The 115,363-nt window shown below is 34.7% G+C and overlaps 5 protein-coding genes across 6 annotated transcripts; 3 read left to right on the forward strand and 2 right to left on the reverse strand.

Annotated features, from left to right (window-relative positions):
* Positions 1-29,837: 29,837 nt before the first annotated feature.
* On the forward strand, positions 29,838-37,287 carry LOC102808011 (uncharacterized). The gene is made up of 3 exons (XM_006816343.2): positions 29,838-30,071; positions 35,021-35,226; positions 35,864-37,287. Exons 1-3 carry the CDS (start codon positions 29,838-29,840, stop codon positions 36,312-36,314), a joined length of 891 nt encoding a protein of 296 aa, XP_006816406.1. The 3' UTR covers positions 36,315-37,287.
* Positions 37,288-44,114: 6,827 nt separating this feature from the next.
* Positions 44,115-55,336, reverse strand: LOC100367617 (angio-associated migratory cell protein-like). Of its 2 annotated transcripts, none has more exons than XR_014928188.1 (12): positions 55,214-55,336; positions 54,388-54,526; positions 53,584-53,739; positions 53,289-53,408; positions 52,389-52,528; positions 51,784-51,928; positions 50,920-51,003; positions 50,695-50,810; positions 50,150-50,226; positions 47,099-47,178; positions 45,214-45,368; positions 44,115-44,973 (listed from the first exon to the last, which is right to left on the reverse strand). XR_014928188.1 is itself a non-coding variant. In XM_002734627.4 (12 exons), the coding sequence occupies exons 2-12, from the start codon at positions 54,482-54,484 to the stop codon at positions 44,898-44,900; spliced, it is 1,257 nt and encodes a 418-aa protein (XP_002734673.1). In that variant the 5' UTR covers positions 54,485-54,526; positions 55,214-55,336; the 3' UTR covers positions 44,115-44,897. The 2 variants fall into 2 exon arrangements, 1 of the variants encoding a protein (XP_002734673.1); XM_002734627.4 differs by having other exon boundaries at positions 47,088-47,178.
* Positions 55,337-55,529: 193 nt separating this feature from the next.
* On the forward strand, positions 55,530-58,941 carry LOC144351901 (uncharacterized). The gene is made up of 2 exons (XM_078009160.2): positions 55,530-55,709; positions 58,339-58,941. Exons 1-2 carry the CDS (start codon positions 55,669-55,671, stop codon positions 58,499-58,501), a joined length of 204 nt encoding a protein of 67 aa, XP_077865286.1. The 5' UTR covers positions 55,530-55,668; the 3' UTR covers positions 58,502-58,941.
* Positions 58,942-60,927: 1,986 nt separating this feature from the next.
* LOC100367464 (pre-miRNA 5'-monophosphate methyltransferase-like) lies at positions 60,928-64,051 on the reverse strand. The gene is made up of 2 exons (XM_002734626.3): positions 63,863-64,051; positions 60,928-61,722 (listed from the first exon to the last, which is right to left on the reverse strand). The coding sequence occupies exons 1-2, from the start codon at positions 64,049-64,051 to the stop codon at positions 61,147-61,149; spliced, it is 765 nt and encodes a 254-aa protein (XP_002734672.1). The 3' UTR covers positions 60,928-61,146.
* Positions 64,052-64,261: 210 nt separating this feature from the next.
* LOC100367311 (rab3 GTPase-activating protein catalytic subunit-like) lies at positions 64,262-109,516 on the forward strand. Its single transcript, XM_085496084.1, has 21 exons — positions 64,262-64,303; positions 64,413-64,465; positions 66,035-66,249; positions 67,271-67,349; positions 69,170-69,289; positions 76,819-76,984; positions 77,710-77,809; positions 78,323-78,473; positions 80,358-80,431; positions 80,534-80,623; positions 81,696-81,859; positions 82,387-82,503; positions 88,503-88,675; positions 89,437-89,491; positions 89,896-90,411; positions 91,920-92,057; positions 93,354-93,509; positions 94,838-95,033; positions 97,408-97,508; positions 104,596-104,814; positions 105,592-109,516. Exons 1-21 carry the CDS (start codon positions 64,286-64,288, stop codon positions 105,838-105,840), a joined length of 3,150 nt encoding a protein of 1,049 aa, XP_085352210.1. The 5' UTR covers positions 64,262-64,285; the 3' UTR covers positions 105,841-109,516.
* Positions 109,517-115,363: the final 5,847 nt, after the last annotated feature.

Here is a 115,363-nt window from a genome sequence, read left to right on the forward strand (position 1 = left end):
CTGTTCCCCGGAATCATGGATGGTTCATGCAGTGAATGTTAATGGTGCATAGCACCACGACGCGACTTCACTGGACATCAAAGCGGTTTCTGCAAAACATTGAAGCAAGATCTATAAGAAAGTTACCATGCACAATCACATTTACAGTATATCAGATGGTCGCGTGCTGATGTTTTGTAGTATTCTGCCTATTCATGTTCCAAAATAAAACCTAGTGATTTGAGCGGTATGAAAGAAATCGAAAGTTCATTGAATGTTTTTTTTTCCAGGAGATGCATTGTGGACAAAAGTGACTCACAATAATAATACAGACAGCTAAGCAGCTGCGATAAGACACACATTTGTCATAATTAATTTCTCATCGAAATTGAATTCTACTTCTCGTTGTCGGGAAAGAATGAACGTTATTAATGTGTCAATTATATTACAACTAATAGTCATGGAAATGCAAGAGGATATCATCTAGGATACGCTTTTGGGGGGAAAGGTGGGCATAACCTAAAAATGTAATATTATTACATGACAAAGGTGAGTGTTTCAATTTGTATGGAATATCTTATTGCGGAATCGTTTACAAAATCATTAGTCACCACCGAGTTGAAATCTACGTACAATAATGCAGTCAATAACAATCAATATTCTTGTTACGGTTTTGAATGAGTATTTAGATGAAAAAATAACTAGCAGTGTACGTAAGACATGCACTGTAAGCATTAAAGCCATCATAAAATGAACAGGTCAATGACCGATAAATGAACTCAATTATTAGTAACTAGTAATAGATTAATTAATAAATTACTATTATTAGTTCTATTGTACATATGCATTCAGAACTTTATGGCGGGTATCGATTTACTTTTGTTATTTTGTAGTGAGGGTGACCAACTACTTGAAAAATTGCAGCTTTGACCCAAGAACATTAGTAATTGATGATTTTACATCGTATGAATATCTTGTATGTAATGTTTAGCGTGAAATTAATACCGTTATGGTACGGTAAACGTCGTGATATGTGTGTTAAACGTCATCGTTTTCAGTGAAAGTTTTGAAAATAAATATCGCCAAACAACGATTGTCGTAATCAGAAAAGTACGCCCACAGACGAGCTTAAACATTACGCTTTATTAATAATTTAAAATATAGTTCGATACAATCCTGATTTCTCTCTCTTTTTGACAGTCTGTGTTGATCATGCGATATAAAAATTATCACCTAATATCACTTATTCGTGAAACACGTTGATACAAGTAACTGCATGGTTTGTATTTATCAACTCACATTCAAAGCATAGATAATAATAGCCCATGATGTCACGTGTCTACGAACTTCAAGTGATATCAAGTAATAATCAGATAATGTCACACACGTAGCAAAAAAACTGCTTATGCACATACATAATCTTGTAATCTTAGCACAATCCAAATTGCCGAATCGTATATCAAATTATTATACAGCATTTCCGAATTTTCATCAGGTTCAACAATAATATGAGAGGTGGTAATCATATTTCTAAAGTTTGACACGCAAGACCTATTGAATATATATTTTATAATGCCCATAAATATCTTCACTCCATTGGATTTTACGATTCTTGGGGGGAAAATAAATTCACGGTCGCGTGACTGAAAAAAAAACCTTAGGGATCATGATGAATAATTGGGGCCCCTCAGTCTCTCAGATTTTGTTAGTTGTCTCGAATGCAATACCATTTCCATAACAGTTGTGAATATAGGAATAATCACCGGTAGTGTAGTATTTATCACACCGTGACCAAAATTGTACTGTTTCTAACTTTAGGTCGGGCACCTTAAAATGAACCGGTCCCTATCAAGTCAACTAGCAGAGATCCATTAAATAAACGATACAACGTTTGGGGGTGACTTTCTCAGTATAGCCAACGCGCTTGTTTCTGACTGGGTCGCGTTTACGGCGGGCTAGATCAATCATACATGACTTTTACGTAATCCCAAATATGGAATACGATTTCCAATGGCATAGTAATTATGTTATTAAAGTGAACATAAAAAAAAACCGAGCCAATAGTTGCTATGGTCGTAATATGGAATGTAACTATGTTCGGTATGTGTGTTATTTTAATTTCTTTCATTTCAGTTTTTAATTTCTTTCATTTTCACTTCTTTCACCTTGAATATAAGCGGAGAGTAAGTAGTAAATGCCACGTTGTTTAAACCAGCATTAAACGCGTAGATCGTATAGCTAGTGATGAACCATCATGATTAATGTGAACATAGAATACGGACTCTCAATCCCCCCTAGACGGAATAGATAGAACACAGTTACGTCATATATTCATATACATCTAGTATCGTAGTTTGCGTCGTTCTGTGATGTAATATTGTTATTGTATTTTTTTTTTAATTTGTGAATAGGATATAATCGACACTCTATTTCGACCAATTTTGCTAAATTCCAACAATCTCATTGCGAGAATGTACTTTATTCTAAATTAGTGACATCTTGAATTAGCGAACTTAGACAATTATAGGTTAGCTAAATTAGCTAAAATGACATGCTAGCTAAAAAAATACGTGTTTTACAGTATTTCATAGTTTTGTGACTGTCGAGTAATATATTCGTGCATTGGATATAATTATCATTTACTGACAACAATTCCCAGTAGAAAATTTTCCACAAATGTAGATCACATCAACCCGTGGAATGCATTCGAAGCACGCTATCTCGAACCAAAGATGAAGTCAAGATAAAGTCAAGATAAAAAAAAATCACGTAATAAAACTGACTGTGAAATAAAAGCACAAAGCAATGAAATCGTTTTTATTTCAACGATATTTTGACTGTTTTCGCCGTTTACCACATGTCTTGCAGACTCTCTGGAATGTAATTGTTTTTTCTCTTTCGACTACCAAAGAGATAGTGGATGAGTATTCGTGAGATGTGTCTGTTTGTATAACCCCCCCCCTTAAAATATGCAAAGGTAAGCTCATTTTGTAGTATCCGTTATCACTTTTAATATGATATCTCATTTCCATTTCATTCCCGGCAATGGTCTGATTCGAGATTAATATTTAACAATTGTTGGAGAAGCAACACAAACACTGAGTGTAATTTGCCTAGCTATAATCAGTGTACCGACATAACAAGTGTAAAACAAAACGTCGATAAATTTAATACAAAGCTAAGGAAAATGTTCTCGCCTATTCAAAGACATGACGTGATTGGTTCTCATTGTGGCGCGTTTTCGAATTTCGCGTAAACAAATGTATTTACCGACATTGTATATGTCACTATGGGTCCTAAATCGAACACGACACGGAGCACCGACTACAGCACTTTACATGCAATGTTATGCATAACAACACAGATTTATCAATCTTATACAGGTTTCATGTATTTATGCTATAGTGGTATTTTACATCCTCTAGTTCGTTTCAAACACAACTACATACGCAACCTTTTAAAATTCCATCATACGATAAATGTCATCCGCCAAATTACTCTTTGAAATTGAAATCAAATAACCTGTTTTGTGAATCGTGTGTCCATTATGTAATCAGGAAAGCGAATTACATGTCATTCTCGGCTGCATTCCTGCATATAAAGCTGATCCATTAACGCCCATGCATCCACACTTACTGCCTAATTGATTTTTTTCAATGACGGTGTTTTTTACCGCAGCATCTGCGTATACATGTATTAACTTTTTTTTTACTTCTCAACATTAAATAGCGATATGACGCACCATACATTGGTACGTGTGTTTATAATAGAGACCCGGGACGGAGATCATTTATATTTGATAATAACGGTAACAATTGACTAAACACGCGTGAAGTATTGTTAGTTTCTTCTAACAGGTTATGAAAGTGGTGCTGTAAAGCCCCAATGCAGTTGTTTATTAGAGGTTGTTAAACACTTGTACATCGTACAAAACCATAGTGTCTTTTAGTGTCAAGCTGATAACACTAATCCCAGAAGCAGCAATGTGTAAAGCCTTCTAGTGTAGTTTTTATTCACATTCATCTACAGGGGTACGACAAAATCGATCTATAAGCTCAAAAGAAGGTAACACGCTTTTACCTGTGCTTGGCTACGGCTGTTTTCTACAGCGAGAAATAATCCCTACTGTTTAGAAGTATATTTGGTCCTCTAAATACTATTCGTATTACCACTTGTATTCAATAATTTCAAGGTCACTTCTGTTCAGGCCAACCCAACTTGTTTTTTTTTTCAAAATTGTGCATAGCAAATATGGTATGGTGTGAATTGTTAACTGGCTGGTAACTCAAATCAAATATGCAAAACAGAAGAGAACGTGCAAGCGAAATACATGCGAGTGCTTCATCTCTCCTTCTTTGTACAAGATGATACGAATCAGACAGTGATTGTTGGAAATAACAAACTAACGATTCAGAATCATTGGTTATTCGGATCACTTCGCATCCTAACCGTTATCGCACAATCGTTAGCTGATGTCCATGTATGTGGTATATAAATGTATGCGTTGTTCATTTAGATTCCGTGTTCGATAACTGTTCCATGTATTCGGTAATTAGTTGAGACGAGGGCAATAGATTGTAGCGACCTGTCATCCCACCTGCCCGACCTTGAGACCCGTTTTGCTCTCTAGAAATAATTGCCTCGTCCCTGAGGGCGTTGTAGTGTCCATATATGGAAGCAATTTGCATCGGCAAACAGCACCGTACGATTGTTAGGTAATCATGATACTCTTGACATTGTAGGGGCAGGTGTGTTTAAGGACATTATAAAAGCTGCTTGGTATATTGCATGTGGATATGGAGAGCGGATTCTGATAGCTTAGTGTTTAATATAGTATAATAACTCGAAATGAAATATGCAGTTATCGGCTTAGAAACAGACAATGAATAAGTACATCTGAATAGGGGTAAAGAACGATTTGCTTGTGAGATGGTCATTGACACAACCGTATTTATAGACGTCCGTAGTTTGAATTTCAAACTAAACCCTGGGCTAATATATGTGTAAATTAGCTACGGCTTATTTAAATATGACGTCATAGTCTATTGATCAATTCGTAGCAGCATCTGAGCTACCAGTCACTCAGATTACCGATCACAGGTCTGGTCACGTGAGCGGACTTATTTTACTCACAAGGTATAACGAGTACAAACAAAAGTTCCTCTAATTTCTATGTAGGAAATCGAACACGAAGGTGTCGAATACGTTACGTTAGGTAAATATCGTGGATTTTACAGTCTAAGAATTCGCAGGCAGAAATCTGATCTGGGTTTTCTTCACAAAAATAGTAATAACATATATAAGTGTCCAGAGATTTTTGCAGATATTTCTTTTCATGCGCCATCACGCCACATCAGATCTTTGTAATACTTTCGCCTGCCGACCTTCCGTATTATTATTAGGAAACAATTATTTTTCACATAGAACATATAGCATTTTTAACAAAAGTAATTGTAAAATACTTCCATTGATCCGATTTTCACAATTTATAGTTAAATTAATTGGTTTTTAAATTAATTGGTTATTTTAAAAATGTATAAATAATATCTTTTTTTTTACATAAGCTTACATATTTTGTAATATAAATCTTTGTATTTTATTGTTTGGATCCTGAAATTGTGTGTTTTGTCTGCGGGTCGATCATACAATAAATAACAAATAACTCGAGTCGAGTCAGCATGTTTTCTTTGGTCACTAACCAGGGCATGGATATTTTAACGTACAATCGATTACATGATTTCTTCTACATATAACTATTTTGGGAGATGATCTAAAAAAACGTTTTGCTGATCGAAAACAATACTATACAATTAATTGTTATTATAGTCGTAATTACTTACTACTTTTTCAATTGAAATATCGTGCGATTTCAGTCTGAGTACCAGCAAATATACATAAAGACATGAATCAACAAAAAATATGTGAAAAAATGCAACGCATTAATGAATATGTACTTGTATGCAAACAGATACAAAATAAAATATTATTTCACTGCACTTGAACTATGCTTGATTACTGAAGTGAAATTGGATTTGGTATGATAAGAAGCTTATCTGAATTATGCTAGCACGCCACCTGACCAAGCACTAAACTACACACATGTACAATCACACTTCAAACAACGCCGGCAACAAATCCATACCACTTCATGGGCACACGTGTGTGATCATAAATGCGTTATCAATTACGCTGTGAAAATAAAACCACTTCAGAATACATTAAATGGTTACGGTTCATTCAGAATATTGTTATATGCTTCAAATAGATTTGTTATTTGTCAATGAAGGCCGCCTTTTTTTCTCTGAAAAATTCCGTCGCTTTATTCGTAGTAATCGCTTCTAATTATAATGTCCAAGATAAATTTTGCGTGTGAGTGTAAAATTACTTTTCGTATTTTGAAGAATTACTATCTGTTTATACATGGAATGCGTTTTAAATTAATATCCGGTTATTATTACTCGAGTTAAACAGTCTTAGCAATGATTTTTTTAGAGAAACAAGACCGCACGAGCATGACGAATCCATGACGTTTAATTCTTCGATCATATTTTTCTTTCAATTCTATCGAGACACATTCAGAATGAATCCACATTTCCGCTCCTAAAATTCATGTTTAGAGCCTCGATAAACAAATGTTAGTATTTCCACTCATAGTTGCTGTCGACATAGGAAGTAAATGGAATAGGAAGTAATATGACTATTACACATTGCCGTTTATTCGGTGTTATTTGCTTAGTATTTCCACTATACAGTATGTGTAATAGTCATATGTGGGCGAGTATCCCACATGTGCAATGCATCCGGAAATTGCGTCATAACGGAGTGACGTGACGTGCCTTCCGTTTCTTGCGTTTCAAAATGGCGTCATCATTTAGCTGTCATGACTGTGTGCTATACAGTGTGATAAATGGACATACTTGACTCTAAATTTCTCCATCCTAGTGATTATGTCGTGATATATTATAAGTAAATACTACCACGCTAACTCCTTATGTAAATGTATAAATATGTCACTTTGTCCGGCGCCTGTGTGTTTGTGTGGAAGATTGCTACGAAACGAGCTTTGGGAAACTGTGACGTGCGCTATTATATTTTATGACAACTTTGCGTGATAGCATTTACAGCCGCAGGTGGCTTTAATTTTTTAAAAACGGATTTGATTCATCTCCACTCAGATAAATTCAAAAAATAATACCTCATAAAGTATGGCTAAGCTGTATGTCATATAAGGTCGACTTCAATACGACAAACGTTGTAGGCGGCAAGTATATCGGTATTAAAACCCAACATGTTTATTTTTAAGCATCACGGAAATATTAGGACTGGCTTAATATATATGCAAATTTATGGTAATATACATGTATCCGGCATTTCGTATTAACCACCTGATCCATTTCATTACAAGCTCAGACGACGGAGATCTTTCAATGGAGAGGAAAGTTCCCTCCCCCGCTTTATGAATCACTGTTATTTACTCGCAGCTTGTAGCGTCCTTTGACATCAAATTTTCTTAGAAAATTTCCGCCCTTATGTAAACATGTATCTTCGGGTTCTGCATCAAGATAAAACGATCATTTATGTATATACTCACAAATACGAAAGACGTTTGCTGTAGCAAAATATTATGCATGCATGTAGAAAAACAATGGTGAACACTTCACTGTATAAAAAGGCATATGAAATAAAATTGTAAACTTCTAAGTAAGAGGAACTTGAGTTCCCTCGCATACTGAACAGAGTATAAAATCTTTTTTTTTCGGAAATGCGCGTACACATATAATAACGGTTTTAAATTGTTATATGTGTGTAAAACTATGTGTGCGTATTTTCAATTAAAAGCGCGCAAAAGGTTATGTGTGAGGCAAAAAACAAGGTTCTTAGTTTACGATGAATAGTAAATCCGTCATAGCATGTACCTACGCACTATACTGACCACATTGGCTCAAATTGTCCATATCGTCTTATTATCAAAGGACAGCGGTCGTCTCGCCGTCGCCGTATACAGCGCGTGTAAAATACACTGTTTGTTTACATGAATTTCGAACACGTGCTGCGCGACGACCACCACCCTTTAGTTTAATATTTTTGCTGCGTCAATGACTCGTTCGAATTTAATAATTTCAATTTGAGTCACGGGGAATCTATGTGCAGCATAATCCAATATTTATTTACTCACTGTTTACTAATAACTAGAACTTTGAATGCGTCTTCATTTTACTGTGAATCGTTATGGCACCCATACCCACAAAACCTCACCATGCATGTTTCAACTTTTAAATTGTCGGTAAACCAGGTCGTAGTAGCACTATGGGATTGACGTACTAGAATGAATGGGTTCAATCATCAGTGTTCATTGATGACGTCATCGACTAGCCCTCTAAAGAGGAAATGACGCCATGCAAAGAGGGCGTTTGTCGTCTACTTCAAAGCCTGTTTTATACCCGATATTCAGTGTATTTCATAGTACATAAAGTTGTTCTTATCGCCAGAATTCATTCATAGATCTCAAATATCTTGTATGGAGTCACAGGGTGGCTGGGCTTTAAGTTTGTAATAATACTCAGCATGTCGAACAATAAATTATTGTTTAGAATTTATATTTGTTTTCATTACGGAATTTCCCTTATGTGGCTGATGTGATGTAAGGTTTGGGTTTGCCTGTTTACAGACACTGACAGAATGCCACATGGCAATCATGTTCTAAGATTACAGATGATCAATGTAATAGACGAAAGAATAAAGGGTTTGATTTGCGCGTATTGAAAATGTATTATTCCAGTATTTCGCTACGATGTTGTTCAAAAATGCAAACTGTAATAGAACGTAAAAAGCCATTTGATATTTATATATAATCCCACGATATTTTCTCCTAGGTAAGTCTGCAGATGTCTACAGATCACCGTCATAGTTTTGTATCAATCCGAGCATCAGGCGATGATTGATACTACTCAGTCGGTAATCCTCAGAGTGTCTGCTTACGTCAACTTGATGGAAATAATGTGGAATTATATATTTATCACGTACATATTTCTACAGTAATAACAAGTAAGCGGCGGAGTGTTTAAAGTAGAACTATTGCTGAAATAACACCGAACACGAATGTAAATCATTACGCGCGTCAGGTATGATAATTTCATTGACTCCCCTGTATTCAAAACGCGGTGTTCATTCGTGATTACTATTAGTCTATTTGTGTTAAATATATTATGCATGTAATCTTGTTCGAGATTTCGGGTGACTATTCGAAGGGAATGTAGTCATGATGCTAAACTAGCAAAGGTATGCGGATTATTCAATGTTTAATATGTTATCAAATTAATTTTCTACTTTTCTGAACCGTGTGATCGAATAAGCAAACATCGGGATTGGAAATTAATCACATAACACAATTATGTGGGATATGACATACAGAGTTTGACCTGACGCAGACATGTCAACTCGTTTTGATTGCATTCCATTTGTTTTGAACATTATAAACATTAACTTAATAATATTATCAATGCTGAAAAAAAATAGTAACGTACTGTACATTTTGCTATGCCGTAATACAGAGCTATGTGGGTCGACTGATACAGATGAGTGCAGCCTTACCGGCGAGGTTCTCCAGTGAACAGGTACCAAGCAGAGGGGTGTGGGCATGTCTTTAAAAGTTTGTAGTATTTTTTACGTGAATATATTTCTGCCTTAACTTGGCACACTTATCGTAATCCTACAGGTTCGTATAACATTACAAAACAACAAGAAAATGTTTGGCGATAGAAGGTCTTGTTGGTTATGAAGTGTCACATGAGGCGCAGAGGCGTTCGAACAACAGGAGAAGACATCGTATGTTCCTGTTGTTTCTCTTAAATAATGGTGTTTTTTCATTTTCCCAAACGTTCACATTTTATCATAGAAGGGAGGTAAATTTGTATTTGAAAGGTCAGTGGAAAGGGTGGTTCTTTTATTCTTCAGAACATTCATATGTGCTACCTACACAAGCCGAGTGCCCCCGCTGCAAAGATTTGCTTCCTGCACACAAGGTGATCGGAAGCCATCCCGGAAAGCTAATCTACTCATTTTTAGAATCCTGCGTCTATTCAGACACGCCCACAATTTTATCCAATCAGCCTTAAAAACTATAGAGATCCATCTATGTTGTCGGTGTATCACTGACATGCAGACAAACATATACAGCATCGTGAATTGTCTAACGTTTGCCCTTTCTCTCTAATTGAGACGTGTCAGAGATTTACCTGGACGCATTGAGCCTGGAACAGTCACCGGTGGCGATGTATGCAATCGAAACCCATTTAGGCTTGCCTGCGCTCATGCGGACTACAGTGTAAAGGCCAGAAACGCTTGTTAAATTTGATGACTAGTTTATTGTGATAGAAAGCGTGTACAAACTTTAAATGACCACAATAGACAGAGTGGGGGGGGGGGGGTCAAAACCGAATATATGTGATTCATGCGTTTCATAATAAATGCTTTCTGTTAATAATTGCACTCATCCAAATAATATTCATGAAATATGTCTACGCCATGACCTCGTTAAAGGTTATTAGCATATTGTGTACGCAGTCGGGGATAAACTTTATTTGGTGTGATATATACCGATCTAACAACCACAATGCTACGCTACCGGTGATTGGCTGATACACAGTCCCTATATAGGGACTGTGGCTGATAGCATTCTCAAAGACGGAGATTCGTCACGATCCCCCACACGTTGCCAAAACCTAACACAAACAAGAATTGACAATGAAATATCCGGATTAACACCTCTGCCCCCACACTAACCAACTTTCCCCCACGCTAACGAACAAATCTTTTGTCTTCCACTGACTTCCTTATTCCGGTCTTTGAGAATATTGTAATGCCAACAAATCTGCGCATGCGAGTTACCCATTTTTCCCAGCCTGTCGTCTATGCGATTAGTGCGATTAAGAGTCGTGTTATTACATACCCTTATCTTGTTTTATGACCGTTATTTCATCGACGTGCACGATCTTACAAATAAATTCAGAAATGTTATCACCATAATATATAGTATAAACTTCTAACAATTGTTGGATAGTAAACATGCGCATTAGCGAAATACCCGTATATTTATAAAGTCTCATATGACGCGCGCATGGCAAGGATGGGTGTTTTTCAGCGCGCTTTTAAAAGTACTGGGTTTATGAGGCGACGACATAATTGTTACAGCGCATGCGCAATAGTCAATCTCATATACAAATAGCCTACACTATATATTCACATACAGTATGTTTTAGATACAGTTATTCTAGTAAATGCTACACACTGTCTGTCTCCTTATTTACATAATTGAGATGAACAAGGTCAATGTCCGACGTGATGAAATGTATTCGGGTTAAATATCAGTGTATTCCATAGAAAACTATCGCTTAACAGTGATTTGTATTGTGGGACATCTTTGTACAACATCAGAAATATGAATTCTATTTCTGCTTTTCAGCCAACATAACTTAAAAACATATGTGAATATATAAATAATATTATAGAATATGTGTTGAGTGTTTAGCAACATGTTTTTACTCATGTATTTTAGTGTGTTTTGTCATAATTGGTTCTGTCAAAGACACTACTAGTGTCTTTCGTTCTGTAAATCGCTGTACTGTATTATCATGACCCATGGGGGACTCTGCTCAGGTATACAAATAAATAAATAAATAAATAAATAAATAAATAAATAAATAAATAAATAAATAAATAAATAAATAAATAAATAAATAAATAAATAAATAAATAAATAAATAAATAAATAAATAAATAAATAAATAAATAAATAAATAAATAAATAAATAAATAAATAAATAAATAAATAAATAAATAAATAAATAAATAAATAAATAAATAAATAAATAAATAAATAAATAAATGTGCAGTGTTCTTGATGTACGTGCGTTCAACATTTTTCTTTAAGCATTTTTCTTTGACTGGCCAATTTTTTTAAAACGTCTTGAAGGTTATGAAAGAAACAGAAAGTCGGTCAATTACTTCCCATTATAATAAACACATAATTCTCTAACATGCATTTTTGCGTGAATTTCAAAGAGACAGTAGCCACTCACGCTTCCTTCCACTCTTATTAAGCTTTCGGTGATAAGACGAGTGAATGAGTAGTCTTTATGTTCACGTGCACACAAATAATCAAAAGATTCAGATTTTTATCAAATGGTTTTCAACTTGAAGTATCATCTTCGTTTCCGGGTCTTACATAAATGCATAATTGATTAATAAATTGGTACAATTGTCGGTCATTGCCCTTGGTGCTGGCATTGTTGTGATACATTAGGTAGGCCGTCAGTGAAATAAAAAACACTTACTAAAGAAGACGCGTCATTCACGCTGTGCAACCTTTCAGCAAAATCTAGCACGCAGGCTAGTTTTTTCTTACTCTTGTCTGTTATTGGCTGGGTAAAATAAAATGAAATGCTTCCCATGAATAGCAAAATAAATCTGACTAGATGACAGTAATTCATCTTGAAAATCAGAACATTGTGAATTCAGCACGTGTACAGACATTGTCATACAAAATCACAGACCCTTAATTAATTACCCGCCTAGAAACGACTGTTGTTTAGGTCTGAAACTGTACATTACCCAGGAGCATGTTCCCAAGAATCGTAGCTGTATTTCTAGTTGACCCATTCTTTAGTTCACGCAAATTCGCCATTCATCAATAATAATAATTCAATTTTATTTCCCTGCATTTTACTGATATTTGTAGTGAAGCAAGAAGCAAGCGTGTGAGTCGACTGATTTTATTCACAAAAACACACTGAACATCACAATAGAGAAAAATTTAAATTCACTGTGTACCATGTGGTGCATGCACACACTTCATTCAAGTTAAATTCAGAAAATACCTTTCACGGTGCAATCGATTAACGAATTGCCAATCTTTTCGACCATTTATATAAAATAAGCGGTGAGTACACCGATTGAATTTAGTTGCTTGGCGAATTCAGTTATTTTTCACGGAGAATTGAAATGTACGATGAACTATGAAGTTGTGGGCTACTTTCACTGATTTTATCATTCTGAAGCCCTGACTCATTCCGTTTTTACTCGTAATACCATTTCCACTCTGCCTTCAGTGGTCGTACTGTTTGTGATTGCCCCAACAACCCTAGAGCAGGCGCACATTCAAGTAACGCATTACATACGCAGTTCATCAACATCGATCAAGCTTCCCACACAGCCTCGTCTCTACTGGCATTGATTTATTAATTTACCAGCACGTGGTTAGGAACAACAAGCAACTGCATTTTCTAGGTCGGTGATTGTGGGACTGTGATTAGGTGGCTTATAAAGTATACATGTACCTAGCCAATTGCATGACTTGAACATGTATTCATATCAGGGTACTTTGCCCGAGGTTGACACACATCGATCGATGTATCTCTGTCACGCATTAAGACTAACTCTTTTAACTATTCTCAATAGTCAGTACAGCTACTCTATAAAGATCGGATGAAAGATATAAATGTTCCATACCCAATCCGAATGTCTATACATTGTATATTTATTAACAGAGGAAAGATTCCCATGCGAATAACTAAGAACTACTTTGCATAATGGATACGCTTCTATCCGTGACCATCCAGGCACACAAGTTAGTAGAAAAGGTCGTCGTCTCGACGAAGCCGCCATTATATAATAAATCCAACGCTAAACTTAGCACCCCTGACTCAGCGTATGAAAAGGGAATCATCGCAGTATACAGGCTTTTTTTTTTATTAATACTGCGTTTAGACGAATGCACTAGGCACGTGCTAGTCTAGCCCGTCTGAACGTGGCTTCAAGATAGAGTGGTTAATAAGAGGATTACAATGACGTAATCCCCGTGCAGAGTTATGACCGACAGTAATCAGAGTAACCTTAAAATACCTTAAATCTCTTTAAAATACTACCGGCGTGAAAGTAAAGAGATCCAATCTATCGACATCCCAGGGAAAACGTTTTCAGAATAGGATGAATAAACGCTTTAGATTATGGGTATCTAGTTGACACGGTTCGCGTAAGATTGAGGCTGTATAGCGAATATATATAAAAAGTCGAGCGTGCACCATGTTCCATTGTGATGACAGTGTAGCCGAGTCAATACGAAACTACTTACAAGATTGTGTCTGATTGGCTGCCCAACCCTATCACCGAACATTCGGACCAATCAGAGATCAGCTTGTTTGTTGACAGAATAGAATAGAATAGAATAGAATAGAATAGAATAGAATAGAATAGAATAGAATAGAATAGAATAGAATAGAATAGAATAGAATAGAATAGAATAGAATAGAATAGAACATATTCTTCTGTTTGAAAGAAAAAGAAACCCAATAGGCAGTATTGCAAACTATCTCATTGTTTTGCTAACAGAATAACAATATGAAAGGTCAAATATAACTGTGTGTAATACTTCCAGGGCAACGAAGACATTCCCTTCACAAATATAAATATTTATAGATTTCGCAATTCAAACTAAAACGAGAGGTTCCTATTGACCGATTGAATAACATTGGAACGTTTTCAAATGACGTCGATGCGCACCGTGCTGGTTGATTGGCGAGTTGGATTTAGCTGCTCTTGGAATGTATAAATATCCATAAAGATGAAATGATTAGTAGTAAGCTGATAATAATATTGCTACTCTGTTAGAAAAGCAGTGAGCTGCATTGCGATAAAAAAACAGGGCCATGGGTTTGAAGCAATCTGGTTTAGACTTATTGTGTCTGTCGTACTAATAAAAAAATCCTTCAGCACGCTCCGTGAAAGATGAAGCAAGGAGGATTTCCTTAGCGAAAGCGCATCGATTCCTTTTGATTGTGAGACCGACACTATCTCGGGTATGGTAGCCAGAGAAACTGAAACTATCAACTGACGTCACAGTGCAACGGCCTATATCAGGATATGATGCTGAACTAAAGTCTTAAAGATAGACAATACTAACAAGAGAACTGGTGATGGTTGTAGAACCATAACTGCCTCAGCTCAAAGATTGTTATGTAATACAGGGGAATGTAAAGGGAAATGTATTGTAATGTTACCTCTGTGTAATTTACAATATATCTGCATTAACCTTCACTGTGAAGGACAATATGGGAGTTGACTCAAATGACTGGTAGAAGCAAGGCTGGTCAAATTTTGCGAAAAAGTAGTTAGAATTTCCAGATACGCAATCGACACATTGTGGGATATCAAAATATGGATGATAAACAGCAAGTGATATTTCCAGAGATGTAGTTGGAATTGAATCAAAGGAGTGGCCTATTAATCCATGAAACATACTCACACATATCTTATTGCATGTGGACAAAGCTGTCATGCATCATCGGAAAAATATGTTATTACTGTAAATAATTATGAACAATAAAAACTTAAATTTAGAAAAACTATGAACAATTAATAAGGAAATAGGTGATTTGCTGTACAGTTTCCATAAAATTATTACAAGTCCCAGAAGTGCATACGAGTCGTCAAAACGTACAGTTTGGTGACAGTTGGGAATGATACCAAGATTTAACAATTCCATGAGAATATCGCAACGTTCTTTTAACACATGAAACAGATGTGCATTGGTCATTTTGTATAGTTTCAATAGGCATACAAGCAACTGTATATATTTTGACAATAAACCCTTCATTTACATTGTGCAAATACAAACAAGACATTAAACCTTCTTGATAGTAACAAGTAAGTGTTGTATAAACCCAAATGAAAAGTCCGGAGTCACGGCGAATTCTAGCGAGTCACCCCTCTAAAAACGTCATTACTGTGCCAATGACATTGAATTTTGCTCTTCCATAAAGCAGAAGTTTCCATTATCAAATAATCAAAATAACCTTGATACCCTGGCGAAGCATGTCTATTGTTTCACAACGATATTTAATTGATTATTTGTGAAATCTTATTGTTGTTTTTCTCTGTGTTTGATGTTTGTAATTTTTTGCTTTTGTTTGAAGTAATTTTTAGTAGTCAGTGATATTAGCCTTTGGCTAGGTATTTCAAACTGACTTTAAATAAACGAATTGAATATAAACGAATTGAACGACTGTCCCAAGGGATTTTCGTCTTCTCAATTTCTCAAGATAAACGTTCTAATGTTGTTTTGTTTACTAGAAGGGCATGTCTTTTGGCAGCATTTCTTGTATTAATTTCCATTGCACAAAAAAGTAGCAAATACTGTTACTGAAGCACAGAATTTGCACGATTTGTTCTCTCCGGCCATTCACGCAAACTGCAAACGAAATCTTTTACTTCATCCATAATTGTTGACACTTTGCAACCGCCTTGATGGATGTATTGTGACGTATTTTGACCCCGGATTCTGTCCTTGCATTCTGGCTACATTTACTGCCCTTTCATACCACTTCAGTTTCCTTTCATTATTTCATCCAGATTCCACGATATTTAATATTTAAAACCAAACTTCATTTCACAGTCACTCTAGTTTTTACTTTTCTAAAATTATTTTACTGATCAAAAGACTTTCCACTCCCATCATGCAATCTCCCATAGTACTTCCGGAAACACAGAGGCGATCGCCAGCATATCTACAAATAACCTCGCTCTCAGTAGCTGAGGAATAAAGCCTTGTTCAAATATACGATGCCATTATCTGAAACGTTTCAGTAGGCAAAGCACTTGCTGTTGTCCAACCGCGGAGTACAAGTATCGCCCGTCGCCTGCTATTGGACGGCATGAATTAAGGTCACTGCAGAAACTCTGTCCGGATTGCGGGGATTCTGATTCATATATACTCTGGAGGAAAGGTGTATGATCTAAGCAATATAGATGTAGTGTTTAGAAGACAAAATTGTCATTTAAATGATCACCGAGATTTGCTTTCACAAGTTACAGTGTATATGATGTGACCCTATTGACGAAAACCATTAATACGAATTAATAAGAATTCCTATGTTATCTGTGTTTGCCTTACAAAGTAACAAATAAACATGTGACAAGTTGTGGCAGACTTGAAAGTTATGAGGCCGGAATAGCTGCGTTAAATGTATTTTACAACGTATACGCTCAGTCTGCATCTTTCTTTTTTTTGCACGGCTTGGCAGGAGTTTCACAATCAGATCGTGCCTTACTACTTTACATGCAACGTGATCACTCGGCCGCGATTATCACTTGGTTCGGCGTATCTGTGTATTGTTCGAATGCTATTCATCTAACTTAAAGGGCGGCAGTCTTCGCGCCGCGTCCTGTTCGATATGGGACTCATAGCGACTTAAACAACGCGTGTAAAATACATTGTTTATTTACCGCAGAACGTGATCATTATCCCAAACCCGATATCTTAACTTGAGACGCGCACGCGCGAGAAGAGCGAAATAGGTTCGTTGATCACAAATTCTGTAGAATTCCTCTGTTGAATTATGAGTAGTATGATTCTAAAACTATCAGAACGAATGAAAATATTCGTCTGCCTTGTTCTCAACTAAACCAAGCTGTATCAGCTACCTTTCCTCCCACTATTTTTCATTATTCACACTGCAGGTGAGCTCTCAACTCCTCTGTTAAAGTTGAAACAAAATTACTATGATTTGATTTGATTTGGTTTGATTTACGAATGAGTTTCATCGTCTCTACGAGCGGCCGCCACACCGAAAACTATACTGAGTCATGTACGAGTAACGCGCTCGTCACGTCACCGTGGTCTCGGAAACGGGCACATATAAAATAGTAGTCTGTGGTATGTCGGCTAAGTCCCCAACACGTAACCTTGCTGTGGCCATTCACGGAACAGAATTAACCCGCTCGTGACCGACCCACACTAACGCGAAGCAAGCTCTATGGATAACATGTGTATATATAGAATGGTATGCAAGATATCTATACACCCTAAGTCTTTGAAAACAGTGCACTTGCCGTCAATGGGCGCCGCCATTTTGTGTGTTGTTTCACAAATTATGCGTAACGAACAGCTCATTCATGATAAAACACCATTAGGATGTTGTTCAATGATAAAAGCAATCGTTTTCTGGAAACGAACTGATAATAGTTCAACTTTGAATAGCATTTCGCGTCATTTTATCAGCGGCGACACACGAAGCGTGCGTTGCGCCATCTTGAATTTCGCTCAACTCACGCGTGAACTAATAACTGTTCACGCGCTTCGACGATCTATGGTTACGTCAGTTCTATTTTAGTAAATCGATAAACTACTCGCTGTAATCGCTCACACAAATGTGTGTAGTAGTATTCGATGTCCACAGAATTCGGACATATATTCATTCTTCTAATTAATAGTTAGTTTACTTTTATTTACTACATTGTTAGTTAACTCATTCGTGACACCGCCGTATTATTAGTTAAATCATTCGTCCACAAGTTGACGATTAGCGCCATGATATCAGGGGGCATTTATAGTAGGAGCATTTTTTTTTTAATTCTGTCAAAATAAATACACGTTTCTCTCAACAACGAGGGCGGTGACATTCTTTTTTTTCTAACATCTGACTTTAACGGATGATTCCCCCACCGTGCCTAAACAAATGAACAATTTGTATAGGGTTTGTTAAACGGTATCGATCAACTTTAATAACATGATGTTTTAAAAAGTAGATTAAAAATGAGATAACGATTTAAACGCTCTCTTACATTAGCAACGTTTGCATTATATTCACCTTTGTCGTAACACAGTTGTATAACACAAAACTGATATTATCGATACAATATTTGTTTTCTAGTCATAAAGTGCAACTTTCGAATTTTTACGACACGACATATTTTTAGATTAAAATGAATGATGCCACGAGGGCATCGGAAATTGTACATGTAATTTTGAAATGAGGAATATTTAACCGTTTACATATAGTTACCATGGATTGTTATTATTCTGGCTTCAAGTTCTCAATTGATGCGTTCGATACAGTGGACGATTGCTTGAATCGCTGCTATGGTAACAGTAAGAATTGTGTCGCTTTGAGGTTAGTAATCACGGACTACTCGTTAACGATTCATTAGGTATTTTTGCTTATAAGCCGGTACAATTATTCGATTAATTAGCGTTGCACACCTTGTGAACGTGAATGTCGTTTCAATGTATACCTAATTTGCATAATATCGCGTTTTGCTCACACTCCGCTTACACGGTACACGACGAAAACTAGAAATACGATACACAGACTTGTTGTTTGCATGTTTTATAACGACATATGTCTGAGTACTTCATTCGCCCTAAAGTCAATTCTATTGAGGAACTCCCAGCTGATGCCAACAAGTAGACCGCGTCCCCAGTAGTTCACCAGTAAACGCAAATCCCAGCTGACTGGGCCCGGTAATGAAATCGGTCGTGATGCTCTCTATCATAATCCCCATTACGTGAAGTATGCGACAATAATTACACAACTCTCATTCTCGGCTAGGATCGGGCATATTTTCGACGGCCAATTGGTCACCGGGGGACGGTTAACATAATACGCACCTGGCGGTTGTACGTTTAAAAATGAGATCGACAGCCATGCTGTAATTGGCAGAATGCTTCTCATTATCATGATCTGCAAATTCTCCTTCACGCTGATTCGCCCAGGGAGAAATGTTTATGTATAACTACGAAACAGAATATTTTTAAAAATCGGATTTGTAAAAAACAAGAACTCAGCGAAATAATAAATTTATCAGCCACCTAAGGAGCTCAATTTGTCTTCGATTGGTCTCACCACTCAAGTGGGCCGCTTGTTGTCGCTCCCCATGAACAGCAGTGCGGCATGTCTACGTAGCTGTAATCCCGGACTGTGGGCTGTTTCTGTCAACTCGTCAAGCTTACCGACAACTGCAGCTCCCATATTTACGATTGAGCAGATTCGGTTTGATTTACACCTGGGGTGTTTTACGTCACTGTCACCCTGCGCATGCGTCCTCTAAATCACTAGACCACGGCGAAAACGCGCGATTCAATACCGGTACTCTCCTTTTTGGGGTAAACTGAATGCAGAACTCTACTTACAAGATTGCGCCCCAGGGTGATTGGCTACTCAGCCCTGACACTTAACATTCAGACCAATCAGAGAGCAGCTTGTTTACTGACATGTTTTTTTTTTGTGTGTGTACATACTTCGACCTTTTGCTACTTGGTGGATATGATTTGATGGCGGTGGGATGGTCATTTTCTGCACAAAACTCTCCTTGCGTTATTGATCTCTTCATTGTTTATCACCTACGCCATGCCCGTCTTGTAATAAAAGCACGTAGGGGAAAATTTCAAATGCTATAATATTATACGAGGTTTTGCCTTATCATTTCACGATAATGCACAATAATATTATATAATATATGCTTTATATGCGATCTGTGCTAATAGATTCGTGAGCTGTAATGTGAGGTCTCGAAATTTCAACCGTGATCTCAAAACAGTGACGCGTAATCAACTATTTCACATCGGTGATCTCCGACTAATAGCGTTCAAACGAAGATACCAAAGCAAGATCGATCTCGTTTTAAATGATATTTTACTCATAGTTGACCTCCCCAGCAGTATTCTGCGAATTTGTATAATGAGTGTGTGACCTCACATTATTTTAACATAATTTAGCGTTATGAATACGAGATCTCGCGTTATTGCTACGTGAGTTTATATTATTAACACTGGTTATAGTTTCCCGGTGTCGTGTGAATATATTATGCATTGTATTATAAGTTTTTTTCCGTTTCATCGAGTCATTATTGACGATAACTCAGCACAATCATACACATACATTATCTGTCTGCCATTTGCATTATGGTTACCCCGGGTAATGATACAGATCCAACGATAGTATACCGAGCTACACGTCTATGCAAGCGACCCATCCTACAATATAAAGAGAAAGAAGATTACTATAATACTTGAAACACACAGCGGTAACTGAAAGAACGTAATTGCGATTCTTTAGAGATTAGTTATCGCAATTATTATCTCAATTGTATATCTAAATGAACCTAATTACTTTCTTACTCTGTCATATCTCCTTAGCGAGCCACATGTGGGCGTTTTCCAATAATAATGTGTTTTGCTGTATTAGTTGGTATACTAGATGCGTTCCGGTAATTCTGCTGGTCTCTGGCTCCCTTGACGTTCAAAAACGTGTACGATTATTATCATTTTTCCCATTGGGAAAGAACAATTTACTATATAGAGGAGCTACAAATGCTGTAATTTTTTTGGGAATATAATCAACAGCATAGGTACTTGCTCTCTCTACGCTACTATGAAACAACTATCACAGAAAAACAACAAACTTATCAGCAATTTTGAAAAAAAGAAAGAACAACTCTTCGAAAAAAATAGCCACAGATGGTTGTATGCTGATGGAATTTACCAAATTCTCACCAACCAATACATGCAGTATAAACCACAGAGGATTTTGGGTAATCACAGCAGGTCATCTTATGCAAAAGTTGAACATAAATGATGTTCGTCGTGCATCGCGCGTTCTAATTCCGTGTTATCGAACAATGTTTGACACGTTGAGTACGTCGTATGGGACCCATATCGAACGCGACGAGGTATGACGAACGTGGCGCATTAAAAGTGACCTCCCGCTGGCTATGTGTAGGTAGCCAATGTCGACAGAGGGCGCAGTGATAATAGAAATAATATAATTCATATTTAATAAAATAGACTACAGGTCTGCCTGCATGAATCACGTATTAGTAAAATTACAGAAGGGGCGCCAAATCTAAATTAAACATAATTATTAAATGTTGTCGACTACATTCACATTGGAATTTAATTTTTAATTTTTCAACGTTTCTGTGTGAAGAAAAGGAGGGAATCTGACACATTTTCTGCCTGTCCGATCATCTCGAATACGTCTATCATATTTGGATCCGAAACTTTTTAAGAATTTGAAGGTAGTTTGGTACCATTAAAAAGAATATTCAGAAATTCTCGAAATCCAGCAAGAGGGGTTTTACTATAACTGTCATATAAACTATATATAAACGCCGAACTGACGTTTTCCATAAAACGACCTCGAAAATTGATCGAAAATGCGTTTTTTAATAGTTTACGATTGGTTCACATGACAGAAACACTCAATCATACTTCAAAATGACTGTCACGAAAAAATAGGAGAATTCTAAATATTAATTATCCATGGAATATTGTGTTTTAACTGAATCCTATTGGAAGTTTTCCAAAATGGACACTTTTTAGATTATTTTGCATATGTTGTCTTGGAAACAGCCTTCTTTCTCCACAAACAACGTTATGATTGACGTTCTTGTATGTGAATCATCACACAAAAATTTTGGAATGATTTACTGTGATCATTTTTTTAGATGTTTTAATGGTAGTGAAATACCTTAAACAGTCCTTGTTAACACGGGATAGGTACTCCTTCCTGTTCAGTCACCTGCTTGCTTTCTTTTATGTTGATATCTTGACCTCTTAGTTTGAACATAGCATACAAGTATACCTTACTCTCAATTTCTCGATTTATCCTCAGTACCTCGCCAAAACTAATTCAAAAAAGCTGTTTTTTAACCTCGTAAGTCTGACACAAATCATCTTTTTCAGCTTCACAGTATAGAAAACGATACCAATAATATGGTTTTCGTGTGTTTGCGGTACATCCAGTAATCAATACCTGATTACACGAACTAACTTGAATGTGCGAACGCTTTGATATGTCGCATGTCCACGGAGGGTTTATTTTCCGTCCCATATTGTGACAGAGTTTCAAAATACAATGACAGAATTTATTCCGTACGACTTCGATATGCTAGGACAAGGGAAGATTTCAAAGCTTGGCGCGGTTTGCACGCTGTTGTGAGGGTAGTCAACGTATGAATAATCAGTGTTTCCTGTTACACAAATAAAACATGACAGTCGCTTTCCATACAGCATGACCTTGAAGCCCTCAGGCTGTAGTCGCCCTCTACGGCTTGTTTGATATTGGTTACGTGCAAGTATACAACGCGTATAAAATAAAACCATGTTTATTATTTACGCGAAATTCGAACAAGCGCTGCATGGCCGTTGTTTTATCAGTAGCTTCGCCAGTAAGTTCGATTACCGAAAATGATACTTTCTACTGAAAATAATTAAAATGCTATTTATAGCTGGTTCCCGGCGATTATGTAGTGACGTTCGTTATATCTCCTTCCGTACCTACCCCCAGCTGACTACATCAAAATAAGAACATTTTATTCGTGATTAATTTCCTGAAATGATGTTTTGTTGGCCAATATTGCAGAAAAATAGGTTTATATAATGGGTTTCGCGACATCATTGACTTTTAGGGAAATGAACATCGCAGGTCGCATTCGTTGTGTGACGTAAGTGTGTATCTTAGGGTGCAACCATTTTGAAATCATGGAGGTGAATGGAACAGCATGAGCAATTAATTGTCTGTGCATTTTTATTTTTATTTAATTTTTGAAACACTTGTTCCTGTAACACTTTACAAGCATCTGTTTTTCTCTCGGTGCCTAGCTTGCTTTTTTTAAAACAAATCTTTCAGTCACTTCCCCCTGATTTCAAATGGCCAACCCCTTACGTGTTTTCCAATTGTACACCTTGATTTGGAAAATAAAATTGGGGTATGTCTGAATGGTGGTTCGCAGCACCAATCGACCTTTACGTTTGTTTGCCGTCGAGACGTCTATAATAATGGCGTGGGGAAGTTGGTAAATTACCATTAAAGGTAACGCCGGGAAGGTAACAATACTTTCGTTTACATGCGTGTACAACGCCCAGTACCCATACCGAACACGACGACAGTCACGCTTACGTACAACATTGACGCTTTACATTGGCATATTTAGCGATAAAAGAGAACGAGAAAGGCAGATTTAGCAGCCAATGACGTCACTGATATGGAAAACTCATCGGCGTCGGGGGATAAACGTGTCCCATGCGTCAGAAACGTGATGTATGAAAGTGGCATTAACTGAATATTTTTTTATTGGACTTTGACGGTTAGGTATTAACTTTATAATAAATTGGGAAATCTACTTTATGCAGCGCGCCAAATATCATTTGGGAAAATCCGCGAAGAACATCTGTAGACTCGTGAACTTTAATGGCAATATAATTTACAAGTAAATTTGCAACGCGGAAATCATAAATATAAACTACGAATAATGTCACATCTGTGAGCATTACCTTTAATAGAATATATGAAACTTATTTCTGGCAGCCTTGCGCTATATAAGCCTCGTCGTCTGCTACAATTTTCATGTTGAATATGATAATTAATTGTCATTTTCCTTATGCTTAGTATCCACTGTTCAAATTAATCTTGTAATGAACGTGGACTGGTGTTTTACTGAATCTAAACAAACGATGTGACTTATTACACCGTTGCTGGCGTGAGAACCGATTTCTCAAAATTGTACACATTGTGGAACCAATTGGCGCATTGACATGGGTGTAGAATCCTAGTCCATACCGTAACTACAATCTACAAAACGGAAATTGAAGAACCAATGGAGATTATACTTACATACTATTTCGTTCAGGTAGAAACTTGGGTTTCAGGAAGTGAATTTTGTTAATTTCGTTCTGATTTGAATGGCGAAGAATTGACACAATTAGATGATGGCAGTGCCGACCAACTTCCGAGTCGTTATTTTGGTTCAGGGCATGAATCTCCATTTTGCTCAAAACCAAGTGTATTCGGAACTTCGTAAAACGGGAAATTTACTTGCAAAACACGTAGTCTTATCTCAAAAATATATAATATATATTTCATCTAGTTGTAAATCAGGACAGTCATTCTGATTTTTAAAAAATAGGCACCATTTTTCTCACCATTTCAAGAACTTTTGTTTTTATTCACTCGTGTTTTTTTTAGGTTTTACTTGTCGTTCATATATCGACTATCTCGATGACGTCTTCTTAACCGGCACCGTGACGGGACTAAGACGATAGAGATACTATATATATATATATGTAAAACTAGACAAATTAAATGGCGTATATCCTTACATCGGATTCAATCAGATTAGGCGAACAGTGTGGGGTATAAGTCATACATCTGACAAGATGATTTAATTTGTCACGTTACCCTCCCTGGCCCCAGTTGTTGTAATTCACTGATATACTAATGTATACTATATATTGAATTGACGCATTGGTGCTATTCGCTTTACTCTTCAACATTAAATCTCAGACAACTAATAATTATTAGTTCTCTGAGAATAAATATATAAATAATCAGCATAGTTAATGTTACAAAAATAAATTTCGATGAGTTCGGCTAAATTTAACGAACCATCTTATTGCAATATCTATAAATTTTGAGTTCACTTGACATTTTTTTTAAATGTAAGTTTTAGTTTTAGCATAGAGCTATTTTATGGTTTTAGTTATCAAGAAAATACTGATGAGACGATAACAAATGGGAGTGCCGCTCTTGTTATTGACCTCAAACAAAAATGAGTTACTTTCCAATATCCCCCGTCATGTCACATATTTTACCACAATACAAGTCACCAGTTCCGGCAAACTTTTTTCAAGCATTGTATTAACTCTGGGTGGCGGCGCTTAGTCTGTACCGTGAGCTCGGCTGGTGTCCGTGCTTTACAACGCTGAATACAGGGCGGGATTAACCGGGGCCTCAACAGTGCCCGGACAATAATACACTGCGTGCTGCCTATGTCAAAAGTGATTAATGCGACACCCGATCACAATCCGACTCGGTCCGTTGTCGGAGTCATATTATTAAGATTTCAATGCAACGGCGGATGATTTGTACGTGAACTGTGAAGTAACCGGTAATCACATAGAGATTTGTTGATGTATTTTTCCACGCCCCCTTTTGACCGGTACTATAGGTACCCAGCTGAGACTATAAGAATATTATTATTGTGACACTCGGTGCTCTCCCGTCGCTTCAGGCATGACTCTAAAAATATGCTTCAGGTGATACGTCCATCCACTTCGTATAAGATAAATAAATTATTCATTTATTATTTGTTAATTTATTTATATTAAATAAATAAATAAATAAATAAATAAATAAATAAATAAATAAATAAATAAATAAATAAATAAATAAATAAATAAATAAATAAATAAATAAATAAATAAATAAATAAATAAAGAAAGAAAGAAAGAAAGAAAGAAAGAAAGAAAGAAAGAAATAAAGAAAGAAAGAAAGAAAGAAAGAAATAAAGAAAGAAAGAAAGAAAGAAAGAAAGAAAGAAAGAAAGAAAGAAAGAAAGAAAGAAAGAAAGAAAGACTGTGCACTATTCCTAAAAATCGCCGGCGCCCTCTAGTGGTGGAATGTTTCTGTGTCGTCAACAGTACTATATGGTTAAAGACCACATTCAACCTCGTAATAAAACAATAACGTTACCAACAATCCACGTTGATATGGTGTGTGCGTTTCCCGGCTAAATCGGATTACTGGAGAGGTCCATGATGGTACATGGTCGTAAACTGTGACGTCACTTTATTTTATCTCATAACGCTATAACTCGACAATTAGTATAACTAATGATGACAACATTACTTTTCCAGTTCCCAGGATTATACGCCCGATCGGACTTGACGAAACCACAAACCATACAGTTTAATGCATGTGGCGTGGGGTGGGTTAATGACAAACCGAAAATGAATCGGCTCAAATCGGGAATATTAAAATAACAGCATCCGAGGTCGTTGATCTCTATTTCGTTCATCGGTCTAAAGGGGGTGATTAGCCAGACACGTAGTTAAACCGCAAAGCAAGTCTCGCTTCGCCAGTCCTTGATTCCGTTAAGTACTCTAATCATGTTTACCGTAAACTGTCCGGTAAAACGTGATTGCGCCAATTTAGTAGAATGAATTGTCGACGGGTTCCCAAGTCATGAAAGACATGTGTCAATTAAAGCGATAGAGAACGACAGACAAGTCGGATTGACAGCAACGCCATTAGCTGACTGCATGGGACGTGGTTAACGAGGTAGCGTCAATACAACGACAAACAGTGGGCGATATCAGACAACCGTGCAAGTAAGACGTTTCTTGATTGGTTAGAATGTTAAATGCTAGATATGTCAGCCAATCAGCCGGACCAATGCAAATCACTTCAAATGGTAGTTGATCCAAAATATTAGTATACGGTAAATCACAGTCCCTCTATAGGGAATGTGGATAAATTTACACAAATACGTTTTCATTATAGTTACCCGTGAGAGAGCACGACTATGTAACAATGCCTCCACCTTTATCGAACGATTTCATTGAATTCTTCATCAAATCTACACTCGTTCCCATTGCTCCCCATTGACAAATATGCACAGTTTACAAAAGTAGCCCTAGTTCTATACCGTGTTTGTTTCGACTCAAACAGCGCTTGTCAAAAGCAGCCGAACACGTCCTCCTATAAGTTCATCGACCGGTTGTCACACTTGCTATTTGACGTGTTCTTAAATCAGGCGACTAGTGGTGCTTTAACAATATTGATTTCCTAGTGGTATGTTCTCAGCATCAGAGTATCTTGAAATAAACACCGTGTTCATCATATTGTATATTCAACTATTGTCGGTTGCTGTGAATTCGTTCATATTTGAGTTACACTGGAGTGCATTTACTTCAAAATCGTATATAAGAATCAGAAAGCTTTTAAATTAACACGTGTTTTTTTAATTAGTTCATTATTTGGTAGTAACAAGGTGCGTTCATTTATTCGTTCGATAATAAAGCATTAAACAACATAGGTTTATTCAAAGTTATGTTGGCTTACTATATGAATCAAAACGAGGAAGCAGTCCCACGAATACCTATAATAATTGTAGTGAAAACGTGATTGTAAAGTCCAAGTTCATTATTGAGTATTATTCGGAGTGATTTTCAGTCGGAAAATACAATGTATATGAAAAGCCTGAGGGTTCCAATGCTCTTATCGTAGTACAGAGTACCACCAGTATCGTACACAATGTGATGTTTTGGGAATCAGCTTTTATGGGTTTTTCAATAGATGCCCTAGGGTGTCAATGCTCTTATCGTATGTTACGATCTGCAATGTACCACTAGTAATGGACATAAGGTGGTGTTTAGGTCTCTCTTTTTATGCGTTTTCCAGTTTGTGGTTACTCTTTTAAACAATCAAGCGTTTCCTCGCGGCCTTCTTCGATAAAAGAAAAAAAACTATCCCGGATTTGGAAAAAAAAAAAAAGATTCTTGCTATGATTCTCGATTTTTGTATAACCGACAAGTCCAGCCATTTCGTAGCTCTTCCTTCTTCGATTTTTTCCCTCTCAATTAAAATAGCTGATGGCCTCTACTTTGCTAGTGGTCTTGTCTAAATGTATTCTGTTTATGACTATGATAACAGCGTAAATTGAAATACCGACACTAGGAAACATTTATTTGTGAATCCATGTACACGCGTGACTGCATTTAACTGTATGCGAACCACGCAGAGGAATAATTTCAAATTATTTTCAATTGTGTGGGTAGTTAACGTGACATTGTGGGGGAGATGGGCTTCAACGGGAGTCTCCCTACTTTCCTTCCTAGCGAGATATCGGATTTCATTTGTGAGGCAGTTCGAAGTATTGTCCGCAACAATGAGACAGAGTAAATAGTTTTCCCCGGAGGAACGCACTGTGAAAACGCTTGAATCTTTTAAAGGAACACCCTTGCGGTACTACCGCGTAACTGACAGAGTGCTAATCGGCTGAAAACACATACAACGTGTTAGATTCGAGTATACATCGAATTATGAATTCCACTCGAATTACAACCTTAATATTAAAAATATACCTGCTCCCCATAATAGATGTTCACACAGTTTTTATTTTTGTACGATTCTTGCGATAATATTTGACAAGCACTGGGCAAACCCAATTAGGACATGCCGCGCACATTAAGGTAGCGAGATTATAATTTGCATACTTGTTTTCATCTTCTAATTGTGACTAAATGACTACACAAAGACTCAGGAAAGTATATATTTTTGGAATCGCCAGACTTCATGCATTTCAAAAGTGTGTTTTTCATGCCCGCATCTGCATTCTACGACGCGTTACTCAATCAAAGGTAAAAAAATTATTTGTTCTGTGAAAAAAAAGGAAAATATGAGTAAAAATAATAGTTGTGTTTTTGTGTGACTACAGTTGCGTAAATCCTGTTCAATACGATGAAAACAAGTTGTTTCGGCAATAAGCTATAGTATTATTCAAATACTAATGAGTTATCTAAGCTGTCTCTTGAAATAACTACTGCTTTTTCTGTCCGTAGAGGGCGTTCTTTGAATACTGTGGCTTATATTCCGAGTTATTACCTACCGTGGACGTGCAGATAAAATGGGCTCCGGTTTTGTTTTGTTTTTGGAATTTTAGGTGTGCGCTTTGAATAGAAATTTGTGATAAAAATCTCCCGAACTACACCTGAGTCCTTAGCCTAGTACTTATAAGCAAACTGTAATTGATACAAACGTGTGTACTAGTATAGGCATTGTTGAAACAAATTGTACTTTGGTATAGACTTTGTAGCAACTTGGGTGGTCGATTTATGCCTAGGGGAATTCATTTACAATATCTTTCTGAAACATACTGATATGGTATGTGGATTATTGAGATTCATTTCAGTTCATCGTAGAATGGTATCTTTTATTCCTGGTGGTGCGTTGACCTGATACATGTTGATCTCACGTCTAAATAAGAGTACAAAACCATCAGGGGTAAAGCTAATAATTTAGATGTCCAAAGGAATAGATCAAACAATACAACTAATGTGTATCACATTACAATACGTTCGGTTTTACATCTTGGGTCCGTGTGTAAACGTTGCCAGGTCACGGATACGTCAACTGTGCGCATTGTCGTTGTGAGTAAACTATATAAAAGGGGCTTGTTGAGAACTACTACATTCACGTCGAGTTTCCAGTCCAATCAACAGTTGTTCGTAGTTCTTAAAAGTTAAGATGTTTGAGCGTTCTTGCCAGCTTTTATACTTCTTCACATTCGCTTTTCTGCGAACATCCATCGCCGAGTATGAGCTTAACTGCGACACGACGCTCCACGGTCCTTTCAGCGGTGAAATTACTCACTATGATTACGCCGATGATGCGGCTGCCGGGGCCGGAGCGTGTATGATTGACACGGAAGGCGACATCATGGTCGGTGCCATGAATGTACCAGATTTGGATGAATTGCTGGTAAGTTATGATTTATGTCGAATAATGTCCGTCATTTGACAAAAATTGATACATCTATGCGGTTAAATTCTTTGTGTTGAAGAAGAGCGGCACCGTAGCAAGGTGACCAAATGATGGACGATGCTCAGCACGTTTGGTCAATGCTGGATTTCGCCCATGGTCCCGAAATACACGAGACAAGCTTATTAAAATTTTCGTCCAATTCATCGCTGCGTTGATACATGCATACAGAATAATTGTTTTACTAGTAGTTTGTCTTCACTCTGATAAGATAAATCACAGAGTGACTTATTCTTATATTATTTGAACTCCTGATATAAAATACTTATTTCATAAATTGTGAATAACCGGCATTTTGCCTGAAACTGTTGAATGTGTTGATGGTATACGTTGAATCACAGTTCACAGTACTCTTTTAATATGATTGTTTTATTGTCACCACTTTCACGTAAATTAAATGAAAATATTAAATTATGCAGAGCGACACAAACCTGAATTCAAGTCATTAGTGTTACGTTTGAATGTCAATAGACGTCCTACTTAGATTCACGCATCGTACGCAGCTCAACAATGGTTTATAGTCATAGATTAGATGCAATAGAAAGCAAGTAATCCCGTCAATTCAAATAAATAATCCGCTAAAGTGGTGGCTCTGGAGTTTTTGAAATCGACTTAGATGAAAAGCGCGATTACACAGAGTAACAACAAAAGAAATGAGAAGGTTGCTGCACTGTTGTTGGTTGTCCGGTTAAATGACGCATGGGGGATTTAAAGTAAACTTTCCAGCACGATATTTATCAAAAGGAGACTCAGTACAGTTAGTTAATAGATCTAGCACATGTCTCGATATGGTCCAGAAACGTTCAAGTTCGATATCAACGCAATTTTAACTTGTTAAAAATGGAACTTTTTATGAACAATTTGAATTCTTCAAGCGAAGATGCGTTTTCAAAAGACTTTCGTAATTTGGAATAATTTTCAGCAAGTTAGCTTTTCAAGGATATTTGTTTAAAATCATCATATCTGAGAATCATTTTCAGCAAGTTAGATTTTCAAGGATATTTGTTTAAAATCATCATAACTGAGATTTTTTTATGGTCAGCCAAACCATCGACATATTGACATTACCAGAAAATTCAACAATTGAAATTGATTTACGAAAAAACTATTTAAAAAAGAAATATTTGTTTAGATTGCCAAAAGTAATTATACAAGGTGTCGGTCGCATATTTCTTATTTATATTCCTCATATATAAAACTTTGAGCTATGCGAAGAAAGCACTATTACTTTCATGTTTACATCATGGTTTGTTGACGCTCCAGCAATGTTGATGACGTTGATCGTTTGGTACTCGTCTTAAGTTTTGGGTATCTACCGTTACAGTCAATTTTATGCATGGCTGAGATGTAATTCTCTGCAGAGGCGGCGGAACGACATTTCACTGGGGGGGGGGGCAAGATCTGCTCACCAACTTTGCGCCGAAGGCGTGACCTTCAAGTTACTAGGGGTCAGGGCATGCCCCCACTTAAAAATGTTGGAATATAGACCCTCTGAATCGCTATTTCCTGCCCCCCCCCACACACACACATTCTTTTTTCGATTTCCCATGTTCCGCCGCCACTGCTCCGTGGACCGTTCACATGCGAGATCACCCGCTACGAGAACGCCGAAATCCTGCATCTACTGCCGGGGTGTGTATGCTTGTGATACAGGGATGATATCATGGTCGGTGCCCTGAATGTGTCTGACATCGAAGGGATGTTAGGGAGTTATCATTATTTGCCAGACACGGTAAATATTTCATCGTTTCTGTACCTACTGAATACTGATGCTCACGTGAGAGTTGAAACGAAAATTTATCGTAGTTTACCCACGATGACGTCACACAGATACTTGTTGTCTGGTCACTATATACGTGGCGCCTTTCGACAAATATACAATACAGTTCGAAACGTTCACTTCAATATCGGGACTACTCTCATTAGCCAATCACTTTACGTAATTATTAGTTGCTACGAAAATCAAAGATTTTATTGTAAACACATTTTGAGGGATGGAAAAGCAGCCGGGCACGTTTGTTGATTAAAAGTTGATCAAATACTTCATAGTACGTTTTCATTTAAGTAAATCTAGACAAGGCCACTCCTGTGCATTGGCAGTTGGCTCTAATTTTAGACACACTGTAACCTCCTTACAATGAACACTTTACAGTGAATTTTCCGGTATAATGAACACATTGCATGACCCCCGTTCATAGCATACCAAATGTATTATGTGCTTCATTATAGTGAACACTTCACTGTGACAAACTAATTGTATGTCCCCAAAGAGTTTGTCATAACGAGGTTACAATGAGTCATTGGCGTATCAGTCCTGTAAATCGCGTCCTCTAGTGACAAAGCCCTTCTGTGACGATAATGTCAGAAAGGTCGTTCGTTTCGTGGATACTGAGCTGATTTGTGGTCGTCTCTTGGACGATATACTTATTCGAAATGGCAAACGACTACACCATTCAACAGAGTTGTCGCTTTCAACGCCATTGCTTTCACCTTTTTACGTCTATAGAGGGCGCAACTGAAGAGCAAATATGCTTTCAGAAATTTACGGTACATCAATAAAATATTTGTTTGCCATAACATGATGTAGTAAATATTTTCAATGGACAACCTTAGCGACGAAAACCGGGATGGCCAAAAAGATTATGGTTGGATGACGTTGCCAGACACATGTACCAATTATCACAAAATGGCGGATTGGATCCGTACTCGAAGACATATATCACGTGACACAAAATGGCGGATTTGGTGCCGTACTGGGACACATGTACCACGTGAGACAAAATGGCGGATTTAGTGCCATACTGGGACACATGTATCACGTGACACGAAATGGCGGATTTAGTGCCATACTGGGACACATGTATCACGTGACACGAAATGGCGATTTGATGACGTACTGGGACACATGATTTGATGACGTACTCATACATATGTACCACGTGACACAGAACGTGACTATAGCACTAATTTTCAATTACGCCAAGTCGACCAAAATCAATGTGAGACCCGTGTATAACCAGCTAATCACTGTGATCGTTGGCGAGTGCCAATATAGGAGAAATACTACGGCCCAAAAATTCAAAGGCTGGGAATTAATTTAAATTTTTAGAAGAGACTTGAATACAGGAGATCAGAGAAATCAGAGACAACACATTCTTTTTCAGGGTAACACGGTCATTAATTAAACTCAGGAATAAGGTACACGAATCATATCCGGACGGTGTAATTGCTCACTCTCTTTTTCCAACACTGAATAAAAATATTGATTGTTTATGATAATGATGTGATATGATGATAGAGAACCCTAATTCCATATGCAACAAATGAATTATTGGGATATGTTGCTGTTTTTACAACTTATGTCTCAAAATGAATACCCCAGCACTTATGCAAAGTTACAGATATGGTGCAACAAAGTTATAACGCACGCTTTACACGGGTTCCAGTGTTGACATACACAAGTAAGCGTGATTAGCATTAAGAAAGGGTTGAATTATTATTAAGTCGTTTTAGTTGGAGCTCTTGTTTAATTTGAGCCAATGTTTCATTAAATGTAGATATTTTATTGGCAAAATCCTGTTTGTCCGGCAGTTATACGATGTCAACAATTTGTTAACAGTATGACAACGCGGTGTAAACAATTTGAGAAAGATTAAACGTGTCCTACTGATGCTACGAAAACATCTAAATATACAGACTAAACGCAGAACATCGCAGGATATATGTAATTGTGATCTCAGCGCGGTTACATTAATAAGTACTGTCATAACAAAAGCGACAAGACGGGACAAGACCGAAAACTCGTAATTGGTTCCGACAACGTGAACAGTTTAGTAATATCTGGAAAAAAATCAATTATTGAAAAGTTGAAAAGTTTAAGCTGGCTTGTTTAATAGCTACTTATGTGGCATAATTGGTCAACTCACAATAACAAAAATCGAGTCGGGCGTATTGTGCGAGACATCTGTAAGTAGGTATTCACACGAAATAAGACTTCAGTCAAAGACAAGTGTGTAGACAAGGTATTAAAACGACGATTGTCATGTCTGCTAGATACTGTTCAATAATGGCAATGCATTTTCGAGTGGCTCAGTTAGTTCGAGTGTCCTGGGGATGAACTTCATTATGACCCACATAATTCGCATTGAATCGACGGACGATGTGTTTCTCTCAATAACCACGTAGGAATACTGAACGAAGCACAAGTAATTATGTTCACGTACGATAAAATAACCGACCTAAAATATATGTTGAACCAAATCGTCAGATTTCATGTACTTAAAATCTTCACACATAATTCATATCGTTTTCGTGTGATTAAAAATGAAAATTCCACTCACTCACCACTCAGTTCAAATATCGCACGACAGCAGTACTATGATTGTTTTAAAACTAATATGTTACCATGATTGAATTACCGGGTCTATTGAAGAGAGTCACGTGACCGAAAATCCATCACATCAATGTACCCATTATATTCATGTGAATGTGAAGTTGTTACATTTAATACTGTTTTTAATGATTTGTCGAACTTCATGTGAAAAACAATACTCTCATCCTAAAACATAATTTGGTATTTGCCATATAGTCATTCTCTCATTCCCAGTTTCAAACTACATGTACATTCGTTGTAAAATGCTAAATATATTTTCTAATCGCCCTGACAACGAACTGTCGGCCTGACCACAACGAACCTGACGCATTCTCGCTGTTTTATAGCTATGCAAGTCAATAAATAGTTTGTATGTTTGCATTACTTTCTGTAAAGCTTTTCACAACAACTTTTACATTTGTTCCAGTGATGTTTGAAAAGCATAATAAATTACTAGTATGTGCTTTGCTCGAATTTATTTCATTACTTTCAAAATAAGTTTTATTTTATTTTTCAGATGTGTGGGCAATGTGTGGAAATAACCAATGATATTGGCGTTAAGATTGTTATCATTATCGTCGACTCATGTCCCGAGTGTCACTTGAAACACGAGCACAACATTGACCTGAGCCAACCTGCCTTTGAACTGCTCTACCCCTTACAACGTGGACGAGTGATGATCACATGGCGAGTCGTCGAATGCAATGTTGCTGGAAACATAAGGTAATCGACAATTAGTTTTGTAAACGGAATGTTCTCGGGAATGCATATCCCGTGTCTAACTTTTAAAATGCCGATATTTTCAAAGCAAAGGGACTTTATTAAACTTCTAATCACATAGAGAGAGATGAAGAGAGTCACCGAACCCATTATTCTGATTTAGATACTAGTATGTTATATACTGCATTAAATTACGGCTCTTTATATTTTCAGTAAAGAAGTGATACACACACACTAATTTATTTGACTAACACAGAAGATGATTTCCAGGCTATTACGTCATATGATATGTTCATACGTATTCTATAATAATCACGGACCACATGTTAAATTATATAAACCATGTTTAAATGTATGCAACAGCACACAATGTCGAGTAACAATTTTTAAAATGTTACGCTCTCGTCTACATTGTATGGTCGTTGTTGGGTTTTTAGAAAATAATTGAGGATATCGTGTTAGAGCAAGAATGGGCAGTATTAATTTTTTTATCTATGCGCAGATTTGAACAAGGTTTCTTTTCGGGTGAATTTACTGTATTCGTAGGTCTACTTTTATTCCTACACACGTAGGCGCTGCATCGTTTCTTTCAATTTTCACCTGATTTGTACAAACTGTAATATATATTGTATGTTTACAGATACAACTTCAAGTTTCCCACAAGCCCAGGAAGCTACTGGTGGGGGTTGAAAATACTTGACCATATCCACGGAATCAGAAACGTATCGCTGTACCCGGGAGCGGAGGGCGATGATCGCGGTTGGGTCGAGTACGAAATAACCGTTAATCAAAACTTCAAAAAAACTACCGGAACACCCCGCATAGACTTTCCGTTTCACGTGCGGATTACTTCAGTTTACGGTGTCACTATTGAAGACTACATCGAAGAAGTAGCCACCCGTCAATCAAACACAATCGCTGGCGCCGTACAGTTTGTTAGCGTATGCGACAGTGGTGTACACTTGAACGTGAATTCAACTAACGGTACGGACTTGGGGTGGAACAGCGAGGCAGCGGCAACAATGTACCGCCCAATATTTAAATTGCAAGTAATTGCACTGGTAATATCCTTCCAGCACATTTTTGGATGAAACCTGAATTTCACAAACCTTAATTTACATACATATATAATACATATATGTGTAAAACTGTTTATTAACTTTTTGACTACCGCTATATACTATGCCAGTTTTGTTAAACGAAGAGTCATTTCGAAAAAATGTGATTACATTGATTTAGTACTTATGGCTGTGATTACCAGCTTCCAGCTTTCATATATTTACCAATATTAGCAGCCGCTATCAGCTTCCAATGCTTGCCCACAAAAGCCGCCGGACTATGGTAGCCAAAGAATTGTGAATTCATTGAGCAACAGTCCCGCATTTCATAAGACTTGACAATTGTAGGAAAGAGCTGTCAGGATCATCATGAGCCGACTGATCCAGTGTTGCAGCCATTTTTAGTGCTTCGCTCATCAACACGTGACAATAGAACCTTCTTCATGTGATGTATTCATAATTGGCTATGATATATAGTTGTTTTAGAATTCATTCAACATTATGCTTAAACTTAGTATTCGATCAGTACACAGCGAGTTTGGGCAAGAGCCACATTAAAGGGCGGTGGTCGTCGCGCAGCGTCTGTTCGTATTTCCTGTAAATAAACAGTGTATTTTACACGCGTTGTACACGTCGCAATGAGTCCCATATCGAACAGAACGCGGCACGACGACCACCGTTCTTTAATACACCCCGCCCTCTGGCCTGCGAAATCCGACTCATCCACACAACGTCCTCTGTATAATTAACCTTCGAGACGGTGAAATTACTTCGATTACCTCAACCACTAAAAATTCGTCCAACTATTGCCTCTACAATCGACTTATAATTAGTATTATCATTTCCTATCATATGCTGTATTATTGCGCAATTTGTGTTATGATGCACGCCACCAGCGGCGAAACTGCTGACACTAATCACCTTCATCGTGATTAAATTTGCGATAAATTACACATGTAAATATTAAATGTAAATAATTGTTAAATAAATCAAATATTTTGCTATATATTCGTTTCTTTTCTTAACCTACTGCAGTCATTTTTGCCAGGAAGGACCATTTATGCGGCCCGAGCCTCAACATTAGTGGGCCGGTTATGAATGACCGGCTTTAGCAAAACTGTGCGATTCGGACGATTACTGCAGTGGGCTTCCGATCCCAATATATCTTTCGTAAAAGTCACTAAAACCACAAACACTAGGGTCTATGCTAAACCGCGCTTTTGTTTTTCTTATTTTGATGAGATGAGGTTTGACACTCTAAATTATTTACTAATGATGTGTATTTATTGTGTATTTGCAAATTGCCATCGCATCTAAAAGTACTGTAAAATGACTAATTTTCACTGGGTTTAAATTTCACTGATTTAGCATTTCAGACATATTCACTGGGTTTTAAATTCATGCTCAATTTTACATATTCACTGGGTTTTAATTTAGCGCATTTCCAGTCAGTGAAATAAGCAAAATTAAAACTTAGTGAATAATTAACCTATTTACAGTGACAAATTCTTTATATATTTTATACGGTAACACCATGGGGAGCGTAGTGTTGTGAGGGCGTTGCCCAAAACAACTTTCTACTCTCCCGGGGTGTCACGGTTGCCTAGTAATACACTAGTTAAATTTTACCAGTAGGTGGCAAGGTCAACATAATTTCCCCATCAACAAAGTACCCCTTGATTCCCACCATAGGCTGGCATTCATCACCGTGACGAACCTATTTCAAGAAATCTTACATAATTTGAAATATCTTTTTACTCTCATAACATTACAGCATTCGGACCAAGCGATTTCAATTTTGCATCGGGCAATTATGGCCAGTGTTATCAACAGCTCTGCGATCTCTCTCTAGCATATTTGATAAAAATTGCTACTCACCTTATTATTGGACTTTTTTTTTGTGATTGTTATATAAATATAATACTTGAAATAGTCAAAATGTAGATAAAAAAAACGCCAAATTAGCTCGCTGTCTCTTGTGAAAACGTTGTCTATAGTTGTTTTATTAACAGGAACATATAGTATTTGATAACGGAAGTTGCGACTAATGTCGTTATTTTATTTTCGGATGCGAACGACCAGTTCTTGCTTACCAGTGACTTTTAAGCATGGAAAAGCGAAATTAACACTCATTTCACGTACAACGCGGATCTAAAAACAAGATTTTTTTTTTTATCTTGCGCAAATTGCAAATTTTGAAATTACATTCTACTGAAAATGTTTCTTGGGCGCCTTTTAAATCTAATAACCATCAGAGCTATGATTGAGAGAACATTTCAGTGAAAATTTTAAACAATTTTAGCCGGGCAATTTATTCTTCTAAATGCGTTTATTGATCGTAATTATACCCTGAATATAACAGTTGCGTAACGTGCTCGGCCAAAATTTGTACCGCTAATTGTGCATTTTCTTGTTGTGTACCCGAGTGCGACGGCTTTCAGAAATAGAATTAGGGAAAAAAACAGCACACTGTCATTCATTGAGCCTCACGTGTTTTGAAACGGAATACTTTCCAACGTGACAGAGAACATTTAAACAGTGACCTACATAACATGGGGCTTGAGTTACGTCCTTCCCGTCAGGAATCATCGCTAACAGTCGTTACAATGGGACTAAAAAGAATCGGAAAGTAGGAATTGGCGCCGACAACAATAATGAAACATTCAAATGCAAGTCAGTATTCACATCGAGGCCGGAATGATGAGGGCGTGGGTCAAGTGGACAACTGGAGAGAAGATTGTTAAAACGATGACTACCATGTCTGTCACAGCAACACTGACAATGCCATTGAATCTGTTTTCTCCTGTGTTCATGACGAGCTCACACTGTCAGTCAAAACACAATTGGTTTCGCATGAACATCACCACATTAATATTTGCACGCCTTATGCCATGCCAATGTCGAAGACGTTACCCAGGAATCTAACCATCCAATATTATATTTCGGTAGAACTTCTATATGTTGCAGTGTCTAGCATGACATTTCCAAATCTTTCCTGTCACCCCGAAGTTTATGATAATTCATTATTTTGTTGGTGTACTCAATTCCCAAATCTTTATTTCGGGATTGTAGTTGAATTGGGCACCAGAGGGCGGAATAAAACTGCGATTTATTGTTCAGTCAGTCCACAAGCCGATCGGTGACTCTGATTATACTCTGATTATATTGAAAACATTGAACTATCATTGAACACAACGACCAAAGAAACATGCAGATCAACCGTTTGTTATTATTATTATTATTATTATACAATTTTATGTTAGTCATTTATCATGTAACTATGACAATGTTCATTATTCTGATATGAGGACACAGACGGTTTTTTATAAGATATGGCAATCTGCTCTTACAGGATCCGGGTCATAGGCTACATAAACAACCTCTATTAATGGTGACCTACATAACTACTGACTTACGCCTACAGTAAGTTAAAAAGTTCAAGTTGGTTTCAAAAATAACTAATGATGTCGTGATAGTCAACTAAAAAAAAAAACACAAGAAATTAAAGTCCGAATAACGGATACTAGTAAATCAAAATGCATTGTAAGATGTTTATGTTCAAGCGGGTATTCACGTGACACGAATGAGGGCGTTGGTCAAAAACAAGTGAGCAGCTGGAGAGCTGAGATAATTTCCTGTCACAGTGAGGCTGACAATGCCAAGGAATGTGCTTTCTAGTGTGTACGTGACGAGCTTATACTGTCAGTCAAAAAGTTGTTGTGCAAATCAAGTGTGGGAGTCATCTGTTTGTCTGTCACCATGTCATTACATTCGATTGTAATTTGTTTTCACAAGCACGCCACCAGCGGTGAAAATGCTAAACGTTATTTTATTCGCCGCTATGTTTATGGTATTTCTTTAATAGCTTTTTAATATAAACCCTCCGAATAGAACCTGCTAAGGCATTAGTGATGATGTGATGGACGAATAAATGGACCTCGGCATGCGAAGATGCCAACTATATGTCAATCATTTTCATTTTTATTTTGGAAAATACTTGAGTGTATGTTGCTGCAGTTTAGCAGCTCTTATTTGCCGCTTAAGCTACCACGACCAAGAGAGCTGCATAAACTGCAGCAAGAGTGTATGCTGCGTGAATTCTGGTTATTATACACAAGTTACGTACGCAAATGAATACATTAGGGTCGCATAGTGAAACCAAAATGTAACTTCCCGGGGGCAACTCGAAAGAATACCTGGTACCAACGTTTGCGCATGGGCTTTTTAAAAAGCCCACAAACACGTGTTTACAATCCACAATTGTAACAGCTTTTCACTGACTGAAATTGTTTAAAGAATAATTGTTGTGAACGCACTCGATACGTGATGATTTTGATCGTACGTGAATACTGTTGTCATTTTTGTATCATGGAAAAAAGTGCATAACGCGCGTAAACTGTTTTTAGCTTAAAAAACACCTTTTTACACGTTTTCGCCCCCCCCCCCCTCCGAGTCTTCCTGACTCCATAAATTAATAGTGGCGCCCTGTAAAGCGGTATAACGGCTACGCGGCTCGCGTTAGTATTTTGTGTATACAATGCAAGTTACTAGTATACGCTTTATATCCGTCGTATGGGACCGATACTGAACACGAAACAATGAACTGTGACGTTTTAAAGTAATACAGCTTAGCTAACTGTCGGACGTAGAATTTTTCCGATTGCTTGGTTTGAGTCCCTGGAACATCTGAGAACAGGTTTTACCTCATCGGGTACTAAAAACTTTATAAAAACGTAGTGTTTGTTTGTATCACCTTATATTGGCATATATGAACATCTGGTAACACAGGAACATCTACATATTGTTACTTTCAATTGCCATCTAAATTTGATGAAATTACACCAAATGACAAGCCATTCACGAGTAATAGTTTCTATGAAGGAATGAATTGCTAAATTGACCTGGATACCTTAACGATACCAACGACTCGGAAGTGCTAATATTATCTATATTAAATGGGAGAATGGTGAACGTGAAAGACAAATTTATAATTTCTGAGGGATGGACACGCATTCAAATATCCTTGCTGTGGTCATTTGACATCACAGTTTTGGTGTCTGAATTTTGCTGTGCTGTCCTCAACGACCATGAATGGGTGATATCAAGCTAAACCTATACATTCGAGTAGCAGCTTTGGTAGCGAGACATGAGCGAGGAGTGATTTACGCTACACTATAGAAAACACAATATAAGGTTGCCTCATTTCAATATTTAATTATGATAAAACATAATATTCCCATAATGATGTAAATTACAGGTAAATACTTGTTAGTAGATTAAGTCGCATAAAATCAGACAGCAAACAAACATGTCCTAGACTGCCTGCAAGCTGGCAGTACCAGATTTTATTAAAATGAGGTCTTGAGCCTTGTGACTTCAAATATTGAAAAATACATACTAGTACATCGTTAAACAAAAAGCACTACTTACAAGAAACTCACCATTGTCTGTTTGCTAAAATGATAACCCGGACAAGCCCTGTCCCCCTCATCTCAGCCATTTGATATGATGCAAACACTTGGTTGATATATTCTTTGCTTGACCAAATGATTAAAATGCTTAATCACAGTCCCTCCACACTGTGGTTTAACGCATTAAGCAATGAGTGTTACTGTAAAGGGGTTAATTATTCACTGGGTTTTAATTTCGCTTATTTCGCTGACTGGAAAATGTGCTAAATTAAAACCCAGTGAAAATGTAAAATTTAGCATAGAACACATTATCTAAATGATAAAACCGTGAATTTAAAACCCACTGAATATGCCTGAAATGGTAAATCAACGAAATTTAAACCCAGTGAAAATTAGTCATTTTACAGTAATACACAACAAAATTTTCATTAAAATACATCCTAGTCAAATTGACAGAAGTGTCAACATGAACTGTATATCAATGATCCAGTATACTATATTTGCAATTTTAGATTTAAGTGCATTTCTATTGTGGGTGTGCTTTTTATTGAGCAAATACCGTACATACAATTGATCATTTAAATTTCATCTGCACACCAATTGTGGTTTATTTCACGCAATATTCACATTATATCTTTATGACATTTCTTTTATCAGTATCACCACAACATGATATTGAATGTTTTTAAAACTATAGTTTTTGTTTTTTGAAAACTGAAAAATTATACAATTTTCAATTTTTTTACCTAATTAAATTGAATGAGTTTGGATGTCAATGAACTGAGCATGGAGAACTGATTTTCCCCATTTGTGGAAGCCAAAAATGGTAACCATTTTAAAATCTAAGAAAAAAAACCCAGATGTGACAAGAATACAAAGTTTGTTCAATAACAAAAATCCAATAACTTGTCAAATAAAATTTTCCAACTAAACTAAAGAGTAGTCATCAATGATCACTTAATTTGCTTGTTCAATGAGAAAATTTCCCATTAAGAATATTAAATAAAATAATATCAAGATGGCCAAAACACAATTTAAAAAAAAAGATGAAAAATTGGATAAAATTACAATCAATATATGATAAAATGAAACAAGCAGCCTGTCGACTGAGATAGCTCCGCTGTTAGCAATGCACATGGCAATTAAAGAGCAGAAGATATCATTACAAAATGAACAAATCTGAGAGAGGTCCACATGTAGTACCTATATGTATAATATATCAAAGCAATTGGACTTGCGGTTTTCAACAAGAAGTCGAAAATATCACTTTTTACCAAAAATGACAAAAATATTCATCAAAATTAGAGAATTAAAGATATCATTATGAAATGAACAAATCTGAGAGAGGTCCACATGTAGTACCTATATATGTAATATCAAAGCAATTGGACTTGCGGTTTTCAACAAGAAGTCGAAAATATCACTTTTTACCAAAAATGACAAAAATATTCATCAAAATTAGAGAATTGAAGATATCATCATGAAATGAACAAATCTGAGAGAGGTCTACCCCAGGTACATATACACCAAGTATCAAAGCATTCAGGCTTGTAATTTTCAAGAAGAAGTCGAAAAAGTAAAACATTGACACGGACGACGGACAATCACTCATATGATAAGCTCCGCTCGACAAAGTCGACAGCGGAGCTAAAAATGCATAATGAATGTACCATCAATGCAAAATGTTTAGTCAATTTATTTGTTGAAATAAACTTAGTTGTTAATGCTAAAAGGGTGGTCCTAATTGATATGGAGTTCATATCATACACAATTCATGTAAAATGAATTGTTTGTTTACATGAAATTCGAACATGCGCTGCGCGACGACCACCGCTCTTCAATAAATCTTCATACTTTGTTTCACCCTTGATATGTTCGTTATATTCTGCATGCATTCTAGTTTAAATACCTGTATCAGGTCAAGGTCACAAGATGACTGATCACAAGGTCACTGATCACAAGGTGACTGATCCAGCAGTTTAATCATGAATATATTGGAAGTTACGATGCAGAACCTTTGGGACAAATACACTAGCATACAGTTCCTTGTTTATTTTTTGGTGTTATTTCTTTTAATAAAATAAAATATGTAAATGTGTAAATAAATGAAGAAAGCTGGGTTCCCGCGAACCTTGTTTATTTTGTGCTAACCCAGTTTTCGCCATTTACGCAATCCCATATTTTGTTGAAAAAAACACCAAAAAATAAACAAGAGACTGTATGCAAGTCAAAGCAAATTACTGCGGCCATGTCAACTACCATGTCATCGTTATATGTACATCAAGAACCACTTCAGTGGCACTAATAGACTGCCACCAACTGACTGTATTACAGATACACTCTGTATTACTGGAAACAGTTATATTTTTTGAAATGTTGACATTTTCATAATTTGTAAGCATATGCAATAACTGAGAGACACTTGTCTTAAAACTCGACTGCTGAATGTCACTACAGATTGCCGATATTTATTGTATAAAAAAAAACAGCAGACGTTGTTAAGGACCAAGTGAAATATTCCCTGCTACAACACTTTACAATTCACTTCGACTCTCGTAATCCACAAGTTTATCTGTTGTCAAATTGAAGAGGTGCACAGTACTAGTATGTTATTTACTATCGACACAAAGTAAATTTGTTAATTTATGCAACAAAGATCTCAAGTTTACATAGATTTAATGTAAATTGTACCATAATACACTTTTTTTACAATAAACTACTATCATGATAGAGAGCACTGACATCTGAATACAAATTATGTCAAAAAAATTGAAGTCAAATTCATTCAACAATGTCAGTTTTAGTCAGTAAATTTTCAGAAATTACAACAGTGGGGATAAGTGTCATCAATGTTGATAATAGTATCCCATGATTCCATGGTGCAAACCCAGGGATTCTTATCTATCACTTTAATACTGATATGAAGTGAGATGGAATTAGTGTTTCCTAATTTTTCACTTCTTGACTTACCGTACTTTACAAAAACATATGCAAACAAAGCGTCAGGAAGCTAACATTCCCTCACTTGTTCAACTCCTATTTTATGTATTCCTCATTCCAAATTGTTTTCATCCATGTTTCTACTATCAAACCGACAACAAGGTACAATTTACAGACATTATTTTCTTTAAAGTGCAATTATTACAGCAATTCTTCAGTTTAAAAAACAAGAATAAACATTTTTTACAGTTCTTCTTCTTCTTTTTCACCTGTCGGGTTTGTTCACTGTAAAGACTCGGGCTGTGCTGTCACCAGATGCTGTCACCAGTGAGTTGCCATCCCTGGAAAAAGATGAATAAATAAATAAATACAGCATACTAATAATGATTAATAATGTAGTAATTTCAGAAGGACCTTTCCCCATTGACCAAACTTAAGGTTGTGACAGTCGCATTGTAGTCAATAAATTTCAAAACACTCAACTTGATGCATCTGGGAGGGGGTATCATTTAATTATGCCTTAATTTTAATTGAGCCCTGTTTCTATAGTGATTTGATATCAGTACATAATTTCTTCTCACCTTGTTAATGTCATATCTAGTATCTCTGCAACATGTCCAGACCATAGGGTTAGAAGCTGCCCAGATCTACCATCCCAGAGTCGTACACTACCATCCAGACAACTTGTGTACACCATAGGTGAAGATAAATCCCACTGTAGACGCACTATTCCTGCCTACAAATAAAAAAATATTATTTAGTAATAAAATTATAGTTTTGTTGCCAATTAACCTTTTCATCACCAGACTTTCTCGCCTTAATTTTTCTGCACTTATTTCTTATATACTTCAATATTTCTGGAAATGAACCCTAATTTTGAAGACAACAGACAAAATTTGATTCAATTTTCATTTTTCACTCAAAAACTTTGGCCATGTTTGTGCAGACTATAAACTGGACTATTTTGTAAATTTGTTATGAACAGAGTGAACTGGTGGTGAAAACGTTAATAGTGAGTCAATGTGTAGGTGGCTACTTGGCTAACTGTATCATCACTTACAAATGAATGCCGGTCGTGAATTGTTTACATGTGCACATACATGTATATTATTGCATGTAGCATTGAAAAAATTGGTTTCAAAATCTGTCTACCACTAATTGTTTTAGTACTAATCAACAACATCTTAACCTTTTTGGTTCGCTGTTAATCTGTCTTTTGGGAAAAATGATAAAATATTATGCATAAAATGGCATTTTGGCAGATGTTTTCATTCACCACAAGAGATCTCCTCATTTCAAAACCTTCTAAGATATCGTCACTTTTTTTTTAAATACAATCTTGTAAGATACCATATCTTTTGTTTTTGCATATGTCACAGAGCAACATTTTGAGATACATGTATATTCTTGCCATAGAAAACAATGGTAAAATGTCCTAAAAAAGACTAAACATGTCATTTCAAATGCATTGTATGGCGACAACTAAATTCATTAAGAAACCCATTAAGAAAATGACAACACCTACTTTTGTATAGCATTCTGCCTTAATTAAATTTTGGACTGTTATGACAACTATGCAATATAATTTGCATTTTACATTCAATTTGTTATTTTAAAAATGTATTGTATGTTTAACTTTACTTTTAATATTTCGATGAATGTCAGCACCTCCAAATGTTGGTGATTATTTTTGCTTCTTTGATTGTTGGTTCAAATTATATTTGCTTACACAATGTTCAAAACAATAATTCACCTCTAGGTTTTATTGTGCAGTTTCTGTATTTGCTTTACTCTAGTAAGCACATGCTTTATTAATGACAGAGCTATGTCAATATGTATACAATGCAATAAATTCAAATTTTGATGTACTGTATTTACTCTATCAGTAGTGCATGCGCTTAGATAAATTACAGACTGTGGTGTTTCTATGGTCAAAATAAGGAACATTTCAAAGATTTATTACAAAATTAATATTATTATACATCTGTCATCGTAATTTTGCGGTATTTTACAGGGCATTTTCATCCTACCATATAAGGAAATGCAAATTCCAAATATGGAATGCTTACGCGGGTAAGCGTCCTCTAATAATAAAAACAAACATGGCTGCCATCAGGGTTTGACCGAACTCCACACAAAGAAGTTCGCTGATTTTGTTCTGAACTTTTTGGATTTCAGCATTCTCATGATGTATCCTTGGAATGAAATGATGTATAATAATAAGGTTATTACGAGGATACCTCAAAGTATGCACTCAGACAGTACGCCACGCTGTGCGTTGGTTGATATTTCAGCTGTACTGTGCATACTTTGAGTAATTCTTGTAATAACCTTATATTATTTATGGTATATATGCACTTCTCTTTTGATTCACTTTTAATAAGAGCATATACAGTATACCATTATTGGAGTTGGCGTTCATGCGTGGGGGATAAAGTAATGACTTGTTACCAACCTCGTGCTTACATTGATTTCGGAGTTTCTGCGTTGATATATCCCATATCGTCAGAAAACCATTCAAGGATCCCACAGCAGCTAATGGTAAACTGCAAGAAAAACAATGTACCGGTAATCACAATGTGTAATAGGCTTGGTGAGGTAATAAGCTACGATATGCTGTTTCAAGAACTTTACAATGTTGTGTGCCTTGAAAGATGTTGTTCAAAAACATAGTGAATTGAAAGATATTTGCACCGAATTCAAATTTTGCACTACTGAGCATGTTACTACACATATATGCACAATGCATTATGGGATAGAAGAATCCATTGTATATCTTACTCACTGAATTAGAATGTCTATGTTGTGAAACAATTTTAGAATTCATTAACAATATCTTTTTCACCCATGTCAAGGGGAGAAATAGTGTCACTACAGAAACCAGTGTAAAAATACAATATTGTCCTTAATTCATTTTTGTTTTATTTTTTATTTTCACATTTTGGACATTTCGAAAGTAATAAACTTTATTATTTTTAGAATCCTGATGGCATTAATTCATAATATTAAAAAGAATGATGAAAATGACATATATCTTCAATTCGAATTGACCCTGTTTAAGTACAAATTTAATTGACATGATGTAACCACATTATGAGCAAAATAATGACACTTTATGGGCAGGACCAGGGATTGCGTTAGTCATGATGAGAAAATTTAGAGGAGTTGACAATTTATTCATATTCATATTAAGTGAATCTGAGCTATGATTTGAATATTCATGTTTAGTGAATGACAGCAATGATTTGAATATTCATATTAAGTGCATTTGGGCTATAATTTGAATATTCATATTAAGTGAATCTGAGCTATGATTTGAATATTCATATTTAGTGAATGTCAGCAATGATTTAAATATTCATATTAAGTGCATTTGGGCTATGATTTGAATATTCATATTAAGTGATTCTTGGCTATGATTTAAATATTCATATTAAGTGAATGTCAGCTATGATTTGAATATTCATATTTAGTGAATGTCAGCTGTGATTTGAATATTCATATTTAGTGACTACCTGATTCGAATATGAATATTCATATTTAGTTAGACTGGCGCAGTCGGAGCGATTAATTTGTTTTTGTAGTTTAAATAAAATAAAATAAAAAATAGCGAAATGGAGGTGTTAGCGTAAAATCACCCTGACTGGTTTATTCTGCAGGAAATTCATTGCTATTAAATATTCATGATGCACATATTATAATGAGGTGGGCGCGGAAATACATGCATAATGAGGTCAACATGGTAAAGGTCACACTGCAGACCCAACATGGCGGCACGTTGAAATTCGAGTTTGTCGTAGTCGTCGTTTCTAATTCATCACAATGTGTAAAAAAGTAACCCGTACTAGTCGTAGAACTAAAAAATATCGACTGCTACAATCAGCCGACGTCTTCTCGGTCAGATGTCACTTGAAGAGACGCTGTGATTGGCTCAGATGATTTCAATTAGAACACTTTTTAACATAATTACCCGTTGAAAAATCGACGGGTTCCTGCAGTGTCGATAGAGGGCCATGCAGAGTAAACCAGTCGGGGTGATTTCACAGTTACAAGGGATTTTGCGCTAACACCTCCATTTCGCAATTTATTTAATTTTATTTAAGGTAGCGAGACTATTATTTGTGTTGAAAATTACGATTTTCACATTTATTTATTAATTGATGAAATGCACTATAAACTTTCATATGATAAAGTCAACATAACATAGAATGTCATGTAAGTTGGTTAAAATGCATATTTTCTGAAGGGAAGCAAGGCAGCCTCAGTAGTGTTTTCCAAAATCAACAATACAGGTTTAATCTGTGTGCCTATAAATTTCAAAGATAAACTCAAGACAAAGCAATGTTAGGATGTGTTATCAGTAGCTATCTGACACACAATGAGTGTTTCCAAACATTCGAGTGGTTTGTCTCCGCCCCTGTTTGTTTCACAGATTAGTCATTTGCATATGAATGTGTCAGACACAAGGTCACACAGCCACTGAAAAAAATCATTGATTTTGGTGTTTTCATATGCCGAATTTATCCAATTATAGCTATCCCATTCCTTTATTTTTTGGTTTCCAATAGCCTTACACATTTGGATGCCCCTACACATGGTAAAACAGACCTTGATGGGAAAACAAATTGATTGTGCCGATAAACAAGCTTGAAAATCTTTGCTGTTACTTCATGGACGTTTTCTAGGAGTTTATGTTTTTCAAAATACAATGTCTTTAACAAAAAAATAACGTATACTTATTGTCGTCGGATTAACACCAAATTTTCACAGCTTTAAGGTGACAATGAGAGGAACTTGAATGTGTCCAGACAAACTATTTCATCGATTATTTACCAACGAGTTGTGGTTTGAGTTGGGGGCAATGTGACTAAAACAGTAATCGAAATTCAGCACACTATTTTTTAAAACGCGTTGCTTGAATAAAACTGACCAGACACATTCAATTTACCAGACTATTGAACAACTAGGAAAAGTGAAAAAAATACTTCTTATCGCCAGCGTAAATGCGTAATTATTTTTTTTACAGAAAAAGTAATTTTTCACCTTTGATTGAGTAACGCGTCGTAGAGTGCAGATACGGGCATGCAAAATACACTTGTGAAAAGCTTGAAGTCTGGCGATTCTAAAAATATATACTTTCCCGGGTCTATTTGTAGTCATTTAGTCACAATTAGAAGATGAAAACAAGTATGCAAATAATAGTCTCGCTACCTTAAACTACAAATAAAAATTAATCGCCCCGACTGCGCCAGTCTAATATTTAGTGAATGTCAGCTATGATTTGTATATTCATATTTAGTGAATGAGAGATATGATTTGAATAGTCATATTTAGTGAATTTGAGCTACGATTTAAATATTCATATTAAGTGAATGTCAGCTACGTTTTGAATATTAATATTAAAAAATGAATATGAGCTATGAATTGAAAATTCATATTTAGTGAATGTCAGTTATATCATGAGTGAATACCTGATTTGAATATTCACAAGTGAAAGATAATTAGATGCATATATACCTATTACAGAAACCAACAGCTTCTACAGAGTTTGAGTCATCACTATTTGAATCTCCCACTGAAAATGTTGCTATCACCTGTAGTAGAAAACACTGATGTATAATTCCCAATGATGCTACAAAACTTTTACTCAATAAACGTATATCACAAATACGAGCTTCACTACAGCAAGTAAGTAATGTAATTTGTTGCCAACACATTCATAGATTTCCAATAAGTGGTCATGCCAACATTTTGGATTTGAGTAACACTGATCCAAAACATTGTTAAGCCAAGCAATCATCATTTATATGTAGACCAGTTGAATACAATGTTTGTAAGGCCAAGACTACCGGTAGTGACGTTTTCGACACAAGCCCACTGAACTATTTTGCTCAAAATCAAAGATGGCTACCGCTGCATTATATTACATTTTGTTCAGATTTGCGATGATTTCCACTGTTCTATTTATAGATTTGTAACATACTTTTAACAGACACTTGTTCAGAACCAACAAAGTAAATCACACTGGCTTGCCAATTGGAATGAACTGTTAACCACCTTACCTTTCCATTGTTTGGATTAAGTATTTTAGCTGTACCATCAACAGATCCTGACATCACCAATGATCCCTCATGATGACACGCCAACGAGGTCACACCGCCGCTGTGAGCTGATTGCCCTGTTTGGATGGGAAGCAAAAATATGTCTTGATTTAGCACCATGCATTACTGTTGAATTATTGTTATTTTTTATTAGACTAAGTATAAATATTATTATAACTTGCAAACCTGTGAAAGACTGTGACACACTGGCATCTTTCAAATCCCACACCCGTAAAGATCCATCCTCGTAACCAGCACAGCATCTTTTACCTACAAAACACATGCAATTACAAGGTCAATTCACAAATAAGTTTTTAATGCAAATGCCATTTTGTTTCCTACTGTGTTAATCATAGCAGAGAATCTGCACAAGTGAGAGGCAGTGCTTTTTCTAAACCTGCGACACCATTAAAGTTGCAGTTGAGGTAAGAGCAAAATTCGATACATCAAAAATAAAAAAACAGTCAACAAAGAAGCTGCTCTCTGATTGATCTGACTGTTAGGGTTGGATAGCCAATCAGGCACAATCTTGTGAGTAGATTTACATTGATTCCAAAATTGTTGCATTTTAAAGGGTGATGGTTGTTGCACGGCACACGTGCAAACTATACACTGTGAATTTCTCACAATCCAATGCACTTTCCGTTTTCCAAGTGACGAGCACTATATGAAAGTTTTGATCTGGACATGAAAGGCATATAATACCAACTTTGGCTTCTTGGAAAATTCCTCTATGTACTAGTATTCCAATCAGGAATTGTGTTAGCATTTTCGGGTAACGAGCAGGTCATTGAGAAAATGAACTGGAACTTGCCATATATTCTGTGCACAAATGGGGCCCCTTTTAGCATTTACCGTAAGTGGGGGTCCCTCTTTAATATTGGGGGTCCAGGGAGCAGAATTTGGGGTTAACGCAATCCCTGGCTCATCATCCCAGCAATTCATCTGTGCAACACTCAAGTTTTGTTAATATGGGACTTGTATTCCATGCAATGCAGTGCGGCAACCAACAAACCTATAAGATACATGTATACATGAAATTTATCTTACCATCAAGTAATATTTTTCCTGTAGTAGTTTGCAGTCCTGGTCCTTGCATGGTCTTACAATCCCCTGTAGGTATCTTCCACATCCATACATTGCCATCAGCAGTACCGGCTAACAGTACATGAGCCACTGGATGCCATGTTATCCACTATAGAAAATAACAACAAAGTAACACCACAATGAGAAACATAATGCTATCATTTTTGTTGTTGCCATAATTTTGTTGTAACATATTTCAATGTATTTTTCTATATGTAATATTATTGTCTTGATAATTTTTTTGTATTTGAAAAGACATGGAAAATTATGAAAGTATATTTTGTAAATGATAACAATGTAGTTTATAGTATCAATTTGTAACAATAATTTAAAAAAAATAAAAGCTATCGCATGCAACCCCAACTAAATTCGATATACAATTGCACATTTTGGCCCAATATTTCGACAATTTGATCAGACCAGTCTTTAAAATACATTTGGTGATGAAATGCACATACCCTTCCCCCTCAATTCTGATACTACCTTTATGTCCATGTTTTAAAAATTACATTATTCTACCATCAATTAGACAGAAAGACTATTGTGGAGGTGAACCTTCACACACTTACCTCTAAATCAGAGCAATCAAATGACCATATCTCAGACTTGTTTGCAATTTTCCACACTTTTATTACCCCGCTCATATCCCCTGTCGCGAGAAGTTCAGAGTCGCTACTGAAGGCGACACATGTAACAGAATCTTTATGACCTACATTGTATAAAGTGATATGTTACAACGTTGCAAACCAGTGTGTACAATTACAGTGAAAATCAGCTTGACAGTTCAACATGAGCAACCTGCAACATTTTGTTTTGTTTGGTTATTTATTGAAATAATAATTGGAAGCTTATCTAAGTTAGAGCTGTTACAATATTTTCTCAACAAGGATCTGTCGTAGATGACGCTATCTAGAAATGCTAAATTCACCAGCAATATTCGGCTATTCAAACAATCAGTCTATTGGCTGAGATAGCTCTGCTGTTATCAACGCACATTTCAATTAAAGCATTGAAGATATTATCACAAAATGAACAAATCTGAGAGTTGGTTCATCTGTAGAAACAATATAGATTATATAATATCAAAGCAATCAGACATGTAGTTTCCAAGAAGAATTTGAAAAAATAAAAAGTTTCTGTTTGGTTATTAAGCAACTTGATTTGATTAACAGTATGCACTACAGTGATCATTGCATTTGGGTTTGTTTTTATTTGAAACATCTTCAACAAAATTAAAACCAATGCACATTACATTAAAATCACAATATTTGTTATAACTATACCAAAAGATTTTTTTGTTGAACTATAAACTTTTCAATGTCTAATTGAGAACCAAATTAAGGCTTTTCACTCTCGTATGATGCCTAAATTAAAGTGAAGTCTGAATTAGAATACTTATTATAAGGAATAAGTTTTAATTTAATTTAATTATTTTAGATTTAATTATTTTAAAATTAGTCAAATCTTACCTGTACATTCAAATACTTTTTGTCCATCAGAAATGTTCCATACAAATGCCTTGTCATCTTCCCCTCCTGTTACAACAAGGGAGCTTGTTTTGGGGTCAACATCACAAGAAAATACCGATGCTACAACAAACAAACAAACAAATATTACCGATAGTATGATGTAATTATTGGCATCCATGTGATGTGGCATCCATGTGATGGTAACAATGACCAGAGTATTTCTACATCGGTACAAATACTTGTTGGCTAGGGTTGTTTTTATTGTGTGCGCATATAATGAGAGAAACGTGTTTACCAGAATGCTCTTTAAAACAGACGTCAGCGTCATCTGGAAGATCATCTATTCCTGCCATTGCACCATCATCATCATCATCATCATCTTCACTAAAGTTGCCATGGTCACCTGGTTCCAGGTCCATCTCTCCCATCTCACCGGCTAATGCTTCAGGATCTGGTTGTGCAAATTACAAATTGTATTTGGAATGGAATTTACTCTATTTATTGATTGTTGGTTAGAGAATCAAGTAAACACACAGAATACTGATTAATAATTGCAGACGATGCTTTTTAGGTACACGTACCAAAAATAATTTATGCCACTTCAATTTTATTCTTGTGAAGCCAGCAAAAAACATGAAGCTTTATGATTTCTTTAAACATACAAGTTCCACGTAGACTCAGGTTACCTTTTTTTGTGGGTTCTTCATCCCTCTCCATAATAGTCTGGACATACATGAATGCTCAGTGTGGTCAGTGGGTGACCTTAGCATTGATTGGCTGATAAATATAGCACACTGCTATACATAATCCGAATAATATGCTAATTTTCCACACAATGGATGATAGCTATATGTACTCTACAGGCACTGTATCAGTTGCCATGTAGATGGGAATTTACATTAGTTAATGAGTGAAATCTTGACAACATGTCCAGACTATTAAGAGGGACGAAAGACTCGCAAAATAAGAGCAAAGTAACCAGGCTAAGTGTAGGTAGGTACTGGAGATTTATTTAGATTTATTTTATTTGGCATTAATAGCCAGTACATGTGGAACGAAGTGACGAGTATATGTGTACCGTAGTAAAAACAATTCTTACTTTCGTTTTCATCTTCTTCGAATTCTATAACGTCTAAGATGTCTTCACTACTGATTCCCTCATCCTCAAAACTGTCAGAACCGCTGTCGTCAGCCATTTTGTAACCTATTTACTAACTGTATGGAGAATGCGCTGTGGTCTAGAATATAATTAATATAAAGAGTAATACAAATGAAAAATAATCTACATCCAGAAAATTACATGTATGTACGTACATGTAATCTGGTCGATCATCTTTTTATTTAATGTAAATCTTCACACCAAGCAAATTATTTGCAGTATGTATATTGATCGGCCACAGTTTATTATGATGTAAATTGTTTTTGGGGTGCCGCATCTGTTTTGGTTGTGCTGGTCCTGGTAATGTGTAAGGCTCTGTGGAGGGACATATGATGATATCTGTTTTGCCAATTAACTTATCTTCAATTTTTCATAAAACATTTTTTGGTAAATCTACACATGCTTCAGCAAATTTTCTATATATACATGTACCGTATATATAGAAAATAAATAAATAAATATATATATACTGGGGTATATATATAAATCCTGTGATCTCCACATAGTAGTGAATCTTCCAGGCTCACTTTAGGGGTCTACCAATTGAAATCATGGCGGTGGCTGGAAGAAGAGAAAGAGTGTGATTGTTGTGTGGGGGAATTTTTTATTTTTTCTTTCGATGTGATTTTTTTAACAAAACTTCCAGCCACCCCACCTCCACACAGTTTTAAATGGTCAGCCCCTTTAAAAATAAATACACGTCTTTAAGATATTTTAACTTGGCTATTACTCTCATATTTAATGAAAATGATCAAAACTGACATACCTGATTAGTATTGTTTCCCCTCTAATACCTATGTACAACTGCCAGTGTTTTGTCAAATCATTCGATTAAGTGACTCACATTGCACGTCAATCTTATCATGGGGGCTACCATTTTGAAAAGCTCATGCATTATGGGTAATTAGGGTCAGACACATGTACTCAGTATTCAAGCACTCGAGGGGAAATTCTTATGTGTTTTTATATGTATTGAAAGAAGCATTTAATTTTTCAAAACGGCGAGTATTTGTCGTGTAAAAATACCTCAACAAATTCGAGCTCAAGTTTAAACTTTGGGGTCACTCTATGTCAAAGGTCAATCAACGTGTTGACGAGAAACGCCACTCTCCAGTGCTGTTGTTTGTTACCTGGAAGGCCGAAGGTGGATCACCAAAGAAAGTTTTTATGTGATAACAACCCTGCGAGTGTGTTACTGACGCACCAAGAAATTCAGTAAACATGCCAGCCCTTGGAATCAACGCGAAAATTGCTATAGGATGGTAAGTACACGAGTGATAGCATTGCGAAGTGTCAGCACCACGACGAGACCACAGGCGCTTGAAACGTTTCCTGGATAATAAAAATGACCTAAAGTGGGATCGGCATAATAATTCAGTCACCGGTACATTCCCCTACGACTCGTATAATAACACAAAGTAGGAAAGCGTTGACACCATGACATCGAAACTTCCCGAAAATAACACAATTTTCCAAATTATATTTCGATTCGCTTCACATAACTCAAGCATGATATCAGTAGAAACTATCGATCGACTTACATTACCTTTATTCGAACTAAAACGGGTTAAATTCTGTGAAAATCGAAACACCCGAGCAATATGAATCAATCAATCTACGCGGATATTTTGAAGCAGATGCCCGAACATGCGTATATGTTTGGAAAATCGTGTTATTTTCGGGAAGTTTCGATGTCATGGTGTCAACGCTTTCCTACCTTGTGTTATTATATGATTAGTAGGGGAATTTACCGGCGACTGACTAACTATGCCGATCCCACTTTAGGTCATTTTTTATTATCCAGAAAACGTTCCGAGCGCCTGTGGACGAGCCCGGACCCACGAACCCATTCCAGTATACGAACTCGGCCCAAATGTCGTAGTATAGTACCTGCTGTAGCACATTGTGTGTGGCGTCCAGTCGTGTTAAATGTGGCCGTACATAAATTTCGGAGCCGAAGTACTGATGATTTCACTACAACGATGTTCCCCAGTTCACGGTTGCGCCATCTTGGACGTGACCACTCATGCGAGGGAGTCCAGTGACCATTTGCGGGGGGGGGAAGGGGGGGGTTCCTGCCATCTTGGACTGCTGTAACTTATGGTGTTACAGTGACAGATGGATAATATAAGTAATTAATACACCACCACCAACGGAACAATCGCAATCACATCTTATCTCTCTTTCTCTCTCTCAAGTTAATTTTTGACTAAACTATCTACAAGTATCTCTTCAGCAACAGTCTAGTATAAGAATGTTGTAAGTGACAATTCTGTAACCACACATTAATTGCGATACATGCAAGCGTTGACAACATCTATTACACTGGTTTCAGTCAGAAAGATTACCAACTTATGGGCAATAGAGACATTAGCTTGTCATGGAATTGCTAGAATATGATCAGATTTTTAGTTTAAAGTTATAATATTACAGTGCTGAGATTTACTCATGCATTTTTTGTATGGTTTAATTTAATCACTATGCGGAGTACATTGTACTGTGGAATACTTTATTTTCGCTGGAATTAATTTTCGCTGAAAAGGCATTTTGTATGGATTTTATTTTCACTGATTTGTAATGAGTTTAATGTGAAATATAGTAAAAAAAGTATATTCGCTGGATTTTATTTTCACGGAATCATCCCTTCAGCGAAACCAGAGAAAATAAATTCCAAGCGAAAATAAAGTATTCTACAGTATTACCATGAGACTATGTATTGACCAACCATGAAAAGACTTTGCAATGTACCTCCTATTCTAATCCTAAATCTAACCGGACTCCTACCCCCTATTGCACCCTCAAAAATATTATATATGCCCCTCTTGAGGACGCATATAGTTATCTAGAGTGACATATACAACAGAATTGAGGTCTGGAGGGTTGGGTTTAGAGTAAGGGGTGGGGGTACATTGAAAAGTCCTTCCCCAATCACAACACAAAATCAGAAATTTACTGAACTGGAGCTATGGATGTCATCCTGGTTTAATTATTATTATTATTAATCCTTTATTTCAGGCCAAAAAAGTCCCATATTAAATACATAACAAACACGAACACTAATAAATACAACGTCTAAGATTAGTCCAAAATTTGGATAAGAAAAAACTGTCAGAGTTGACACAAGTACGAATTAAAGCATTATCACTCGTAAGTAGGCGCTGACTGAAGTTATATAATGCCTTGCGCTGAAGAGATTCAAAGTTGAAAATATTTCTATTCACGCAATTACCACTAGCGCTGCTAGCCAGTTTAAGGCTAAAGATCAATCTTATAGCGTTATTATAAGCCACTCGCACAGTATTCACAATTTGTGTACGATAATCACACCAAACATTCAAACAATATATACTGTATAAATACGTTCTAAATAACAAACACTTAACGTACTCTGAACTTTTTATAAATTTTCGTAAAATAAAAATTGTCCTAGCATAAATACACCGCAATTGTCGCTTCATATCAGCTTCATCCTTGCCATCTGATGACACCATATAGCCCAGGTACTTTTTCACTGAGACGAAAACAAGAGGTTTACCATACAAGTACACGCTTGGGACCCTTGTCTGTCCCCACGTTTTTGGACTACCGTTCTATTTGTCAATCACTTTCCAGAGATGTCTCAAGCAGCTTAAGATTTTGCTTATTAACCATGTTAGTTCATTATGTGCTTTCTGCTTTCCTGCCATTACCAGTTGATATAGCACAGTGGGGAAATGTATAACTGTTTTCCATTTGCTCAGCACATTAGATTATTCAGATTAGCCTGCTATTTTTATCAGCCAATCAGTGTGATGGACACCCCAAAGTAGCAGCTGGTAAGGGTTTTGAATACAAACTGTAGCAATATCATGCCATTCAAAAAGTAATTTTCTCTGTCACTTCACCTTACAGGTCAATTGTAATCACTGCAGCAGTGTCCTCCTTTGTCATTGCTAAGAAACAAGTGGATAAACAAAGAGTTGAAAATATGTTAAGCCGCCGGCGAATGAGAGAAGCTAATGTTGGAGAATATGAACCAGTGGGATATGGCAATGAACCGTACAAAAGAACGTGATGGAATTGAAAGGATTTAAAACTTTGCGTGAACAATCCTGTGCTAATCCATGCATACTAATTAGCCTCATTTGAATATTTATTTTCTTGTATAACAATATTTGAACTGTCATGTATGAAAACCAAGATAGCGCATACATGATATTATCATTCAGTAAATTTCTACAATTATGACAATATTCATTGTTAAGGCTTGATTGTCTTGCAAACTTGATAGTTGATTTGTGTAAAATTTTGTACCATTCGCAATCAGTACCCATTTCTCGCTCATTTCAAAACTATGATGTGTGTTGATTTTAGGAATATCAAACACATACAAGCATTCACAAATTTGTGTGTCACTGTGTGTTGATTGCTCACTGTAACATTATGTATTGAGTATGGAAATGAAATGTAATGTAACCATTTTCTCACAATTAAATTAAAGGGTTCCAATTCTAATATGTGTAGTTATGTTATTCATATATAGTTGTGCACCCAAGTACAGTTTTTCTGAATGGCCATATTTATACTCTAATATCTTGCATAGAAACAAATGGTGGGTGTAGCACTTGTAGAAATACATTCCAATTTGTAATAACCCCAAATAATTACATGATTTGTATTTGTACTGCAGTTGGTTGGATGTGACATACTGATGATAGTTTAAAATTAATTTGGGTATTTATACCACTCTTGGTCATGTGACCTATTTTGGGGGCAGTTTATTTCTGTAACTTCACACTTTGTTTTTTGTCTGCATGAAGATTAATAATTATTAAAGTTGTTTTTGCATTTCATATTAGTAATAATCAGTTTTTGGTTCGTGTAGATCATTGCTTCACACAATTGTTAGTTATAGACACTCCAGCTTGGTCAGGTGTCACAGTTTAGAATTTTACACTGTCCATAACCCTTGCCCTGATGTAGACGTTTCAAGAATAAATTTGTAACAGCGTGAAATGCTTCACAATGCACTGGATAAGGCCTGTTGTTTGTTCCACTGACAGCAATGAGAAGAAGCACATTTCAAATTTTTGTCAGATTATCGAGTAGCTGTATGGCTACTCGTGTGATTATTGGTACCAAGATTATTTAATACCACCACATCGAGGTACATGTTCAATGTTTGAAATTTATTAAATGCTTTTAAATAGATGCATTAAAGGTTTATTTGGAAAAACAACATAAAACAAGTCATTGTCAATGACACGTCCCCGTTCCGTTCCGTTCATATTTGAGTGACATATACATTCAAAGCAGATCATGACCGAAATGCACCTGCATATGTACAACACATTGTACTAAATCTGAACAAAATCCATCCATGCATGACTGAGATCCGGTTCTGGAATTGTGAAAATACGTGATTTTGATGCATTTTCGGCCTTAAAATGGCCATCATTCCGCTATTGTTAAGCAGATCATGAAACAAATGCACATATCTATTTGTGACATGATGTACCATGTGTGTGTGAAGTTTGAACTTGATCAATCCAGACATGTCTTGGATACGGATCCAGAACTGAATTCTTTAACAAAATGGCCGCCAGTCGGCCATTTCGAACTTGATCCGAAAAAAAAAAAGACGTGCATCAAGGTCCTATTATGTTTAATGTATGTACCAAATTTAAACAAAATCCATCCATGCATAACTGAGATCCGGGTCCGGAATGGTGAAAATGTGCGATTTCAATGCATTTTCGGCTTTAAAGCGGCCGCCATTTGGCTATCGTTAATAAGATCATGAAACAAATGCACATACATATTTGTGACATGATGTACCTTGTGTGTGTGAAGTTTGAACTCGATCAATCCAAGCATGTCTCGGATACGGATCCAGAACTGAATTCTTTAAAACAAAATGGCCGCCAGTCGGCCATTTCGAACCCGATCCAAAAAAAAAAATGACGTGCATCAAGGTCCTATTATGTTTAATGTATGTACTAAATTTGAACAAAATCCGTCCATGCATAACTGAGATCCGGGTCCGGAATGGTGAAAATGTGCGATTTTGATGCATTTTCGGCCTTAAAATGGCCGCTATTCGGCTATCGTTAATCGGATCATGAAAAAAATGCATGTGCATATGTCCCATATAATGTGTGATGTATGAGTGAAGTTTGAACTTAATCGGTCCATGCATGTTCGAGATACAGGTGATCACGGACGCACGGACGGACGGACGCACACAGGGCAAAACATAAGTCCCCGTTTTCGGACTGCGTCCGAACGGGGACTAACAATGTAGCTATAGATTTTTATGGTGGGAGGTGTTCTCATTGCCCGATATTGAATGGTGTTTACTCTGACGTTCAAAACAAATATTGGCCAAATTAAAACTGGGTGTGCTAGTTTCTCATAGCATTACATGCAAAAAAATAAATACGAAGAAAACATGGTTATGAATAATAAAATCAATAAATCAAATGAATCTCCCCCACAATATTCTGTTCCTATACTGAGATGTTTATTTTCAGTTAGATGAATGATAACCACTTGTTCAAAGTATGTTTCTTTTCCCATAAAAAGAGTTTGTTATTACAAAGACATTAGAAAATGTCTTTGGTTATTACTAACACTTGCTGAAGCAAATTTATAAATTTTGCTCTCTGGTGGTAAACTGTATGAATTACTTTGTTTTTATGAAAACTTTGTGGAAAGATATTACTTGTTTCTTTTTTCATAAAATAGGAGTTTCCTGTTCCAGTCTGTTTGTCCAAAACAATGAAGACGTTGCATCTCACATTTTCTTTCCAAATACGCATCAATGTTGTCTACAACATCATCTCTTATTTTTAGCGACTCAAAATGTGGAAAATAATCATTCCCAAGTTTCAATTTCTTCACTCTCTTCACGGCTGACTTGTAACATTTCCAGGGTTGCGGTTCTATGATTAGAAAGTCAGTTAATTTAGAAATAGTCAAAAGGAACTCTTCCAAACCAGTGTCTCCGCCATGTAAATGGATCCACATAGTCACTGAAAAACATGATATAATATCAAATCTTGTTCTGTTGTGTTTGTTCAAATACTGTCTAAATGCTGCATTTGATGCGACTTCATCTGTAACATCTAAATTTATAAACGTGATATTCTGTGGGTATGGGTTTGACTCGTTGGCTCTTTGAATGAGTGTGTCATCCATATCACACCCAAGGATCTGCAGATCGTTAACTGCATTCTGAGATGATGTACATTTCTCATCTCTTTTCAAATGATTGTAGAATTCAACTGTCAAATCCTGAAAAACATAAGATTTACAAGATTTGAAAAAATCTTTGCGTGGGGAGTTGGTTGATTATGAATGAAAAGTCGTAATGTACACATGGTTTCATTCATGAAAATCAAGACAGCAGGATACTATAAAATGACTAATTTTCACTCTGTTTAAATTTCGCTGATTTACCTTTTCAAATTCACAGTTTTATCGTTTAGATAATGTGTTCTATGCTAAATTTTACATATTCACTGAGTTTCAATCTAGCACATTTTCCAGTCAGCAAAATAAGCAAAATTAAAACCTGGTGAATATATTTAATCTTGCAGTATATTAAACAATTGGTTTGAGGTTGATCAATACAGTTTCATTCACATACTTTGTGGATATTGTACCCAAACTTGCATACAGTCTCTTATTTATTTTTTGGTGTTTCTCAATAAAATAGAATATGGGAGTACAAAAATGGCGAAAGCTGGGTTAGGACAAAATAAAAATGAACCTGGCTTTGGTGTCAAGACGATCCGATCGGGCTCTGATTGGTTGCGGCTTTGGAAAAAAAAAAAAAGATGATCTAGAAATCCTGGCTTTCACCATTTGTACAGTCCCATGATTATAATTTATTGAAAAAAAAAACACTAAGAAATATACAACAGACAGTGTACAAGTCTAGAATATATCACTTCCAAGTGACATATATACTTTTGTTTGAGATAAATATGATGTATTGATTACAGAGTCAATACATGGGATTCTCTTCTCAAGCAAAAAATCAAACCACTTCAAACCAACCCATGTTCACGAAGGTAACTGGACAACTGGACCCCAAGACAACTGGACCCCAGACAACTGGACCCCGAGACAACTGGACCCCAGTCAACTGGACCCCCGTATACGTGACGGGGTTAACCAGTGACGGCACTGACGGGACGAGGTTGTCTAGATCTGTAAAAAGATCGATTCATTACCGTTCCACGCGACCCCGGGACTTCAAGATTTATTAGACTATATCAGATCAACATGGTTAGACAGCAGCGTATGGCCCCCATCAACATGGAGTGTATACAACAAGAGTGTACGTACTAATAACGACGTTGAGGGCTGGCACAGGCGTATTAATGCAAAGGCTGGACGTTCACATCTGCAGTTGTACGCGCTTATCCCGTTTATATATAGAGAAGCAAGATTGGTTTCGATTCAAGTGAGATTGGTGAAGGAAGGAAAACTGAGAAGATATCAGCGAAAACAGTACAAGCGGATCCAGGGTAAATTATTTAATCTATGGGAGAAGTATGAGCAGAGAGAAATATCTACATCAAAATTACTACGCGCATGTAGTAAAATCAATGGTCCAGGTCTGTAGGTATTAGCCAATTCTGTAGGTGTCAACCAAACCAAACGGCCCTTTTCAGGGCCACCACATCCTCCAAAAAGAGATATACCGTACCAAAACAAACTAACTGCAGAACAACTAATGAGGTAAACAACGCGTACACAATGGGGAAAAGTGTTTAATTATATTGCAGCAACATTAAAACAAACTCCATTCTTCCAACTATTCTGAAAAAAGAAAACAGATAACGATTATTAACGATCAAGCTAACAATGATTACCCCCCCCCCCTTACAAAGAAGAGGGTGGTATCGCCCAAACATGGCGACGCATGTGAACGGTAATGAACAATGGAGTACATTTCCAATGAAGTAGCTATTCGCACGTAATGGCGATCAGTGGTACAACTCGCTCAGATCGGTTTAGGGTTACCGAGATGTGTTAAATCAGATCCATTTATTTATCAAAATCATGATAAACGACACAGATGTAGACAACTCGTTCCGTCACGTATGGGGGGTCCAGTTGACTGGGGTCCAGTTGTCTCGGGGTCCAGTTGTCTGGGGTCCAGTTGTCTGGGGTCCAGTTGTCTTGGGGTCCAGTTGTCTAGAAACCTTCACGAAATAGTGGACACGCACATTTAACACTGTACGTAATTTCTCAACATAAATAGTCACAGAGAGCGCTTTCTAGAGAAATTTCATTTGGGTCCTTGCAACTCAATTCAATGTTTTCTCACGGGATTGTTTTATTGGGAACGACATTATAGACGCCGACGCAGCAAAAGAGACCTGAAAACAAGACATTCTCATTTCAAAGTTGACAGACTTACCCCACAATTGCACCCGATATCCAATGCCACAAGCCGACTATCATGCATGTTGATGGAAATTTTTTGCAGGAAGTTATTGGGCAATAACTTGATTCTATTTTCCGGGGGATTGAATGAGTAATAATTGATAAAATTCCCGAAAGGTGCTGCGCCGGGGTGGAAAGGTTTCTTGTCAATGGGCGCCGCCATTTTGAAATGTTTGATAGTTTGTAGCGCCTGTACTCAAAGATAAATTTTGTTTTCTCAAACATAGTTGGAACATAAGTACACCGTAGTTCACGTCATTAATACAATATTCACAAAATAAATGATGTATAACTTTTGTGAACTTGACCTTTCCAATATAGCAAAATCGAGGAAATACTTTGGATAAATCGTGGAGAATAGAAACACAACAAACACACTTGTTTACATCACCTAAACATGGCGGACGACGGGCAGGTCAGTAAAACCATTATTACGGCATTTGTCAATACCAGTCGTCAATGTTTATATAAAAATACTGAAATGAAACAGTTTTTAATCACATTTAATTTGTTCTCACTTTCAGGAGTCCGAAGTGTTCGAGATCACCGATTTCACGACTGCTTCTGACTGGGAAAGGTACGATATCAAATCATAGAGCAACATATAATATGTCATAAATTTGATAAATATTGTATTTTTATGTAAATTAAGGCGACGCAGGTGCTTTTAATGCTAAACCGGAATAGTAGTATGAGAAAACAAAATGTTTCAAAAACATTAACAATTTAGTACACTATAGTTTAAATTATTAATTAGAAATTACATGTATGAATATAAAAAAAAAAATGTTATAATTTTAAAGGTATTATAAATTTGACTATCAAGTTTAAAAGAAACTCAAATAAAAAAAGAATAAATAGAACCGCTCAAATTTGTTGATGTTTTGTTTTTGTTATTATACGGTGCAAATCCAGTTACATACTGGTATCCTGTTTTATGGTTCATCATCATATAGTGTTCTGGCCCAGCGAACATTTGGGTATTGTATAAAGAATAACTAAACAATTTAATTATTATATTCTTTTCCAAATCATGGTCATCTCAGAAAAACAAATGTTGATGCCCATAAACTAAGATTTGATATACAAAGTTAACGCATAGTTAAGTAAATCAATTAATCACTTGTATTTTACCCACAAGTCCCACTGCGCTTTCCTTTTTGAAATACATCAAGGCACACTAAAGCATTTATGTTGTTACTATGTAGCGAGGAGGAAATCACCCACATAGCTTAGGTTGCATAGTAACAGCAAACAATTATAATAACTACGTCAGTTTGTATACTGTACTGTAAAAGCAGAAAAAACAGAAAAATAAATTAAACATCAGGAAAAGATATTTCCCAATTTAAAGTGCATTTTACATAAAATACCTATTTGCTGCATGCATCTGAAATATTCATTGTTTTTTTTTTATTTTTATTATCCCTGTTTGTGAAGTGTCTAAATAATTTTGTTAGAAAAGCAATGCAGTATTGGCTATCCATGGTTGGAACTATTTTATCCCAATCAGTGTCTTCCAAAATAAATGAATTCCAGCCCTGATTATGTTCATTATTCATGAAAATGCTAGATAAATAAAAAGTATTAAAGTATGCATTATTCTCATTTGTGCACATGTTACTTGTTTCTAATTATGTCCTATGACTATGTTGTTTCTATTAATAGTATTGTCTACATAATAAATTCTACTTTAATATCAGTTAAGAACAATCACAGGGATTTTGCGTATTTTGTCTTTTGTTTTGTTTTATTCAAAAAGAAATTCACTGAGGTTTCAGAATTTTCTATTTATCTCACTAATTTAATAATCTTATATTCAAGTTGACTGATTAATCAGTTTTGTTTAATAGTTCTGTGTTTTTCAATGATTTAGTCTAATCAACAATAAACTGATTGTCATGTCTCTGTCTTGTGGATCAGAATACTGCATATAAATTAACAAGTAATATAAAACAGAGATCTCCTTTTCAGCAATAGACCAGAATATTGTACAACTAGTTGGTGCCATTGTACATTGCCTTAATGACTTCTTTACTCATTTATTTTTTGGTCTTCTGCTTTTTTTTTACTAGGATATTTTGTCTGAAATCAAGCATAATAAAAACACATACAAATTGTTGATGTACTACTGTTCATATTCTAGATTCATTGCCAGATTAGAGGAAGTCATGCACGACTGGAAATTACCGACATTAAAGAGAAACCCACCCGTGAAAAAAGGAGAATATACAATAGGTTCTTGGAAGGAGAAAAGTGCAAATGTTCGCTATGCCAATTTTACATTTACTATCACTGAGTATAAACTTAAACAAGAGTACAATGAGAAGGATCTGACGTTGGACGATGAAGAGTCTGAAGGTATGCGAGGACTGTGCACACTGGTTTGAATAATTTACATTAGAATCTAAATCAAATTCTAGGTGTGGTATTAAAGTTGAAAAATTGTTAAGAACGTTCCTAACGATGTTATCTATCTAGGTTAGGGTTTTCTGATTATTTAACAATCACTAGTAAAGTAGTAGTTGTTTCACCAGACCATATTTCGTAGCTTTGAGATCATATTTTACATGCGGTTAAAATTGCAAAAAGTGAATTGACTAATAGATACGACTTCGGGGGAACTATGGTCTAGGTTTTTCTAGGACCTTGTGTTTGACTATGCTGCACCATAATGCTATTATGATGGAAAGACTGCTCTAGCAAAAAAATTTGTATTCAGAAATTCAATAAACTATTTGTATTAGTTAAATTAGTGTTGTATGTGAATGAACTTGAATTTGACAATTGATATCTAAAAAATCATTGAGGTTAAATTAATCCATACCATAAGCAATTACTTTTACTTTAATGTTTGTCTAATTAAAATTGTAAAACACTCCTAATGGATTATTCGCATGTGTACTATGATGGACGTTCATCAAATTAATTTCAATTTGACGATAGACATTAAATCCAGAGAAAATATAAGTCAGTAATTGCGCTGACTTATAAAACCTGTGTCAATTGAATGTCTTTTTAATTGGAATCTATCAAGAGACGCTGTTAAAAATATTTAGAACAGAAGCAGAAAAAAAAAATAACATCATTTTTCATGTACCATATTTGCTTTATTAAAAGCACATCTCCAACATATGTACATGTCAGCCGAAAATATTTATTTTTAAGTTACTTAAGTATATTAAAAGCCAATTAATTGTACTTTATTAAAAGTCATTTACGTAAACATCTGTTCTTCTAATATTGTAACAATTTATTTAAATGTACTTGTTAATGCTGTAGAAATAAAATTCGTAATTTTCCTAGGACAGATTGAATGGTCTCGCAATATAATGTGGAAGTTATTTAACTCCTAAGTTATTATTCTCCCTACTCTCTGTAGATATTCTTCCAGAAGCTGTTGAAGATTTGATGATGATGGAAAATGACTTCCCACCAAGAGCACATTGTCTGTGTAGATGGTGAGAATGTTTTTATGTCTTATGCATATACCATATTTGCTCTAATTAGAAGCTTAAATGCCAAACATGTTTATTATATACTGGATAATTAAAAATAACTTATTTTGACCATAGACGCTCCTCTGTCATTTACATATTAGTGCGACCACTACTGAAAGCAAAAACAGAAGTACTGTTAAATCTGTATTAGAAAATATTTAATAGAAATTGCGTTCATACGTTCTGAACAATTGAGAGCTGAAAATTCACCATTTCTCATTCGTGTAGATGCTCTAATAGAAGCCACATTCCCTATACTGCATTGTAGCATTTTAATAAAAGCCTTGGTTTCTAATATAGATTTTACATTAGTATTATACTACTCTTACAGTTACATTTCCTATAATATTTGAAGAAACATTTTCCTTTTATTCATGCATTTTTCAAAAATTTCAGTTTGGCATAATTTCTATTCAGCTATAGATTTTGATCGAAATTTTAGAGAAATATGAAAACAAAATCTATGCAGGTTTTTTTTTTGTGAAAAGCAATGAATGTTGACAATTATATTCAAATATTAAGCACTTCTCCTCTACAAGCCTGTGTATGTACCAAATGTGCTGTTAAACTTGACTGGGATTCCATTTATTTAACATAGGGTACACTTCACAGTTTAGAAATACTCCATACTACCAGTACTTATAAGGTCCAGGAAAAAAATGACATGTTTTCATGTGCATGTGTTGCAGTGTATGTTCTGTTTTGAAAAAACAATGAAAAGGAATCTATTTTTAAGAAAAATCAAACTAAAAGGACATTCTCATAGCAGTAAAAAAAAAATGTGTATTCATTGATTTTTGAAAACAAAAAATTGACCAGAAACGTTTTACATTTTTTTTCTTGGCTTATGTATGACACAATATCATATAAAATATATGTGTGAATCTTCAGATTTAATTATCAATACTTTTTCAAGAACTCAAAGTAAACAAGTGTTTTTGAACTATTATATTAATGTATATACCGTGCATTCAAAAAATATCAAAACCATAATTTGTGTTCAAAATAATACCAGTTGTTTATGTTACTGCAGTGGTGTGTACCATCAATTTTGCGCAAGATTAAAATAGAAAGTCTAAGCATCTAGGTAGAGGCAATGTAGGCGTAGATTTAGTATATCTGTGTTTTAAAATCTAGTGGGAGTTATCACCAGTGGTTTTTCATTTCATTTTCAGTAATGTTTACTTTATTCCATTTGTATGGTATCTTATTTTTTTTTTCAATTTTGTCATGTTAATTAGTGGGTTTTTGTGTGGCCTTTAAACTGTAAAATATGGTGTGTGATTTTTCAAATTTTTGCCAATCTTATTAAAATAATTAGATGTGATATATGATATGTTTTATTTTTGTATGATAAATGATTCATATGCATGATTTATGGAATACGATTTATGATGTGATATCATACAAGATTTCTTTTCTGACAAGTGATTTATGATATTTATATATCTTTTATGATATATGATGGGGTTATAATTTATATTTGGTAGATATGATATATTATGTCATAATATAACTTTATTATATTCTATTCTCAACCATTCACTGATGTTCCACTTTTCAATTCCACCCTGAAATTCTATAGGTTTCACACACTAAGGAAAGTTTAAACACAAATAGCTTATTAATAGTAATATATTTGTGTGGCCTTCAGTGTGCTAAACATAATTTAGCTAGTAAAATAATTCATTCAAAATTATATATATAAGTATATTAAAACCACCTATGCTGTGGGTTTTAGGTAATTTTATTATAAACAATTATTTTCTCTTGAACTTCAGGTTTGGACTTCGTCATTTTCTTGTTCTTTCACCTGCTGCTCATAGTGATGCTGTCATCAGTGAGAGTAGAATACGAATATTACAGAGTTCGGTTTCCATAGCGATAAGCAACACATCCTGGTATGTATCATGTCAATGTCACTTCAGTCTGAAGAAATATGGCATGGAACGAAGGTGAAGTTTTTATCAGATTCAGATTCAGTCTCAGATTGAGTAAATAAAAAACAAGCAATCATAATTTTTATAAGAAATGATGTCACAAAATGTCATACTAATAAGAATCTGAATATGAGGCTACCAAACAAAATCTGAATATGGTGTTACCAATCTGAATAGGGGGGTTACCAATCAGAATCTGAATATGGGGCTACCAAACAGAATCTGAATATGGGGCTACCAAACAGAATCTGAATATGGGGCTACCAAACAGAATCTGAATATGGGGCTACCAAACAGAATCTGAATATGGGGCTACCAAACAGAATCTGAATATGGTGCTACCAATCTGAATAGGGGGGTTACCAATCAGAATCTGAATATGGGGTTACCAAACTGAATCTGAATATGGTGCTACCAATCTGAATATGGTGTTACCAAACAGAATCTAAATATGGTGCTACCAATCAGAATATGGGGTTACCAAACAGAATCTGAATATGGGGGGTTACCAATCAGAATCTGAATATGGTGCTACCAATCTGAATATGGTGTTACCAAACAGAATCTAAATATGGTGCTACCAATCAGAATATGGGGTTACCAATCAGAATCTGAATATGGGGCTACCAAACAAAATCTGAATATGGGGCTACCAAACAGAATCTGAATATGGGCCTACCAAACAGAATCTGAATATGGGGCTACCAAACAGAATCTGAATATGGGGCTACCAAACAGAATCTGAATATGGTGCTACCAATCTGAATAGGGGGGTTACCAATCAGAATCTGAATATGGGGTTACCAAACTGAATCTGAATATGGTGCTACCAATCTGAATCTAAATATGGTGCTACCAATCAGAATCTGAATATGGTGTTACCAAACAGAATCTAAATATGGTGCTACCAATCAGAATATGGGGTTACCAATCAGAATCTGAATATGGTGTTACCAATCTGAATATGGTGTTACCAAACAGAATCTAAATATGGTGCTACCAATCAGAATATGGGGTTACCAAACAGAATCTGAATATGGTGTTACCAAACAGAATCTAAATATGGTGCTACCAATCAGAATCTGAATATGGTGTTACCAAACAGAATCTAAATATGGTGCTACCAATCAGAATATGGGGTTACCAATCAGAATCTGAATATGGTGTTACCAATCAGAATCTAAATATGGTGCTACCAATCAGAATATGGGGTTACCAATCAGAATCTGAATATGGTGTTACCAATCTGAATATGGGGTTACCAAACAGAATCTAAATATGGTGTTACCAATCTGAATATGGGGTTACCAATCAGAATCTGAATATGGTGTTACCAAACAGAATCTAAATATGGGGTTACCAATCAGAATATGGGGTTACCAATCAGAATCTGAATATGGTGTTACCAAACAGAATCTAAATATGGTGCTACCAATCAGAATATGGGGTTACCAATCAGAATCTGAATATGGTGTTACCAATCTGAATATGGGGTTACCAAACAGAATCTAAATATGGTGTTACCAATCTGAATATGGGGTTACCAATCAGAATCTGAATATGGTGTTACCAAACAGAATCTAAATATGGGGTTACCAATCAGAATATGGGGTTACCAATCAGAATCTGAATATGGTGTTACCAAACAGAATCTAAATATGGTGCTACCAATCTGAATATGGTGTTACCAAACAGAATCTGAATATGGGGGGTTACCAATCAGAATCTGAATATGGGGTTACCAAACTGAATCTGAATATGGGGCTACCAATCAGAATCTGAATATGGTGCTACCAATCAGAATCTGAATATGGGGTTACCAATCAGAATATGGGGTTACCAAACAGAATCTAAATATGGTGCTACCAATCTGAATATGGTGTTACCAAACAGAATCTGAATATGGGGGGTTACCAATCAGAATCTGAATATGGTGTTACCAAACAGAATCTAAATATGGTGCTACCAATCAGAATCTGAATATGGTGTTACCAAACAGAATCTAAATATGGTGCTACCAATCAGAATATGGGGTTACCAATCAGAATCTGAATATGGTGTTACCAATCTGAATATGGTGTTACCAAACAGAATCTAAATATGGTGCTACCAATCAGAATATGGGGTTACCAAACAGAATCTGAATATGGTGTTACCAAACAGAATCTAAATATGGTGCTACCAATCAGAATCTGAATATGGTGTTACCAAACAGAATCTAAATATGGTGCTACCAATCAGAATATGGGGTTACCAATCAGAATCTGAATATGGGGGTTACCAATCAGAATCTGAATATGGGGTTACCAAACTGAATCTGAATATGGTGTTACCAAACAGAATCTAAATATGGTGCTACCAATCAGAATATGGGGTTACCAATCAGAATCTGAATATGGTGTTACCAAACAGAATCTAAATATGGTGCTACCAATCAGAATCTGAATATGGGGTTACCAATCAGAATCTGAATATGGGGGGTTACCAATCAGAATCTGAATATGGTGTTACCAAACAGAATCTAAATATGGTGCTACCAATCAGAATCTGAATATGGTGTTACCAAACAGAATCTAAATATGGTGCTACCAATCAGAATATGGGGTTACCAATCAGAATCTGAATATGGGGTTACCAATCAGAATATGGGGTTACCAAACAGAATCTAAATATGGTGCTACCAATCTGAATATGGTGTTACCAAACAGAATCTGAATATGGGGGGTTACCAATCAGAATCTGAATATGGTGTTACCAAACAGAATCTAAATATGGTGCTACCAATCAGAATCTGAATATGGTGTTACCAAACAGAATCTAAATATGGTGCTACCAATCAGAATATGGGGTTACCAATCAGAATCTGAATATGGTGTTACCAATCTGAATATGGTGTTACCAAACAGAATCTAAATATGGTGCTACCAATCAGAATATGGGGTTACCAAACAGAATCTGAATATGGTGTTACCAAACAGAATCTAAATATGGTGCTACCAATCAGAATCTGAATATGGTGTTACCAAACAGAATCTAAATATGGTGCTACCAATCAGAATATGGGGTTACCAATCAGAATCTGAATATGGGGGTTACCAATCAGAATCTGAATATGGGGTTACCAAACTGAATCTGAATATGGTGTTACCAAACAGAATCTAAATATGGTGCTACCAATCAGAATATGGGGTTACCAATCAGAATCTGAATATGGTGTTACCAAACAGAATCTAAATATGGTGCTACCAATCAGAATCTGAATATGGGGTTACCAATCAGAATCTGAATATGGGGGGTTACCAATCAGAATCTGAATATGGTGTTACCAAACAGAATCTAAATATGGTGCTACCAATCAGAATCTGAATATGGTGTTACCAAACAGAATCTAAATATGGTGCTACCAATCAGAATATGGGGTTACCAATCAGAATCTGAATATGGGGTTACCAATCAGAATCTGAATATGGGGGGCTACCAATCAGAATCTGAATATGGTGTTACCAATCTGAATATGGTGTTACCAAACAGAATCTAAATATGGTGCTACCAATCAGAATATGGGGTTACCAATCAGAATCTGAATATGGTGTTACCAATCTGAATATGGTGTTACCAAACAGAATCTAAATATGGTGCTACCAATCAGAATATGGGGTTACCAAACAGAATCTGAATATGGTGTTACCAAACAGAATCTAAATATGGTGCTACCAATCAGAATCTGAATATGGTGTTACCAAACAGAATCTAAATATGGTGCTACCAATCAGAATATGTGGTTACCAATCAGAATCTGAATATGGGGGTTACCAATCAGAATCTGAATATGGGGTTACCAAACTGAATCTGAATATGGTGTTACCAAACAGAATCTAAATATGGTGCTATCAATCAGAATATGGGGTTACCAATCAGAATCTGAATATGGTGTTACCAAACAGAATCTAAATATGGTGCTACCAATCAGAATCTGAATATGGGGTTACCAATCAGAATCTGAATATGGTGCTACCAAACAGAATCTAAATATGGTGCTACCAATCAGAATATGGGGTTACCAATCAGAATCTGAATATGGTGTTACCAATCAGAATCTGAATATGGTGTTACCAATCAGAATCTGAATATGGGGGGTTACCAATCAGAATCTGAATATGGTGTTACCAAACAGAATCTAAATATGGTGCTACCAATCAGAATATGGGGTTACCAATCAGAATCTGAATATGGTGTTACCAATCTGAATATGGTGTTACCAAACAGAATCTAAATATGGTGCTACCAATCAGAATATGGGGTTACCAAACAGAATCTGAATATGGGGGTTACCAATCAGAATCTGAATATGGGGTTACCAAACTGAATCTGAATATGGTGTTACCAAACAGAATCTAAATATGGTGCTACCAATCAGAATATGGGGTTACCAATCAGAATCTAAATATGGTGCTACCAATCAGAATATGGGGTTACCAATCAGAATCTGAATATGGTGTTACCAATCTGAATATGGTGTTACCAAACAGAATCTAAATATGGTGCTACCAATCAGAATATGAATATGGGGGGTTACCAATCAGAATCTGAATATGGGGTTACCAAACTGAATCTGAATATGGGGCTACCAAACAGAATCTAAATATGGTGCTACCAATCAGAATCTGAATATGGTGTTACCAAACAGAATCTAAATATGGTGCTACCAATCAGAATATGGGGTTACCAATCAGAATCTGAATATGGTGTTACCAATCTGAATATGGTGTTACCAAACAGAATCTAAATATGGTGCTACCAATCAGAATATGGGGTTACCAAACAGAATCTGAATATGGTGTTACCAAACAGAATCTAAATATGGTGCTACCAATCAGAATCTGAATATGGTGTTACCAAACAGAATCTAAATATGGTGCTACCAATCAGAATATGGGGTTACCAATCAGAATCTGAATATGGTGTTACCAATCAGAATCTAAATATGGTGCTACCAATCAGAATATGGGGTTACCAATCAGAATCTGAATATGGTGTTACCAATCTGAATATGGGGTTACCAAACAGAATCTAAATATGGTGTTACCAATCTGAATATGGGGTTACCAATCAGAATCTGAATATGGTGTTACCAAACAGAATCTAAATATGGGGTTACCAATCAGAATATGGGGTTACCAATCAGAATCTGAATATGGTGTTACCAAACAGAATCTAAATATGGTGCTACCAATCAGAATATGGGGTTACCAATCAGAATCTGAATATGGTATTACCAAACAGAATCTAAATATGGGGTTACCAATCAGAATATGGGGTTACCAATCAGAATCTGAATATGGTGTTACCAAACAGAATCTAAATATGGTGCTACCAATCAGAATATGGGGTTACCAATCAGAATCTGAATATGGTGTTACCAATCTGAATATGGGGTTACCAAACAGAATCTAAATATGGTGTTACCAATCTGAATATGGAGTTACCAATCAGAATCTGAATATGGTGTTACCAAACAGAATCTAAATATGGTGCTACCAATCAGAATATGGGGTTACCAATCAGAATCTGAATATGGTGTTACCAAACAGAATCTAAATATGGTGCTACCAATCAGAATATAGGGTTACCAATCAGAATTTGAATATGGTGTTACCAAACAGAATCTAAATATGGTGCTACCAATCAGAATATAGGATTACCAATCAGAATCTGAATATGGTGTTACCAATCTGAATATGGGGTTACCAAACAGAATCTAAATATGGTGCTACCAATCAGAATATGGGGTTACCAATCAGAATCTGAATATGGTGTTACCAATTGAATATGGGGTTACCAAACAGAATCTAAATATGGTGTTAGCAATCTGAATATGGGGTTACCAAACAGAATCTAAATATGGTGTTTCCAATCTGAATATGGGGTTACCAATCATAATCTGAATATGGGGTTACCAATCAGAATATGGGGTTACCAATCAGAATCTGAATATGGGGTTACCAATCCGAATATGGGGTTACCAATCAGAATCTGAATATGGTGTTTCCAATCTGAATATGGGGTTACCAATCAGAATATGGGGTTACCAAACAGAATCTGAATATGGTGTTTCCAATCTGAATATGGGGTTACCAATCAGAATCTGAATATGGGGTTACCAATCAGAATATGGGGTCACCAATCAGAATCTGAATATGGTGTTTCCAATCTGAATATGGTGTTACCAATCAGAATCTGAATATGGGGTTACCAATCAGAATCTGAATATGGTGTTTCCAATCTGAATATGGGGTTACCAATCAGAATCTGAATATGGGGTTACCAATCAGAATATGGGGTTACCATTCAGAATCTGAATATTGGGTTACCAATCAGAATATGGGGTTACCAAACAGAATCTGAATATGGTGTTTCCAATCTGAATATGGGGTTGCCAATCAGAATCTGAATATGGGGTTACCAATCAGAATATGGGGTTACCAATCAGAATCTGAATATGGGGTTACCAATCAGAATATGGGGTTACCAATCAGAATCTGAATATGGTGTTTTCAATCTGAATATGGGGTTACCAATCAGAATCTGAATATGAGGCTACCAATCAGAATCTGAATATGGAGTTACCAGTCAGAATCTGAATATGAGGCTACTAATCAGAATCTGAATATGGGGTTACCAATCAGAATATGAGGTTACCAATCAGAATCTGAATATGGTGTTTCCAATCTGAATATGGGGTTACCAATCAGAATCTGAATATGGGGTTACCAATCAGAATATGGGGTTACCATTCAGAATCTGAATATGGGGTTACCAATCAGAATATGGGGTTACCAAACAGAATCTGAATATGGTGTTTCCAATCTGAATATGGGGTTACCAATCAGAATCTGAATATGGGGTTACCAATCAGAATATGGGGTTACCAATCAGAATCTGAATATGGGGTTGCCAATCAGAATATGGGGTTGCCAATCAGAATCTGAATATGGTGTTTCCAATCTGAATATGGGGTTACCAATCAGAATCTGAATATGAGGCTACCAATCAGAATCTGAATATGGAGTTACCAGTCAGAATCTGAATATGAGGCTACTAATCAGAATCTGAATATGGAGTTACCAGTCAGAATCTGAATATGAGGCTACCAAACAGAATCTGAATATGGTGCTTCCAATCTGAATGTGGGGTTACCAATCAAAATCTGAATATGGGGTTACCAATCAGAATTTGAATATGGGGTCACCAATCAGAATATGGGGTCACCAATCAGAATATGGGGTCACCAATCAGAATATGGGGTCACCAATCAGAATCTGAATATGGGGTTACCAATCAGAATCTTTCCATTATATACAATGAGTGGTTATCGCCCACAATGCATTGCATATATGTGCAATAACATGCTCAGTATCATAATATTTGAATTCATCTCAACTTGCTTTAAGGAGTAAGGCTTCAATAGTTTAACTATGTTATATTTGCAGTCAGATACCAGTGTTTGTTCAAGTACAGCAAAAATGGAGACGCATGTACGTTGGTCAATGTGAGGGACCCGGAATGAGGACAAGCTTTGATATGGTGCATCTCAAGAAAATACCCCACCAGTTTAATCACCTAGCAGGATTATTAGGTGTTTTCAAATCAAAAATAGTGAGTAAAGAATCTTATTGGGTATATTAGCAAGTTTATATTAAATAATAATAATGAATTAATCGTATGTTCCTTTTAAACAGTGTCTACTGTTTTTCTCATACATTGGTGCAATATGACTGTTGGTTTTCACTAGTCCAAACTAATCATTGAATGTTGCAATGAAACTAACTTGTACATGTAATACTATGAGTTGAAAGTTTATTTGAAAAAATATCAGGGGTATTATCTCTGCTGATAATATCAAAAACTGTCAGTGACCATAACTGTGAATGTATGTTCATTAATGTGATTAGCATAAATTAGCATATAATTCATGTGTAGTTTTTTTGGCACGCTGAATTGGTCATATGGTTGTATCCTCAGCTGTATTATTCAATTGTCTTTAGTTTTGAGATAATACAAGCCCCTGAAGTCTCTCGTATCAACCAGCTTAACAAATAAGTGTTATCGGGTGATAACCACATCATATATGTCCCATCTCAAGCATGCGTGGTACAACGACTACCACTCTCTAAATTTGAATTATCCGAGTGCTTTAGCTCAGTGTCTAACTGAATATATATATGATAGTGTGAAGTTGCTGCAAGTTATGGTTATGACTAACTATGGCCACACTACCACAATCTTTGGATAAACAAGGCGAGTAATCGTTATGTAAACTTTGAGTACATGTCTTCTGTCGTTATGGACTTTCATAGTTTCATGCTGTTTTATTTTCATAGTCAACTCCAGTGTCTTCACCACCTCCAGTGAGTGTAGCTGTGCGATTCACATACATACTACAAGATTGGACAAATTACTCATGGCCTCAACTGCCTCCAGGTACCTACGCATCATTGTATCTATCATATTTCAGATTCTACAATTTGGCCATGACTTATTATGTTTTTTGTGTGCAATTAATAGGTTTCTATATTCTTACACAGTACTGTAATTTTTTTTTCTTTGTATCAATCACATTTGTTCTATTAGTAGCTCATACACTAACATAAATTAAGGTCAAAATAGGTAATATTTTAATGATTCAGGATACAGCCAATGTGATTTTTGCTTACACATGTGTGTGCTTCTAGTGGCGATGCATTTATGATAGTTATTGCCTTGCTACAGGCCAGTACTTGAACCACACAACCTCAGAAAAAAAATTTGTTTAAATATACTTTCTTGCAGATTGTGATGCAACTTATCACGAAGTACACTTTAAACATTCTTAAATACATGTAGCTTTGGTAAATGTGCCAATTTAAACCAGTCAAAGTTGTTGCTATCATCAAGATTTTGTTCTCTGTCTTTGTATTTTCAAACTACTCAATAAAATGTTTTGTTTATCAATAGATTTTGATGCTCCTTCGGGGAGTGAAGTTGGTAATTCTGGTTTTGGTAAATTGCCATTCGGTGCTGTGGAAGATCCTGTCAGTGAGCTTCATTTAGCGACAACATGGCCATCTTTGTCTGAAGATATGATTGTTGATAATGACGTGTACTCGTAAGTATATCACATCAGTAATTGTCTTTCCTGTCTGAATCAAACTGCTCAAAAATATTTCATACTGTAATTTTCCTTTAATGATAAATGCGGCTAAGTAGCAAAAATGGTAACAATTTGAAAGACGACATTTGCTTGATAATTTCTTAGCGAAAGGTTTCATCAAATAATTAAAAAGAGGGGTACCCCACTTTTTTCCATGCAGTCAATGACTTCATGATTTCTCTCATAGTGTCAAGGGATTCTGGGGGCCTTTAATTTTATTTTTAATTCTGTTAGAATTTAATATTGTTTTAATAAATACAACAGAAGTGTTGTGTCATCACAGGACACACTGAACCCTGTAATGTGATACACTGTACTTGGTACCAGCCAAATTCCTTTCACCAAGCTTTTACACTACCGGTAGTGTAGTTTGTAATATTTGTACATGAAAATTGATATTTTTTGCATATAAAAGTAGTCATGTTAGTGAAATACTGTTTAGTGATTTAAATACTCATGTTATTCATAATAAAATCTTAAAATAGTTAATAACTAACACAAAATAAAGCTCATGTTTCTGTAGAAATTCTAGATTCCTACGAGTGTTAAATAGAATGTCTTTATATCACCTGTAGAGTACACTCCAGTCAAGGAACTAGCACCTAACTATTGCTAATTTCACTTTTTTGTGACCTGTTTGCCATTTACAAATCATTAATTACTCCCCGTTCCGACGCAGTTCGAAAACGGGGACTTATGTTTTGACCTCTGTGCATGCGTGTGTGCATGCTTGCATGCGTGCAGTCGGACCTGTATCTTAGAAATGCCTGAACCAATCACAATCAAACTTCACACATACATTATACATCATATTATACATATGCACGTCAATTTGTTTCTTGATCTGATTCAAGATGGCCGAATGGCGGCCATTTTTGTTCTAAAAATCATCAAAATCAAGCATTTCTCTGCTGTTTACAGATGGATTTTGTTCAAACTTGGTATATACGTTGGACATCATAGGACCTTGATGCACATCATTTTGTTTTTCAGATAAGAATCAAAATAGCCGACTGGTGGCCATTTTGTTTTAATGAATGTGGTTCTAGTGCCATATCTCTGACTTGCTGTGACTGATTATGTTCAAATTTTAAATATCATTATACATCATGTCATAGATATACAGAGATATTGGTTTGACGGTCCTATTAAAAATGGCCGAATGGTGGCCATTTTTGTGCTAAAAAATCATCAAATATCAAGCATTTCTGGCATTTTTGGATGGATTTTGTTCAAACTTGATACATACATTAGACATTACAGATTCCTGATGCACGTTATTTTATTTTTTAGATCATATTCAGAATGGCTGACTAGTGACCATTTTGTTTTAATGAATGGGCTTCTAGAGCCACATCTCTGACATGCTTTGACTGACTATGTTCAAATTTATATATTCATTATACATGTATTCAAAATGGCTGATTTTGTTTTAATTAATGCTGTTCCAGAGCAATATCTCTCAATACTCGTTTGATGATCAGATACAATCATTTAAATGTTAAACAATCATCATAATCATATTCCTGACATGTTTATACTCCAGCTATATTACTATAAACAAAACTATATATCTTAAATTTGATAACTAACGGGACTGTGCCATGCATGGCTTGTTAATTAATTAATTATTTGTATGATATGCATCTGATCTAAGCAGCATTGTTGGCAACTGAGGTTTACAATTCAGTGTTTCTGCAATTGTTTTTTTTTTGATTTTCAAATAGCCAAAGGGAACAACTGAACAAAATTCAGGAAATTCTTGCGTCAAAATAGTGATTTCCATTTGTATGTAGATCATGTTACGATAATATTACCATTCTGTCAAATATTTTGCAGAGATCTGGATCCAATCCAAGCTCCCCAGTGGTCTGTAAGAATAAGAATGATGGAAAAACCACAATGTTTATTAGGTACTGTACCAGCATGTAAAAATCATAAATTGTGCTTCCTGAATCAAATGACTTTCTGCTGATGAAGTTATTAAATATGGAAATTTATACTTTTTATTATAGGTGAATATTTAGGTGACTTTGGTAAACTATGCAAACGATCTGAATCTGTTGAACAGTTACTTGGAAGAAGTTTTTATCAAGATGATTCAGGTAATCACTAGCACTGAATTGGGTATACTGCATTAATGCATTAATTATTCACTGGGATTTAATTTCGCTATTTTCGCTAATAGGTAAATTTCTCTAAATTAAATCTATGTGAACATGTTAAATTAAAAATAAAACTCATTGTTTCCTTGACAAATTCATGAAATTAAAACACAGTGAATATGCTCAAAACATTAAAATAGTGAAAATAAATGGTTTTACAGATTAAAATATTGCTGCAATTTCACATCCACAAAGATACAGTGACATCAAAATGAGCTCCTCCTCAATCAATGTGTGGTTCCAATCTCAGCCAATGTCCCAGCACAGGACATCCACAGAAAGCAAAAATGAACATGAAGAAAAATGGGGACAGCAGGCCATGTGATTAAAGTGCTATCATTCTGTGGTTAATCAACTGTTGAGTCTGTGAAATTAGAATTTCATTTTATACAGAAAATTAGTTATTTTGAAATATTAACTAATCATGACTACTAATTTAAAAGTTGATTTATAGGACTGGTAGGCTAAACATGTTAGTTTCATCACCAAACTTCAAGTACATGTATTTCTGTATAAATATCCACCCTTATTGCCCATTACTATTATCTTCTAAAATGTTTAGGTAAGCCATATGCAAGCACATATAATAATACAAGTTTATTACAAGGATACATGTACCTTAAAGTACATGTATTGTGTGGAGTCCGGTCAAACCCTGGTGGCAGCCATGTTTGTTTTTATTATTAGAGGACGCTTACATGCATAATCATTCCATATTTGGAATTTGCATTTTCCGAATTTGCATTTTCCAATATGGTAGGATAAATATCCCCTGTAAAATAGCCCAAAATTACGGCATGCTGTAACTTATGAAGTTACAGTGACAGATGTAAAATGATATATTATATTTGCTTATAGTAATGAATATGGTTCAGTAAATGACAGTTTGGCTATTGCTACACACATTTGATGCTCAGCTACAGGTGGTGAATGGTCCACAACACGAACAGTTCTGTCGTACTATTTGATTTCTTTGACAGTAATATTACTTTATGTTGTATCTGCTGTACAGATACTGCGGATATTAGCCAAGCCTTGCAGAGACTAACAGAGCCTGTGCCTATGCATATACCAACACTGTCATCAGTCGTGACGAGAGCTAGAACCAGAATGCATCACAAGAAACAAATGGAAGAGGAACCCATACCTGGAGACATACTCAATGAGATATTACAGGTACTGTAAAATGACTTATTTTCACTGGGTTTAAATTTCGCTGATTTACCATTTCAGGCATATTCAGTGCATTTTAAATTCACGGTTTTATCATTTTATAGATAATGTGTTCTATGCTCAATTTGACATATTCACTGGCTTTTAATTTAGCACATTTTCCAATCAGCGAAATAAGCAAAATTAAAACCCAGTGAATAATTAACCCCTTTACAGTATACTGATGCATGCTGGGATAGCAGGGATGTTTGTGTGATTGTTTCTAATCAATGTTGTGATGACCTCCATTTAACTTACATCTACCAAGTGACAACCCACACTATTTTTCATAATTTATATTAATATTTAATATCAAATTTACCGGTTTGTGCATGGAATGTGTGTCGTGGGCTGTTTACTGTACACAACATCTTTGCAATCTATACACTGTTATTTCAGTTTAAAATATGTACATGCATGTATAACAAACTCTGATTGAAAGTGTTTCTAAAGTGTACACCATATAACCATACTTGTTTATCTCTACTCAGTTTCTTTTTCCTGATGCTGGTTTGATAGCATGCAGTGACACTGGAGAGAAAAACTCTGATAACGAGGAGAACAGAAGAGACTCTAATGATGAGAACCAAGGATCTCCGCTATTGTCAGTAAGTATATATTATTTTACTTTGTAAGTATACTTATACCTACTTTTACTTTGTAAGTATACTTATACCTACTTTTACTTTGTAAGTATACTTATACCTACATTTACTTTGTAAGTATACTTATACCTACATTTACTTTTAAGTATACTTATTCATACTTTTACTTTGTAAGTATACTTATACCTACTTTTACTTTGTAAGTATACTTATACCTACTTTTACTTTGTAAGTATACTTATACCTACTTTTACTTTGTAAGTATACTTATACCTACTTTTACTTTGTAAGTATACTTATTCATACTTTTACTTTGTAAGTATACTTATTCATACTTTTACTTTGTAAGTATACTTATTCATACTTTTACTTTGTAAGTATACTTATACCTACTTTTACTTTGTAAGTATACTTATACCTACATTTACTTTGTAAGTATACTTATTCATACTTTTACTTTGTAAGTATACTTATACCTACTTTTACTTTGTAAGTATACTTATACCTACATTTACTTTGTAAGTATACTTATACCTACATTTACTTTGTAAGTATACTTATTCATACTTTTACTTTGTAAGTATACTTATACCTACTTTTACTTTGTAAGTATACTTATACCTACATTTACTTTGTAAGTATACTTATACCTACTTTTACTTTGTAAGTATACTTATACCTACATTTACTTTGTAAGTATACTTATTCATACTTTTACTTTGTAAGTGTACTTATTCATACTTTTACTTTGTAAGTATACTTATACCTACATTTACTTTGTAAGTATACTTATACCTACATTTACTTTGTAAGTATACTTATTCATACTTTTACTTTGTAAGTATACTTATTCATACTTTTACTTTGTAAGTATAATTATACCTACTTTTACTTTGTAAGTATACTTATACCTACTTTTACTTTGTAAGTATACTTATTCATACTTTCACTTTGTAAGTATACTTATACCTACTTTTACTTTGTAAGTATACTTATTCATACTTTTACTTTGTAAGTATACTTATACCTACTTTTACTTTGTAAGTATACTTATTCATACTTTTACTTTGTAAGTATACTTATTCATACTTTTACTTTGTAAGTATACTTATACCTACTTTTACTTTGTAAGTATACTTATACCTACTTTTACTTTGTAAGTATACTTATACCTACTTTTACTTTGTAAGTATACTTATACCTAATTTTACTTTGTAAGTATACTTATACCTACATTTACTTTGTAAGTATACTTATACCTACTTTTACTTTGTAAGTATACTTATTCATACTTTTACTTTGTAAGTGTACTTATACCTACTTTTACTTTGTAAGTATACTTATTCATACTTTTACTTTGTAAGTATACTTATACCTACTTTACTTTGTAAGTATACTTATACCTACTTTTACGTTGTAAGTATACTTATTCATACTTTTACTTTGTAAGTATACTTATACCTACTTTTACTTTGTAAGTATACTTATTCATACTTTTACTTTGTAAGTATACTTATACCTACTTTTACTTTGTAAGGGTACTTATTCATACTTTTACTTTGTAAGTATACTTATTCATACTTTTACTTTGTAAGTATACTTATTCATACTTTTACTTTGTAAGTATACTTATTCATACTTTTACTTTGTAAGTATACTTATTCATACTTTTACTTTGTAAGTATACTTATACCTACTTTTACTTTGTAAGTATACTTATTCATACTTTTACTTTGTAAGTATACTTATTCATACTTTTACTTTGTAAGTATACTTATTCATACTTTTACTTTGTAAGTATACTTATTCATACTTTTACTTTGTAAGTATACTTATTCATACTTTTACTTTGTAAGTATACTTATTCATACTTTTACTTTGTAAGTATACTTATTCATACTTTTACTTTGTAAGTATACTTATACCTACTTTTACTTTGTAAGTATACTTATACCTACTTTTACTTTGTAAGGGTACTTATTCATACTTTTACTTTGTAAGTATACTTATTCATACTTTTACTTTGTAAGTATACTTATTCATACTTTTACTTTGTAAGTATACTTATTCATACTTTTACTTTGTAAGTATACTTATTCATACTTTTACTTTGTAAGTATACTTATACCTACTTTTACTTTGTAAGGGTACTTATTCATACTTTTACTTTGTAAGTATACTTATTCATACTTTTACTTTGTAAGTATACTTATTCATACTTTTACTTTGTAAGTATACTTATACCTACTTTTACTTTGTAAGTATACTTATTCATACTTTTACTTTGTAAGTATACTTATACCTACTTTTACTTTGTAAGTATACTTATACCTACTTTTACTTTGTAAGTATACTTATACCTACTTTTACTTTGTAAGTATACTTATACCTACTTTTACTTTGTAAGTATACTTATACCTACATTTACTTTGTAAGTATACTTATACCTACTTTTACTTTGTAAGTATACTTATTCATACTTTTACTTTGTAAGTGTACTTATACCTACTTTTACTTTGTAAGTATACTTATTCATACTTTTACTTTGTAAGTATACTTATACCTACTTTACTTTGTAAGTATACTTATACCTACTTTTACGTTGTAAGTATACTTATTCATACTTTTACTTTGTAAGTATACTTATACCTACTTTTACTTTGTAAGTATACTTATTCATACTTTTACTTTGTAAGTATACTTATACCTACTTTTACTTTGTAAGGGTACTTATTCATACTTTTACTTTGTAAGTATACTTATTCATACTTTTACTTTGTAAGTATACTTATTCATACTTTTACTTTGTAAGTATACTTATTCATACTTTTACTTTGTAAGTATACTTATTCATACTTTTACTTTGTAAGTATACTTATACCTACTTTTACTTTGTAAGTATACTTATTCATACTTTTACTTTGTAAGTATACTTATTCATACTTTTACTTTGTAAGTATACTTATTCATACTTTTACTTTGTAAGTATACTTATTCATACTTTTACTTTGTAAGTATACTTATTCATACTTTTACTTTGTAAGTATACTTATTCATACTTTTACTTTGTAAGTATACTTATTCATACTTTTACTTTGTAAGTATACTTATACCTACTTTTACTTTGTAAGTATACTTATACCTACTTTTACTTTGTAAGGGTACTTATTCATACTTTTACTTTGTAAGTATACTTATTCATACTTTTACTTTGTAAGTATACTTATACCTACTTTTACTTTGTAAGTATACTTATTCATACTTTTACTTTGTAAGTATACTTATACCTACTTTTACTTTGTAAGTATACTTATACCTACTTTTACTTTGTAAGTATACTTATTCATACTTTCACTTTGTAAGTATACTTATACCTACTTTTACTTTGTAAGTATACTTATTCATACTTTTACTTTGTAAGTATACTTATACCTACTTTTACTTTGTAAGTATACTTATACCTACTTTTACTTTGTAAGTATACTTATTCATACTTTCACTTTGTAAGTATACTTATACCTACTTTTACTTTGTAAGTATACTTATTCATACTTTTACTTTGTAAGTGTACTTATTCATACTTTTACTTTGTAAGTATACTTATACCTACTTTTACTTTGTAAGTATACTTATACCTACATTTACTTTGTAAGTATACTTATTCATACTTTTACTTTGTAAGTGTACTTATTCATACTTTTACTTTGTAAGTATACTTATACCTACATTTACTTTGTAAGTATACTTATACCTACTTTTACTTTGTAAGTATACTTATACCTACATTTACTTTGTAAGTATACTTATTCATACTTTTACTTTGTAAGTATACTTATACCTACTTTTACTTTGTAAGTATACTTATTCATACTTTTACTTTGTAAGTGTACTTATTCATACTTTTACTTTGTAAGTATACTTATACCTACTTTTACTTTGTAAGTGTACTTATTCATACTTTTACTTTGTAAGTATACTTATTCATACTTTTACTTTGTAAGTATACTTATTCATACTTTTGCTTTGTAAGTATACTTATACCTACATTTACTTTGTAAGTATACTTATACCTACTTTTACGTTGTAAGTATACTTATTCATACTTTTACTTTGTAAGTATACTTATACCTACTTTTACTTTGTAAGTATACTTATTCATACTTTTACTTTGTAAGTATACTTATACCTACTTTTACTTTGTAAGGGTACTTATTCATACTTTTACTTTGTAAGTATACTTATTCATACTTTTACTTTGTAAGTATACTTATTCATACTTTTACTTTGTAAGTATACTTATTCATACTTTTACTTTGTAAGTATACTTATTGATACTTTTACTTTGTAAGTATACTTATTGATACTTTTACTTTGTAAGTATACTTATTCATACTTTTACTTTGTAAGTATACTTATTCATACTTTTACTTTGTAAGTATACTTATACCTACTTTTACTTTGTAAGTATACTTATTCATACTTTTACTTTGTAAGTATACTTATACCTACTTTTACTTTGTAAGGGTACTTATTCATACTTTTACTTTGTAAGTATACTTATTCATACTTTTACTTTGTAAGTATACTTATTCATACTTTTACTTTGTAAGTATACTTATTCATACTTTTACTTTGTAAGTATACTTATTCATACTTTTACTTTGTAAGTATACTTATACCTACTTTTACTTTGTAAGTATACTTATTCATACTTTTACTTTGTAAGTATACTTATTCATACTTTTACTTTGTAAGTATACTTATTCATACTTTTACTTTGTAAGTATACTTATACCTACTTTTACTTTGTAAGTATACTTATTCATACTTTTACTTTGTAAGTATACTTATTTATACTTTTACTTTGTAAGTATACTTATTCATACTTTTACTTTGTAAGTGTACTTATTCATACTTTTACTTTGTAAGTATACTTATTCATACTTTTACTTTGTAAGTATACTTATACCTACTTTACTTTGTAAGTATACTTATTCATACTTTTACTTTGTAAGTATACTTATTCATACTTTTACTTTGTAAGTATACTTATACCTACTTTACTTTGTAAGTATACTTATACCTACTTTTACTTTGTAAGTATACTTATACCTACTTTACTTTGTAAGTATACTTATTCATACTTTTACTTTGTAAGTATACTTATTCATACTTTTACTTTGTAAGTATACTTATACCTACTTTACTTTGTAAGTATACTTATTCATACTTTTACTTTGTAAGTATACTTATTCATACTTTTACTTTGTAAGTATACTTATTCATACTTTTACTTTGTAAGTATACTTATTCATACTTTTACTTTGTAAGTATACTTATTCATACTTTTACTTTGTAAGTATACTTATACTTACTTTTACTTTGTAAGTATACTTATACCTACTTTTACTTTGTAAGTATACTTATTCATACTTTTACTTTGTAAGTATACTTATTCATACTTTTACTTTGTAAGTATACTTATTCATACTTTTACTTTGTAAGTATACTTATACCTACTTTTACTTTGTAAGGGTACTTATTCATACTTTTACTTTGTAAGTATACTTATACCTACTTTACTTTGTAAGTATACTTATTCATACTTTTACTTTGTAAGTATACTTATTCATACTTTTACTTTGTAAGTGTACTTATTCATACTTTTACTTTGTAAGTATACTTATTCATACTTTTACTTTGTAAGTATACTTATTCATACTTTTACTTTGTAAGTATACTTATACCTACTTTTACTTTGTAAGGGTACTTATTCATACTTTTACTTTGTAAGTATACTTATTCATACTTTTACTTTGTAAGTATACTTATTCATACTTTTACTTTGTAAGTATACTTATTCATACTTTTACTTTGTAAGTATACTTATACCTACTTTTACTTTGTAAGTATACTTATTCATACTTTTACTTTGTAAGTATACTTATTCATACTTTTACTTTGTAAGGGTACTTATTAACTTATACCTGTTATCTTTGCAGGAAATGAAAAGGCAATTCAAGTCAGCTCCAGAGGGCAGTCTAACCTATTTATTTGCCATTTGTATGTGTGTTGTGAATCATAACTGTGGCGGTGTGAAGGCAGTTGCACACCTCTGGCAGGAGTTTATTTTAGAAATGAGATTCCGATTAGAGAACAGTTACTCTATACCAAGGTTAGTGCTCATCTGCTAAAAGTATATAGCATTTCATAGTGTGTGGTAAATCTGAAAAGGTACATGTAATAAGATATTACTAGCATTGTACCTAGGCATATAGTGAGTGGAACATGGCATAGATTGTAGGCTATAATTATTGCTGAGAGCTCCTTTGCAATCAACATTTCAAATTTATTTACATGCATGGTTAAGATTTTTACTGTTTACCTGTGTAACCTGTGTTTACCTGTGTAACCTGTGTTTACCTGTGTTCACCTGTGTTTACCTGTGTTTACCTGTGTTTACCTGTGTAACCTGTGTTTACCTGTGTTTACCTGTTTAACCTGTGTTTACCTGTGTTTACCTGTGTTACCTGTGTTTACCTGTGTAACCTGTGTTTACCTGTGTTACCTGTGTTTACCTGTGTAACCTGTGTAACCTGTGTTTACCTGTGTAACCTGTGTAACCTGTGTTTACCTGTGTGTATTACATTGTATCTTGTTTATTGATTTAATATTGCAAGTTAGACGTTGGTCTTGCTGCATCTTTTTATTACCTTTAACCCTGTAACTAAGACTAATTACTTGTTTCTATGATAGTGGAGTCTTCCACTTTGAATTGAATCAATCACAGTTCTGTATTGTATTTTGACAACAATATGCAAATACTACAAGTTATCAGATTTTGATACTTTAATGAGTTAAACATTCATCATTGTTTGTTGTAGTCAGATAATCACTCAAAATGATGACAAGTTCCAATACATATTACTGTTATAGGTTACAGAGTGGTGCACCATGCCTAGGATCTTGTCTATTACATCAAAAACTACAGGTAATTAAAACACTACACTAGTTTAAAGACATTTGTTAGTCCCTGTTCAAATGCAGTCCAAAAATGGGGACTTACAGATTGACTTCTGTGTGTGCGTCAATCTGTGCATCTGTGCATGCATTCATGCATGCACCTACATGTATATCTTGAACATACCTGGACTGATTACATTCAAACTTCACACATACATCATACATAACATTATACATATGCAAATTATGATGGCAGCTCTTGTGACGAGATTCGCCAATATAAATATATAAGCTGTGTTGTAGAAAGTTACCTGTAACATGCTTCGTTGCTGATCTTGCGAGACTGTAATGCAATTACAGATCCAGAAACTCTATTTTAATCAGCTTGGTTATCCACCAAATCTAATGTCCACATGTTACTTTATTCTACAGATGCTCAACTGTTGTATTGCAAGGAAGATCGCAAGAGAAAATACTAGTATGTCCCAGTCTTCCAGTGCTGTGTCTTTAGGTACAAACATTCAGCCTAGTCTATCTTCTAATTCATTCCTCCCTGCCAGTTTGTCGCAAGCCAGCTTTGGAGGAAGCGATCGTGGATCTTTGGCCAGCTCACCTAGCAACAAAGATGAGGACGAGGATGATGATGAGTTCTTTGAATGCGATGAGGATCCAGAGGAAGGAGAAAATGAGAAAGTTGGAGAGGAGGAACTTGCAGCTGCCGGGAACTCGCAGGATGTGGAGATGGAGGATGTAGAGGAAAAAGATAAAATTGAGAGGACAGAAAAAGAGGAGAAAGAGAAGCCTGAAAAGACATCTGATGACTCATCACCGGATGAAATTGCTTTCAGAGATACTGTAGTATATCAGCCAGAAGGACGGCTAAGACAATGTGGTGACTTGACTCTAATTTGTAATGATGATGAACTACTGTATATTCCTATAACACAGGTAATATTTATAAATAAGTCCCAGTTCAGACATACTCACTTCTGTTAGTCTTCATGCTTGTATTCATGCGTCTGCATCTATATCTCTGACATTTCTAGACTGATCTCATTCAAACTTTACACATTAACATTATTTGATGAATATGCTTGTCATCTCTGTTTCAAGATTCTATTTAAAAATGTTGGCTATTCACTAGTACTTTTTTTTCTAATCTGGATCTCAGTTGTGCATGAATGTATTTCATTCAAACTTGTTACATACATTTTGCGTCCTTGAAGCACATCATTTTATTTAACAGAATATATTTGAAATGGCCAACTGGCAGCCATTTTGTTTTAAAGAATGCTATCCAGAACCATATCACTGACATGCCTAGATCGATAATGTTCAAACTTTGCACGTATCTCATATATCATGTTAAACATCTGTTTTAGGATAGATGAATTGCGATCATTTTACTACATTAACCCATACCTACCTTAAACCAATCAAAAAGTGTGTCTTTGACAAATCTTGTGCATAGCTTGACCTTTACCTCAAATTATTCATTGATACTCAACGTGATTGGTGTAAAATAGGTATGGTTTAACTATGTAAAATGATATAGTGGTTAAATGCATCTAAGTTAAGCATTTCTGGAATCAGATCTTGTGCTGCATTTATGGATTTCAATCAAATTTAGTACATGAACATATAAATCGATGATCATGGAATCTTAATGCACATCTTTTTGTTTTAGTTAACTGGAACAAATTGTTCTTGTTGTCATTTTTCTCCCATTACACATCTGAATGTAATATATTATTTACTAATTTATGACGGGGACTATGTCATGTCAGTTGTTTATAATATACCCCCCTGGTAGAGTGATAATATGTAGCAGACAATGCCTAGTGAGTGAGTAGAGCTAAGAAATTTATTGATTTCACTAAATCCATACAACGTCAACAAATGTGAAATGTAGACATTGAGTTCATGTGCGAGTGATCAGTCAATGGAATTCAAGATCACGCCACTCACAACTCGGATGTCACATCACAAAGCAGGTTTTGATTGAGGCTCACACCCTTTCTACTCTTAGACAAGACATGGTCTTCAGTGTCGTTTCTTAGCATTAAAATTTTAGTTTGTTGTAATAGAACAATTATCTTGTCATTTAAAAACATTTCTGAAGATGTTTTATCATTAATGAGCTGTCTTACTTTGCATAACAACAAACAAAATGGTGCCCACCCGTAAACCAGAAGTGCATTATTTTCAAACTCTTAGGGTATTTATAATCCTTCCATATTCTTCCTTACACATTCAAGTTATCTAAAGAACACGGCCGATCTCACTGCCCTCACTATAAAACAGATTCTTCTTTTGTATAGTATTCTTAATATTAAAAATATAATATTCATCCTGAAATATACAAGTATTGAAATGAATGCGCAATTTCTTCCCTTATTTGCAGATTCTATGTGCTGTCCATTCCTGATATTAAACTACAATTTTCATAATTTTAGGATCCAGCTCCAATGACAGAGGACCAGTTAGAGGAACATGCCACAGTGTTAGCAGAGCTAGGCACCTCAGAAGAAGGGGCTGAACTCAGAGCTAGAATGCAAAGTGCATGTCTGCTATCAGATATGGAAGCATTCAAGGTAGGGACAGTTAATATCTATCAAATATATTATGTCAGTACTTTTACATGTTAAAATTGTGATTGGCCAATACGCCCCTTGTAACCAATGCTCACTGTGCATTTATTATATCGTGGCTTTTGCATTCTTATCTAGGCCTAAACAGTGAATAGCCACTATTTAATTGTAAATATTCAAGAAACTAATAAATACAGTTTCCTACTAAAAATACAAAATTAAATTATGGATATTAATTATAGTGTTTAAATAATAATAGGTAAAAATTTAAAGTCAGATAATCAACTGTTCGGGTGCACTCACTTGCTCCTCAGGGTTTGTTCCAGCGAGTGTTTTAACATAAACAAATTGCCATTTCCTACATACAGTGTTGGTATATACGTTTTTTGACTACTGTTTCAGAAAATAGTTCATGATAAACATACTTGTAAACATATTAAACATAATCTAGACTTCAAGAGGTTTTTTTTTTCAAAAGTTCATTGAAAATTAAGTTCATCTGTTTATTTGTCTGTATTTATATCAGGGTTACAGCCAGAAAATTTAAAGTTTCTGTTTAAAAATTGTTATCAAAATGAAAAATAGCACTTTCTAGTCTGTCACCATAAACTTATAATATTTTTTTGTGGATTATTTATGGTGTTTTGTAATTTACAAATAATTTTCAATGAAAATTGGACAGTTTTGTAAAGATTTTGCCTATAAATTAACATTTTGTTTAAAATATTTTATCGAAATAAAAAATAGCACTTTAAATTGCCATTTTGTACCTGTCTATTATGTGGAGTGCCTGTCTATTACTGGCAGATATGCAGCTGGCTATAAGCCTGGTGTGCATCATGTCTTGACTAGCAGTAATACACTACGATAGTTGCTATTGGTGAAAATTGTTAATTTGTGAGGTTTATAATCAGCATTCTGTCTGAATTACATGCTTCACAAACTTGATGCAAAAATACTCAAAGTTGTACGTGATTCTACTGAAAAGCCTTATATTTGATCTCAGTACATTGATTTGATTGGAAGTTTTTGTAAAGCATGCAACCAATCAGAGTGGCTAAGTATGTATTAATGGACTTAAAAACAAAATGGCTGGATGTCTAGAAACCCACTATAATACACATTCTTAATAAAATATCTTCCAAGATAAAAGTAGGGAGTTGATGGCCAGAGAAACAAATTTTGGGCTGGAAAAGAAGATAATCAGTAACAATTGCAGTCCATCAAAGAAGAACCTGAACCATTGACTGTAGAATAAGATAATTTAAACCCATAACCCTTTTTCTTGCTTTATTCTAGGCTGCCAATCCTGGGTGCATGCTGGAAGACTTTGTACGGTGGTACTCACCACGTGATTACATAGAAGACGATGACAGCTGTAACACACCACATCCTGATATGAATGAAGAAGACAGAGACAGGATGAAGAAAGGAAAGCTCAGCTCTAGAATGATGGTGAGTTATGAAATACACTAATTTAACCCTTATCTGGTCAATAGGGCTGGCAGGATAAGGGTTAAAACTAATTATCAGTTAATTTCAGAAAATTTGTTGCATTTTGTTAAGTTCCAACTTTAAACACAGATGTGCATTTCTTACGTTATCAACCATGATAACATTATAATTTTATGTTTACTTCTTTTTTTTTATTGTCCAAAAAGTTTTCAAACCTGGTTTGATACAGGAAATAAAAAAGCAAACAAACTTTTATTAAACTTTGAAGTTTTTAACCATGTTGAGTATCTACTTTGAGGTGCTTGGAATAATTTTTAAAAAAATAATTAAGTAAAAGTGTTACCAAACATAGTAAAACAGCTAAAAATGAATTAGCGGCAACTAATGTGTAGAACTTGACTGATGACTTCAAAATTAAGATTAAGACAAACTATCATGAAGGGATGAGTAAAGAAGTAAACTATTGAAAGTGGGGTGTTGCAATATTTCAGGAATCAATACTATCCAAATCTGAAGTTGGCAAAGATGTAATTTTTCACACATCAGTACAGCTTTGATGGCTGTTGACAAACTCCATTGTTGAATTTTGAAAATAACCACGCAGCATGTATGGATGAGCATTGTGAATTTCTCAAAATTGTGGGCAAGACACTAGGCAGAATGTCACCAGCCCTGCATTAAAGATTATCCTAACCTTTTCACCACCAGACTTTCTCGGCAAAATTTACCTGCACCTTTTTCTTATATTCTTCACTATTTCTGGAAATAAACCCTAATTTTGCCGCCAACAAACAAAATTTGAGTCAATTTTTAATGTTAATCAAAAAATTTTGCTATTCTTTCCCAATCTTCTGAAGGAAAGTGCTGACTTATAAACAGGACTAGTTTGTGAATTTGTGATGAAAAGACTTCCATTTCCATTCTAAGTAAGCACCGCAAAAACACAACATTCTGCTGACATGCAAAACAGATAATTTTAATTTTTCCATTTTAAATTGCAAAATTTTTTATTTCACAATTTTTGTTTGAGAGATTAGAGAAGAATGGTGTTCACTTTATCTAACAATATTGCTTAGTAAAATTGCATTTTCAAAATTTTGTTTGAAGCAAATTAAGAACATATTTTACCAGCCTGACTGGAAAGTTGCCTGTCTTGGACCAATGGGTGGGCAGTAATTTATGTACCTGTAGATGTTTTGTACAATAAATTTGAGATTGACTTGTATGCGCTTCCTGACACATCATAATAACTTGGAGTGTCAACTGATTCTATGCATTACTTCTTTGTGTGAAAATTCATATACCTGATCACATATTGCTTCTTATAGATTCCTGGTAACATGTGGCAAGAGGTGTGGAGCCAGGCTAAACCTGTTCCTGCACGAAGACAGAAAAGACTATTTGACGACACCAAAGAAGCTGAGAAAGTACTACACTACTTGGCGTCACTCAAACCAGCAGAGGTCGCCTTACATTTGATGCCGATGTTGATTCATGCAGCGATAATTAGAATACAGCATATAGGTAAAGATAAACATTTCTGTTTATTTCTTTGAGTGCTGAAGTCAATTTCAGTCACCATCCACAAAATAGTTCCATTTATAGTCTGCTCTTTTCTACATGAAATGTTGTGAAAATTTAAAATTTTTGATCAAAAACTAGAAGCATGTCACATTTTGTCTGTTTGGTCCAAAACTAAGAAAATTCAGTGAAAATTACCGAAAATGTGAACAAATTTACTGAATTTAAGCAGGAAATAATTTTGTGCTTAAGGGTTATCACTCCCCTGAACCTATAGAAAAATATGAACTTTCAGTATTGATTACAGTAGAATTTACATAACTGTCATATTTTCATATTGATTGTATCAGTACAGTGGCGTTATACTGTAAACCATTGATTTATTGCAGCTAGAACATTTTGTGATTTGATATTTTTATGGCATTTATATCAACAAAATTTCGCCAAAGTCACTGACACTCAAATTTTCACTGCTACAAACTTTTATGAATTTCACTGACATGAAAATTTGATTTGCAAAATTGTAACAGTTTACAGTATTAAGGAAATACATAGTTTGTTTCTAGCAATATTGAAACCAAAAGTAATGTAGATAGGTAGATGTAACTTTTTATAATAATAATAATAATTTATTTACCTAGAAAAATATTTCATACAATACTTAAAATTGTACATGCAGTCTAGGTAAAATGGAATCTGAAATAGCTTAAAAGCTAGTTGAGTCAGATCCCTGACATAACTTGAATTTAATGACTTAAATTAAGACTGACAGTAGGTTACACCTCAGTATATTTCAAATAAACAAATATGATAATATAATAATATATATATATATGTATATACATACATTTATAATAAATATTAGTTCTATTCTAAATACTCTGACATTAAATTTTCCCGTATAGTATTTTTGAATGTAAGTTTTTGTTTAGACCTTAAAGAAATTGATATGCTGTTCCAAAGTTTGGCCCCTAAATAAGATATTGCAAATTTCCCCGTTACTGTGTTCATTCTAGGTACAAGTAAATCATTTTGACATCTTTGTCGTGTTCTATATTTATGATGTAAATACTGCAAATTATATGTTGACATTGATTGTGGGAGATTCTCATGAGTTATATCATACATAAAACTTAAAAGTAATGACTTATGAAGTTTAAAAATATCAAGAATTTGGAGAGTATTAAAAATTGGTGGAGCATGCGCAGTAAAGTCGGAAAACGTTATAATTCTGGCTATCATTTTTTGTGCGCTATGTATAACTTTAAGATTTGACGGGTATGTACTACTCCAAACTTCTAAACCATAGGTGATATGAGGCTGAATCAACGTTTTGTATAACAAAAGGAGAATATGCCGTGGGACATAATGTCTTAATTTTAAAAGAATACCCGTCTTTTTCCTAATAGTTTTATTGATCTTTGAAATGTGATTATCCCAGGTCAGATATTTATCAACTTCCACCCCTACGAAAGTTGCTGATTCAGTCTCATATACTTCGTTGTTTTTTATGGACAGGGCACATCTTACTGTCACACACATACGCCTACCACTGATGATCATATATTTTGTTTTTGAACAATTGATAGTCAACTTATTTGCATCACACCAGTGTACAACACTGTTTAAATGTTTGTTAATAATACGCAAATCAATATCTATTTTGTTATGTTTTTTTTTACTTTGCAACTGTTGCCAATGTGATGTGCAAACTGTATTTTGCAAATTTTTATACTGTAAAATACTTATTGTAGCTGGAATTAATTTTTACTGAAAAGACTTTTTGGGTGTTTTGTATGGAATTTATTTTTACTGATATTTACAAGTTGAATGTAAAATGTAGGAAACAGGTATATTCACTGGATTTTATTTTCACTGAATCATTCCTTCAGTGAAAATAGCGAAAATTAATTCCAAGCGAAAATAAAGTATTTTATAGTACAACATGACAGTGTGCATGTATATAACAAGCTGCTCTTGGAAACAGCAATTCACCTTCCAATGACAACATACCAGTTTTTCCATGAAATAAAATACAGGAACTGGATGCACAATCTAAGCAAGTTTGGGTGACTGGAAACACTATAACACTATAATTTCATTTGGCCTTAATTAGTATGAAGAAGATCACAGGGTATCAAAAAACAAAAAATTAAAAAAACAAACAGAAATGTATTTTCCCATCATAACTTACAGAATAGTATCAGAACTCTGGATTTTATCATCAGATTCACAGACATCACAGTCCAAGTACTAAGCATTGATTGGAAAGTCTTAGGGAATATATCACTGATGTATTTGACATAGGCCAGCTGAATTAGATACTGTTATAAACTGGTACTTTGTCTAATAGAATTTTTTTTCAACGGCATTTTAGAAATAGAAGGGTTGCCTTCACTGACATCACTGATGACACAGATTACACAGAGAGCATCTAAACTAACAAGAATGGGTTCTACAGATATCAAGAAATATGAGGTAAAATAAGTCATTCACAAATTCTGCTTCCATCAGTGAAAAATATGAGATTTGTTATACATACTTAATAGTATGGCATTTGTAAGTCTCCAAGTACATACAGTGAACCCCACAAAAGCAATAAGCTGATATGATGTGGATATTTTTCTCTCAAATACCAAATTTTATATTGTAATTCTGTGCGAAAAGGTATTCGGTGACCATATATTTTTTTAAACAATTTTGTGAACAGAGGCATAAAACAAAACCATGTTGTAAAAGTTATGGCAAGTCGTACCTTATGCTTCTTTCCTGTACATGTATGCCTGGCTCTGTCATATTGAAAAACTGTTGAGAATCTAGTTGACTCCCATGTGCGAAGCACAAAATGGGAGTCTTTGCAGTTAGTGTGTCTGTATGTGTGTATGTGTGTATGTGTGTATGTGTGTCCGACTGTTCCACTGCTATGTCAAGAACCATACATCGGTTTTTGATGAAACTTGGTGCATAGATGCTCTGGGCCAATGCGCAGATTTGATTAGGTTTTGGTAAAATTCCATGCTCGTTAATTACCTAATTTGCATGATAATTAGCTAATTTTTAGCTGTTCTATGACTGTTCCACTGATATCTAAAGAACCACTCATTGGATTTTGATGAAACTTGGTACATAGATGCTCTAAACATATGCGCAGATTTGATTAATTTTTGGTAAAAATCCGTGCATAATAATTACCTAATTTGCATGATAATTAGCTATTTTTTAGTGGTTCCATGACTGTTCCACTGATATCTAAACAACCACTCATTGGATTTTGATGAAACTTGGTACATAGATGCTCTGAACTAATGCTAGGTTTTGATTAGTTTTTGGTAATAATCCGTGGATACTAATTACCTAATTTGCATAATGATTAGTCAATTTTCAGTTTTTCCACTGATATCTCAAGTACTAATCATCACATTTCAATGAAACTTGGTACATAGATGTCATACGACACTGCACAGACCTGATAGTTTTTATGGTAATATCAGTACATATTAATTACCTAATTTGCATAATTAATTAATTTTCAGCATTTGATATAAGTAGTTAGCATTACATTTCAATGAAACTTGGTACTTACATACTCAAGGACTATGCAGAGATTGATTGTTTTCGATAAATATTTGTGCATATTAATCACCTAATTTGCATAATTAGTTAATTTTCAGCTTTTCCATGGGTATCTCAAGTACTAATCATCGCATTTCAATGAAACTTGGTACATAGATCCTTTAGGACTATGCAGAGACCTGATTAGTTTTAGGGTAAATAATTGTGCATATTAATTACCTAATTTGCATAATTAATTTTCAGCTTTTCTACTGATATCTAAAGTACTAATCATCACATTTCAATGAATCTAGAATTATGCAGACCCAATTAGTTTCTGGTAAATATTTGTGCATATTAATCACCTAATTTGCATAATTAACCAACTTTCACACTGATATCTCAGGTACTATACATCACATATCAATGAATGTACATGGATGCTGTAGGACAATAGACAGACCTGAATAATTGTGGGTTACAATCTGTACATATTAATTACCTAATTTGCATAATTAACCAATTTTAAGCTTTCACACTGATATCTAAAGTACCGTAAAAACTCCAAAATTTCGACCGGTTTTAAATAATTGGTGTTAGGAATGTGACGTGTTTTTAGAGTCAAAATTAAGGTGCATTTTCGGACGGTCGAATTTTTCAGAATAGAAATCAGCAAATGAAAAAATGGGGATGATAGACAGTGTGCTTCATTAGTTTTTAAAAAATGCAATGTCCGTCAATTGACGTAAACTTCCTCATGTTTCACGGTAAAAGCAAAGGTCGTGGCCGAGTTGTAACTCAAAATCTAAACAAAGTCATCAATCAGTGAGTATTATGACAAGCAAAACAAAACATCAAGACGCGGAGAAGAGGTCAGCACAAAACTAATAGGTCAAAAGACAAAGCTGTCTCGCACTAACTAGGAAAATTTGCGAATGTTCGAAGTACAGGTACCCATTGGACAAAAGATACATGGAAGTTTAGCAAACTATCTCCCCGACCCAGTGCAATGTATCCGGTTAGAATCAAAGCTCACGTGTCCCTTATTTGAGGGACCAAATTCTGCCGTAAATTCGCCCTTGGATTAAAAAATAAAATGGGATTTAAGAAAATAAAATGGGACTTTTAAGGTGTATTTTGGCGTCATTTTTCGGACATTTCAATCAATCCTGCCGGCTAAAATAGAGTAAGTTTTACCGTAGTCATTGACGTCTGTCTATTCAAGAGTACACGTGTATGATTTTTATCGTGACTAGCGTGAGCGGGTAAGCTTCCTTTCGAGAATGAGCTGTTATCACTGTGAACAATGTTAAATTATTCTTCAGATGACCAGTTTATTTTTTAAAAACAACTAATTTTTTTATTTAAAAAAAATCATGCCGTTTTCGCATCAAAATCCAAGCCAAAATATCGTACTACAACATCAATCTCTTCCGCATTGCGTTCAATAACATTAACATATTTAAATAAGCTATGGTAATTTGAACACGTTGGCATCATCCAGCTTTTTGATTGGTTAATTAGCGATTTGACCTATTTGACCAAAGAGAACATGGCGGATATCCTACAGCATCAAACGTGGCAGAGCTCCAGAAGGAGTACCTACACTTTATGCAAATTTTTTTAAAATTATGCTAATTTATTCATGACGTAGCAGTTTCTGTGCTCATGAATATTCATTAATTTGTGGGTCATTACATTTTAAAAGGGGCGATATATTATTTTTGGGGGAAGAGTTAGAAAGGGGGATTAGCAATCCTTAGGGGGTCAATACTAAAGAAGGGACCCATTTGGAGAGCAGCCATGCTCCTCGTGTCTGTTGTTGCACGTGACCTACTGCTGTCAACTGTGTTCGTTCCTCGACTGTGTTCGTTCTTTGACGACTTCGACTGGCTTCCATGTGAGGTAGTATTCTTGTGTTCTGTTTTCCTGACTTGAGTTTTTGAATCCGCTGTTTATGATTTTAACGTCTTTCATGTCTTTTGTAGGAGTGTCCAATCCGTGATTCGAACTTGCGATCTTTGAGTTCCCAGCGCACTGTCTTGTCCACTGTACCACGAGTGTCTTCACACAGGAGTTAGGATTTAAGTCCTATTTATAGGACACTGTCTTCACTAGCATTCAAAAATCTAACTAAACATACTGGATTCGAACCAGCGATCGCTCACATTGCTGACATAGTACAAATCAACTGAGCTATGTGGGTAATCATGCAAATTAAATAATTTGTTGTCATATTTAGCTTTATTGCCAAATGGTGTTTGCGAAAAAAAGATGGGCAGGCAAGGGAATTGAACCCAGGTCCTCCTGGTCACTATGTAGAGAACTGACCCACAAGACCACAATGGATTGACTGGATGTGTTTGCATTTGATAAGACTATATAGTGTGTATATATATAGAAATACAACATATTTCTATTATTGAGTTACAATTGTCCAAAAAATTGCCAATTTTGTGTTTTTACTTGTGTAAACTATATGCATGCCATAACCCGTTAGTGTACATCTTGCCAATTGGGTGTTTGCCATTTGCGTTGCCCATACCTGACCCGACCCTAACCCTAATGCCAAGACACGTTCCTGTTAATAATTCCGTTGCCCATACCTGACCCGACCCTTACCCTAATGCCAAGACACGTTCCTGTTTATAATTGCTCAACAATGATACTCTGTTGTGCACTGTCTGCGGGTAAGTTGCATTGATGTCAACTGATTAAACAAGTCGCGTTTAAGTAATTTCCACTATTAACAAGTGGTTAAATTGTGACAATAAATGTGTGGACAAATATTTGAGATTAATTTTGGTGTAGACAACTCTCGTTTAATTATTTTACACCATTACAAGTTGTTAAATTGAGAGAATAAATGTCTCAACAAATATTTAATACTTAGTTTGATGTAAACAACTCACGTTTGATTAATTCCCACAATTACAGGTTGTTAAATTGAAAGAATAAATGTGCGGACAAATATTTTAGACTTATTTTGGTGTAGACAGCTCTCGTTTAATTATTTTACACCATTACAAGTTGTTAAATTGAGAGAATAAATGTGTGGACAAATATTTTAGACTTATTTTGGTGTAGACAGCTCTCGTTTAATTGTTTTACACCATTACAAGTTGTTAAATTGAGAGAATAAGTGTGCAGACAAATATTTTAGACTTATTTTGGTGTAGACAGCTCTCGTTTGATTAATTCCCACAATTAAAAGTTGTTAAATTGAGAGAATAAATGTGCGGACAAATATTTTAGACTTATTTTTGTGTAGACATCTCTCGTTTGATTAATTCCCACAATTACATGTTGTTAAATTGAGAGACTAAATGTGCGGACAAATATTTTAGACTTATTTTGGTGTAGACAGCTCTCGTTTAATTATTTTACACCATTACAAGTTGTTAAATTGAGAGAATAAATGTATGGACAAATATTTTAGACTTATTTTGGTGTAGACAGCTCTCGTTTAATTATTTTACACCATTACAAGTTGTTAAATTGAGAGAATAAGTGTGCGGACAAATATTGTAGACTTATTTTGGTGTAGACAACTCTCGTTTAATTATTTTACACCATTACAAGTTGTTAAATTGAGAGAATAAATGTATGGACTAATATTTGAGACTTATTTTGGTGTAAACAACTCGCGTTTGATTAATTCCCACAATTACAAGTTGTTAAATTGAGAGACTAAATGTGTGGACAAATATTTTAGACTTATTTTGGTGTAGAAAAGTCGCATTTAATAATTTTACACCATTACAAGTTGTTAAATTGAGAGAATAAATGTATGGACAAGTATTTGAAACTTATTTTGGTGTAGACAACTCTCATTTGATTAATTCCAACAATTACAAGTTCTTAAATTGACAGAATGAATGTATGGACAAATATTGACCATTATATTTGTGAGTAAATACCTGTTGTTTAATTAATTTCCACCTCTACAAGGTTGAGAGAATAAATGTGTCGACAAATATTTGATACTTATTTAGGTGTAAGAACTCGTGTTTGACCAACTTCCACCATTGCAAGTTGTTAAAATAATGAAATAAATATACTGGTATCATTGGATATTTGATTTAATTGTGAAACTTTCTAACAAAATGTTAACTGCTGGCTTCGAACCCTCAATCAACAATTCCGCAGACACAGTATAAATTCAACAACACCACAGAAGATATTCGTCTGTTGCCTGAATTGTTTTCGTAATATAGGGAACGCCATCGACACTTTAACAAAACTTACCTTGACTTGGGTCTTGTTTATCTCTTGTCACAATCTGGAAACTGTTGAACAAATTGCGCGTTATTTTATTATTTATTTATTCAGTTTTGTATGGTGGAGTTTTGTGAGGTTTATTATTTTTTTGCGACGTTCTTTGTTTACTTGTTTACGGTTTGAGAGATTTCAGTTTATTTGATTTACGTTTTTACGGTAGCTCTGAGCGGGACTCGAACCCACTGTCTTTTCAAGCTAATTTTGTTTTATTTTGATGGCACGCTTGTGTACCACGCCACGACGTTGGTCGTTAAGTGGTGTTCATTTTTCTAACTACTACAGTGTTCCAATGAGTTGAACGGAAAAGCCAAAACGATTGCTGGTTTCTGATTGCTTCGGTTCTGGTGAGTGTGTATCTAGTGTGATTCGAACCCATGTCGTTTGTATTGGGCGTTTTTTTTATTTCCCATGTTTGTTACGCCGTAATATGCAACCACTTCCCCGTTTTATTGTGATTTTGAGTGTTTAATGATGTCTTCCTCACCCGTCACGCCATGACCCAGTTTCAACCACACGGCCATTTTGCAACGCAGTTCGTGACCCTCGGCGTCACCCGACTGACTATATGAGCGTTCTGTTCAACTGTTAAGCTAGGATTTATTACCGTTATTATCATTATATTGTCACGTGATTTGTTTTACCTTATGTGTAATGTCTTAAGTATCTTTATTGTAATTTGTATATACCAATTCGTATATACCGAGGAAACGACCCCGATTGAAGGTCATGTATTTTATGACGTCACCAATTCGTGTGTAGGTACTGCTTCTAGATCTGTGTCTCAAACGTTTATACGAGACCGGAATCATTCGCTTACGATGAAACTAAGTTGACTTTTATTTGTATTTCATAACCATTCAACAAATTTATTTTGTGTACATTATTATAATCACTACTGAGTACAGTAATAATCAACAATTCAGAAACGCAGCATGCCGAGATTTTTGTGTTCGTTTTTATTTGAAACTTCGTTTATTTAGAATATATTTTCGTTACCAATAAAATAAAAATCTCTCAGTCAATCAGAAACCCGGATTCATGCCTTCGAGGAAGGTCCCGTTTGAACGCTCACATCGGTTTTTTTTCGTTTGGGTGAAAACTAAAACTGGTCGCAATTTTCGAATAAGAATGAGTCGGCAATTTTTAGTGGAGTTGAAAATTTGGAGGTTAATAAAACACCGAAACCCAGCAAATAAATAAGCGGTCGAATTTTTAGAGGGGTCGAAATTTTGGAGTTTTCACGGTACTAATTATTCCATTTCAATGAAACTTAGTACAAAGATGCTCTAGGACAATGTACAAACCTAATTAGTTTGGGGTAAAAATCTGTTCATATTAATTCCCTAATAAGCATAATAATTCATAATTTTTTGGTTCTAATCACATTTCAATTAAACTTGGAGACATAGATTTTCTGTTACATTGCGCAGACCTCATTAGTTTTACACTCAAATCTGGTCATATTAATTTTCTGATTTGCATAATTAGTTTTCAGCTAAGTAATTTCGAATTATATTTAATGTGTCTCCAATACTCTCAGCACATGGGAGTTCTTTCTAAGCTTTCTTTGATTTTAAATAGTAATATGAACTTCTTGTATTAGCTTCCACAGGGAGGTATCAACAAGGAAGTACATTGTATTTTGTTACCATCGTTGCTACATTATTACAATTTAAATAGCTCTCAACCAATCACTGACTGACTAAAATAATTTTATTCATATATCTCCCAGGAAGTCATCAAGCAGATTGAATTGGCTGAAGTTGTTATTGCCAGAGCCCAATCGCTGCGAGCTAAATTCAGTCAGCAGGTGTTGGAGGATGATGATAAGCAAACAGAATTAGAGAAATTTGTATCTAGTTTATTAGAACAGCCTGAAGTTAGTGTACTTGGCGCTGGTAGAGGTCCAGCTGGCACTATTTTACATCGGTTGTTTGCAGCTGCACAGAGGGTAAGGTTCTTTGTTACAATTTTTCACCTTATAAGGTCAAAGCATATATTAAAGGCCCATAATTGTAATTATGCTGGGGCACATGTATACACCTATACATATAACATTATGTGTTAAATACATTTTTTGTTCACATCAAATTCAAGCAAACTCATTATGCTTTAATAGCAAAAATCACTATTTATTTATTTATTAAACATAATACTTTTCTTTCAGTTGGTCGAGTGTTGAATATGAATGCAATAAATAACACATAGATCACAGTGCACACTGAGTCTACTAAGAAAGATTAATTAGATTTACCAACCCATACAATATTGTGTACCATTCAAGAAAAAAAGTCAGTGACATTCTCCAAGAAATATACAGTACTATATTCTTGTTATTCATCAGAAATAAATGACAGAGAGCTATAAGCTTGTGTCATTATTTAGTGGCCCATATATACATGTAGAAAATCTGTATTAGAAGCCGCTGCTTCTATTAAAATGTTACAATGCAACAGAGGGGATGCAGCTTCTATTAGAGCATCTACACATGTGAGAAATGGTCAATTTTTGGTTCTCAATTGTTCAAAAAGAATGGATGCGACTTCTATTAGGGATGCGGCTTCTAATACAGATTTTACGGTACTCTAATTCTCAAGGTGCTACCTTACCCATAAAATTAAGATATTATAACATATGTACAAGTTCCAAATTTTGCTCACATTGTATTGCATATTTTGGTTTTGGTTTGCACATTTATTAATTTCACACATTGATTTTGTTTTTGCAGTCAGCTAATATGCTTCCAAGTGAAGAAGAACTTCTTGCTGATGATGACGTTGTTGATCACGCATCCCAGTCATCATCAGTCAGTGTGAAAGACTTCCCTAGACCAGCTGGTAAAGAGTTCATTCTGAGAACACGGGTACAACGACCAACATCGTATTCCAGGGCTCTACCGCAGAGACTGTTTTGTGTTCTCATGAACAATGACTTTAGACTCGCTGGTGCTTTCTCTGAAGATACAACTTTCTTTTAATTTTTTAATGGACGAAAAGCTAAAAGTTATTTACATTGACACCAACCTACTATGTTTGGTGTATCAAACTTTTAAAACTTTTACAAAGCATAATCACTACTCGGAAGTGGTGTTTATATTGCTTAGTGGTAAATTTGTCAAAATTTCTTGATAGATATTTGGACACTTGTGCCTGATGTAGAACTGGACCTATGTAGAACTAGACTGATGACTTCAAAATTAAGATTAAGACAAACTACCATGAAGGGATGAACAATGTAGTAAACTATTGAAAGTGGATGTTGCAGTATTTCAGGAATCAATACTATCCTAAAATATACAATCTAGAAATAGGTTATTTTCCGTTCACTGCACAAACTTGCATATTGTGTAAAAGGCACAGTCCAAATGTCAAATGATTTGATCTTGAACTTCTAATTTTCAAGCTGTATGTCAAAATGCCAATCATTGAGGGAGAAATAGTGTGTTGAGATACTCTTACTTCATTAAAATCAGACATCATAAAATGGGTATAGCACATTATTTAAATAAGGAAATACTCTTTAAATGCTTTGAATTTGTGTTTGTTGAATCCCATGCAATGTTGATGTCACTTCATTGCTATGTCCTTTGTTTATTCAAATCTGTTTTCACATTCGATTTCATGCATAACACAGCATCTCACAATGAACTGAAAAGTATCTATTGATCAAACTACAATGCTGCAAAATGAAATTCAAGTTTAAATATGAGAATATTATGAGAATATTCAGTTGACAAAATTTAGATCACATGCTGGTGTATGTGACAACATTTGTTGATACAAACTGTATATATGATGCATAAGTTTTTGATATATTGTACAATTTAGAAATTAAATCAGACAAGGTAGAATTGTTCAAAAAAAATTAAATATTAGAATATTTAGAAAACATTCTTCAGTTAAAAACCTGAATAATTTAGGATATTTGTAACTGGACATCAAGATTTAATCAAGAGCAAAAAAGCCATAAGATTGTTTTGCCTCATGGTGTTCACTTCCATCATTGGCATCATGTCCAACGTTCTAAATCGCATGGTTACATAGGGTGTACGAACTAACCATGAGATTCCTCAATCTTAAGCAGTTCTCGTCATTCATTTACAAATAAGATTTATTCAAAACACAATGATGAGGATGCCAAAATTGTCCATACAATTATCCCGAGTAAGAATCATCAAATGTACAACCTGATTAAGGAATTAATTTAAAGTACATGGATGTGTGACAGTGCTTTTAAACTAGTATAAAATGAACTGCACTTCCACTTTATGTGCTTTCTCATGTATAAGATAGAACACTGTTTTCCAAAAAAACTTGTTGAAGTGAACTTCTCTGGCCATGAATACTGGTTTGAGATCTGGTGTTTATTGGGGAGATGAATACAGAATTTTATTTATAACAGTTTTATTTGAGAATATAAAAGTCAGTATAGCTATAATACTACATTTGAAAGTAATTATTGTATAAGTACTGCCATTTTAAAATAATTTAAACCACAGACATGTTTTATTGTCAGTTTTAACATCTATAATAAACCGATAGTTGATTTACAGAATCACAAAAATTTACATATATGTATTTCATTTAGGCTACGAGGGAGGTGCTTTGGTGGTTGGTTCAAATATACCAGGTAATTGGTATAAAAGTAAAACATCTGAATCACCAGATTTATTGTTCGAAACAGCTGAATGACAAATAAGTTTGACAGAGACTTGTTAAACAATCAGAGTTTTGAGGAACAGTTTTTTAGCTCCGCTGTCGACTTTGTCGAGCTGAGCTTATCATATGAGTGATTGTCCGTCGGCGTCGTCCGTCGTCCGTGTCAATGTTTTACTTTTTCGACTTCTTCTTGAAAACTACAAGCCTGAATGCTTTGATACTTGGTGTATATGTACCTTGGGTAGACTTCTCTCAGATTTGTTCATTTCATGATCATATCTTTAATTCTCTAATTTTGGTGAATATTTTTGTCATTTTTGGTAAAAAGTGATATTTTCGACTTCTTGTTAAAAACCACAAGTCCAATTGCTATGATATTACATATATAGGCACTACATGTGGACCACTCTCAAATTTGTTCAGTTCATGATGATATCTTTAATTTTATAATTTTGGTGAATATTTTTGTCATTTTTGGTAAAAAGTGATATTTTCAACTTCTTGTTAAAAAACGCAAGTCTAATTGCTTTGATATTATCTATATAGGTACTACATGTCGACCTCTCTCAGATTTGTTCATTTTGTAATGATATCTTTAATTCTCTAATTTTGGTAAATATTTTTGTCATTTTTGGTTAAAAGTGATATTTTCGACTTCTTGTTAAAAACGACATGTCCAATTGCTTTGATATTACGTATATAGATACTACATATGGACCACTCTCAAATTTTTTTATTTCATGATGATATCTTCAATTCTCTAATTTTGATAAATATTTTTGTCATTTTTGGTAAAAAGTGATATTTTCTTCTTGTTAAAAACCACAATCATTTATGGTTAAAAATTATATTTTTGAATTCTTGTTGAAAACAGCAAGTCCCATTGCATTGATACTATGCATATTGTTCATTTTCTAATGATATCTTCTGTTCTTTAATTGAAATATGCATTGATAACAGCGGAGCTATCTCAGCCGAGAGGCTGCTTGTTTTTGTGTCTGATGTAGATATAAAACTACATGTGAATGCCATGCACCCAAATATACATTCTTTTTACCCAACATTGTGCAGTCTGAAACAGGGTCAAGGGAGTATATATTAATTTTTTTATGAATTTGGTAATAGATTTGTCATTTCCAAAGCAAGTAGATGAATAAATTTAAGAAGATGAAATGGGCCTTAAATTATACATATTATATATTATGGATATTTATAACATTGATGGGGTGTTATGTAAGTATGTCCCTAGCAACCATAATCAAGCCCTTAGCAATCTCATTTTTTCCCTTAAATTTGTAGCTCTGCTGTCCTTGAAGATGTAAAAGCCGTTTGTTAATGTGATTGTTTATTGTGTATCTTTTAAACTTCTGTTTTTATTCTTTTTTAATATCAGACAAGAAATTTTCTACATTTCTATTGCATGTATACTGAGGTCTAAAACATTAGGTCTTGCAGTCAGTGTGTTTTCTATGGGTCAGACACGAGTGGTGTATTTGCCAAAATGGCAGCAAATTCAAATCTTTCCCATAGTAACATCGCATCATGCATACAAAAGATACCTATGAAGTCAGCAAAAATAATCTATATTCTTTACGTTTACCCTTTATAAAAGAGATGTCAAATTGCCTTCTGTGAATGAAAACCTCAAAAAAAAATTTCCCCCTCTTAGTCAGACTTTTATTAGGACAATTATCATTCTTTCACTAAAGATGCAGAGGGCGCTGTTTCAATTACAGTAGAAAATGACATCTTCATTAGTTTATGATCGTTAACAATTATTGGAGACGTGTTTAGCTTCCAAATTCACTGAACTAGACTTTGAGGCTGTTTCCTGAAGAAGAAAAAATGGTGAAGGTGTAAGTCTGAGAAATTTTTCTGGCAACAATTTTTATTTGTCATGTACTGTTGACCTCAAAACTTCAGTGATGTACATGTATTGTACACACACCCAGTAGCCTCTAGTGTTTATGAATAAACATTACATCAATTCAGTAATATTGTATATTTATTGTAAACATTATTGCTCTGATTGCTTTCATTTTCTAGATCTCAAGTAGTGGAGCTATGTCAGCAAATAGGTAAAAGCATTGATGCTGCAGGTCAGCGTCCTCTCCACATCGAATGTGTTCGTTTTTTTTTATCTTACATGACTTTGTACTTCGAACTTGTTTTTGACTCCCATGTGCGAAGCACACAATGGGAGTCTTTGCAGTTAGTGTGTCTGTATGTGTGTGTGTGTGTGTATTTGTGTCCGTCTGTTCCACTGATCTCTCAAGAACCATACATTGATTTTTGATGAAACTTGGTGCACAGATGCTCTGGGCCAATGTGCAGATTTGATTAGGTTTTGGTAAAAATCCATGCATATTAATTACCTAATTTGCATGACAATTAGCTAATTTTTAGCTGTTCCATGACTGTTCCACTGATTTTGATGAAACTTGGCACATAGATGCTCCAAACTAATGCATAGATTTGATTAGTTTTCGGTAAAAATCTGTGCAATATTAATTACCTAATTTGCATAATGATTAATAAATTTTTGGCTTTTCCACTAATATCTGAAGTACTAATCATCACATTTCAAAAAAGCTTGGTACATAGATATCATAGGACACTGCACAAGCCTGATAGTTTGTAGGGTAATATCAGTAAATATTAATTACCTAATTTGCATAATTAATTAATTTTCAGCTTTCGATATTTCAAGTAGTAATCATCACATTTCGATGAAACTTGGTACATAGTTACTTAAGGACTGTGCAGACCCCTGATAAGTTTTGGGGTAAATATTTGTGCATATTAATTACCTTATTAGCATAATTAGTTAATTTTCAGCTTTTTGCCTGGTATCTCAAGTACTAATCATATTTCAATGAGACTTGCTATATAGATCTTCTAGGACTATGCAGAGACCTGATTAGTTTTAGGGTGAATAATTGTGGATATTTATTACCTAATTTGCATAATTTTTCCATAATGTTTCACTGATATATAAAGAACCACCAATTGGATTTTAATGAAACTTTTAAAGAGTACTCATCACATTTCAATGAATCTAGAACTATGCAGAGACCCAATTAGTTTTTGGTAAATATTTATGCTTATTAATCACCTAATTAGTCCCCGTTCGCTTGGCACACAGCCGCCCAGAAAAAAAGCAGAGATAAAAAACCCTTTTTGAGGAAAAATACAGCTGGAAACCTGTACACGTAGCCTTGTCATGTGTGCCAGAGAGTGGATGTCGGGTTTCATCCAATATGCTTAATTAGACTTAATAAATATAAAAATTATGTTTATGCACGACTGAAATGTGGCTAGTCCAGCATAGAATAATTGCCCACTGCAGACTTCTGCGTTTATACGTACAAATCACGTGATTAACATAAAGCCAACGATTGGCTGTTATCATCATGTGAAGACAGTAGTTTCCCGCTATCCTCGGGGGCGGAGCTACGTCACGGACGTTCTACGTTGCTAAGACGCGCACCACTGTACCACGTATTTCTATGGGGCTTTGTGCGCGCTGCTGTGGAACGCCGTGGAGCCGGTGAAAACTAGAGAAAACAACACAAACTCAACTTTGAAGTAATCCTGAACAACCAAATTCATATATGTTACACACGTAGGGCTAATCTTGTTACACTGTTCAAGGGACTCTCAACAATCATCGCAAAATACCGTTTTTTGCGAGTTTTTGGTCTTTGTTTTCACCGCGAGGGTTGCCAGGCGGTAGAAAATGCCCGGATGTCCGCCCCTGAGGATAATGGCGAACCGCGGGAAACTTTATTTATACATGAAACTAACCATAGAGGGCGTAACTTAAATAATATCGCACACAATGGAGATCATGCACCACGTGCCCGTTTATTAAAGCATACCTTTCCCAATAATTGGTTAGACATGAAACTTACTGTAGAGGGCGTAATTTAAACAAAATATTGCACACGACGGAGATCATGCATCATGACTGTTTAATAAAGCATATCTCTCCAGATAGTGTTAAACATGAAACTAACTATAGAGGGCGTAATTTTAAATCGAATACTGTAGAATACTTAATTTCACTTGGAATTAATTTTCGCTTAAGGAATGATTCAGTGAAAATCAAATCCAGTGAATATACATTTTTTCCTATATTCTACATTCAACTCATCAAAAATCAGTGAAAATAAATTTTATACACTGTTCTGGAAGTTATGAAGGAAAACACATTTCTGTTGTTTTTTGTTTTTTTTTTTGTTTTTTTTATTCGATACCGTGTGATCTTTTTCACACAAATAAAATTATAGCATGTTTCCAGTTACCCGAACTTGCCTAGATTGTGCATGCAGTTCCTATATTTTATTTCATGGAAAAACTGGTATGTGGTCATTGGAAGGTGAATTGCTGTTTCCAGGAGCAGCTTTTCATATACATGCACACTGTCATGTTGTACTATAAAATATTTTATTTTTGCTTGGAATTGATTTTCGCTATTTTCGCTGAAGGAATGATTCAGTGAAAATAAAATCATTTTACATTCAACTTGGAAAAAATCAGTGAAAATAAATACAAAACACCCCAAAAGTCTTTTCAGCGACAATTAATTCCAGCTAAAATAAATTATTTTAAGTATTGTACACGACGTATACATAAAGCAAAGGTTAGGCTTAGTCTGACCTTTTAGGTCATCAGTCTGTCAGAAATACTCACATTACATACTGAGACTGGAACAACGTGCATGCACTTTTGTATCTATGGATACATATACTTGAATTTACTGACAGCACCCGGGCTTGGCTGGTCATATCATTCTCTTTCCCACACCGTATACTGCCATTCTCATCAAAATATATTTTATACATAAAAGCTGTATATACGACAATGAATACAAATATTTATATTACATATTATATTCCATAAGCATGTATAGTGTAAATGAGCTAGAGTGTATCATATCTGGTTACACTTTCGATGCCCAGGGCTAGTAACCTTTTTCATGAAAGCTTGTTGTTTTCAACAGTACTGGGCGTGGCGTGACTGACTTAATTTACGCTATCGGTCCGTAAAAGAAATATATTTCATAAAATCAAGATTTTGATGAACTTCCTGACATGTTTAAGGCAGGTCAATCAACACATTTTTTCTTCACGAGTGTATTGCAACCATCTGTTCCGATGATGGGGCTTCATTTAATGACAAGCTGGTGAGTCTGTAGCAGGTTATTATATCATAGTTCATTCCATTTTGTCGACGGTGTGCGGAGTGTCTGAAATTTTAGTTTTATAACCCATGAGGTTTAATCTGACGCCGTTTGGCATCATGTGCTAATGACTGAGTGATCTTTATGGACATTTACTGTGCGCGGCATATGCACAGTAAATGCGCCACATACTAACGATAGTATATTGTGTGTGTTTTTACTTGCTGCGCACTGGTAATATCAAAGAGAAATGCGCACAGCATAGCGACAAAATGGGAAAACTGGTTTAATAGTGCGCAACATGTTCGCAAGAAACCACAAAAAAATCACTTTCATGTCACGGACATGTTTGCTGCAGCAAGAAGACCTCAAGTCATAATAATTTGTAATGAGGAATGTACGCAGCACAGTGACGGAAAATACTCACTAAGATTTATTTGTAAACATTTTTGTCTAACGCAGTATCAATTTCAATTTGAACTGAGATACAAAGTGTGAGATGTTATGAGCTTTATAACATTATACTCCTAAGGTCATTAAATTGGCAGACATTTTCAGTTAATGGCTAGATGCATAGAGAACACCAGATATAGATTTGTTCTTGCCTTCCAGGCTTGTCCCATGCAGTTCTGAGCAATTGAAAGGTAAGTGTGAATTCTTCTGATACTTAAAGTGCATCTATAACTTTGGTGAAGTTTACAGTCTTTTCACTTGAATGAATGTTGGTATAACCTTAATGGTTGTTGATTGCGAATTTCTTGAAGTAAATAGTACATTGAACCAAGACTCACAAACATTCTTTTATTTAACTTTAAGATGAATATATTTGTTGAATAACCAACTTCTCTCTTTGATTTAGTTTGTACTGCATAATTAGATAAGGATCTGATCATGCAACGATAGTTGCAATGGGTAACATTAAAATGTGACGTCATGTGGGTCTTGACCTTACATTAACTAATAAATCAAAGTTGGAACTATACGTGTATAATGTCTAGTAGTCTCAGTAGTTGTTCATTCTATCTCAGCTTTTTAAAAAAAATATTTTGCATCAAATGTATTCCAATTGTAATAATTGTAAAATGTCCAGCACATGGACTCTCAAACTTGTTTCAAGTTTAATAATCTAAAAGTCTGTGTTGGAGATGGTAGACTAATTGCAAATTTAATTTGTGTTCAATTTGTTTCAAGAATAATGTTGCTATACCAGTAGTTTTTTCCTCTCAATAAAATGGATGTTTTTTTTTAATGTTATATTTTTTTTTCCATAATTGCTCTAAATTTATCATCTCCTGTTCCGTGACACCGAAACAAAAATATATATACGACTGCACCCAGAGTATTTTTAATAAATTCTAGTGACTAGACTCGGATGTTGCAATCCTGTTCACAGCACTATATTGTTGGTATATACTGCTGCTGTCCAGATTTTAAAGATATTTAGGTGCATTAGTTCCTTTCAGTGTTTCAGATATTTCTTTTAATTTCTAAATTCTGTAAATGAGTTTGACACCTTTCGACAAATAAACGTACATATTTGTACATACTTTAACAAGAATGATGAATACCTGGAGCAAATTGAAAATCGTGTACATTTGACCTTTTATTCTAGAGAAAAAAAAGGTCATCAAAATATTTGGAAAAATTAATAATCACTGTATGTAAATATTATGACAGAACCCCACACCCTCCCCGTGGCTTTCGTTGCGTATGGAAGTTATTTTCACGAGTGATTCGGGTATCCTGCGGCCGTACTTTCACGAGCGAAGCGACGCAACGAAAGCCACGGGGAGGGTGTGGGGTTCTGTTATTATTACAGCAACCGGTACATATGTAATATTTCCATACTCATATTTATCATCGTCAATGCACTTTCTTTATTGCGCTTGGGTAGATTTATACTAACTCAGTCTTCGATTTTTATTTTTGCAGCTTGATGACATTTATGACGATATTTGACGCTTATGAAAATGACTGCCACAAGAAATCCACCCCAGGTAAGCAATTGGATGGCCATAGCGCGTCGTTGTTTACAAACAAGCGTCTACCCACGAGCCTTTGCGTTTTTAGCGTGTGTTGTTATCGTCGCTTGGGACTCAATTCCCGCACGTGCGCAGGTGACGACCCTCTCGCTTTAATTGTGGCCTTTAATTGTGTATCCCTACTGTGTATGATCTACAGAGAACCTCCCACTGACCCCCTAAAAACATAAGGAATTGGGGGTTGTATACAGTTCATGATAACTATTGTCAAACAGGCTACTGAAATCGAATTTAGAAATGCTTTCTAAAGGGAACAAAGTCATGTAAACACAAAATGAACATATAACATCTCATCTGCTGGCAAATCTATTACCCCAGAAAAGAAGTCCTAACGTGTTTTTTTTCTGATGAAGAAGAAATATTAAACCCACATAAAAATAAAAAGAAATTGCATTAGAAGTGATTTAATCGATATTGTGTAAACCATAGTAGTCATGGTCTGGTGCTGTAATTGTGAATAAAATCTGCTATTACATCGTCCACAAATCTCGGCGTCAGTAATTCATTATCCAGTAAAGCTATCTTTGGTGTGAAATGAATCTTTAATGGCCAAGTGTTTCAAACGCCATTCATTCAGTAAAACCAGTTTTTTTTTAACTGGCAAATCAGAAATAC

Source organism: Saccoglossus kowalevskii, chromosome 22 (genome assembly GCF_978046115.1).
Source record: "Saccoglossus kowalevskii chromosome 22, keSacKowa6.1, whole genome shotgun sequence".
NCBI classification, from domain to species: Eukaryota; Metazoa; Hemichordata; class Enteropneusta; family Harrimaniidae; genus Saccoglossus; species Saccoglossus kowalevskii.

What these genes read in the sequence shown, in the direction of transcription:
- LOC100367617 (XM_002734627.4), bottom strand. Translation starts at nt 54,484, where the DNA reads ATGGCTGACGACAGCGGTTCTGACAGTTTTGAGGATGAGGGAATCAGT. An exon ending in TTAATCCAAACAATGGAAAG is followed by an intron (nt 50,227 to 50,694) that starts GTAAGGTGGTTA and finishes TTTCTACTACAG; the next exon opens with GTGATAGCAACATTTTCAGT. An exon ending in CTAGATATGACATTAACAAG is followed by an intron (nt 44,974 to 45,213) that starts GTGAGAAGAAAT and finishes ATCTTTTTCCAG; the next exon opens with GGATGGCAACTCACTGGTGA.
- LOC100367311 (XM_085496084.1), top strand. An exon ending in TTTTTATCAAGATGATTCAG is followed by an intron (nt 80,624 to 81,695) that starts GTAATCACTAGC and finishes TCTGCTGTACAG; the next exon opens with ATACTGCGGATATTAGCCAA. An exon ending in AGCTCAGCTCTAGAATGATG is followed by an intron (nt 93,510 to 94,837) that starts GTGAGTTATGAA and finishes TGCTTCTTATAG; the next exon opens with ATTCCTGGTAACATGTGGCA.
- LOC144351901 (XM_078009160.2), top strand. Translation starts at nt 55,669, where the DNA reads ATGCCAGCCCTTGGAATCAACGCGAAAATTGCTATAGGATG. An exon ending in GCGAAAATTGCTATAGGATG is followed by an intron (nt 55,710 to 58,338) that starts GTAAGTACACGA and finishes TTCACCTTACAG; the next exon opens with GTCAATTGTAATCACTGCAG.
- LOC102808011 (XM_006816343.2), top strand. Translation starts at nt 29,838, where the DNA reads ATGTTTGAGCGTTCTTGCCAGCTTTTATACTTCTTCACATTCGCTTTT. An exon ending in CAGATTTGGATGAATTGCTG is followed by an intron (nt 30,072 to 35,020) that starts GTAAGTTATGAT and finishes TTTATTTTTCAG; the next exon opens with ATGTGTGGGCAATGTGTGGA. An exon ending in AATGTTGCTGGAAACATAAG is followed by an intron (nt 35,227 to 35,863) that starts GTAATCGACAAT and finishes GTATGTTTACAG; the next exon opens with ATACAACTTCAAGTTTCCCA.
- LOC100367464 (XM_002734626.3), bottom strand. Translation starts at nt 64,051, where the DNA reads ATGGCGGCGCCCATTGACAAGAAACCTTTCCACCCCGGCGCAGCACCT. An exon ending in ATATCGGGTGCAATTGTGGG is followed by an intron (nt 61,723 to 63,862) that starts GTAAGTCTGTCA and finishes TATGTTTTTCAG; the next exon opens with GATTTGACAGTTGAATTCTA.